This window comes from Oryza glaberrima, chromosome 7 (genome assembly GCF_000147395.1).
Source record: "Oryza glaberrima chromosome 7, OglaRS2, whole genome shotgun sequence".
Lineage (NCBI taxonomy): Eukaryota > Viridiplantae > Streptophyta > Magnoliopsida > Poales > Poaceae > Oryza > Oryza glaberrima.
Genome location: NC_068332.1, coordinates 20,305,862 through 20,431,129, shown reverse-complemented (window position 1 = coordinate 20,431,129; position 125,268 = coordinate 20,305,862). Strand labels below are relative to the sequence as shown.

At 43.8% G+C, this 125,268-nt stretch overlaps 16 protein-coding genes, 1 non-coding gene and 2 pseudogenes across 21 annotated transcripts; 10 read left to right on the top strand and 9 right to left on the bottom strand.

The window, feature by feature from the left end:
* Window positions 1-2,695: 2,695 nt before the first annotated feature.
* Window positions 2,696-5,192, top strand: LOC127778567 (protein TIC 20-I, chloroplastic-like). Of its 2 annotated transcripts, none has more exons than XM_052305184.1 (3): window positions 2,696-2,852; window positions 3,066-3,281; window positions 4,349-5,192. In XM_052305184.1, exons 2-3 carry the CDS (start codon window positions 3,104-3,106, stop codon window positions 4,987-4,989), a joined length of 819 nt encoding a protein of 272 aa, XP_052161144.1. In that variant the 5' UTR covers window positions 2,696-2,852; window positions 3,066-3,103; the 3' UTR covers window positions 4,990-5,192. The 2 variants fall into 2 exon arrangements, with proteins under 2 accessions (XP_052161144.1, XP_052161145.1); XM_052305185.1 differs by having other exon boundaries at window positions 2,699-2,852; window positions 3,037-3,281.
* A 1,669-nt stretch (window positions 5,193-6,861) lies between these two features.
* Window positions 6,862-11,673, top strand: LOC127779124 (HVA22-like protein k). Its single transcript, XM_052305821.1, has 8 exons — window positions 6,862-7,139; window positions 7,954-8,012; window positions 8,498-8,595; window positions 9,113-9,164; window positions 9,790-9,853; window positions 10,580-10,675; window positions 10,765-10,837; window positions 11,269-11,673. Exons 1-8 carry the CDS (start codon window positions 7,107-7,109, stop codon window positions 11,376-11,378), a joined length of 585 nt encoding a protein of 194 aa, XP_052161781.1. The 5' UTR covers window positions 6,862-7,106; the 3' UTR covers window positions 11,379-11,673.
* Window positions 11,674-12,758: 1,085 nt separating this feature from the next.
* LOC127779123 (zinc finger CCCH domain-containing protein 50) lies at window positions 12,759-15,754 on the bottom strand. 2 transcript variants are annotated; one of them, XM_052305819.1, is made up of 2 exons: window positions 15,559-15,754; window positions 12,759-15,277 (listed from the first exon to the last, which is right to left on the bottom strand). In XM_052305819.1, exon 2 carries the CDS (start codon window positions 15,225-15,227, stop codon window positions 13,212-13,214), a length of 2,016 nt encoding a protein of 671 aa, XP_052161779.1. In that variant the 5' UTR covers window positions 15,228-15,277; window positions 15,559-15,754; the 3' UTR covers window positions 12,759-13,211. The 2 variants fall into 2 exon arrangements, with proteins under 2 accessions (XP_052161779.1, XP_052161780.1); XM_052305820.1 differs by having other exon boundaries at window positions 12,759-15,265.
* A 3,885-nt stretch (window positions 15,755-19,639) lies between these two features.
* LOC127779021 (uncharacterized) lies at window positions 19,640-24,991 on the top strand. Of its 2 annotated transcripts, none has more exons than XM_052305674.1 (5): window positions 19,640-19,759; window positions 21,162-21,200; window positions 21,290-22,090; window positions 22,379-24,445; window positions 24,545-24,991. In XM_052305674.1, exons 2-4 carry the CDS (start codon window positions 21,162-21,164, stop codon window positions 24,428-24,430), a joined length of 2,892 nt encoding a protein of 963 aa, XP_052161634.1. In that variant the 5' UTR covers window positions 19,640-19,759; the 3' UTR covers window positions 24,431-24,445; window positions 24,545-24,991. The 2 variants fall into 2 exon arrangements, with proteins under 2 accessions (XP_052161634.1, XP_052161633.1); XM_052305673.1 differs by having other exon boundaries at window positions 19,640-20,049.
* A 407-nt stretch (window positions 24,992-25,398) lies between these two features.
* On the bottom strand, window positions 25,399-29,999 carry LOC127779022 (nodulation receptor kinase-like). Its single transcript, XM_052305675.1, has 12 exons — window positions 29,537-29,999; window positions 29,289-29,442; window positions 29,046-29,117; window positions 28,887-28,958; window positions 28,644-28,712; window positions 28,385-28,557; window positions 27,634-27,854; window positions 27,198-27,324; window positions 27,059-27,127; window positions 26,690-26,879; window positions 26,390-26,522; window positions 25,399-26,219 (listed from the first exon to the last, which is right to left on the bottom strand). Exons 1-12 carry the CDS (start codon window positions 29,634-29,636, stop codon window positions 25,869-25,871), a joined length of 1,731 nt encoding a protein of 576 aa, XP_052161635.1. The 5' UTR covers window positions 29,637-29,999; the 3' UTR covers window positions 25,399-25,868.
* A 4,851-nt stretch (window positions 30,000-34,850) lies between these two features.
* On the top strand, window positions 34,851-39,723 carry LOC127779988 (exocyst complex component EXO84C). Its single transcript, XM_052306932.1, has 7 exons — window positions 34,851-35,089; window positions 35,585-35,679; window positions 35,987-37,025; window positions 37,588-38,106; window positions 38,874-39,062; window positions 39,131-39,267; window positions 39,374-39,723. The coding sequence occupies exons 1-7, from the start codon at window positions 34,985-34,987 to the stop codon at window positions 39,609-39,611; spliced, it is 2,322 nt and encodes a 773-aa protein (XP_052162892.1). The 5' UTR covers window positions 34,851-34,984; the 3' UTR covers window positions 39,612-39,723.
* A 98-nt stretch (window positions 39,724-39,821) lies between these two features.
* Window positions 39,822-41,358, bottom strand: LOC127779989 (protein CYSTEINE-RICH TRANSMEMBRANE MODULE 4-like). Its single transcript, XM_052306933.1, has 3 exons — window positions 41,322-41,358; window positions 40,997-41,183; window positions 39,822-40,149 (listed from the first exon to the last, which is right to left on the bottom strand). Exons 1-3 carry the CDS (start codon window positions 41,356-41,358, stop codon window positions 40,104-40,106), a joined length of 270 nt encoding a protein of 89 aa, XP_052162893.1. The 3' UTR covers window positions 39,822-40,103.
* Window positions 41,359-46,847: 5,489 nt separating this feature from the next.
* Window positions 46,848-49,415, bottom strand: LOC127780934 (scarecrow-like protein 23). The gene has a single exon (XM_052307929.1). It carries the CDS (start codon window positions 49,129-49,131, stop codon window positions 47,758-47,760), a length of 1,374 nt encoding a protein of 457 aa, XP_052163889.1. The 5' UTR covers window positions 49,132-49,415; the 3' UTR covers window positions 46,848-47,757.
* A 975-nt stretch (window positions 49,416-50,390) lies between these two features.
* Window positions 50,391-51,336, bottom strand: LOC127780935 (uncharacterized; annotated as a pseudogene).
* Window positions 51,337-53,940: 2,604 nt separating this feature from the next.
* On the top strand, window positions 53,941-56,602 carry LOC127779096 (uncharacterized). Its single transcript, XM_052305788.1, has 2 exons — window positions 53,941-54,383; window positions 56,519-56,602. Exon 1 carries the CDS (start codon window positions 54,031-54,033, stop codon window positions 54,361-54,363), a length of 333 nt encoding a protein of 110 aa, XP_052161748.1. The 5' UTR covers window positions 53,941-54,030; the 3' UTR covers window positions 54,364-54,383; window positions 56,519-56,602.
* Window positions 56,499-57,898, top strand: LOC127779095 (cytochrome c6, chloroplastic). The gene is made up of 5 exons (XM_052305787.1): window positions 56,499-56,839; window positions 57,053-57,135; window positions 57,216-57,247; window positions 57,340-57,403; window positions 57,495-57,898. The coding sequence occupies exons 1-5, from the start codon at window positions 56,593-56,595 to the stop codon at window positions 57,633-57,635; spliced, it is 567 nt and encodes a 188-aa protein (XP_052161747.1). The 5' UTR covers window positions 56,499-56,592; the 3' UTR covers window positions 57,636-57,898.
* Window positions 57,899-58,278: 380 nt separating this feature from the next.
* LOC127779093 (uncharacterized protein At4g19900) lies at window positions 58,279-64,982 on the top strand. Of its 2 annotated transcripts, XM_052305785.1 has the most exons (6): window positions 58,279-59,570; window positions 61,051-61,200; window positions 62,121-62,258; window positions 62,376-62,465; window positions 63,060-63,254; window positions 64,463-64,982. In XM_052305785.1, exons 1-6 carry the CDS (start codon window positions 58,393-58,395, stop codon window positions 64,647-64,649), a joined length of 1,938 nt encoding a protein of 645 aa, XP_052161745.1. In that variant the 5' UTR covers window positions 58,279-58,392; the 3' UTR covers window positions 64,650-64,982. The 2 variants fall into 2 exon arrangements, with proteins under 2 accessions (XP_052161745.1, XP_052161746.1); XM_052305786.1 differs by lacking the exon at window positions 62,376-62,465 and having other exon boundaries at window positions 58,281-59,570.
* A 155-nt stretch (window positions 64,983-65,137) lies between these two features.
* LOC127780295 (obtusifoliol 14-alpha demethylase-like) lies at window positions 65,138-68,919 on the bottom strand (annotated as a pseudogene).
* A 479-nt stretch (window positions 68,920-69,398) lies between these two features.
* On the bottom strand, window positions 69,399-71,603 carry LOC127780294 (obtusifoliol 14-alpha demethylase-like). The gene is made up of 2 exons (XM_052307207.1): window positions 71,091-71,603; window positions 69,399-70,397 (listed from the first exon to the last, which is right to left on the bottom strand). The coding sequence occupies exons 1-2, from the start codon at window positions 71,601-71,603 to the stop codon at window positions 69,399-69,401; spliced, it is 1,512 nt and encodes a 503-aa protein (XP_052163167.1).
* A 1,357-nt stretch (window positions 71,604-72,960) lies between these two features.
* Window positions 72,961-76,948, bottom strand: LOC127778441 (probable arabinosyltransferase ARAD1). Its single transcript, XM_052305043.1, has 3 exons — window positions 75,868-76,948; window positions 73,744-74,109; window positions 72,961-73,391 (listed from the first exon to the last, which is right to left on the bottom strand). The coding sequence occupies exons 1-3, from the start codon at window positions 76,816-76,818 to the stop codon at window positions 73,206-73,208; spliced, it is 1,503 nt and encodes a 500-aa protein (XP_052161003.1). The 5' UTR covers window positions 76,819-76,948; the 3' UTR covers window positions 72,961-73,205.
* Window positions 76,949-81,782: 4,834 nt separating this feature from the next.
* On the top strand, window positions 81,783-82,592 carry LOC127778560 (TIR-only protein-like). Its single transcript, XM_052305177.1, has 2 exons — window positions 81,783-82,369; window positions 82,490-82,592. Exons 1-2 carry the CDS (start codon window positions 81,783-81,785, stop codon window positions 82,590-82,592), a joined length of 690 nt encoding a protein of 229 aa, XP_052161137.1.
* Window positions 82,593-91,164: 8,572 nt separating this feature from the next.
* Window positions 91,165-93,892, top strand: LOC127778559 (NAC transcription factor ONAC010). The gene is made up of 3 exons (XM_052305176.1): window positions 91,165-91,703; window positions 91,935-92,272; window positions 92,357-93,892. The coding sequence occupies exons 1-3, from the start codon at window positions 91,478-91,480 to the stop codon at window positions 93,068-93,070; spliced, it is 1,278 nt and encodes a 425-aa protein (XP_052161136.1). The 5' UTR covers window positions 91,165-91,477; the 3' UTR covers window positions 93,071-93,892.
* Window positions 93,893-117,217: 23,325 nt separating this feature from the next.
* On the top strand, window positions 117,218-122,207 carry LOC127779568 (probable protein phosphatase 2C 64). The gene is made up of 5 exons (XM_052306378.1): window positions 117,218-117,811; window positions 117,922-118,185; window positions 118,336-118,456; window positions 118,542-118,765; window positions 121,287-122,207. The coding sequence occupies exons 1-5, from the start codon at window positions 117,590-117,592 to the stop codon at window positions 121,737-121,739; spliced, it is 1,284 nt and encodes a 427-aa protein (XP_052162338.1). The 5' UTR covers window positions 117,218-117,589; the 3' UTR covers window positions 121,740-122,207.
* Window positions 122,208-124,263: 2,056 nt separating this feature from the next.
* On the bottom strand, window positions 124,264-124,361 carry LOC127780971 (U6 spliceosomal RNA). Its single transcript, XR_008018863.1, has one exon. It is a non-coding gene; the product is annotated as a U6 spliceosomal RNA (small nuclear RNA).
* Between the last annotated feature and the right edge of the window lie 907 nt (window positions 124,362-125,268).

Sequence of the window (125,268 nt, the reverse complement as noted above, 5' to 3'; positions counted from 1 at the left end):
TATAATTGTGTGTCGGTCTTACACTTTTAATAGAACTTTAGTGAGTTTAATTATTTACCGTTGTAATAAGTACTACTCTCCCACATATAAAAATAAATATAAGGCATTTACGTAATTGAAAAAAAGGTCGACATTTGTAAATTTGACTAATAAATATCATAAAAAGACATATGCAGAGTCATGCATGTGATATAAATATTCATATTTAAATATTTACATATGATGCTAGTTTTATAGTTATTCTAAATTATTATAAAAAATAATTGCCAATTTTTTCTTTGGAGATCGTGTTAAAAACTTATATGACTTTATAGACAGAAGGCATGCAAACAGAGAGATACTCTCTCTCACGATCAATAGTAGGGTTCCAACCTTTAAATTTAACTTTTAAGAGTTAGGTCTAGAGTAAAATTATTGAGCAGCCTAAACTCAGCTTTACCTATTTAGTTTGTTTTGTGAGAGCACTTTAATTAGCTCCACTTTATTTTGAGATAAATCTAAAACCGTCTAATTAAACTCTAGCTCAGAGATGGAGCTGGATTTAAACCACAGCCAAACAAGCTCTTAAATCTACAGTTGATCGTGACTGTTGGTCCCCAAGGGGCACCTGAGTTGTTCTGGAGTCTTTCAGGCCCATGCCATGTCTAAATGGAGCCCGTCAGGGGCCCGTTTGGGTGGGGCTGTAGAGGTCCAATCTTTTTACAGCGTACAAGTAGACAAGTACTTTTTCCAGGTCCATAAAAGAGACCCAATTAATTAACTGGGAGATCATCAAAGGTGGAAAAGAAGAAGCCGAATTTACTGAAACGATTTTGCTAGATATTTGTCATCAAATTTCTCCCCCTAATATTTGTCAGATGTAATTACAGTATAATCGTAGTGTAATTACACTGTAACTTGTGTAATTACACTATAACTTGTATGTAACTTTCAAGAATCTCTCGGTAACATGTTATTTCAGTAAAATAGAGGTCGTGGGAACAAATCCTTTCACATATGTGTGTGCTGTGATTTTTTTCTTCCTCACCAGAACAAATCTTGTAATAAATCTAACGATTCAAAATTACATGAAATTTACATACAAGTTACACTGTAGTTATAGTGTAATTACATACAATTTACAGTGTAATTACACTACGATTGTACTATAATTACATCTGTCAAATTTTTAGTAGAAAATTTGTCGACAAATGTATAGGTGGTCCCTTACCGAAATGTATAACATGTTTTTTGGAGGCTAATTTGCAACAAAATTTTAGATCGGAGCAAGTAAAAAATTATGCCCGTTCCGGTTTGTATGAGAAAGATAGGAGTTTTATAGGATTCCAACCTATTAGAGAAGAATATTCTATAGAGCACTTTGAAGCATAAGATTACATATTATTTTCTATTTTGAAACTAGCATGGTGGCCCGCGTAGATTGCACGGCTAGCATCATTACATTTTCTCTCATATAATAGCATATATGTTTTCTCAATGTATTATTCAAATATATTAAAATGACAATATAATTTTAAATTTTATACTAACTTTACGAAACTACTAATGTATAATATTCATATTGTATTTTATATAGTATTAGTTATTAATTATTTTAATATCAATTTTTAGTTATTTGTAAACAATACTTTTAATTTTATTATGTTTCTTCCGAATTTTAGTTAGTTTTAAATTCTTATATGGACTCTATACTCTACTTCTAATATTTTTATTTTTAATTCTGAATTTCTGTTATTTCTTAATTGTATTTCTATATGGACTCTATAATCTACTTCTAATATTCCTTATTTTTAATTCCGAATTTTTATTATTTCTTAATTGTATTTCTATATGGACTCTATACTCTTCTTACAATATTATTTTTTTAATTCTGAATTTTGGTTATTTATAATTTGTATTTCTATATGGACTCTAGTCTCCTCTTCCAATATTCTTATTTTTTTTAATTTCGAATTTGAACTATTTCTAAATTGTATTTCTATATGGACTCTGTTTTTCTTTTTCTTCGATTAATATGAGAATTTCTACGTCGTGAGAGTGAACGTGGAGGCTCCTTTTTCTATTCTTTTAATAAGTTAATAGATTTCTGATATCAAATGGAAATTGTATAGAGGATTTTGGAGTAGATTTTTCATGATGTTAATGGCATGTTTGTGAGAGTTTTTGGGCAGATGTAGCTTCTCCTTGAATTCAAAATTCTCTTAAATAATTCAGTTTTTTAATCCAGATTTTAAGAAGTTGTAATTGTCGAATCAAAGAAATAAATTAGAAGCAGAGACTTAAAAAAAACATATTCTCACCGGCTAAATTTTCACTAGTTGTTTCTTAGAATCTAAAACTCTCTGAAACAGACTAATCTCATTGTTTTTTCCTTTATCTGGTGTGTATGCCTAGCCTCAAAGTAGGCAAGCTGAGTTAGCCAAGAGGCTTAGGGATAAGAGAATGTCAGTGAATAAGAGATTAGAGAAATCATGTCCCTAATTACTGCGTTTTCCATTTTGCTGTTTTTTTAGCCTCGTGTTTTACCGTGTTATTCTGTAGATGGAGCATGTTCTACTATCAGATTTTGGTTGAAGCATGTTAAAGCTACAGGTTTTGCGATTCTAGAATTGGACCCTTGGTTTGCTTTTGACAGGTTACACGAGAGAAAAAAAAAAGAATATCCTCTCTATGCGAATTCCCGCAACTGTAGGGGCTGATCTGCAAATCGGGGAAAAGAGAACCCTATCTGCAATCGCCTCTTTGCCTCCCCGTCTCGGCGGAAGCGCCCATCGATTCCTCTCTCCGGCGAACACGCGGGTGGGCGGGTCGGGTCTCCTCTCGCCGAAACGCCACCTCGGCTCGGTGTGAAGGTATCCTTCTCTCGCAATCCTCCTCGATACTGATCAGGCTTAGTGTGGGGATCCATCCGGACTTGGATTGGTTTTAGTGGTTGGGTGATGGATTCCAACTTGATTGGATTGTTTTGATGTTGTTCTTGTTTTTTTATTCTCTGGGCGCAAATCTAACCCAAATGTTTCGCTCTCTTCGATCCAGTGATCCGATTCGCTCACATGTCTGTCCAGGTAATTCGGTGATTCGGCAAGGGCTGTATTTATGCAGAATGGTTCTCTGTCAAGGCTTATCTGCTGGACACGCTCAGCTGCTTGCCTTTCCTGCGGCTAAGCATAATGTCTCTTTCGCGAGAACATCGTGCCTGGGTACTCCGGCGGGATCATGGAGTGTAAAACGTGCGCGACTTCATGCCGAAAGGAAGAGTTTTTCCATGGGAGCTTTGCGAGGTATGGATTAGACGAAGTTGCTTCTCTCATTTAAATTTGTTGTGATGTATCATTTATATGCCCTTTATTACCCATAATGCTTTCCTTAATTTCTCTCACTTGCATGTTGCGATGAATTATAACAACCATATTATCATGAGCTTCACAAATTTTGTAATTCTGTTTGTACATTAAGTGAGTGGCTGTAACCTTTGTTTATGTTCTGGGGGGCTTCTGTCAAATTCTAACACCGTAAGCAGTTCTTTTCTGCTGCTCGAAGTGTACACGCAGCACATAGTACTTATGATGACTTATGACTGATTATAAGTAGTAGTTTACCTTTTCAATTTCATAATATAAGGCACATAGTTTTTGCTAACTTCTTTTAAAATATGAAGCACTAGGGAATTTTGATGACATGCTCACTCTTTGCCCTCATTCTTTCCTTTCTCTTCAGCACTTACGAGTAAACACAATGCGTTTGTCCAGAGGGCTGGTAGCACTGAACTACCATTTCTTTTGTAGTTGTTGCCATGTTGGCATATTCATGCCATATTATCCTATTTGTGATTTCTGACAACATCTTGTGGATTGGGGTCAATTATATTTGATTATATTTAATATATTGCGTTGCTATTTTCCAGTTGATAGTCTGATATTGTGCACTTGTATACCCTTCTGGAACTTCTGGTTTTCGGATTCACTGGTCACATTTTAAGGACCAATATGAACTGTATATTGTAGACAGTACAAGTGCAAGCCAATATATGAAGTAAATACGCACCACATTGTGTAAAATGTTGATTTTATTAGGTTTTAATAAAGGTGGTAGTTGTAATGGGTCTACAGCTTATCGAAAAAAAATTGGGTCAAATAAATATCATCGTGAACTCATGATACATTGAAGAAAGCTTGTATTGCTGCTGCTATCTAGTTAGATGTTAGCCAGAACATATATCGGCAGTGAGACAGTTTTTGTGTAGGTTGTACTTGTCTTTGATTCTCAGTAAGTTTGTAATTCAGAGCTTTGAATTCTGACGCATGACTCCTAAAATGAATTGATGACAAATATCTGATATATCTTGCAGTTGGCACTGGTTTTGTTCAGAATGACATGCTTGCATCGTTCGGAAGGGATGATTCTATCAAGGGCATTCCATCACTGGCAGCACGACACAGTCAGCATCGAAGACTTGAAGTTGGCTGTCGAGCATCCTCTTTAGCGTCATTCAGCTACCCTGAGTTGACTTCGAAACCCAGATGGTGGTGGAGGACTCTAGCATGTGTGCCCTACTTGCTTCCACTCCACAACATGTGGTCATATGCCGATGTCATCTACCAGCTACACACATACTTGCAGGGGTTTTCGTTGGTGTACACCTTCATCGATACGATGACACTGTTTCCAGGATGGCTTTTGCTGGTGATTTTTATGACAGTGTACTTCTTTGTCGTGAGACGGAAGTGGTCGCCGCACTTTTTAAGGTTCCATGTCATCTTGGCTATCCTCCTGGACACTGGCTCCCAAGCAGTGGCAACAATGTGCACCTGGATGCCCAGCATCGTGTATCAGGGGAAGCCTATGCAGTATTTCTGGATGGCTATTGCTTTCATACAGATCTTCACAGTGCTCGAGTGCATGCGATGCGCTCTTGCTGGGATGTACCCGAATGTCCCTTTCATATCTCACACGGCATTTATCCATTCTGATCTGAATCTGTTCAGGTAGCCAACTGCCCACCATATCAGTATCAGAAGACTGAAGGGAAGAAGAGCAAGTAGGGTAGTAGTTTATTTTGTCATAGCTGCTTACAGTTATATAGACTGTATTTAATTTATTTATATTTTCTAAGCCTCCTGTAATTGCTATAAACATCACCTTTTGCTGTTGCAACAAAATTTGAACAGCAATAAGATTAGATATCTCGGATATGTTGAATTCTTCCTGTATTTTAGTTTTCTGTCGTTCTGTTTCTCGAAATGTGTAGATCTGCATTCCCTCTGCTTTGAACCTGTTCCCAAAAACTACTGGTGAAAATCATGTTTACCCGTTCGTTTCAAATTTGAAGGCTGGAATCACGCTTACTAAAAGCTGCATTTGCCTGTGACAGCCAAATTGCAAGCTGACCGTCTCAAGCAAAGATGAAGTTTGTCTTCAGCAGACTCGAGACTCTTTTCTCCACCATTAAACTGTTTGTCTGTTTCACGACTCACTGAGATTGAGTTCACTGTATCAATCGCCATATCAATTTGCTGTTAAACTGAGAAGAAAATGGAGGGCTCATCTGCGGCTTGGTTTGGCAACTTCAGAGAAGGGGATTGGGAGTTTACACAAGGTAATTGATGGTGAGATTAAGATGGGAATTTGGTTTTTAATCCCAATATGTTGTTTGGTAGAGGTGGTGGAAATTGATATAGAGTTTAGTTGGAGATTAGGTCATTAATGAAAACGGATGGTTGAGATTTGTTTAAGCAGAGTAAAGGAGGAATTCCCTCCTAATTACCACCCCTACCAGGTATTGAAAAGGAGGGAGTTCCTTTCTAGGGAGAGTAAAGGAGGAATTCCCTCCCAATTACCACCCCTACCAGGTATTGAAAAGGAGGGAGTTCCTTTCTAGGGAGAGTAAAGGAGGAATTCCCTCCCAATTACCACCACTACCCGTGTATTGAAAATGAGGTAGTTCCTTCCTCAATTTCTCATCCCCATCCCACCAAAATTCCCATGTCTCACAACCAAACAAAACAGTTAATAGCTTTATCCCTCTAAACTCCCAATCCCTCCTAAAAACTCAATCCAACCAAACGGGCCGCTACGGTTTGATAAGTAGGAATGTGGGATAATCTAATATAACTCTTTATGCCCTATTACCACCCTTCAAACGAGCACTTTAATTAGGATGTGCCACTTATCTAAGGAATAAATAACTATTGCTACTCTTACAAGCGATGATAACAGGTTTGCCATTGGGCCCATATATCATAGACACATGAGAACTCACATGTTACAAACAGCGAGTGGCAAATCTGTTTTCATAACATCTTAAGAATAGCAAATAGTTAAATGCCCCCTTATCTAAAACTCGATTGATAATTTGCCATTCTTTAGGGCCCGGTTCTTTTCTCCTTATGGCACGAACACATTTTTTGTTTTTATAAGCGGTACAATTTTTACATAATCTTTCTATACATAAATTACTTACTTCCTTCGTCCCAAAATATAGCATTTTTTATGTTGGCACGGGTATTAAGAAAGTAGGTGAGAATGATTGGAGAAGTTGTGTAATTGGATGAAAAGAAAAGGTAGGTGAAGGAGAATATTTGTAATTGGTTGAGAGGAGGAGGTTGGTGGAAAAATAGCTTCATTTCGGGACAAGGTACTGTGCTAGAAATAGTTATATTTTGGGACAGAGGAAGTAGAATATATTTTTAAGTAAGAAAAAGTTACTTTTTCTTGATTGAATTTTCATTGATAATCGAAATTTCTAGAATCCTGAATTATCTGAAGAAATTTAATATATTTCTGAAATCGAAAGAAGACATGGACTCTAAATTAAAAATCTAGAGTAAGATTGGGACTAAACCGGAAAAGGGCCCCCAAAGCACCCGATTCCATCTAACCGCTTTCTGGTTTCTCCCCCCGCTTTCGCCGGCGCCTCCTCCTCCACCACCACCACCACCATCCCCCCACCAATTGGACTCAGGGGAGACCTACCCGCGGAGACGCGAACTCGCCGCGGATTCCTTGCCCTCCACGCCGCAAACCGCAGCCGCGCCTCCGCCTCCGCCTCCGCGGCGGGATCCCTTGCTCCTCCTCCTCCACCCCCGCGCGGCGTGCGGAACTCGCCGATGGCGCTTCTGGCCCCCGCCATCTCCGGCGAGGTACGATCCCTTTGGCTGGCTCGTACGGAAACCCTAGATCGCTTGAGACGTTGCTGTCGGCGGCGCGTTCGGTTTGAGGATCGGGGGGACGATCGGGGTGGATTGGGGGAGGGCGCGCCTCGGATTACGCTTTCTTCTTCATTGTACGGGAAGAGCACGGTAGATTGTGGGTTAGCATGGGGGTTTCTTCGTTCGGTGGATTTTGTGTTCCGGAGCCATGCGATTTTGCTCCCATTGCCTTGGGATGGTATTGGGGGTGGAGCTGATTGAGTTGTAATTTCTCGTGGGTTCCGATTTGTGCTGAACGCTTTCTAGTTCATCCACCAAACCACCCGTTGACGTGAGGATTCATCTCACGGGAATTTGGCAGACACGACTCAACCTTATCGTTTTTCAGCGCGTTCAAATTTATTTGGGCTTGCTTTTAGGGAAAAATTAACTTTGAGTTAACTTATTTTCGTTTTGCAATGAGCATCACTCTTGATCAAATCTATATATCTAGTCTGCCAACAGAAACAGATAGATACCCTTTTTATCAGTACATTAACGTTTTCCTGATAGCCCATTTTTTATGGCATTTTGTAATTTTTTGCACTTTGCAACGCCTCTAAATATGGCACTTCAAATTTCTTTCTTTTTTATTTGGGGCAGTTCGGCTAATCAATCTGTTTGTATGAGGTAGAGATTACATTTATATTACGCATATTATCTCATAATGTGTTTTCTGATGGATTCCTGGAAGTTCCATGACCCCCATACTTGTCTTACAGAGATTTATTGAAACTTTGTATTGAAATTGCATTTGTTATGACAGGTGGGTTTACGGCTCTTACTGGCACCACTAAGCTCTACTGTTGTCATCCGTACAGCCAGGTATTCATTGCATTTTTACTCTTATCTGCGTTGCTTGTCCATTATGTTGATTGATTTTTTTTGTAATAATACATCGAAAGTTTATTCTCTTTAGGACCATCATAAGAGTATGTCAATTAGTTCATTGTATAGCTATTCACTTCTGTCATTGTTGTGTTGTCAACGGTTACGTATATTAGGCTATTAGCACATTGCAATGACGTAGATTTTTACCTATGGGGAAAGCGTTACCGCAAGTTTATGCTCACATCTATAAACATCATTGATGTGAGATAAGCAGAATCTAAACTGCAATATTCATATTGGCTATTAGGCGACACAGTGGTGATTTAGAGTCACCTATCCGTATAATGGCTGCAACTGCAACAAACCTAAAAACTATATTTTTTGTCTGTCAATACTTTCCTCAAAATAATGAACTACTATTACTGTTGTGGAAAAGAAATTCGTCCATAATTTATTATGCTCACTTCATGCTTTTGCAGTTGTGCAATTGGGGTTGGTCTGCCTGTGTACTCCACTTTCAGAGCTATTGAAAAGAAGGATCAAAAAGAAAAAGAACGGTGGCTCTTGTATTGGGCAGGTCTGTAATAAAACAAAATCCTATGAAATTTTCACTATTAACTTTGAAGCACCTTTTAAGTATATTGATAGGTACTCTATGTGACCAATTGCTATAATATTACTGCTAAAGTAAAAGAAAAATAGATGACGGAGGTTGTTGCATTTTTCGAAAGTTATTTATATGGTGTCTGCATGCTCAGAAAGTTATTTGAAGTGTCAAAGCTAATACTCTGCACATTTACTAGTCCTATCACCTTAACATGGTTACTTTGCTGAGGAGTTTAGGGATGCAAGTGGGCCAGCCTACTATCCCATCCAAAAGGCCATTTAATATTGTGGGTTAGCGGCTGGCCACTTGCATCCTTGGAGGACATACCTGTATGATCTTATGGTTTATAGTTACAAAGGCAGTTGGTTAATTATTTGTGTAATCAGCTTTCATCTAAATGAACATCTCTAAGAAATAGAAAAGATACAGATGTATATCAAACTTACTGCTTTGACCTTTAGATGCTCTTGTTCAAAATGTTTTGCAGCATATGGATCTTTTAGCATTGCGGAAATCTTTGCTGATCAGATTCTTTCAAGGTATGGGAATTTAGTGCTACTCGTAGCATTCTGGAGATGTTATTCCTAGCACACAATATACTGCTGCCTACAGCTATTGAACTCTAGTAGATCATTTCTTTTTTCTGACCAAAAACTATATAAATCGGCCAAGACAATGCCGAGTACTTCCGAAACCAAAGAAGTAATCCTTGCTGTTCATCACCATTCTCACTACTTGGTGGTCGTGGTCAATCAGCTTGTCCATGTTCAAGTTAAGAAAAGCGAACATGGTGCATTAAGACACAACATTTAATCTACCAGGGAATTTTCCTGTATAACCTGGCGAGTTGCTGATCTTTATTGATCAGCTTCTAACTGCCTTTCTGGTTATGTTTATATAAACCGTGGAATAAATCAAAACATTCCAGTGGAGAGGATGTGTGAAAGAGGACCCTACGAATAGTTGACAGTGCATGGGGACAGTATATGTGCGGAATGTAGCATTAACTGAAAGAAATTGCATTACTAGGAATATTTGGTTGAAAGTTTCGCCGGGCATGGGTTTAAATTTACATTGCCTTTATTAACTTGATGTTTCTAATCTTGTAAAGTTTGATGTCCTTGTAAACTTTTCGAACATTTATACTCTGGTGATATTCTGCAGTGTTCCTTTCTATTATCACGTGAAGTTTGCTATTCTTGTCTGGCTCCAGTTTCCTTCAAACAGTGTAAGCCCCCCTCACCCCCCCCCCCCCCCCTTCCCCTTTCTCTCTGATCTTAAAATGTTTCCTCATATTTTCATATTTCTACATAATTGACCAAAGAGAAAGCATTACTATGTTCTTGCTATCAAGAAATAAGACCTGAACTGAAGAATATTATTATGGTATTCATTATCTGAAAACCACATGACAAACGTTTTATATGAACATGAACCCAAAATGGCAAAATCAAGGGGAGAATATAGTCTCTAACAGGGTCAGGTCAGATGGTTATTTGGTCAGTGGTATCTAGACATGACACGTGTGATTGACAAGTTCCATATATCTGGTAGGACAATCCATCCCGGAGCATTTTGAGTCTTGGCTATATGATAGCTCAATCAGTATGTTCATTGCATATGTTCCCTGTGCATCGCTTTGCCCAATTTTTTTTCCATTTCAAGCACTTGCTGTGATCATCTAGATGAAAACCTGTGATTATAGTTTCTTGATATCATTGTTCAATTGGCATTGTCTTCTGTCAATCGCTTAGGAAACATTTTATTCTTTTGGTCTAGCTAAACATTATTTCAATGTTTGTGGCTAGATTTGTTCTATTGTTCCTCTGGATGGTTGTAAGGTTGTTGACTGGTGTGACCTATGTTTGGCACTTGATACATCTGCATCGATGAATGGTGAACTAGAAAATTTGATTTTCTGTACATGCTGATAATGGTGTTATTGTTTACTTAGGGAGCAAAGCATGTATATAGAAGGTATATGCGGCCGTTTTTCCTGAAACATCAAGCAAAAATCGATAGAATCCTAAATATTCTATCGAAGGAACTAGTAAGTATCTGCTTCTAGTATGCATTTCTTTAGGCATTTTTTCGTGAATGTATTTCTGATGCAAATCATATTGCCACTAATCAAACCAGAACAAGTTCGTGAGCAGCCATGAAGATGAGATCCATTTCATAGAGCACATGGCCGCCAGGGGTGCTTCAACAGGTACAGAACTTGAAATCGATTCTCTAGACTGACAAACCTCTGCTTCAACAAAAAACTAGGAACTGTGGTAACAACTGGGAGCAGATGATAAAATAGCGAGATGAATTGGGACCTCAATTTATTTAGCTTAGTTTTGAGCATTTCTGTGGACTTGTCATCAGCGTCACGATTTCATAGCTTATCTCTTATGTCTTGTGTTTGTCTCATTCAAGGTCTCAATCATCTGCACTCAGTCCTTTACCATTTTAAACTATAGACATTAAGTTCATCACCTTAATATTGCAAGCTTTAGTAGTCCGTGCAACATCCTATTTGCTTTTGTCCTGTGTTATGTCAGCACTCCATATACATTAGTATGCTATGCATCTTATTTTGCACTAAAACCTTCAGCTTCAATGCAAACTAAACTGTGCTACTTATGTTTGGACCAGCAAATTATATAATAAACGGTCCTGAACAATCAGAAGCGGTCAGAGCAGCGATCGAAGGGCCAAATTCAACCACAACGGAAGAGGCTGGCACCCCCAGAAATGAAACATGAGCTTGACTTCATCAGTTTCTTAAGTGTGTTTAGCAAGGGCACAGCAAATACATTTGTGTCGATGTGCTACAGTAATGTTTATTTAGATTATCTTTCCAGCTTATTTATTTAGGGGTTTCCAGCTTTGTATTTTTCATGGGATTTCCAGCTTGTTAGTGGAATGTGAATATGAGCATGACAGGTTATGTGTCGCTTAAGCTAGATCGACACTATCAAACCACTTATTCTGTTGGCATGAGATGTGGTAATTTAACGTTTCAGATTTTGCATCTAGTACAAGGAAACATACTTGCTAGTTGATCTGCACGGAGTGTACAGGGGAAATTTGTGTGCAAGGATGTGTTCCCCTAGTACAAATGAGGTTCTGTAAATGTTTTTCTGTCTGCCTGGTTTGATGTGAAAATGAATGCATCTCATTTCACACAAGACCGATCAACGCAGTTAATTACTATTCAATTTTGGCCAAAAAGGGAAAAACTGCAGTCGATTGTAAACTTACAGAACTTCAGATTACAGAGTTCAAACATGAATTGAGGTCTCTTAACACAAACTATTGCCCTTAGCGTGAGTTTCGTGGAGAACAATTTAAGTCGCATGAATGGAGAAAATAAATCTGATTTGAGGAATAATCCGAGGGCATTAACCACACATCAGGCTTACTCCGAGTAGATCATAGAGAAAACAGCCGACCATATTTGCAGAACACGCAGTAATCTCTATCCCTACTATTATAAAAATATCTACTATTATAAAAATTGAAGTTATTTTTTACCCGTACTTTAGTGCGTCATCGTGTTTGAGTTGGTTTTTAAGTCAATTCGCTTTTGGAAATACAGTACTTTGGTGCGTCATCGTGTTTGAGTCGGTTTTTAAGTCATCGTGTTTGAGTCGGTTTTTAAGTCATTCGCTTTTGGAACGTATTTGAGTCGGTTTTTAAGTTCGTATACTTGAAATACAAAAGGAGTTGCATAAAAAAAATCTCTTTAAACAAATTCGCGGGCTAACATGAGATGATCGGACTCCTAATTGTATCTTATAATTTTGTAAGAAAAATATCCAAGTGAATTCCCAGAATTTCACTTTAGCTAAACAATACAACAATAATAAGATTAAAATAGTCCTCACCCATTACAACGCACGGGCATTTTTTTTAGTAAATAAATAAATATAATACTGGTTTCATGGATAACAATCATGGAGAACGAACCTTCCATTGTTCCACCTAATGAATATTTTTGGGAGCAGTTAGATGTGTCTGCCTTTGCCTAGCCAGGTCAAATTTCCAACTATGGTTATGCACACAATTTTATGGCAGTGGCCCATTCCCATGTCTCAAACATTGATAGGAACAGTCAGAAAGCGCATCAAAACACAATCCAATAGAGGACTAACCAAGGAAGGTAATTCCATTGAACAGAGAAAAAATTAAGAATGTAACTTACATTGTTTTAACAAAATCATTCATTGATAAATGAAAAATGGACAATTATAATCTCTCTTTTGTTAGGAAGAGATCATGGACATAATAACCATGGGGAACATATGAATTTTAACCCACTAAAATAAAGACTCATCTGAGCTAATCAAAAGAATACTAGTTAGGACCCCAAGTAATGAGGTTGTTTACCAATCTCTGGAACTGATTTCAGCTACCAATCTGTGACCAAATGTTTTGTTGAACTTGACCACCATCTCTGACTTTGCCCACCAAAAATTTCAAGAATTAAAAAGAATAAATTATTATTTACTAGGACCAACAACTATTCTTTGGTAAATAACCTTGGCAAAATAAAGGCTTCATCCACTTTGTGACTTCATGGCTTCCCTTGGAAATCACTTCTGATCCAGGTGCATCTGCTCAAGCCAAGCACCGATCACCGTCTGGTCCAACAAGTCACCCTGATTGTTCAGGTCAGGCCTGTTCATCAATGCAGAAGTACCAGGCATGCCTTGTACTTCGCCCCTCTTGCCATTAAGCTCAGCATTGCTTACCAGTGACTGCACCCATGATACATCTGTCTCATCTTCTCCAAACCCTGGTTGTGCAGGGCGTCTCAAGCGGACTAGCTCCTCGCTATCGACACCCCAGTCAACCTTACCCATCGGGGACCCCACGGTGCCCCAAGCAGTGGAATTCCGTGGTGAACCAACAGAAGGCAGCTGATGCTTATTCAAGGAAGTGAATTGCTCAAACATCTCACGCTGTGTGGCAGGGGCTCCTACACGAGCACTTAGGGGTGATGTAGGTTCCACGGTACGGGGGGACCGGGGAGACATGCCACCAAATGGAGAATGTGCCAAAGATGACGGATCAAGAGCCCTTGGGGAGTACATTCTGTTGGTGTTAACAGGTGATAAGAGGCCCTTCTGTTGATGAAGCTTGTTGAGGAGGGCTGATTTGTGGGCTGGTGAGTAGACTGAGTGACCTTGGTCATTAGGGAACCTCGGAGACATTGCCATGTCTGAAGCATACATGTCTTCAAGATTGGATGGAGCAATTGTTGGCCTGATACTAAGACCAGCTGAAAGGCGTGGTTGGGGGCGGCTGCTGGGTGGCAGGCAGAGTGCCCCAAGGTATTGTGATTCCCATTCGAGGAGCATGCCAAGGTCATCAACAGCAGCATCCCTTGCATTGAAAGAAGAACGCAGCCTACTGCCTTGGAGCCAATGCGCAGCAGCAGCTCCTCCATTGCTCCCAGCAGATGGTGACACAGGGGGCGGTGCAAAGTGTCTGGTAGGAGAACCTGGAAGAAGCCCGAGCGCAGCTGCAGCAGTCATATCAATGGATGAAGAAGCGCGGGGAGACAGCAGGCCGGCACCACTGTTGTGAGGCACATGGCGGAGCTCATCCTCATCATGGGCAAAGAAGCAAATGCGACGGGCGCAAGCTGCTCCCTCCTTGCAGAGCCTTGTGCGATACTGTGATGGGTGTAGCCAGCTCTCAAACACGCCATGCGAGAACTCACAGCTATCGCCGCTAGGGCAGCCACCAGGCCGGCGAAAGTTGGGGCAAGGCACAGCAGTGTATGGGTGCTTGCGGGGATCACGGCGGCGGGCGTTCTCGCCGGGGTGCACAAACGGGCACTCAGTCCAGTCGTGTGAGTAGGCACGGGAGCAGGGCCGGACCTTGAACGCAAACATGCGGAACTCATCCGAAGCATACACGCTGCTCTTGATGTCCGGCAGAGTTGGATCCACCGGATACTCCTTCTTCCCACGATCCACAGTGATGGGAGACAGCGACGACGAACGCGACGAGGGCGACCTGTTGCCCTCATCTGGTGAGGACGAGAGCGGAGGGGATGACGAACCTGAAGCCACCGAGGTCGCCACGGCGAGTGCTCGGCGGCGGCCGAGGAGCACCTCGAGATCGCCAAGGGCATCTGGCGAAGCCGGAGGAGCTAGGATGACGTCGGCGGGGAAGCGGCCGGCGGAATCGGGGGTGGCCGGATCGGCGCCAGCGGCCAAAAGCAGCTTGACAACAGCGACGGCGTTGCGCGAGCCACCGGAGGCGGCGCAGTGGAGCGCGGTGGCGCCGTCGGCTCCAGGGCGACGGTTGACGTCGACGCAACCGCCGAGGCCCACCAGCAGCGAGACCACCCCGGCGCTGCCGTACGTCGCCGCCACCATCAGCGGCGTGCGCGCCTCGTACGCCTTGCTCCGACCATACCACAGCCCGACCCCATCAGCCAACTCCGCCGCCTCCTCGCCTCCCTCCGCGAGCGCCCCCCTGAGCCCATCAACATCATCCGCCGCCGCGAGCTCCAGCAGCGCCGCCAGCCTGTCCCGCCGGCCGCCGGCGAGCGGCGGCTGCGACGGCACGACAACGAGATCAGCAAGCTCGCCCATTATCTCTCGCCGGATAGATTAACCAAAGCTCAACGCATCTGTAGCAACCGCTAGAAGAAGAAGAAGAAGGAAAGCTATATAAGATTCAGCAACCAGCTCTCGCCACGAAATCGAGATCAAGAAACCTTCCAATATGGAAACCCGAATCCAGAAAAAGGGAAAGCAAAAGGAGCACAAAACCAACTCGACGCATCCGAGCTCCCGGTTCTCGGAAGGAGATCAGCCCATCCCCCCACACCCAATCGGGATTCCGCGGCGAGCAATCGCCGATTTCGGCCGGATCGACCGGAGAAAGGAAAGGAAAGCAATAAATGAGTAGTAGCGTTTTTACCTCCCGCCCTCCGGGGTTGATCCAAAATCGAATCCGACCCAATCCAATCAAGCCCGGATCCACCGCTCCTCCCTCCCTTCCCTCCCCTCCCCCGCGACGCTCGCCGGCGGCGGCTGCTTCTCGCCTTGGGGAACAAGTGAGAGAGAGAGAGAGAGAGAGAGAGAGAAAGCGAGAGTAGCACGGCGACGAGAAGAGGAGGAGGACTCGCAGTTTACTGGTGGTGGTGGCGACGAGTTAAATGGTCTAATTCCTCGGGCGCCACGTCCCTCGCATCCCCCACCGCAAACCGACCCGCCTCCCTCCGCTGTCGCTGACACGTGGGCCCGGGGCATTACGTGGGACCCACCTGTCAGTGGGCGCGGAGGCTCGGGCGGTTGGGGGATTTTTTTGCTCTCGGGGGGGTAGGGGGAGGGAATTTACTGCGCGCGGGTGGGGCCCACGAGTGGGATTCAAACAGGTGCGCGACGGTGGTGACCGACCGCTCGCGTCGCGGTGGGGTTGGGTTGGGGGGTTGGGTTTTTGCCCCCGCGACCGCGATCTCGCCACGCGGGGGCGCATCCGGCCGTCGGTGAGGTGGATGGACGGCGGGGGATCGGGACGGGGGCAGGTGGTGGACGGGAGATTCGGCGCCGAAAGCCTCGGTTGTATCTCCGCTACGCCGTACGGAAGGTCGGCGCGCGGGCGGGGGCGAGAAAGGTCGTCGGTGGCGAGCCCGTGGGCTCGGTCCACTGCGCCCGCACGCACGCCGCCGCCGCGGAATGTGACAAAACGTGCGGGTGCGCCACGCACGCAGGGGACACGCCGTGGGCGCGGTCCACGGAGGATGGCCCCCGCGGCGGCGGCGGGCGGAGGCGGACGCGCCGAGGCGCTGGTGGGGGTGGGGCACAGGATGTCAGTGAGACGTCGTGGGGTGGGGGACGTGGGGCCCGCGTGTCAGTGGGAGGAAGGGACGGGAGGAATGGAAGCCGTGGCGGCAGCCAGCAAAGACAGCGACGGAAACATTCTGTGGTTTGCGTCCTCTGTTTTGAGTTTTCATCAACTCGCTTGGTTTGCTTCCTTCTGTACTAGTACTCGATAAAACCGTCGGGAGTCAGAACATGACTGAACCACACTAGTCGTACTTCGGTGGCTTCCACGCATTGCATGACGGCACCCTCCCTCGTGTTCTACTCCCTCCCTCCAAAAAAGAAAGATAAATTATAGGTTTTCGTGCCAACATTTAAATGTCCATTTTATACGAAATTTTTTTATAATTAGTATTTTCATTGTTGTTAGATGATAAAACATGATTAATACTTTATGCGTGACTTATCTTTTAATTTTTTTCATAATTTTTTTAAATAAGACGGACGGTCAAACGTTGGACACGGAAATCAGGGTTTGTCGAAGTAGATCATTTGGCAGTCCCTCTTTTGGCACCACCTGCAGCTCCATTTATGATTAGGGGGCACATCTAACTAAACAAAAAAATGTATGATTAGGATGGCTCATACGATAATTATTGTATTAAATGTATTTAATATTTTATACTCCCTCCGTTTCAGGTTATAAGATGTTTTGACTTTGGTTAAAGTTAAAATACTTCAAGTTTAACAAAATTTATAAAAAACAGTAATATTTTCGACACAAGATACTTTATTATAAAAATATATAATTATTAATTAAATAAAACTAATTTGGTATCGTAAATATTACTATATTTGTTTATAAACTTAGTTAAATTTAAAGCAGTCAAACATCCTGTAACCTGAAATGGAGGGAGTAGTAAATAGTAAGATAAATCACAACGATGTCTAAATATCAATGATGGGCACAGATACAGTAAGCATGTTAGGGAGCGTTTGGTTCGCTCGCCCAGCTAGTCTAGCTTGGCAACGCTAACCATCTCTTTTTTGCCCGCTTGCTAGCCTTGTCATGCATTCTCTGTTTGAATTGTTTGCTTTCTGTGACAGAGATTAATGGCTAGTTGTTGCAGGTGAGTTTGCCTCTTGTTGCTGAGTTTTTCCCAATTGAATTTTCTGTCTTAGATCCCCAAATGAATTTTCCGTCTTAGATCCCAGACTAATTGATTGTTGTATTTATTATGGGTGGTGAAGAGGACAATTCTCAACGAAGCCTGAGTGAGGGTTCGCAGCAAGAATCCGAAGGAGACCGATATAATTGGGGAGTCGTTGAAAAATATCGCTAATTTCGGGGATTTGTTTTGCCCCTCGTTCCAATATTTTCCACACGAATGGAGTTTGTCATCAAAAGAGAGCCGATCAGCAAGCTAGATTTTTCTCATTCCGTCAAGCTAGCTCGCCGCCAAAAGCCAGATTATTATACCGGTTCCAAATACGTAGCTTTGCTAGACGAGACTAGGATGGAGTTTGCCCAGGATCAAATCGTGCCCTTAATTATTTTACACCGATGAGCCTAGATACCTCATAACTGACAGGTATTGGGTCCATTTGGGGTGTGTTTGAATATGTTTGTTGGGATTTTGCACAGCACGTAAAATATGGGGAGGCATTTAGCGTATGATTAATTAAGTATTAATATTATAGACTTGAAAAAGCAGGTTCATTTTGATTCTTTTGAATAAACAATTATATAAACAATATTTAACAGATTGGGAAGCATACTCATGATTACGGGTCATGATTACGGGTGGAGTAGACCAATCCAAACTCACTTTAGAAATTTAGAAATTAGTCTTGGGCTATGGAATGAGTTCCAATTTTCAACATGAGAATTAGTTTCTATTATTGCATTACTATAAGATAATATTGTATGATAAATAAATACTATATGATAAATGTGAGGTTGATGCTTAAACTTTCTCAAGGCAGTTGTACAGATGGTCATGCAGATAAACACTTAAAATTAACTTTTGAATAAACTTTGTCCCTCTACTTTGGACTTGCCACTCCAAGATACTCCCTCTGTCCCATTGAAGTGTTATTGTGGGTTTCGGTGTCCAACATTTAACCATCCGTCATATTTAAAAAAATTATGAAAAAAATTAAAAAAATCGCACATGAGGTATTATCCATATTTTATCATCCAATAATAATAAAAAATATTAATCATAAAAAAATTCAAATAAGACGAATGGTCACAAGTTATACACAGAAAATTAGAACTGCACTTAAAATAGGACGGGGTGAGTGACATTGTAACTTTAAGCATCAAAACCTCCTCTTCAGTTTGCTGGTTAGATTTAACCTAACTATTTTACTATGAAATATGTTATGCCTTGGGCCCTTGGCTATCACAACAATTTAAATTGCACATCCAATCTTTCAATTGTTGTAATCGTGGAGATAATGATACAATCATTTGCTAATCTACTATCACTGTTCATGGTAGATCATAGGCATTCAACTAACCACTTGCTAATAACTATTCTTCACAAAAAAATTATCATGTGCACCTCCATTATTTTAGTGTTTTGAAGAGAAAAGCGTTCGATGGTTATATTTATTTCACAAAATACAACTTAATGATAGATAAAATTCTACAGATATGTTCATTCACTTCTAAATTATACGTGTCACCGGTTCTTAAATGCAAGGTAGTAATATAGTGCTACAGTGCACGTCTTTTGATTGTAAATTATCCTATCATATATTTATTGTCACATCATATTGTTTCGTAAAGTTATAGTCGTAACTATACTACTATCTTCAATCTAGCAGCCAACTTAATTATTTCATCCAAACCGATCTACGTCACAAAGTAGTCACCATATGAGCTTACTTAATTCTATATACGAAATCATAATCTGGACAAAGTATCTCACGAGCCACACATCGATTCGGCATAGTTTCCCATATTTTCATATTCCATTAAACTCCCACATCCTCCTTAACTAATAAATATTTTTTTTACTATATGTGCCATACTGCCATTCTGAGCAATTATCCTCACGGGGGAGATGTTTAGGGTTGTACTAGCTTTTGCGGTTTTTAGTCCACAAGCAAACTCTAGACCAGCACTATAGAAGCAGCAGCTTAAAATTAACCCCCGTCGCTCGCCACTGAATGATGGGGTCCTAGCCCTTTCTCCCTCTCGCTTATTCCCCCCCCCCCCCCCCCCCTCCCCCTCCTCCTCCTCTCGCCTCGCCTCCAACGGGGACGCCGCCCTCGCCAACTGGGCGACGCCGCCGCCGCCGCCGCCGTCATCAACTCGTCCCGGTCACCACCACCGCGTATCCGCGGTATACTACCCCGCCGTCTCTCTCTCTGCTGTCGCGCCGCCGCCGCCTGCCTGCTCGACGCGCGGCCGTGTCGTGGTCTGGTTCGAAGCCGCGCCGCTTTTTTTTTTTTTTTGGGTTTCCTTTTTCCGCTCGTCGTTATCGAGCTCCAGGGTCCAGGTCGGCGCATCGTCTTCCCATCCCAGGTGTCCCTCGTACGGTCGGGGTAGCGGTCGTCGTCGTCGTCGTCGGCGGCGGCGGCGGCGCCAGATCCCGGTCGGTCCCCGGCCGTGCTAACCCCGCTGCACTGCGAGGTGAGCCTCCCCCTCCGATCTGGATCAGAGAGCCTTCGTTGCGGATGTAAATTATTTTCCATTGCATTGCGTGGGGGATGCGATGTCGATGCGGTCGTGGTTCGCGAGCGGCGGCGTGGATGTGCGCAGTGGGTGGTGATGAACTGTTTTGGGAATAGTTTGAGATGCGTTCGAGGTTGTAATTGCCCCGCGTAGTCGAAGATCGTGGCTCTGTGGCAAGGGAGGTTTGAACGTTTTGTTGTAACGGGTTGGGGGTTCAGTGCTCGAACACTCCTGGTGCTTTCCGCGCCGTAATTCGTTATGCTGATAGGAATGTAATGATTAAGGTAGTTAGTGTTTTGGATCTAGTAGCGTATTTGGATATCTTTTGATCAAATGTACCATCCAATGTTCCCGCGCGAACACCTGAGGATCCTCAATAAAAGTTTTCCTTTTTTTGAATTGTCTAGATATGGGCGGCGTGCATTTGTTCATGAGTTCTAGACTACTAGCTCCGAGATAATTGAGAACTAGCAATTGTAGGTCCATGGAATTCTCCATTGTTTTTTCAATAATTAATACCAGTAGCCTAATATTGAACTTGCATGTTCTTATGAGCTGTAAAGAACCACGCTGCATTTAAATCGGCCCTAACTATGTTGCTTCTTGAATCTTAAAATTGCAGTTCTCTTATATTGCCGTCCCGTCATATATATATATATAACCTTTAATTATCTATTATGCCAAAATCTAATAAATGTACTTGCCTTTTATCTTGCATTTCAATTGTCAGATCAAGTTTGTAAAGACAAAAACCATGTCTTTCAAGGATGGAATTTGGCATAATTCAATATAACAAACTCATTATACTTTAAGTGCTCTACAAATCAGTACATTTGGACATGTTAGAGCTTTAGTTGTCCATCGGACTGGAATTTGGTTTTGTTAATGACAAAATTTGCTTTCTCACTGATGCTTGAGGTATGAGTTTTCCCTTTTATCTTCATACCAAGTTGTTTGCAGACTTGTCCTGGGTTTACATTGCTGTTCAGGTTATATGCATGGGTTTCAACTGACCACTCAACAGTTGGCTAATACACTCCTTATACTTCACTGTTTTTTTTTTTTTACAGATGGATGATCTTGAAGTAAAAAATGATGAAGAGTACCAGGTAGACATGCTCATTTGTATAATCATACTGTATTGCTCAGCTATATGTTCAACCATTCTGGATCACAATCTGGTGTATTCTTTTTTTAGATGGATCCTATTGAAATCAAGGATGGTGAAGAGCATTCAATAGAGATGCTTGTTGAGCAGCCACGGTTTCTAGAGCCCATATGTCCTGAAGAGGTTAATGAAGATACACGAGTGTACCCACGTGTGGGGGATGAGTACCAGGTGGAAATTCCAAATCTAGCAACAGAAGAGGAACGCATGAAACTAAGGTCATGTCCAGTTGATGACAGTGGAATTTTCGGTTTTGATTATCCTGTTGGTGTGGGACTAGCTATTCCAGTCACATGGACCCAAAAAACAAGTGATCATGTAAAAAAAGAGCAGACAGGATTCTCAGGACGCAGTTCATGTTCTTCACAAGATGAATGTAATAGCCACGTCACAGAAGATATTCCTAGAAATGTTCCAGGCTGTAAAGTTGAATGTGATGAGCATGATGAGAAACTTCTAAAATCAGCTGAACAAGATATTAACTGCTTACAAAATGGGAAAGCCAGTGATTATATTCCTCTGCCAGGAATGACACATTATTCCTGGACTGATGAAGAAGCACAAACTTTTCTTCTTGGTCTATATATTTTTGGCAAAAATCTTGTTCAGGTGACAAAATTTTTGCAATGTAAGACAATGGGAGAAGTTCTATCCTATTACTACGGAGAGTTCTTCAGGTCTGATTCATATAATCGATGGGCTGCATGTAGAAAAGTAAGAAGCCGGAGATGTATACTTGGGTTGCGCATATTTTCTGGTACAAGACAGCAGGAACTGCTGTCACGTATGCTTGCTGGTATAGCAAGGGAAGTTCAACATCCTTTGTTGGAGGTGTGCTCAACTACTACCTTCTCTTTTCCATTCCCTGTTAGATATGTTTGAGTTAGTGAACATTAATGCGTTGTGAGGTGATGTTTGCAATCACTTCTGTATTTATGTTTCATTGTTTCTAGACTTCCCATTATGCTAAAAACACTTTGGGATTACCTTCCATTAGCATTAATGCACTAGTATTTCATGATAAAACCATTAAAATCATGTCATTCTACTTTTCAAAGAATCCAAGCATTGAGTTATATTTGTTGTTAATTTTCTCAAGAGGTATATGGTGTCCTGCAGGTCTTTAAAACATTCAACGAGGGAACATCTACCTTTGAGGAGTTTATTTTGTCCTTAAGGTCCACAGTTGGCGCACGAGTTCTTGTAGAGGCAGTTGGAATTGGCAAGGGAAAATATGACTTGACTGGATTTGCATTAGATCCTAGTAGAAACCATGGTATCTCAACACGTGCAGAAATCCCTATCGGCAAGGCTTGCTCATCGCTTTCATCTGGAGACATCATAAAGTTTTTGACTGGTGATTTCAGACTAAGCAAGGCAAAATCTAATGATCTATTCTGGGAGGCTGTCTGGCCTCGCCTGCTTGCAAGAGGGTGGCACTCGGAGCAGCCTAAGGATTCTTCTCTAGTTGGCAAGCATGCTTTAGTGTTCCTCATTCCAGGCGTAAAGAAATTTTCTAGAAAGAAGCTTGTCAGAGGAAATCATTATTTTGATTCTGTTAGTGATGTGTTAAGCAAAGTTGCATCAGAACCAAGACTGCTTGAATTTGGAGTTGAGGGTAGTAATGGTGAAGGTGGGTTCAAGATTGAAAATGGATGGATCCATGATGCTGAACTTGAGAAAAGCACAGTTACTGACAAGAAATCTTCTTGTTATACCCGGCCCAGTGAACCTGGGTGTTCACCAGAGCTAATGAAATTTACTGTGGTGGATACTAGTGTTGTTCAAGGAGAAGAACCATGCAAGGTGAGGTCCCTAAGAAATCTACCTACAGATGCCAGTCATGGTTACATGTCTTCACCACATTCAGAAGATTCTGGGAGTGACAGTTCAGAAGAACACTCTGACTCAGAGGACAGCTCTCAGTCTTATGAACATATAAATACAAATCAAAACAAGACAGGTGCTAAGTATGTCAATGAGAAGAAATGTAAACCCCCAACAGGTGATAGGATGGATATTGATGTACTTCAGAAGAATTCTACTTTCGCAGGCACAATGACATCAACCAATGGTCACATGTCATTTGATCAAGGTTTCAGCTTAATGAATAATGCCTGTTCCTCAACTGCAACTATTCTTCCTGTCGGTACTCAAAGGGTCCATGCTACTAATTCTTCCACTGAAATAAACTTTCAGTTTGATCAAAGGGTAACTCCTGAGCCCCAGATTTTCTTAGCAGCATCTGTTGCAAAGAGGAGGAGGTTAGTATCTTGTAAGAATGAGAGAACTGGACGCAGAAATACTGCTGCCAATAAAAGACAGCATGGGAAGCAAGTTGACACCGCACAACATGATGTGTCTAAATCAAATGAAGCAAGCGCAGGGGCTAAGCCTTTCATATGGGGTTCAATTCCGAACTCATCAACTACCATAAACTTTGACATGAGTAACATTCATTTATGTCACAAGCAGTACAATGTGCCCCCTACCGATGAAAAAATGGTACTCAAGGAAAAGTCCCAAGATAAGCATGTTATTGATCTGAATATTCCACAAGTGCCTTCTGATTATGAGTCAGCTGTGAGCTACATCGTGCCTTCTTCTGACAAGAATACACATACAATGGATAGATCTATACATTCTTCTGAAACCAACAGGATGGATGACTGTCTTCCAGACATCAATGCCTCCTGTAATGGGCTATTGAGTGAGCAGAGGAGGCAGAGTACCAGAAGCCGCCCACCAACAACCCGAGCTCTGGAAGCTCTTGCTTGTGGCTTTATTGGGACAAAGCAGAAGGGCGCGGAAGGAAACTTCCCATCTTCAAGCAGGAGCAGCAGACCTGTCCGGCGACCACGGAGATTAACTGATGGTGCAGTGTCATTTCCTTCTGATGGTGAGGGAAGTAGTTCTCATTTTACCGATTCAGCCATTATTGTCAATGAATGGCACATGACTAACCGTCAGTATCAAGTCCTTGACAACACCCCCACAGATAAGTCCACTGATAACAGGACTCGTGAATTGTTTGGGGCAGACAAATCTGCTGATAAAGGGACTCGTGAATTTTTTGGGGCAGACAAATCTGCTGATAAAGGGACTCGTGAATTTTTTGGGGCAGACAAATCTGCTGATAAAGGTAGTCATGAATTATTTGGCATACCTTAGATCACATGAAAATGGGTAAGGCATTTCATGCCCAGCTATTTCCTTGGATTTTTATTAACCTTTTGCATGTTAGATTAGCGGTTGTTTAACTAATTGATCTGATATTGTGTTCAGAATCAATACTTCGTCGAACTTTGAGTTGGGCTAAGGAACTAATGGAGGAAGCCTATACAACTCATTGCCAATTTCAGCTATAGCTTGGTGCATATGCCTCCTACTGTTCAAGCTTATATCAAGAACAGATGGACCCAATGCTCTTTCCAGATTTTATGGATATTTACCCTCAGGTCATCCTTCTGTGTCTTGTTAAGTGTTTTTGGATTAACATTAATTGAAAAGAAACCAATGAGCGCAAGACTCATGCTCTCCTTCGGAAGTCACCTGCTGAAGCTTTTACCTTCCTCTGGAGGTTTTTGATGGACCTTTACCTGCAGTTATACTCTTTGCCTTTTTTTACATGTACTATGTGGAGTGGCTGGAAATTGGAAAGTGTGTAACAATGAACTCATATAAGAGCCATATTATAGCTTGGAACTCTAATCTTGTCAAGCAAACCATAAATTCAAAATGGAGAACCAAAAATACTATGAACCATATTATAGCTTGGAACTCTAATCTTGTCAAGCAAACCATAAATTCAAAATGGAGAACCAAAAATACATACATTCGATCCTTGTTTGCTCTTTTTTTTTTTCGTGGCGACTCGTCCAAAGGTTCAAAATCGTGTCATTCTCCCTGTTTGGTTTTGAAGGTATTGAATTATTCTTCCTTAGGAGTACACATGGCTGGGGTTGTGGGCATGGTGTCACATATTTGTTTTTGCTTTCTCAATTTTCTTTTTGATTCTGTTGCGTACGATTTACCTGTGTAAGATATCTAGAATATTTCAGAGATGAAATCACAAGATTTTGATAGTAACACCATATTGTTCCATTCCATTTGAATTGACACTTCCTGTATCATAGCGCTTGGGAAGAAACATCGGGAACAGTACAGCTTGATTTAAGTGAACCAGATCGATAATCCTTGTTTGAACAAAGACGCACTCATCCAATTGTTGATAAGTGCGACTCAAATTGTCTGAAAGATTGCAAAAGGCAATATAGTAGCATTAAATGAATTACATCCTTTGTACTATACTTTCTGAAGGAGGAGGAATCGAAACAATGAAGTGATCTAAGACCGAAACCAAAGAGTAGTATATGAGGGCACTTTCAGAAGCATTGAATCAGTACAAACTGCAAAGGCAAAACTGCTCTGTTTGTGAAGCTTTTCCCATATCATCACTGCATGATCTCTGAATTCTGATATCTGTACAGATGGGTATAGTTTACGGAGCATCTCCATATCCTTATCTTGCCAATCGTTGCTTGATGCCTTCAACACAAGCATGACATCCCCCTGAGGTCATAAAAACAATAGCCATTGCACAGCCAAACTACCCCGGAAGCGAAGGCATCGTTTGCAAATGCCCTTTCGTAGCGTCAAATGATGCGAATCGAGCTGAACCCGATGCAAACATCTTCCTATCAATGGACAGGTAGCGGTTGGAGCCAAGTGTCCCCGTGCTTTCGATGGACCTCATGTACTCTGAAGCGTTGTTCTCGATTATCAGAGCGTCCTCTAGCTCTCTGACAACATCTTCCATGCTTGGCCGGAAGGTCGAGAAAGGTTCAGTGCATGCTGATGCGACCTCAAGAACCCTCCACATGGCCTCTGAACAATATTGCCCTTTTATGCCAGGGTCAACGATTTCTTCAATTCTGTATTCTCTAATGTATGGTTTAGCCTACATTTGCAAACCAGGGTAAGACATGTTAGAATTGTAGTGGCTAGAAATCATTTTGTGCAGGTGTCCGAACAAATGAGATTTCACTTTTTTTTTTCTTTGAGGAGAGAGATTTGTTTTGATAGATAAGTGATTGGTGGTTGGTCACTTTGTCCGCAATGAGAACTTACCCATTCAACTAAGCTCCATTCATCCCTAGGCCTCTGAACATCAAGAGGTTCTCTTCCGGTTACAATTTCTAAGAGAACCACTCCAAAACTGAACACATCACTTTTGGTTGATAATGACTGAGTCGAATAGTATCTGAAAGAAAGACGCATAATTGATAAGCCGGATGTTGAATCACATAACATATGCAGGGAACAAGACAGGTAGGCATTTCAACTAACAAATGCATTGATAATTGATTGTTATATAGAAGAAAAGAAAGAAAAGTTTTGTTCCTTTGTGAAAGCAATGAAAAAACTTACTCAGGGTCTAAATATCCAGCAGTTCCCCTGACTTCCATTGATGCATTACTGTCACCTTCTTGAGGTGCATACTTAGAAAAACCGAAGTCCGCAACCTTGCCACACATGCTGTGGTCCAGAAGTATGTTACTGGACTTAACGTCTCTGTGTATGATACAGCGGCCAGCAAAACCGTGCAGATGTGCTAGTCCTGAACAAGCAAAACAAGCATTCGATCATGTAAAAGAAATGATAGAAAGCGTTTGCAATGTTGAGACATTTGCGGAGTAACTTATGTCCCTGAATTGCACAGAAAGGATTTTCTTCAATCACAATAAAAACAATGGGATGAGGCCTTTCCAGACAAAAAAGACAGTGCTAAATGCTAACCTCTAGCAGCACCAATGCAAACAGATAGTCTGGTAGGCCAATCAAGAACTTTCCTTTTTGACGCCTCACCTAAGAAATATATTATTTATCAAAGAAGGGTCTTAAACTGAAAGTGATTAAATCTAATGAAACTTCATACCGTAGAGGCGATCCTGTAGAGAACCATTGGACATGAATGGATAGACCAAAATTTCTTGATCCTTTTCACAGCAATATCCAATTAGTGGGACCAAATTATCATGCCGCACAGCAGAAAGCAGCCTCAACTGTGTCAATTGATTGATTGATGATCAGAACTTTGCATAAAACAATGATTTCAATAGATAAATACTGAAAAACTAAACAACTAATTATTAATGTATTCTTTCAAACAGAACTGATTGTTGATGCAAAGTTATCAACAATATGACAACTGATGATGCTACCATTTCCTTGTTCTTGAATTTACGGCCAAAGAATCCATATTTAGCTTCTTTACCAGAATGCAACACAATGAACAACTTTTTTGGAATTTGATTCACCCCAAGCCCACAACAAGATTCCTTTATACTAGCAGGGGCAGGTTTCATCTGTACCTCATTGTTGAATTCACGTGTTCCCTGCGTCGACGAGGTTGAACGAACCTTTACTGCAACTTCTTCACCATGTGCTAATGTTCCTCGATAAACTGATCCAAACCCACCCTCCCCTATTAAGGTTTTGAAGTTGCACGTTGCATTCTGGATTGATTTAAGGGATAACTGTTGTACTGCAGAGTTTGTAGCTTTGTGGGTGCTACATTCTTCAAAAACAGGATCTGCATACAACATTATAGAAAGAATTTATTGGTGTTTTGAGTATTTAGACAATAAGTGATTATGAGGTGTATTTTATTTTATAGGACACGATGAACTGATGAATGCAGCTCCTACTTCTGTTGATGAGCCTCCATCAAAGAGCAAAAATTGGATAAACCTGTTTACTACACGGCTCTCAAATTTCAAGGCCTACTACCATGCATGTTCATCTAACAAAGTGTGAGACATATATAAGAGCGGCTTCATCTACCAAATGAAGGCTTCTTATCGCATGCACATGAAATGCACATACGGACACATAAATGCAAATGAAACAGCAAAAAGAGACTTGCAAGAGTGTAAAACACCTACTACCTCTGTCCCAAAATATATGAACTTAGTATCGGATTTGATATAACCTAGTACCACGAATCTGGATATGTGTTAATAGGTTGTGTCTAATCCGGTACTAGTTTGCTATATTTTGGGACAGAGTGAGTACTATCTAAATTAAGCATAAGGGAACAAACTTGTGTAGAAGGGTGCGTACTTCTTGTAGAAGAGCAGTCTTTTTTCTGAGGATTCTTTTCACGTTTGTTGAAACAAACGAAGAAAAATCCAAGTGCAAAAGTGCATGCCAAAGATCCTCCGGCAACACCACCAATAACAGCTATTCTCTGATTGGAAGCTCCAGGTGGACTATGATAAGCGCAGCCTCCATAGCTTTTATATTCCATAAGCAAGTTTAGTACAATTATGTTACTGCCACTCAAGATCATATACGTTGAACATCAGAACAGATATCTCACCTAAATTCCACGCTGATAGATAGGCCATGAGGTAGCTGATTGTTCAAGAAGGGGTTGCACTTTACTGACCTGGACAAATGATCATGTTTAATAAGACATGTCCATATGTGAGATGTATATCAACTGAAACCAGCATGATCTAAATTATGTAAAACTCTTGATATCCCAGAATGACACAAGGAATTTGTGCATAGTCATTTTTTTTATTGTAAGAGCAAATGGTAAAGAACAGCATCTACTTACAGCTTCAGCAAGTGTGTGAGATCAAAGAAAGATTCTGGAATAGAACCAGTGAAGTTGTTGTCCTGCAGATCACTGCACCCACAATTAATAATAAGAATATAAAACAAGCATCTGAGATAGCACGAACACACTTGGAATAAAAAGATTAGTGAAACATACATCTCATCTAGTTCTGTTAAGTTACCAATCGCGGCGGGAATCGGCCCCTGCAGTTTCTTTGAAGAAAAGTTTCTGCAAAGACATCAGTATGTACCACATTAGTTGCAATTCAACTCAAATTCATACTTGCATATATAACAAATTCAAAGGAACGACCAAATAAATTCTCATCAAAGCCGAATGAATAGCACCAATGGATGGCCGTGATCGTGAGAGTGAGAACGAGGGATTCAGGGAACTCACAGCTTGACAACGAAGAGGTTGCCGTCCTTCCATCGGCAAGAGAACCCTTCCCATGGAGACGGCGAGCACGGGTCACCGTCGCGCCACGACCTGAGCATCTCGTGCCCTTGGTTTCTCTCCCACAGCTCCTCCCTCAGCTGCCTCCCCACATCCACTGCAACAAGGTGGTCAGCGAAGCAGCAGCAACAACAACAACAACAAATCTCTAGCACGGACACGATCGTGAACAATCCACAACCCTCCCATACCTTGGCTGGGGCGGCCACGGGGCGCCGTGGCGGCGGAGAGGACGAGCAGCGCGGAGGAGAGGGGGAGTACGAGGAGTAGGGGGCCGAAGCGGGCGGCCATGTCTTGGAGGAGCGGGGCGGCCGCTAGCCGCCGCCGCGTGCTGGCGCTGCCGCTGCCGCTGCCGGCGGAACGCGAGGCGGGTGGTGGTGGTGGTAGGGGTCAGCGCGGCGACAGCGGGGTGGGTGGCGCTAGCTTCGACTCCGATTTGTACTTTCTCGCGGTGTCTGCTGGTGCTCGGCAGGCGAGGCGAGGCGGCTGACGCTGCCGCGGACAGCGACGGCGCGCGCGCCCCGCTTCGTTTCGTTCCGTGTCGTCATCATCCTCGCGAGTCGCGAGCGGATATTCCTCGGCGCGGCGACTCCCCCCGGAGCTGGGCGCTACGGTACACACGCGGTTGACCAAGGCAAGGAGGAAGGGAGGAATCAGGAAGGCCAACGTCTCGCTCGGATTCGAGAGGAAGACACCACGAGGAGACTTCCTGATCGTCTTACTGAATCGGCCCATGGGCTAGAATGAATGGGCTATGTTATGGGTTGGGCTTTGACTTTCTTTTTTTTTGAACTGGGCTTGAAAGCTGGATTTACTCTGAATTTAAAGCTTCGGCTTTTCATTTCATTCGAACCCGTCACTGTCCACATCCAAGTATCCAACTCAGCATACGGGTCCCTGGATCTATGGCCTATTCTTTAAACTGTGAAATTTGTTCTTTGAAATGTTTTGAAGATATATCAAACTATAAGGGTGATTATATGCTGAATGTTAAATATGTGATCCGAATTTTGGGCCCACAATATATTCGGATTAGTTATCTAATATGACTCTGTATTATAGGATTAGTTTCCTATTAGGACTCCTAGATTTCTCCTATATATATCCCTTGTAAACCGCACAGGGAGGGTGCGACATCCCAATGTATCCCCTGCGTTTGTATCCAATTCCTCTATAGTGATCATTGCCGGTCGGCGTCCGTGGTTTTTTTCCCGCAAGGGTTTTCCACGTAAAAATCCGTGTCTCCGTTGTGCATCTATTTTCATAACAAGTGGTATCAGAGCATTGGAGATCGATCTACTACCATCTCGGCTGCCGACGAGTTAGTCTGCTTGGAGATCCCATCTGCAAGTTTTAGCCGCCGGTACGCTCGTCGCAAGATCTGATCGGCAGTAGCAGGCACGTGTCGTCGCGTCGTTCCATCTAATCGCTGCCGTCAGATTGATTTGTTTGCCGAGATAAGATTAGCCGGTACGAAGCGGAGTCAGCCGTCGACTCCGATCGGGATTTGGTGCCGCCGCGCAGCGTGTTGGAGAAAAAGCAGCAATCCATCTACTCCAGCACGTTGATCAAGGAAAGAAAAATCAGCAGATGCACTCAGCCTTGTTACTGTTCACGTGTATTGAATTTCACGTTGTTTTTTTGCTGCGTGCACATGCCCCTTCATACCAGGGATTCAATTCAATTGCGGTGCTTCGGTTCTGTTTGGGTGAATCCAATTCAGGTTCAATTTTGTGCTACGTTCGCAAGCCATGTTTACCAGGAGGTTGTATACGTAGATCAACTTCGTTATATGCACCCATAGTGTTTCGCGTTTCTGCTAGGGTTTAACAAATTGTACCAGCAGATTCAGGATTTTATTCCCAAGGCGAGTTTGAAGTTTGATCTACTGCTTTTGGATTGAGATGCAATATTCTCATTATGCCAAGTGAATTTTTGCAGCGGGGTATTTACCTAGGAGGAGAAGTATGCTGAAAAAAAAGAGAAGCACATTCAAGTCGTCAAGAGGGAGCCTCGCTCCTGTCTAGATCACAAGGTGATCAAATTGTCCGGCGAATTTTGCTACCATCATGCCCAACAAACCGGAAGGTTAATAAGGAGATCTAAGTACTTCGTTTTGAGCATAATAATTTTTCGCGTTTCTGCTAGGATTCTAGAAATTAATGCCAGCAGATTCAGGATTTTATTCCCATGGCGAGTTTGAAATTTGTGCATCAGTTTCACGTCTCTACTGGGTTCCACAATATCATACCAATAGATTCAGGATTTGTTCCCAATGGCGAGTTTGAAGCATGGTCTACCTCTTCTAGATTAAGGGTGTTATGGATTATAGTCGAAGTGAATATTTTGGAGCACATTGATTTCTCATCACAAGGTTGTTTGGAGATTGAAGTTTTTTTATGCTACAAGGGAAATTCATCTCAAGGTGGAGATTGTTAAATATGTGATCCGAATTTTGGGCCCACAATATATTCGGATTAGTTATCTAATATGACTTTGTACTATAGGATTAGTTTCCTATTAGGACTCCTAGATTTCTCCTATATATATATCCCTTGTAAGCCGCACAGGGAGGGTGCGACAGCCCAATGTATCCCCTGCGTCTGTATCCAATTCCTCTATAGTGATCATTGTCGGTCGGCGTCCGTGGTTTTTTCCGTAAGGGTTTTTCACGTAAAAATTCGTGTCTCCGTTGTGCATCTATTTTCATAGCACTGAATTTAAGATAAAATTGCGTAAACCGTCCTAATTATCACTCTTGTTTTAAAACTCTTCGAAAAACCAATTCCATGAGTTCCATTGCTCTACTACTATAAAAGGGCAATTCTCTTCTCTCATCATATCTCACTTAAAAAAAACTCTCCGTAACAAAAAAAAAAGGTGCACCCAAATAAAACTGATTGTTCCACGTCAAGTCAATACAACTTGGGCTCTCTTTGGTGCATAGAGCCTCCCTTAGCGCTGCCAAAAAAACCTTGTTTCATCCACTAGTCCCCTTCTTCCTCCTCTCCAACATGGCGCAGCCGCGCGGGTACGAGAGGGGAAGGGGAATCCACCCTTTAATGGATCTAGTAGTTTGTTTAGGTTTTTCCCTAAATAAGTTTTTCTTTCTTTCCTCGTTGTCGTTAATGGTGGTTGTTTATGGAGGATCTTTTACTGTTGATCCCCTGATCATCTTGCCTCTGTGATTTCTTTTATGGGTGCATAATTGGCTATGGGTTCTGTGTCCATGGCACGCTACATAGGGGGAGATGATGATAACATTATTTGGAATTACCTCTTTCCTTATCTCTCTGCTTCACCGGTGGTCCATCTATTACTGGTGGAGGGCTTGTAAGTGTTATGGTTGCGTAGATGAATTGCGGCGAAGGAGCAAATCTGATCTATAATTGAGGCATAGACTTGTCGATGTTTTTTCAATGGTTCTATGATCCATTTTTTGGGATGGATGACTATTGTGGTCTTTAAAAGCCACTGTGTAATTGGTGTCCGTCCAGATTTTACTTAGTTCTCTATTTCCCCTTTCCTTCACCCATGGCAAAATCGACAAGAATGGAAACAACATAGAGTGGACATGATTGCAATGGATGTAGTGGAGAAGAGGCTTTGTTAAATTTAGTTGTAATTTCTTTTCTACACTAGTTCGTATTTTCCTTAATATAAATAAGATATAAGATAGACTTGTTAAAAAAATATGGATATAATAACATTAAATAAACCATCTAAAATTGTTTGCCACGGACAACGAAACATCCATAGTGACTTCGTCAATTTAACAATATGTCTTGCTTATAGAGATAGGGTGTGCATGTGTGTTCATATGGGTGGGTGTGCGGGTGTTATAAGCGTGAATAATTTTTTTTTTAAAAAAAGAAGTTTCGGCATGGACATGTGAATCGTACTAGGGCATGTTTAGTTCACGAAAAAAAAATTAGGTGTTACATCGGATGTTTGACCGGATGTCAGAAGGGGTTTTCGGACATGAATGAAAAAACTAATTTCATAACTCGTCTGGAAATCGTGAGACGAATTTTTTGAGCCTAATTAAACCGTCATTAGCATATTTGGGTTATTGTAACACTTATGGCTAATCATGGACTAATTAGGCTTAAAAGATTCGTCTCGCGATTTTCCCTCCTAACTGTGCAATTAGTTTTTTTAATCTATATTTAAGGACGTGACTATACAGCTAGTGGTAGCTGATTTGTCTAAACCAGCTACCACTCCATCTATGAGAGACACTATCCACATATACTTCAAATACAATTTTCTCTTAAACTACTCATCCGATCAACGATCCGATTACACCGTTGTGTTCGTAACAATTAAATCTTTATAACAAGATCCGACATGATTATATTTTGATGAAAAAATATAAATTACTTTTATAATATATCTAAATTACTTTTAGATTTCACTAAATTACTTTTAGACATATGAAAGTAAATTCAATAAAGCCTAAAAGTAATTTACATATATTATAGAAATAAATTATAACAAAAGAAAAGTAACTTTAATGAATGCCCTTTTTCATTGGACGTAACTACACAGCTAAAAATAAAAGAAAAAAAACAATCGATGATTAAGCAGATTTATATAGAGTTACTTTTGAACCATGCAAAAGTTACTTCTAGTTAACATTGAAGTTACTTTTAAAAATTGTTAAACTTACATGTGTTGATCTGTGCTGATTAAATTTTATTTTTAGATAAAGTCATATTTTTATCCGTACAACGAATTTACTTCTAATGTCGTGACAAAGTTACTTCCGTTTTGTTTTAAGTTACTTTTATAATATATGTAAATTACTTTTAGACTCTATTGAATTTACTTTTATATATCTAAGAAGTAATTTAGTCAAATTTAAAAGTAACTTATATATATAATAAAAGTAACTTACATATATAATAAAAGTAATTTACAAATATAAATATTTTTTCATCGTAATATAATCATGTAAGATCTTGTTGTGAAGATTTAATTGTAACGAACACAATGGTATAATCGGATTGTAGGTCGGATAAGTAATTTGAGAGAAAACTTTGTTTGAAGAGGAAAATAACATACATGTGATGTAGTAGACTTGTAAAAAATGCATGCATGTAGTACGCTATAGTAGATTTCTCCACACGTTTAGGCGTCGCTGGTTAAGGCAAAAACGAGAGGCCTCTCTAAATAGATTTTACGTATATTTAATGCTTTATGCATGTGTTTAAAGATTTGATGTGATGTTTTTTTTAAAAAAATTTAGGAACTAAACCAAGCTTTAATAGAACAAAATTAACAATAGGTAAAAAAAGGAAAGGGAAAAGGTTTCACCAGGTAAAGCATCTTTACACCGACAGCCCGGGCCCCCTGTGTCCTTGTGATGACCACCCCCACCTTGTGATGACCACCCCCATCGCAGACGAGACGAAGCAGAAAAAACCCCTACACGGTAGCCCTCCGGTCGCTGCCGGTGGGTGACCCGCCCCGCCCATAACGGCACACTCTCCGTACTCTCCTCCACCCCCCAACCCCCACCTCTCCCCACTCCCCTCCCCTCCCCTCCCCGCCGCACACCGCCGCCGCAAAGCCCGCAAGCCGCAGCTCTCTCGATCGGCGAGGAGGTTCCGACGAAGCTGGGGAGGCTGGCGGCGATGGAGAGCAGCAGCGAGGAGGAGCTGGAGGAGGACTTCCCTGGCCACGAGTGGATCACCCCGCAGTCCTCCATCCGCGCCGCCTACCAGTCGCAGACCGAGAAGGTTTGCCCCCTCCCTTCCTTCCTTCATTCCTCCTCCACTCCGCCCTCTCCCCCCGCTCCCACATTCTGTCTCGGCTAGTTCTTGCTCGCCATCTCCTTGCAGCTATTTCGCTCGCTTTGTGGTCGAGTTTATATTACGGTTTCGGATCTGTGGTGTGGTGGTGTTGCAAGGGGCAACCGCTAATTAATCTATGCAGCAGTTTGGGCATCGAGTTCTTTTTAACAAATTATAATTTGTGAATCTTGATTGTGTAGCGTGTGCTATAATACAATCTGGTGTGAGTTATAATTGAAGCAAACTGCAATGCAATCTGAAGTACAGCCTAGGCTAGCTTGACCTTATTGCAATTGAACTTAAATGGAGGTGTTGGTTCACCTGCATTTGTGTCTGCTGGGGCCTCTGGTGGGGAACTGGGGACTCTGGTTATTGCTGAGACCTTCTTGCTAGTGTGGTGATGGTACTCTACTCACTGATGCTACCTGCTGTGTTGAACAGGGCATCAGGAAAATTTGCTCTGAGCTACTGGAGTTGAAGGATGCTATCGAAAACTTGTGCGGGAATATGCAGTCGAAATACCACGCTTTCCTCAGGTTAATGTTAATTACTGATCGATTCATTTCCTTCTGATATTAGAGAGAATGTTGTCTCTATGGATCCTTCCCTTTATATTCTTGTTGGTCGTTTATTCTTTACTAAGTCTTGTTGCTGAAACGTACAAGTTAACCTTTTCCCAAGTTCATCAATGTTTTTGTTAACGCACGATTCAGCTTTTATCTTTGAGTCGCTATAAATTTAGAAAGTAATATATAATGTTTAGCGTTTCTTCCTACTTCCTTGCACTCATTTGCTGTTTTTAATCTACTGCAATGTTTTCTTGTGTTTGTTTTCTTCATGCAGAATATCTGAGGAGGTTGTTGAGGCAGAACAAGAATTAATTGAGTTGCAGAAGCATGTGTCTGCCCAGGGGATTCTTGTGCAAGATCTAATGAGCGGTGTGTGCCGTGAACTCGAAATGTGGCAAAAACATTGCAAGGATGAACATGTGGAAGAGAAAGACCTTCAAACAGAACTTGATGAAATTTTGTCATATGATACCCAAGATTCCAAGGTTAGTTTTCTGGATAAATTAGATACTTTGCTCACGGAGCACAAAATAGAGGAGGCATTGCTTGCTTTGGAAACCGAAGAGAAGAAATGTATGGCTACGGATGATCCTGGCAAAGAATTAGATGCAGAGATTTCTACCTATAAGACAGCACTATCTAAAAGGAAATCAATTCTTGAGGATCAGCTTGTTAGGTATTCAGAACAGCCTTCTTTATCTATTACCGAGCTAAGGAAATCTTTGTCTGGCCTTATTAAGATTGGCAAAGGTTCTCTAGCCCACCAAGTACTTCTAAAAGCTTATGGGTCACGTCTTCAGAAAAATGTTGAAGCATTTCTTCCAACATGTTCAATCTACACAGAAACTTACTCTGCAACTTTGTCAAAGATTGTTTTCTCAGCTATCTCAAAGGTATCCAAAGAATCTAGTTCGCTATTTGGGGATAGCCCCATGAATTTGAACCGGATTATTCAGTGGGCTGAATATGAAATAGAAACCTTTGCGCGTTTGGTTAAGGAAAATTCTCCTTTGCCTGAGAGCGTATCTGCCCTTCGTTCTGCCTGCATATGCATCCAAACTAGTCTCACTCACTGCTCTTATCTAGAATCATATGGCCTGAAATTCTCAAATTTACTAATGGTACTATTGCACCCCTATGTTGAAGAAGTGCTTGAGCTGAATTTTAGAAGGCTGAGAAGAAAGATTGTAGATTCAGCAAAAAATGATGATATTCTGCTTCCCAGCCCTCAAGAAGGATCACGGCTCTCTAGTTCAGTTGCACCAAATATAATGCTCACAAGCAGTGGAAAGAAGTTCATGTCCATTGTCAATGTGAGTTCCTGTTTTATTCTTTTTACTGGATTTTCCTTATTACAACCTTTTTTCTTAATGTGTCTGACAATTCAGTTTTCTGTTGTGTTCAACTGGACAATATTATTAAGTAATTGAATGATCCTGTCACTAAACTCGATATGTATTAAATCCAATGCATTCTCATTTTAAGATACACATGATTTCCTGGTTTCTAGCACTATAGCAGCAGTTCTTTTTGTTGGTATGGGTTTCTAGCACCACTTGAAAACCTTGTTGAAATTACACCTGGATTAATGTACGCCGTTGCTTTATGTTATTTACTTGGTAGAAAGCAACCAAAGATACATGTAACATCTCCCTGCGCCCACATACATATGATAAATATACGTGGCCCACTAGCATTAGTTAGTGCAGGCACCAAAATACTATAGCCTATTACAGAAATTTGGAAATGACACACTTTTATGGAATGAATGGAAATTAGAACAGTGTGCAGTTCATCGAGTTGCTTTAGAATTTAATGTACACCACCTGTTGTCTATATTATGAAGCAGCTGATCTCTGTATCTGCTTCTTTCAGGATGTTTTGGATCAAATTACCCCAATGACTATAGTTCACTTTGGAGGAACGATTTTGAATAAATTTGTCCAGCTATTTGATAAATATGTTGAAGCACTAATTGAAGTCTTACCAGGAGCTTCTGAGGATGATCATCTAGTGGAGTCAAAAGAGCCTATAGAATTTAAAGCAGAGAGTGATGCCCAGCAGATTCAACTCATTGGAACAGCATACACTGTAGCAGATGAATTATTGCCAGCAGCTGTATCCAAATTTTTTGATATCCAAACCGAGAAGAAGAGAATTGGTGGAACAGGCGAGGGCCTTGGCTCTGGATCTATATACTCCATAGAATACAAAGAGTGGAAACGTAGTCTGCAACATTCACTGGACAAACTGAGGGATCATTTTTGCCTACAGTATGTCTTATCATTTATTTACTTAGAAGGGAAATCACGACTGGATGCTAGAATGTACTTGGAGCTGAAAACTGATGATCTTCTTTGGGAGTGTGATCCTTCACCTTCTCTGCCTTTCCAGGTGATTCCATTTCAATGATGTGATATCAGTTTTTTGCATCGATCGTGTTAAAAGCTCAAAATGATTTCTTGTCACCATGAAAAAACCACGGCATTGCAGTTCACAGGTCTATATTAAAACAATCCCCTGTTTATAAGGATAGGATCAAACTGAAAAAAGGATGATGCTGCGATGTCTGGTACTACTTTTGGACCATCATGCTGTGCACAAGGGGATAACTTAGGAACATAATATTTCTTTGATAACCGTTTTCTTGTTTCCTTTCAATCTCAAAATTGATCTTTAATTTAATTACATTTCATTTGCTAGTTAACACTAAACAGAAAAGTGCATCATTTAGTCAACATAGGGCTAGTTGCCATGTGGACTCCTATTCCCTTATCAAGTCTTCTAAGTTTGTCTACACTAAAGTTGCTTCAGCCCATCACAAAGCATGACATTTTATTATATGGGAATCCTCATCCCCATTTCTGAGTGGATCATTCCTATTAGCTTGAAACTGGTGAAGGGGAGGACATACATTGACTTAAAAATGATTACATACAGTACCTTTGATGTTAAAAATAGAAATCTGAACATGTTAAAGATGACTTAATAATTTCAGCTCAATTTATCATGCATTTCTGTTCAGATGATTACATACAGTGCCTTTGATGTATTTTAAGAGAGCAAAGGCAATGTGTTTGTGTTATCCTCAAGCTAATTAATTTACTGCTTAAACAAAAAAACACAGTTATCTCACCTATCTATCTATATATTTTTCTCAGGCGCTGTTTGTAAAGTTACGGCAGCTAGCTAGTGTTGCTGGTGATGTCTTACTGGGTAAAGAGAAGATACAGAAGGTCTTGCTCTCAAGGCTAACTGAAACGGTTGTCATGTGGCTCTCCAATGAACAGGAATTCTGGGATGTTTTCGAGGATCAATCCATCCAACTCCGGCCTTCAGGACTACAGCAGGTATATTTTCTCAAGCTTTCATGTTACTTTGGTTCAAATACTAAAATATCATTACTTTATGATTTCAGCTTATTCTTGATATGCACTTCGTCGTTGAGATTGCTGTCTGTGGACGGTATCCACACAGACCTGTTCAGCAGCTTGTGTCGGTAATCATAACTAGGGCAATCGCAGCTTTCTCAGTGAGAAATGTTGACCCACAAAGGTCTGTAATCATGCTTTCTGCCGTTCACATTTTTTCCTTTTATTTAGCTGCCTGTCTTTCATGGCCGAATTTCTCAGACTGTTGTCTTCTTCCTCTCATTATTCAGTTCTCTACCCGAGGATGAATGGTTCCTCGACATGGCCAAGGTTGCAATTAATAAGCAATTAGGGACTTCAGGATCTGAGTCCGAGCTTGAGGAGCCTGTGGTTGTACATGATGAAATCTCGGATTCTGAAGAGAGTAGTATTTCAAGTCCATCGACGATAGGATCTGAAGATTCATTTGCTTCTGCAAACAATGATGATCTAGAAACTCCTGTATATTTCACGGATCCCGAGGCATAAGAGTTATTTATGTAGGGAGGTGATTGTAGTTATTTAAACATCTAGTAGTTTAATGTCCTATATACTTGCAGAAAAATTGATAATCCATATTTACTGTCCTCATTTTCTTTTCCGTGCATAAGTATCCAGGAACTAAAAAATGAAGTCCCCATGGTTTGGCTTATTTCCTAATAATCCAAAACGGCTTATTAGGAAATAAAAATAAATTTGTAGGTGAAATTTTTATAAATGTGTTCTTGGTGACTTAAAAGCCAATGTTAAAAAAGAAACTACGTTGAAAATATCTCAAAATTAATCTCAAAATTAAGTTTGAAAATCCAAAATTTAGCATTTTCTTTGACTGATTAGGCTATCCGAGAGGAGCCTAACATGGTAAATCTTCATTCGAACTCTTACATGGCACATAAGTACAAACCTTCAACTGGACAGTACAGCCTTAAACATACTCTACTTGCAACATATGATTTGCTTATACTTGTACTCTCAATAGCCTTAGAAGCACATGTCGAGGAGGCAACAGCAGCAAAGGGCAGCACAGCTGCAAAACAACAGAACGGTTAAGTATTTCAGTTCTTCAGTCTACTTTCGCATATCACTACTATTATAAAATTGAAGATGTTTTTGCCGGTACTTTGTACGTCGTCCGTATATGAGTCGGTTTTTAATTTCATTTGCTTTTGGAAATACATATCTGTATTTGAGTCTGTTTTTAAGTTCGTTCGTTTTTGAAAATACAGAAAGGACTTCTAATTGTAGCTCATGATTTTGTAAAATAAATATCCAAATGAATTTCCAGAGTGAATTTCACCTTAGCTAAACTGTACAACAGTGATAAGATTAAAATAGCTTTTACCTGTTGCAACGCATGGATATTTTTTTTTCTTGTTATGAAAAAGAGTAATTGTCTCATTATGAAAACTAGGGGTAAAAAAGTCTACTTCATACCCCAATTTCTAGCAACCTCTTTTTAATCATAAATAAACCCTATAACTTAGGTGTTGAGTTAGGTTTTCTATAAACGTAGGAAGATACTATGGGCTTGTTCATTTTATTATCGCTTTTAAGTAAGATAACAAACTAAATATGATGTCACCAATATTATCCTACTACTAAAATTTAGTAGTTTCAGAACTTTCCTATCATAAAAACGCTAGTACTAAATTTTGAAAAGACATCAAACGCTACTAAAATTCGATAACACCAAAGCTTGTCAAAAGTTGATATTGCCACAGTTTAATAAGGTTAATTTTGGTAACAAAGTGCACAGCTTATGTTGTCCCTGCTATTAGGTTATGATCGATTGGAGTAAACAGAAAATGGTAGGCGGTAGGCTCAGCCACTGCCTCACACAAGACATTATTATCAGTGACACCGAGCTTAATTACCATCCTTCCAGGAAGGCCTTGTCACCGCGGCTCTGTGTCTGCGCGGGCTGCGGCGGGTTCATGCCCACGTCGAAGTTGCCCGGGTATCCCGGCGGCGGAGGCGGCGCGTAGTTGCCCTGCGGCGGCGCCGTGTACGGCGCCTGCCCCGTCGGCTGCTGCAGTGGCGCCATCGCCGGCGGTGGGTACGCTGCTCGCAAAAGAAATCAAGGAAGCAAAAAATTCGAACACCGAAATCACTCCATCAGTAAAAAAAAAAGGAAGCATGAACGCAACCAAGAACAGCAGAAGTCTCCCAATTAATTCCCAAAGTCATCTGTAGCATTACCGGTCACGGGAGCCGGCTGCTGGCCGTAGTAACTCATGATCGATCAGCGAGACAGTAGCACGCTAGCAGTAGCAGACGGTGGAAACGCGTGCGCTTGGGCGAGACGAGATGGAGAGAGCGAGTGGCCGGCAACGGCAACGGCAACGGCAACGCGTCGTGTATATATAGCCAGGAGGAACACCGAACACACGAGTATCGAGTACTGGTCTACTGGAGCAGAGTCTAGCGGATCAACGTACGGTGGAATGAAGACAACGGGGGCGGCTTCGGTTTTGAAGCTGATCGAAGGAAGCTAGATAGCCAAGCGACGACGAAGGGCCGGCCGGACGAGTGCCTAGCTAGGTTGGCTGCGAATTGAACCTGTGATTGCCAATTGGGCGAGAGACAAAACTGGGCGGAGTCACACAAGCAGCTAGGATGGAGCATGCATGGAGGAAAGAAGACGCGGTCGTCCAAGATGTAGCGATAGTAGACACTAGACACTTAGAGCAAGTTTATAGTATAGACACTGGCTCTAAATCATCTACAGTTAATGTTATAGCCAATTTATACAATAGTTGCTGACTATAATATTAATACCTGGTCTCACCTGTCATACACATATTTCTCTTGGAGTCCGCGCTGCAGCTGGCTACAAATCTGTAGCCCACTGCTCTTCTCTCTTCTTTTATCTCTTTAAAATATGTTTATAGCTGGCTTATAGTCTGCTATTATACCTGCTTTTACAGTGTGTTCTTTCCTTCAAGTTCCCAACCCTTCTCCCTCGTTTTCCGCGCGCACGCTTTTCAAACTGCTAAACGATGTGTTTTTTGGAAAAAGTTTTTATACAAAAGTTACTTTAAAAATCAAATTAATCCATTTTTTAAAAAAATAGCTAATACTTAATTAATCATGCAATAATGCGTGCTCCGTTTTGCGTGCCAGGGAGGAGGGGTTCTCCTGAACGCAGCTGGCAGGGTTGTAACTGCAAAATCTGCAACTTAGTACTCCCTCATTCCCTAAATATTTATCGCCGTTGACGTTTTTAAATATATGTTTGACCGTTCGTCTTATTCGAAAACTTTTATGGAATATGTAAAACTATATATATGCATAAAAATATATTTAACAATAAATCAAATGATAGGAAAGTAATTAATAATTACTTAGATTTTTTAATAAGACGAACGATCAAACGTATTTAAAGAAAATCGACGGCATCAAATATTTTTGGATGGAGGGAGTAAGCACTAAACAGGGTCCTTTTCGCAAGAGTTCCGAATCGCATGGGCCGTATTATGGGCAGGAGAGTTAGCTGGGCTGCTGGGCTTTAATTGGGCGTAGTGAGTCGGACGTAATCACGTAATAGGCTGGACCGATGGAACCTCAAGTGAAAGCATTTCATGCTGGCTCGTGGTTAGTAAAAGGAATAAGTTCATCTAAGGTCCCTTAACTTATGAACGAATCCGATTTACTTCCTTCAACCGCAAAACCAGATACAACGGGTCCCTCAACTATCAAAACCGGTGCAGATTAGGTCCCTCGGTGGTTTCGATGGCGGTTTTGACTGACGTGGCGCCTACATGGCTAATTTGACTCGGTCTCGATCTGACATGGCACTGACGTGGGCGCTTACTGGCAATTTGATCCGAAAAAATAATAAACCCCGTGGGACCCATATGTCAGTTTCACACACAAATTAATAAAAGAATGGCGGGGCCCACGTGGGCCCCACACGTCAGTCTAACTCACCCCTCCTCTTCTGCTTCCTCTCTCCCCATCTCCCCTCTTTTTATCTCTCTTGCGACGACGGCGGCGGCGGAAATGGAGAAGAGTGGCCGCCGGCCAACTCGCTCTTGCACGCGCTCGCCGGTAGACTAGGGAGCTCGCCTAGCTCCTTCCCACCGCTCGTCGCCCTTGTCCCCGATGGCCGCCGTCCGCCGCCCTTCTCCTCGATGACCGCCGGCGGGAGAGGAGGGAGCGGCGCGCGGCGGCGTCGACCGGTGAGGAGGGAGCGGCGCCACCACTTTCACCAGCGCCCCACAGCGACGACTTGCCGGCGCCGCTCGCCGCGGTGACGACAATGACCGTGGAGGCGTGGATGCGGCGGTGCCAGCGCTGGCCTCGTGACGCCCTTTGCTGGCCGCCGGCGTCGTCGACGACGACGACGACTCTTCGGAGGACGAGGCGCCGTCGACGTACATTCCGATGGCGGCCTTCCTAACCTCGAGCACGAACAGCAGCAGCGTGAACCAGACGATGGCCTGGAAGACGGAGAGCTGGACAACTGTTAGCATTATTTTTGTGTGGCAGTTAGCTTCGTGCATGTGGCTAGCTAGTGGCTGCCGAATTAATTGGATCGCGTGCTGCGTGCGTGTACGATGCGGCCGAAGTTTGTTTGCTTAGTGGTGTGTCTGCTGGGCTATAAAAGTCATGTAATCTCCTGAGTTAAGTGTCAAGTGAATGAGAAAAACTAGATAAGGCGTTGTCGTCGAGAAATTCTTCTGTGTTTGTCCACAAAGATTTTCGCTCCAGCTAGTTGAAGTGCGCGTGTTGCTATAATCCTTGGCCAGAGCTGACAACGACGAGCTGCTGCGCCCACTCGCCGTACATGGCGCGCGCCATGGGCACGCCGACGACGAGCGAGTTGGTCAGCGTGGACAGCGAGAAGCTGGTGATGGACCAGCGACGGCGCAGCCGCCTTTGCTCATGAACCGTGCCCAGACGCCGATGACGGCGACGGGTTCGTCCTGACTAGATCCAGATCCCTCGGGATCCACCAAGAGAGGCTTGAGCTCGGCAGTGGCAGCGAGGGGGTCGGGTGAGGCGCGGGCAGCACGAAGTCGAGCGGCGAGGTCGGCTACGAGGAGGCAGCGGCTAGGTGCTCCTGCCGCTCGTGGAGCTCGTGGCGGGAGGCGAGGAGGCGGTCGGAGAGGCCTGGGGACGAGGAGAGCGGGGCGAGCACCGAAGCGAGAGAGGAAATGGGAGAGAGATGAAGAGATGGGAGATGGGGAGAGAGAGGAGGAAGAAGAGGGGTGAAATGACATGTGGGGCCTACGTGGGCCCCGCCATTTTTTATTAATTTGTGTGTGAAACTGACATGTGGGTCCCACGGGGTTTATTATTTTCCCGAATTGAATTGCCACGTAAGCGCCATGTCAGTGCCACGTCAGATTAAGACCGAGTCAAATTAGCCATGTAGGCGCCACGTCAGCTAAAACTGCTATCGAAACCGCCGAGGGACCTAATTCGCACCAGTTTTGTTAGTTGAGGGACCAGTTATATCTGGTTTTGTGATTGAAGGATGAAAATCGGATTCGTTGACAAGTTAAGGGACCTTAGATGAACTTATTCCTTAGTAAAACCACGTATTCTCTCCATTTTGAAAAGCATGATATTATTGACTTTTAAACATCAGTTTGATTTTATTTTATTAAAAGATAATGTAATATAAGTTATACTAAAATAACTTTAATGGTAAAATAAGCCACAAATGATATTACATAGGGTTTTTTTTAACAATGAATGATTGAATGTCTTTCGTATTGACTTTTCTTTAAGGGAAAAAGGCACAGACTGCCTTTTCATTGAATATAGCAGGAAAAAATATAATCCCCAGGGGCGAAAAAAGGGAAAAGTACACTATACAAGATGTGGCAGGAGCTCACGCAACCTTCTGGCGCCGGCCAGCATCCAAAGCTTGGCCTCTTCTTTGATTTTGGCAAGCAAATACGTCGTTGTGGACTCCTTGTGCTAGAAAATCTGCTGATTCTGCTCCTTCCAGATCTCCCGTACCACAAGGAGGATGAGAGTGCGCCATTCTTTTTTGGGAACTCCTACCGTATTGGCCAGTTCCAGTTTCTCCCACTATTCCTGGACCGACTGCGTAGGCTCCCATGCCCTAGTTCAAGAAGATGATTCTCCCAATGATCGAATGTCTTCCGCATTGACTAGTCAGCCGAATCGTTGCTAGATACTACCTCCGTCCCAAAATAAGTGCAGCCATGGATATCCGTGCCCAACGTTTGACCGTCCGTCTTATTTGAAAAATTTGTGAAAAATTTAAAAATATTTAGTCACACATAAAGTACTACTCATGTTTTATCATCTAATAGCAATAAAAATACTAATCATAAAAAAAATTCAAATAAGACGAACGGTCAAACGTTAAACGTGAATAGTGCAAAACTGCACTTATTTTAGGATGGAGGGAGTATGTTAATCAATGGCCAGGGTTCTGATGCAATTAAAAGCCGTTCCTTTATTTCAGTTAGTACAATCCGAGCCATTTATGACAAAAGTATAAGAGCAAGGATAATAGTAGAGTTTACTTCCTACTATTAGCCTATCTTAAAGCCAACATATATAATAGATTAGCTATAAGGTTGGCTATAATTTTCTTCTCCTCTTTCTATCTCTCACTTATACATTTAATGTATTTGTCTTGTAGCTTGTGATAAGCTTGCTCTTGCATGAGAGCCAACACTCTTGATTTTTCACTACCTCTCTCCTCCACATAAGCTTATAGTAAGCTTATAGCTTACTATTATATTTGCTCCAAGGGCCCCTTTGATTTGGAGGAAAATCATAAGAATTTTGGAGGATTTCAATCCTATAGAAAAATTTCCTATGAAACCCTTTGAAACAAAGCATTGAATCTAATCCAATCATTTGAAATTTTTATGGAATGGACAATACTATAGAGATTTTGGAGAAAATTTAGTAAGAGCTTCAACCTCTTGGTAATTTTTCTTTGAGTCTATCTTTCTCATCTAATTCCTGCGTTTTTCCTGCGGTTCAATCAAACGTCCATTCCTGTATTTTTCTTGCGTTTTGCAATTCTCTGTTTTACACTTACATTCCTATCAAAATCCTACGTTTTTCCTGTTCCTACATTTTCTCAATCTTGCGATTCAAAGGGGCCCTAAATGAACCTAACATTTCTTACCAACCAAAAAAAAAATGATCTTACCGATTTCACCCTACTGATCCATTGGAAATGTATTTGAATGTGAACAGTGCATCTTGGATCCAAATCAATGCTCACGATCGCAAGAACGACCACTCACATTGCAGCAATCCCAGCTTTAGCGTACGGAGAAGAGGCAACACCAGCAGGCCGGAACTGGATGGAAACAGTCTGTGTGGCTCACGAGTTGCCCAATCCTGTGCTGCCCCCAATCATGTCAACCAACCTGATCTGCGTCCTGAAATATCATGTCATCGCCTCGGCCCCAGCCTTTTCGTGTCCATCTGCTATGTGTCCAGAGATTTATCCTCGTGATCTGTCTAATGCAACCGCCTGTATATATAGCTGTAGTTAAGTATTCCATCGTCATATCACCAAAAAGGAAAAAAAAATCCAAGAGAAACAGCGTCCCTTCTGTATTGCCGCGGTTCATAATTTCATACAGCAACCCAATTGCATCAGTGCCCCTAGAGGGCGATCTCGTCTGTACCCCTTTGTTGGTCTAGTGGCGGTCGGTCACGCTTAAAAGCGGCCGATCCGGTGCTAGCCCTCTCCTAGGCGTGTGTGTTGGCGATGTCGGCGTGTGGGTGGTATTTTTTTTCTTTTCCTGGTTACAACTCTCCAGGGTTGTAATCTTGTAATTTTTTCATACTCTATCAATAGAACCTCACATCGTCTCGTGTGAGTCGTTAAAAAAACCCAATTGCATCAGAGCACGAAAAACAGTTACAAAATCCTACTCTCTTTCTGATTTAGTATAAGGCATTATCTTTATTCAGATTCGTTGTATTATATAATGTTCAATTTATTTTAGGTTGTTTATCACCGATACGTGCAAACAGTCACTCTCGCAACAGCTAAGCTAATAGCTTCTCAAAGTCGTTGCGTTGTAACAAGACAACTGAATAGGGCATAAAACCGTGAAACTGAACAGTACCTGTTGCCAGTAGATTTGCGAGTTTTCGATAGAGCCGACGGGTAAGCTGTCACTATTCAGCTATTCAGCTATGACAATAATATTATCAAGTTAATTATCAGAATCCGGCCGTGCAAGCACCTCTCCTTAATTATTTTGTCATTTGTCACCTCATCACCTCACATCATATCCTGATCCCTGGCTCCCCTGTCCACAATTAAATCGATCACTAGTTGACGACCTATCTAATAATCCAAAATTTCGATGAAGCAGCAGCAGGCAGATGATGATGCAGATTGCGACTTTGCGGATATCTTGCTCACGAAAGTTCAAGTTCTTTTTGGAGGTAGAAGAGTTCTATTTTGTAATTGAAATGGTGTTGTTCATGGCAACCTGGAGAGGGAACGAATGATGAAGCCTATACGATTATATTACAAGCTTAATCATCGGCCAAAATACTACTCACAGGAGGAAGAACGATCGAATGAAGTAGCTAGCAGAAAGAGGATAATGAATATGACCAAGAAAGCTGCGACAGGTGAATCGACCTGGCTGCTACTGCGATCATGTGATCAAGAATCGTGGCTCTCATGGTGGGTATCGCCGGCGACGGCGACGTCGGCGTCGGCGTCGCCGTCTGTCGGCTCCCACGACGAGGCGGTGAGCAGGGACAGGTCCTTCCACCCGAGCTTGAGGCAGCCGTCCTCTTCGACGAGAGTGTAGCCCTTCCATGGGTACATGCCAAGAAGCAGCCTCGCCTGCGCGGCGGGGCTGCCGGCCAGGGTCACCGGCCGGAACCCCGCTCGCCGCAGCTCGTCGCCCCACCGCTCGACGCGCACCTCGCCGGTGCGCTTGGGGCCCCCGACGGCGACGATGTTCCGTATCTCCGCGCCGAGGAGCTGACGCTCCACCGCGTGCCGCTCCGCCGCCTCCTCCTCGGCGGCCCCCGCGCCGTCGCCCAGCGCGTCGAACAGCGCCGAGTAGTAGTGCAGCGCCTCCACGAAGCGGCCCAGGAAGTCGCCGCTGTGGCCGAGGTCCTGCTCCACGATGGTGATCAGCTTCGGCCGGAGGCTCTTGAGCAGGCGCACCGTGCCGGCGTCGGAGCCCGTCACGTCGTAGAGGCAGTGGTGCATCCAGTGCACAACGGTGGCCTCCCCGTGGTGGCGCGGGCCGAGGAGCGCGGCGGCGTCGGCGACGTGCCCGATCTTCCCCTCGATGGGCCGGAACTCGAAGGGCAAGCCGAGCGACGCGGCGAAGTCGGCGAGGCGGCGGCCGGTGGCCTCGAGGACGTCGAGCGACGCGCCGAGGCCGGTGATCCGGAGCGAGCGCGGCTTGGTGGGGCGGGAGGCGAGGATGTGGAAGAGGCCCGGCCACTGCAGCCCCTGCATGATGTCGAGGTCGATCACGTGGACGCGGTCCTCGCCGTCGAGCGCCTGGAAGATGGCCTGGTTGGCCGTGAAGTGCGAGAACTTGACGAGCGGCGACAGCGCGTTGTACGCCTGGAACGCGCCGGAGATGCGGCGGCTCTGCGCGGCGGCGAGCGGGCGGAGCGCCAGCGGCGAGTAGGCCCCCAGGTAGGAGCTCAGCACGCGCGCGCACAGCGCGTCCCCGAAGTAGGCCGCGACGCGCTCGGGCGACGACCCGAACGGCGACGCCAGCTCGGCGATCTCCGGCAGCAGGTCCCGCGCCTCCGGCAGCTGGTCCATCGCCACCGCCTCCGCACACCTCAGCAACAAACTAAGCAGCCGCAGCCCACGCGTCTCCGCCGCCGCCTCCTCCTCCTCCCCCGTACTCACCACCACTAACCCTTGCTTCCCCTCAGCAGCCAGCCGCTTCCCACGCGCGCGCTCCCGCTCGCCGCCTTCCTCCTCGTCGTCGGCCGCGCGCTTCGCCTTCATCGCTGCCGCGTCGGCGCCGGGAGCTCGCGACAGGACTCCCTGGAGCATCACGTCAGCCTAAACAATAATTTCCCGGTGACCCTTCTCCGTGGCAAAACCACTGCAACAAGCAAGCATAGCATAGCAAGCCCGCAGCTGATGATGATAACGCTAGCGGGAGAGACACTGTGAGAGAGGCGCGGGTCGCCGTTAGCGTTGGACGCTGGCGCGCGCGGGAGGGGGAGGCCGCCTGTGCGGTTTGTCGGGTTGCTGGTAGCTGCTCTCGCGTCCCGTAGCGGGCGGCGCCCAGGCAGAGGGAATCAAAGGACGGGACCGGTTTTTTTTTCTACTACACAAGAACACCCGATTTTTCTCACGATCGCGCGATGGCGAGGGACGCTGGGTCGGGTCGGGTCGGCAGCAGCAGGAGGCCGTGGGGGAAAGCTGCACGCACACGAGACGACGGGGTGAGTTGATGGACAGCATGTGATCATTTGATGGTGGAAGAGACGAGCAGAGCAGCGGGCGAGCGAGCGCGAACAGTGCGGGGGACGAGGGGACGGACAAAACCTCCCCCTCGGATACCAGCGATCGATCGGTGGTGGAGTGGGGCGTCCGCGTCTCTGGTTCCAGCATGCAGCCTTGCCGATCTCTGTAGTCTGTACTAGTCTGTAGAGCGCTGGCCCGGCTGGTTGGTTGTCTGGTTGGTCTCCTGCGATGTGAGAAGGTTGTGTACTTGTACTGGGTTTTTTACCAGCGTCGTTGATGATGTCGCGATTGGTGGGTTTTCCCCCGTGAGCCGCGCGGTTTCTGTACTGGGTACTGACTGGCTCGTCACTGTGCGATGCATGTCGCCACAGGAAAAGACGGTGTGCGGCGTCGGCGGATCCCCGCTGTCAACTCAACTACCAAACTGAACAACGAGAGTACAGTTCAGGCAATGGTAAAACCGTAACAGTGAATCCAAATGGGCCCTTTGTGATATTTTTGGTTAGGTTTCCAATTGGAAAAAGTGCACCGAAGGTCCCTCAACTTGTCATCGAGTTACAAACTCGTCCCCCAACCACAAAATCAGATATATGACATCCCTCAATTTACGAAACCGGTCACTTTACGTCCTCAAGCGGTTTTGATCCCGGTTTTGTCCTACGTGGCAACTGAATCAATATGGGACCCACGTGGACCCCACATGTCAGTGTAGCCACGTCATGGCACCCTCAATTCCTCTGTCTTTCCCCTATTCTTGTCTTGAAGACATGGGCGATCTCCTCCTCGGACAGCACGTTGGAGGACACCTGCTTCTTGGTCGTCGCCAGCGGCGGCGGCGCTCACTCCAGCGCAGCATCAGCCGCATCGTCCAATCCCTCTGGACACGGTGCGGCGGTGGCAGAGCGGCAGGTGCGGAGGTTCCACGGCCGTTGCGGACCCCGCTGAGGCAAACTGCCGACGCCGACGCCGTCAGTGGAGCTGTGGGCGGTCTTCTCCTTGTCCGGCGACGGGGTGTCCGGCGCCGCGGGTGGAGGCGATGAGGCGGGGTTCTTGGAGCAGCGGAGGAGGCGGTGGTTGCCCCAGCTGAGGTTGGGGAACGAGAAACGATGGAGCTGCGTGCGCGATGGCGGCAACGTCCTCGCTCTCCCCGTTCCCTCCCTGCCAGGCCCCGACGCGGCGCGACGGCAGCGGCCTCGTTCTCCCCGTCCCCTCCCCACCAGACCCCGACGCGGCGTGACGACGACGGCGTCCTCGCTCTCCCCGTTCCCTCCCTGCCAGGCCCGGACGCGGCGCGACGGCGGTGGCGTCCTTGCTCCCTCCGTCCCCTCCCCGCGGTGGCGGCGGCGGCTGCTGCTCAGCCTCGAGCGGGCTTTGCCCGAGCGGTTGCTCGCCGCTCTCGTTGGCTCGGGCTGCGCAGAACGACGGGGCGAGGCGGAGGAGGCGGAGCGAGTGGTGGAACGGGAGCGGGAGGAGGCGGGTGGAGGTGGTGAAGAGGATGAGGCGGCTAGCGGCGAAGGCATCGGCGAGGAGGCCGGACGCAACGAACTGGGCGTGGATCTGGAGGAGGTGGCGCGCCCGAGCTGCCTCGGGTGGTGCGGTGGCCTTAGGCACACCGTGCCGGCGTGAACTGTCGAGCGAGTGTGGCGGAGCCGCGGCGTGGGACCAGCCTGCAGTCAACCTCTGTTGTCCGCCGTGCCATGAACTCCATCCCAGAGAAGAGAAGAAAAGAGTGAGGGGAGAGAGAGAGGAAGAGAAAGGAAGTGAGATGACCTGGGCTCCTGACATGTGGGGCCCACGTGGGTCACACGCTGACTCAGCCGCCACGTAGGACAAAACCAGGGACAAAACCACCGAAGGACCTATTGTGACCGGTTTTGATTAGTTAAGGGACGCCGGATATTCGGTTTTACAGTTGGAGGACGATTTCGTAACTCGATAACAAGTTGAGGGACCTTCGGTGTATTTTTTCCTTTCCTTTCCAATTCCAAAGCCCCAAAAATGAGCAGAGCCAGACTAGGGGCCGAATGCACGTGAACTTGGCTAATCTCAGCAGGAAAAAGTCCACTTCACCTCTCTCAGCTATAATTCAAGTCCAATTACAATAGTAAAATCAAATATAGGTGCTCCCTCAACTATGAAACCCGGATCAATTTATCTTCTTTATTGGTTTATAAGGCGGTTTCAGCTAACACGTCGACTATGTGTCACGTTGATTTGGTCTTCATTCATGATGGCAATTACGCGACATTACAATCAGAAAAATGAAAAAAAAGAGTAAAAGTAAAAAACTCCAATTGAACCACATGCTAGTGACACTGAAAACAATCCCTCTTTAATCTCTAAAACATGACCAACGTGCCATTCTCCCTCGTGTCTTCTCTCCGACAACAACAATACCGACGTTGATTAGTGCTGCGGAACTCAAGCTCCTCTTTGGAGTAGATCGGAGACAACGGCTTCTCCCTAGCAGTGGCAAGCGGTCCCCACCTCTCAAGCCAGAGAAGTTGCGGGACGTTATCACCGTCTCCGTGAAAAACCGCTGTCTCGATGCCACCTAGATCTGAGCAACTAAGTCATTGGGGACATAAGGAATTCCCTATCCTCTGTCTCATTTTCCCTTTAAGGGAATTCATCGCCAGGGTGAGGCTTGGAGACAATTGTCTCCACTGCCACTATCTTTTCCACACACTGTTGCCACCATGTAGGATAGCTTGAGCTCTGCCATATCGCTGGGATTATCCTGTCCACTCAGGCCTCCTCGATACTACCTCCATACTCGTCTGTAATAACAGTCACACGGAGGATGAACAGCAAATAAAGGCAAATGGGCACACTAAGCGGCACACACGGTCCGCACTCACCATCACTTCCCCTAGAGAGATGGGAGAGGGAGGAAGGAGGAAGGCTGCGGAGAGTGGAAGAGAGATGGAATGGAGAGGTAGAGGAAGACGATGACTAGATCCTATTGTTTTTTATTCTTTTTCTGATTGTGATGCCACCCGAGGTGGTACATTGAGAAAACTGTGTCAACATGCCCTGCAGGATGAAACGACCATTTAAATTGCTCAGAGAGACAAATGAACCAGTTGGGGAATCTTCATGTCTGGTTTTGTGGCCAAGGGATACTCCCTTCCTCCCATAATATAGGAAGTGGCAAAAGGACAATGCATAGTACAAAATCAATAAGTGATGGTTACGAGAATAAAATAGTAAAACTAAACTAGTAGGTGGGGAAAAGATGCCAGTTGTTAGGGATTAAACTAGTACTCCATCTATTTCATATTATATAAGTCATTTTAAACATTTTATAGTTAAACTCTTTTTAATTTTGACTAGATTTATAAAAACATATAACAATATTTCTCACAAAAATCAAACATATTTAATTTATATTAAAATGAGACTAATTTGGTGTTATATATGTTACTAAATTTTTTATAAATCTGGTCAAACCTACAAAAATTTGAATAGAAAAAAAATTAAAATGACTTATAATATCAAATAAAGGGGTACTATAAAAGAACGTGGTTGGGAAATAAAGTACTATCTCAAAATTATAAAATCCATTATTGTCGACGGTGGGTACTCGTAGACCGGATATAGAGGGTATTGGGTACGCTGGTACGAGGATCTACGTAATACGACATCAAGAAAACAAGAGACAATGATTATACTGGTTTAGGCCCCTTAATAGGTAATAGCCCTAATCCAGTTGATATGGGATTATATGGGGATGACCATAAATTACAAAGGGAATAATAGAACTCGACGATACCGACGAGATCGTAGTCGAGTTGATTCGACTAGATCATCCGGCGACTTGGCTCCTGTAGGCTCCGGCTTCATAGGCTGTGGTCGTTGTGTTGGCTATGAGATTCCATCCTTTAGGTCTTCCCGGGGGGTCCCTTTTATATCGCAGGTCAGGTGGTCTACAAGTAGGACTCGGAGACATCGGACCCTGCACGATATAGTGATGACCCAGTCCTATACGGGTAGGAACCTTTCCATTGGTGGACTTCGAGACGAATTTCCTTAACGTATACAGAGAATGTCCGTACACGCGTCGATGTACCATATTGCCGTATAGCGTACATCCAAGGGTAGAGGGTATATTTTTTATCCGTAACCTGATAATTATATTTTAGGATAAATTTAGAGGGCATAATCTTTTATATTATGGAACGGAGGGAGTACTAAAGTACTAATTAGACGTGCGTATTGGAGAGAGGCAAATGGACTTTTTTCATCTCAGCACACTGTCAACAGATGAAATTGGAGGCCCAATAAGCTTTTGTTTGAGAACCCGTGGACTCGTAGTGCGAGCACGGCCCATAAGTTAATCGGACCAACTAGAAGAAACTCTCCTTGCATCAATCTCATGGTGTTCGTTGGGGAGGAGAGTCCAGAGAGTACGAGATCGCGGCGGGACGGAATCGCCGAGCAGATTCCCCAGTCCCCACCGCGACCGGGCGGTTCCCGATGAGCAGGAGAGGCGGCGGCGGCAGCGGCGGGCGGCAGGGGTCAGAGCCCGAATCGGCGGCGGCCGTGCACGTCCCGGGGCCCTGCGCCGCGACGCAGCGGGCGCTCGCCGAGTGCCACCGCAGCGCGGCGCGCGGCCCGCTGAGGCCGGAGGTGCTGTGCCGGCACCTCAACCGGGCGCTGGCCGAGTGCCTGGTGACCTCGTGCTGCCCCGGGGAGACGGAGGCCGTCCGCACCCTCTGCGGGAGCGCCGGCACCGCGCTCAAGCGGTCCCAGTGCCAGCGCGCGCGCATCGGCCTCTCCCTCTGCCTCGAGTCGCATCAGGAGCCCTGAGGGCAATGGAGCCTACGCTGGTATAGTGAACAAGACACTTTGTTCTGCAATTTTCTATGGATTTATTGATTTTGGGAGATGTGATTTGGTTCTGGAACACCCCTTGCTGCGTAGTGTACTAGGGATTAGTGTTTTTATGGTATAGAGATAGAGCACAAAGCTGAAGGAGCAACGAGAATAACATTAAGATTGTATGTATTTGTTGGGTTCCAGATACCACTATACCATCAATATACATGTTTAATTGTTGCGTTCATCAACTGCTGACTGTCATGTCCTTGGATAGGTTGGCATGAGCTACTTCACATTCCCCACTTACCTACTTGTTCTTCTTTTCTTCTTTATTCCAAAAGCGGTCTCTATGCAAAACTAAACCAACGAAAAATGGCAGCAGTATCTACTCAGCAATTATAGCTACTTCGGAACTTCTTTTCTCTAAGTAATGCTAAAAACACATTAAATTTTCCGAGTCTTGAATGCATTGCTCATCGTCTACTCAACTTCATTGTTTGAAATCTTGAGCTGTGAAATCGTCCACTAAAATTCAAAAAGAGAATTTTCTATTCTTAAAAAAATTGATGCCCGGTTCAAAAATTAAAAGAGATGATTGCGGTGAATCATTTTGGTCCAACATCTGGTGTGATTTTTTTCCTTTTTTAAAAACCCCTTGTGTTCTGAAGTCTAGAGCGAATAATAAAACGAGTCTCATTCTCCCAAGTCATGTTTTTGCCAAGTACATGTTACGGTCTCTCAATGATCTCTCATTTAGATGGGTCCTTTGATATTGTGCACAACTAATTTATATGCTTACACAGCACAAACCGATTGCAAACATAGGTGACCATCATCTGTTACCTTGTTTATATGACACTTGCATTCAGGATTATCTGAAGTTCATAGCAGTGATGCTCAAATGAGGCAGAGGTTAGAGGTTGCCTTCGAAACTTTAAAGGATGACATGTTGCTGTTTTCAGCAACTCATATATCAATGAACTTCTATCATAAGCATTTCCTGAAATAAGAAACCAATGAGTTCAGGATTAATTCCAGTTCCTACATCTCTACCTTGCATTGTGGTTGGGATGTCTGCTATATAAGTTATATTAGATGCATCATTTTAGTAATATATTGAGGCTCAGAAGTCAAAATCACTGTGAACTCCAGATTAGCAGATGTAGAAGTTCGAAGCAAGTACCCTCAAGAAACATGCAAATTAGCAAAATAATGGATATTAGCATGGCTTTATGCCTTACACATAACTGACATAAGTTGAGATTTTTTAGCCAGATTTAATTTCTATGTGGAATACTTGACCAATTTCTTCTGTTGTAAAAGGCTATTATGTTTTCTGCTATTAATAAATCAAAAATCCTCATATGGATGTTGTTTCAAAGTTTGGAATTTTTTTTTTTTTTTTGGGGGGGGGGGGGGGGGTAAGATTTGAGTCTTTGAGATCTTCGATTCTTTCCGTCAAAAAGATCTTCGATTCTGAATTATGACAAATATATAATATCCCATCTGAGTTTTGCATATTTTTCATTTAATTTGGTAGTGTTTTTTCTTTTTTGGTGTTTATCGTCCAGCCTTCATCCAAATGTCAATACATGGTGGCAGTAAGAATTTGTATGCAGGATTCCAATTTGCTCACGAATCATGGGGAAAAGGAATTAATTCTCCGTGCCGTCGATATTCGGACCATAGAAAGTCCAAAATTCAGCGTGCCTGCTAAGTTATACAACCCCTGCATCAGGGGAAAATTGCGTCTGCTGCTGTGACAACCGACTACTGCCGTTCAAACCTTACATCTTGATCCAAATAGAGTTTAATAATTTGTTTCCTATACTTCCTACCAAATGTTCTGATTTTACTGAACCCGGCGTTGGTGAGCTGTTCCATTGTGTCTATAGGCATCAAGCTTCAGTGGTGCACAGGCCAGCATCACTGCATCTGCCACGCTATAAAATGTCTAAACAATACATTAAACTTTTTACACTATATTCAAAGAAATGGGCACCGTCTAGTGCCAATTTGTTCAAAAAATACGTGCTGATTCGTTCAAAAATACGTCTTAACCATACATTATGTTCTGATCTTACTAAGCCTGACCCGTCTAATCCTTTTGGACATTACGTGGCTGCTATCTGAACCACGTCAGGCTCAACACTGTCCTCCAAGATTAGCCTTGTCCCCGGTGCGACGGCCGACGGGGGAGGAAGAAGCAGCAGCTCCATGCACCGGCTTCCTCTGGCCTCACGGCCACCGGGTCCGCATCGCGCGGCGGCCGCCGCTCATCGCTCTCCCCAGAGGACGACGACGGCGTGCTGCGGCCGCCTGAAGCAGGAGGCGACGCCGTCATTTGCCTCTCTCGCCGTCGCTGCGTCTGCGGCGGCAGAGCGCGCGGCCACGCCGCTGTTGGCCGCGGCGGCGCTCCTCCTTTCTGCCGCATCTCCTGGCTTCCTAGCTTCCACACCATCAGGTTAATCCTCTATCTCAAACGTCAGGATGCGTAGTACTAGAATCTAGTTCCTCTTGAAGTTTTTTTAGTGGGGAAGCAGTAGAGGAACATAACAGAAGTAACTCTGAATGATTCTACACAAGTACACCGAGCATGATTAATTGCCAATTTACCATATTTGCTGAAATGTACGCGTCGCACATCACATTCTTTCCCCCCCTTTTGTTGTTGTAGCTTTTGCTCAATCCGAAGGAGCAGCGCTGTTCCGGAAGGCGTGCATCGGCTGCCATGATATGGGAGGAAATATCCTACAGCCGGTAAGCTTCTGAAACCATTACTCGATGGCCGGACACAAATTTTCAACCTTTTTATTAGCTTGCTGATTTGTCATGTACAGGGCGCCACTCTGTACATGAAGGATCTTGAGAGGTATGTGTGCTCTTGAAAACTTTTAACTGCTCGAAATTTACTGCCCATTGTTGGATTGGATCAAGGCAAAATTAAGGGCAAATTTGCTGCAGAAATGGAGTTGCCACGGAGGACGAGCTATACAATATAACGTACTACGGGAAGGGAAGAATGCCGGTGAGTAATTCTTAGCTGCTATCATGATGATGTTTGAGTTAGTATAGATAGATACTCATTAATTTCTTGATTGTGTGTTTGCTGCGTTAAGGGCTTCGGAGAAAAATGCACCCCGAGAGGGCAGTGCACTTTCGGACCTCGGCTGGCCGAAGATGATATCAAGCTACTGGCCGCGTTTGTCAAGTCGCAGGCTGAAAATGGCTGGCCTAAGATCGACGGCGATGGAGATTAGTTCACCGACACAACAGAGACAAGTGGCAAACATTGTTCAGTGAACCAGTGTATAGTTTGGAGTCAGGTGTGCTGTTTGCATCTGTAAAATCCCAACGAAATCCATACAAATAAAAAGTAGCTTAGGCCGTGTTTAGATTTCAACTTTTTTTTTTCAAACTTCCAACTTTTCCAACACATCAAATGTTTGGACACATTTATGGAGCATCAAATGTGGACGAAAAAAACCCAATTGCACAATCCGACTGTAAATTACGAGATGAATCTTTTGAGCCTAATTACGCCATGATTTGATAATGTGATGCTATAGTAAATATTTGCTAATGATGGATTAATTAGATTTAATAGATTCGTCTCGCAGTTTACATGCAGAATCTGTAATTTGTTTTGTTAATAGTCTACGTTTAATACTTGAAATATGTGTCTGTATACTTAAAAAAAATTTAGCACACGAACTAAACACAGCATTAGTTTCACAAAAACATGTGAAATTCATACAGAAAATGTCATGTCAAGTGTTGTACATAGGTGGCAAGTCAGCTCTCTGACGGCGGTTGGTAGGGTTGGTGAGGCCGAGCGCGACGGTGACCGCAGCATGGGTTGTGTTTTAAACACGAAGAAAACACGAAAGCTTTTGTGAAACGCGCGGCCTAGTTGTGTGTGGGTGTGTGAGGTGAGGGGGGAAAGGGCGAAGGGAGGAGGAGGAAAGCGGCGTCGCATCGCACGGACGCGCGCGCCCGCGCCCGCGCCGCGCAGCGATGCTGCCGCGCTCCCACTCGCACCCGGCCGCGCGGCGGCGCTCCGGCCTGGGCGCGCAGCTCTGCGCCGTGGTGGCGGCGCTCCTCCTGCTCGTCTCCCTCGCCGTCCTCCACTCCCGCCTCTCCTCCTCCTCCTCCTCCCCGTTCCCCCTCTCCTCCTCCGGCGACGGGGTCTCCAACTCCTCGCTCGTGGAGGACGAGGACGACGGCGCCGCGGTGCTCGACCCCACGGTTACGATTACGGCGACCACCACCACCACCACCACCACCACCAACGCCGCCGCTGATTCCACCACCGATGGCTCCTCCGTCTCCAACCCTGAGGACGATCCCATCGACGAGCTCGACGTGCTCGACGAGGACACCGCGTCCGGCCTAGGCGCGGCCGACGAGGTCCCCGCCTCCGCGTCCGCATCGTCCCTCGTCTGGGACCACGCCGTTGGCGTCGCCCGCCTGCCCTTCCGCCTCCCCGCCGCCGGCGACCCTCTCCCGGCGGGGTTACCTCACCTCGAGCCCGCGCACCGGATCGCCGCCGCCGCCTTCGGATCCGACGACGAGCCGGTGGATCTGGAGCTCCGGGTGGAGATCTCGTCCATCGCCGGCGTCGAGGACGCGTTGCTCCTGAAGCCTGCCTCCAGCGCCCCCGAGACTCCCCTCCGTGCTGGGTGGGCGCGGTGGCTGGAGGGGAAGGCTGACTACCTCCGGCGCGATCGGATGCTGCGGTCCAACCTAGAATTTCTCAATCCCCGCAACCACCCGCTGCTTCAGGACCCGGACAGCCCCGGCCTTACCTCTCTCACCCGTGGCGACCGCATGGTGCACCGGATGCTTCTCGCCGAGATAGAGAAGGCTGCTTCCAAAAATTTTGAGCGGCGGAGTCTGCAATCGTCTGATATTAAGCAGGGAATGGGAGTAACCGAGAAGGTGCAGCAGAGGAGGTGGGGATATTACCCGGGAATTGATCCACATTTGGGCTTCAATGAGTTCATGGAGAAGTTTTTTGAGCATGGGAAGTGCTCCGTGAAGGTGTTCATGGTGTGGAACAGCCCACAGTGGGCGTATGGCGTACGGCACCAGCGTGGGCTGGAGAGCCTACTGCGGCAACACCCTGAAGCTTGTGTCGTCATGCTGTCGGAGACACTGGAGCTGGAGTTCTTCCAGGAATTTGTGAAGGAAGGGTATGTTCCTGTAGTTCTCATTCTGTGACTCTTGTTAAGGGTAGCATTTGATTAATCATAGGTGCTAATTTTACTATCTAACACTAATTAACAAAGAAATGAGTTTATGCTTCTGACCCAAAACCTGAAATGATTTGATTGGTATCATATAGAATCCAGGATTACTATTTAGTGTTTGATGTATCACATACTACTAATATTGGACTCATTAGTAATGAAACTAGCAAAAATGTTTCTGGAGTCTTGTCTTATTGACACATGGAGTGAAATCTGATCAAGTAGAGGGGCCTGGTATATATTCCAGTTTGACTTAATTTAACAATTTTTAAATCTTACAAAATACAAATTATGCTCATAGAAGTAGAACCTAGGTAATTCCTAGCCATTTCAGTGTTTGAAATTCTGCTACAGACAGCTAAGGTGTTGTCGACATGTTAATATGTTATTTTGAATCAGCTTATAGTTTTCACTACCAGAACTCTCTCTCGTCTCAATGGCCAGTGTCCGTTGGTGGCTATATTGTACTGTTATTTGAGCTCTCTCTCTCTGGAACTCATTGTATTGTTAGTGGCACTTAAAACTCAATTCTATAGTTTTTTCTGTTTTGTGATGGATTTGGTTCATTTTCTGCCACTTTGCTTGGAAAGTCTATAGTTCTGATAACCAAACTGTGCTCCTCTATATCTTTTCTTTTCAGCTAGAAGGATCCAAGTCCTTCCCATTTCCAGTAAAGAAATGGCAGATAGTAGCTCTTTACAACTGAAAGGAAAGCAACATAAAAAGAGCAGCTAAGCTATCACCTAAAAGATGCCATCCCATCTGTTGTAGTGACCTAGCAGAGAGTTCAGAATGTAAAGACACAACGCCAGCTACTTTAGAGCTTACAGACAGATTACTGGCTGAAAACCAACGAAAGAAACAGGATGATTATTGTGTCAAAACACACACTCCTCTTTATATGTGCATCCATGCATGCTTTGAGCCAGAGTAACCCATTTAACCCCTTCCCCAAATAGCCACCCATGACCTACCTCACCCATTGTTTTTTCTCCTCCATTACCTTCTGTCCTGTGTCATTAGGTCATAAACAGTTCAGTAACTAACAGTCTGACATATTGAATGCTCAACAGCTACACACACCATGATTACTACCTTGCTCCTGCTGTGCTCAAGTTTTTTTTATAACCCTGTTACTTTTGTAATTTGAAGATACATTTATTTTAACATTTCCTTTTGTTATTTGTGGAGTGGGAAAGCAACTTATCTATATATTACCGTTGCTACTAACTGCTAGGTACTGGAGTCAAATCATCTGTTGTCAGTTGATTTCTTATATTAAATAATAAAATTAAGATATTTCTCCACAGTAACTATTCATTTAATGTTATATTTGAACTTCACATTTACATTCCAGAAGCAGCTTCTATTTATTTTGTGTGATAACTAATGCCACTTGCATGTGACTGGTTTCCTCTTACAGATACAAAGTTGCAGTTGCGTTGCCGAATCTTGATGAACTTTTGGAGGGCACTCTAACCCATGATTTTGTATCAGTGTGGAATGAATGGCGGAAAACAAAATACTACCCCTTGCATTACAGTGAGCTAGTACGCCTTGCTGCTCTTTACAAGTAAGACAAGAAAGGACCAGACTTGTTTAGTTACATGCAAGCTTAACTTCACTCTTTACAATCTGTTAGAAGAATATAGGGAGATGTCAATATACCTTCTTGAAAATAAAATCTAATGTAGTAATATATCCATGTAGACGAATCCACAAATAATTTACTCTTGGTGAAAGAATAATATCTCTTACAAAGGAACTGACCGACAATACCACTGAAAGAAGATGAGCAGCTTTCTGCTGAATTTAATACACCGATTTGTAATATATATATAAATTCATATGCCTCTAAAAGTGTAACTAGCATGAGCGAACATCAAAATGCAAATACAGTCACCAACAGATTAATATATTCAATTGCTTACAAACAGCCAAAGCCAAATTTACATTCATACTGAATTGAAATACTTCCTTCACAAATAAACATTCAGCTAAACAGAGCATAAACATCTTATTAAGAGGTGTAAATGTTCTTTCCTTTAGTGGACCACTTTAGAATTTCTCTGGAGCTGACTTGAGCTCTGTGTACGGATTCTCAGTTCTGCTGAGCTAAATCAGTATTTTGTTTGAATGCTGCCATGAAAACAGTTGAGTAGTTGACATAACATCAAAAGGGGGGAATCTTCACATTCACGTATGAAAAAAAGATGAGTGCTACAAACTGTGCGAGGTTTAAATGCCAGTAGCATTCTTCCTGTAAACAAAGGAAAAAAAGTTGACCAGCAAATATTATGAGACTTCATAGAATTTTACTTTCGTCATACTTTATTATTACTGGACCAATAGTTTGAAAGACAGTATACTTCAATTTTAATTAGTTATATTGCTATTTCGTCTGAACTAAACATAGTCATGAATACATGTTTAGTTCCTTTTCTTTTTTGAATAGGACTATTATTGACTGCTGCCTCTGTGCCCTATCTGCAGATACGGTGGGATATACCTTGACTCTGATGTTGTTGTTCTTAAACCTTTAAACGCACTCCGGAATTCTATTGGTGTTGTCAAACAAGTTTCTGAAAATTCCAGTTTTAGTGGTGCTGTATTAGCATTTGAAAAAAACAGGTAATAGTATTATATACTTTTCTTTCATTGTAACTGTTTTTTTTTGCTTTAATTCTGGTCATCTTGGTTAAAATGATATGTGGTGCTTTTCTGCATTGCAAATTGGATGTGATTTAGCCAGTTACCCTTCAAGGGCTGGCTTAGTAAGCCAATTGATCAAGAGCAATGTCGGAAACGTTGTTCAAATGTCATCAAATTAAATGAGAGGTCTGTGATGTATTAGCCGGGTGTTACTGTTATGGAAGTAATAAGTCTTTTAGTATGGTTTAATAAATTAATGCAATTTAGTCGAAAGCACAAGTCAGTACTACTGTACTGTTATCTACTCCCTCCGTCCCAAAATATAGCAACCTTGTACTGGATGAGACACTTCCTAGTACAACGAATCTGGACATACCCCTGTCCAGATTCGTTGTACTAGAATGTGTCCCATCCAGTACAAGGTTGCTATATTTTGGAATGGAGGGAGTAATAGCTAAGCCAACAGACAGATAAAGTCCATTACTATCTTTTAGTGTTTTATTTAATTTTAGGAAAAAAAAGGGAAAAAAACATGTTGCTATTATTTTGGTTTGTTTCTTTTGTTACAGTTGTACTATGAATTAGTATATGGATCATGAACAGTATTCTAGAAGTATCACAAAATATAATGGTTATAAATAATTAGGTCTCAAGTACACAAGGTTTATATCTCATCTTGGTTTCTTTTTGTTGATTATAACTTTGCAGGCGTATATATATGCTTATGCATAACTAATCATAGCAATCATGTATTTTTCACCTAACTTATGTTAATTGCAGCCCTTTCTTAGCGGAGTGCCTGAAGGAATTTCATTCAACATATGATGATGAACTCTTGCAGTGGAATGGTGCTGAACTTATGACAAGAGTAATCAGAAATATGTCCGACAAAGCAGATGACAACAGTGGGCATCTTGACATAAAGTTTGAACCTTCTGTTGCATTTTATCCCATAAGCTCTACAGATATTACAAGGTATGCTGAATTTGTTTGCTTCAATTTAACTATTTGAAAGTGATATTCAGTATTAAATTTTAAGATTGTTTGTTGGTACATCAAAGTTCCATCTCAACTTCCCAAGCCGCAAGGTGAACTCTTCCGACTGCAATGTTTCATTTTAAGATAACTAAAAGAAAATCACTATGAGGCAGACACAGAGAGGGGAGGTCAAGGCTCACGAGCTTGTCATTGTTGCAGTGATATTCAGTGCAAGCCCCTTGCACTTTGTCACCATGCTATCACATGTTAACTAGTTTTACTGAGAGATGCACAAACCAAACCTGGACCTGTTTCTAATCCTCTTGTCATTGCTATTAGCTCTTGCCTGTAACATGCCGTTTTTCCCCCTTCAACCATTTCCAAACTCTATGAGGTGGCCATCAAACACCTCTATTACAGCCACCTCTCACCAGATTATAGTGCCTCTCAATTCCAGGGAAGTTTTGCTTTGACACTTGTTCTGGTTGCCAGTTAGTGTTACCTAGAGCTATGATCGTTCACCTGCATTACAACAGTCCTTGAACTGAGTTGAATGTAACCATTGATTTGAACTAACCAAAATTAAACTGTAATAGTCATAGAATGTTCAAATTGTCAATTCAATTTAATGAACTGCAACTTGATTTCCTGTGTACATAGGTCAACACAGGCAGCCTTGAAGCTTGTGTTGGTGGGTCAAGCTCTCCCTTCCCACATCAAGCCGTAGTGGCTGCACTGGATGCTCTGCTCCTTTTGCGACATTGTTGACGTAGTGCATGAGCATTTTTAAAAGAAAAACTGAACTCTATTCACTAGCCAAGTTCAACCTATTAGTGTCATGCCATTGATCTGAAGGAACTCAGTAAGATGGCTGAATGGTTTTACCGGGTTCGGTTTTTTGTATCCGGTTTTTCTGATGGGTCAATTTTCGCATGGGAACACTAGTTTTTTGGGTGGGGTGGTTTTTTTTATGTGGGGGAGGTGCGATTGTTGGGGAGGACAACTACACCGCTTTTATAGTACTAGAGATAAACCAGATGCACCCCAGCCCTCTTAAAACTCAACCTATTACATATATTTGTTGTTCAAGTAACTTAAAAGTCAACCTTTCACATATTTTTGTTGTTCAAGTAATTGTTGACTCTTTAGATGTGTGGCTACAAATTTGCAATATGCACTCTCATTATGATATCCATGTACTGCAGGTACTTTTCAGAAGCAGATAGCACGGATGAAAGAGCCCAACATGATGCTCTGTTTTCTAGGATTGTGAATGACTCTACTACTTTCCACCTCTGGAACAGCATTACTTCTTCGCTGGTTCCTGAACCCAACTCTCTTGTTGAGAGAATCCTTAACCGTTACTGTCTTCATTGCCTTGATGTTTTATAGTTTGTAGCGAGTTGAAGTTCTGACGAAGAGCTTCATTTTGGGTTAGAATACATATACAGAAGAAATTCATGAGTTTAATGGGCGACAATATGGCTAGTAGTATATTGTTGAATTTTGCCCAAAAATTAGTTGGGGGGATAAAATGGTGGCATTGTAGATATATATTCTTTTCAACAGGGCTGCAGTGTTGGTGCTACAGGCATGTACAATTGTGTTGACCTAACTACCCGTTGTCACTTTTTGACAGCAGATTTGCTTACTGGAAACACTCAACTCAAGAACTAGAGGCATTTGGAAATTGAGATGTTTAACCAGTTGATTCCACCTGTGTGCCATTTGTAGTTATCGTACTCTCTAACTCGGCATATTCATTACCGAACGAGCATTTGTTTGTTCGGGACATCCTAAGGGAAGGGTTAACTATATATCCCAACGATTTGAACTCTTAGGCAAGCACAGGCAATTATATCAAATGTTTTGAATGATAAGGTGTAGTAGCTTCTATGAAATGTTCGTTCTTTTGTCTGCAACTTCCTTCTCTTGTAGCTTACTCTCCGTCCCATTATAAGTGCAGCTATAAGTTTCCGTGCCTAACGTTTGACCATCCGTCTTATTTGAAAAATTTATAAAAATTTTAAAAGTTAAGTCACGCACAAAGTACTATTCATATTTAATCATCTAATAACAATAAAAATGTTAATTATAAAAATATTTCAAATAAGACGAATGATCAAAGTTGGACACTAAAACCCACGATTACGCTTATTATCTTATTATTGGAGGGAGGGAGTACCATCCCCTTTCCCTTGGGCCCTGGCATGACGTCGTTCCAGTCCGTCTCCGGGAACGGCAACATGAGCTCCAACTCGAAGTTCCTCAGCAGATGGCTCCAGATCACCTTGATAACGCCTCGCCGACGCAGGCGTGCCGGCCGCCGCCAAATACCGTGTACGTGTGGTCGGCGGCGTACGCCCTGTACTCTTCCCTCGCGGGGCCGAACCTGCCCGGGTCGAACGACCCGGCGTCCTCATACACGTGTGGCAGCGCGTTGTGGATCACCATCGGGCTCGCCACCGTGTGCCCTGCTGGGACCTCGTACTCGGCATCGCCGCTCCCCCTGGTCCTCACGACGAAGCTCCGGCGCGCGTGGCGGAGCAGCATCAGCGACGGCGGGTGGAGACGCAGGGTCTCCTTGACGCAGCGGTGGAGGTGGCCCATCCGCTGCAGGGCATCGTGGTCGACGACGTCGCCGCCGTGCCGGTGCCGCACGAGTACGAGCTCCTCCTGCTCCCGCACGGCGGCGCGGAGGTGCTCGGGGTGGGTGAGGAGGCGCGCGCGCCGGTCCACGTGCTGGTGCTGGAGCTCGTGTACTGCCCCGCGAAGAGCGCCGATACGAGCATCCCGGCGACCTCCGCCTGCCCTCCGTCGTGGCGCGGCCGTCCTTGTACCTGGCGTCGATGAGGCACTGCAGCATGTCGTCGTGGCCGGCTCCGCCACCGCCGGGGCTGCTCCTGCGGGACCTCACGATCTCGACGAAGATCTCGCCGAGCCTGGCGCGCGCACTGTCTCGCCGGCGGTGCGCCGGGATCGGGAGGTACGGGAACACGATGGTGATGAGACGCATGCTGTCATTGAGCTCGCGGAGGAGCGTCGGGACCTCGCCGAGCATCTTCGACCGGACCTCGCCGAACAGGCACCTAGTGGCGATGAGCGTTACGACTATCATCACTGCTATGTGCAGGAGTATTTTGGAAGATGGGAGCAATCGTGCTTCAGATCAACCACCCCCGATTGCTCCCATCTCTCAAAATACTCCTGCACATAGTGACGGAGCTAGAAACTACTAAAGACTTGGGACTAAGCTCTGGTCTAACCAATGGACTGTTAAGATTCTCTTTTAAAATTTACATGCTGATTTGAGAAATATAAGCTTAATTTTGGAGACAAGTCTAGGGCTCAAATCATAACTGTCATAGGCCTGCATCCGCCCCTGAATATAGACGTTGCATTTGTTTCGCAGGATTCATAAATTTTCTAGAGCCTATTTAAACACTTATGATAAGTTATATAAGATCAAGCAAGATTGATCGTCGTGTCCTCTTTGGGGGCGTCGCTTCGAAAAAGTTCCAACGCATCGTCCGAAGCTCCAACGCATCGATGACTGTCGATGGTCTTTTTCAATTCAAAAGCTTTCATACCTTGTGTTCGGCGAGGCCTTCGTCTTCTTGGGTCTGCTTCTTTCTTGTGGTGGGCGACATGCTCTTCGGTTGTTTCTGCTGATGAAGTCGAAGCTACTCGCTGATGGGGTGCGGCGACGCTCGGCAACGATGACATGTTGCAGTCTCTTCCAAGGAGTTCTGGTGTTGGCCGTGTGAAGAAAGTTGCTCCTCGGTAGCTTGGCTGATGTCCATTATTGGATGTCGGAGCTGCTTTTCGCTGTGGTGACTTTCGTGGCTTCAGTATCGCTGCGGTTGTGGAGTCGGTGCTGCTAGGTCGCTTGGGCGGCTAACTCGGCAACGATAACACATTTTCTGTGATGTGGGGGCTGTTGTGTTGCTTTTGTGTTTAGTTTGGTGGCGACAACCTGCAATTGGGCTCTGCCGTCGTTATTAGTTATGTAGCGGTGGGTTTTAACCGGTTTTCCTGCAATTAACCATGCAGCTGTATGGTTTTCGGGCCCGATTTTCCTTCTTCAAAAAAGAAAAAAGCAAGATTGATAATTGAGCCATATGACTTTCCACTAACTATAAAAAGGTACTCCTCACAACTTTAGAAACGACGTAAACCCTTCGTCCTTCGTCCTAAAATATAAGTATCTTTGAATAATGCTAAGTCAACTATTTTCAAATTTAACTATTAATAGCCAAAAAAAATTAAAAAGATCAATCATGTAAAATTGATGTTACTAGATTTATTATTTCACAAACTATCATAATATGTAACTCTTTTTATCTACTGTTACTATTCCTTGGCTTTATTATATCCACAACTAATTACCTACCCCGAGAAGGCAACCATGTTTTTTACTCGACCCTCTCCTTAATACCTGTGTCAAAGACTAAAACTTGCTGCGTTTTAAGATAAACGGAGTAGGGGTTTTTTTTTTTGCATACCTCCACTTCGTAAACCATGTGACTTACATAACTCCTCAGCTTGGCCGGCTTCATTGTATCACCAAAGAACCGGAACTGCTCTTACTGAGTGGCATAACCCGCATCTAGGGCTGGTCCTGGGGTTTTGGGGCCCCAGGGCAAAAACTTGTATGGAGGTCCTTATTGACACGAGTGTGGCTACTGGCGAGCTACGATTTGCTGTGTCCACTTGCCGTTTCCATTTACGCGACCGAGAAGTTGCCGCGAGCGCAAGAGCAGTGAGTAGCATGATGTGATCAAGGCGGCGCGACGCGACTGGCGTGATGTGATCGAGGCGAAGCGACGGGAGTCAGATGAATATCGCTTCGGCTTCGCTGAAACATGCCTGGCGATAGACTAAAATTCATTTTCTGAATTGGGTTATTCAGCTGTCTAACTTAATATAGGCCTATGGTCTATGGATTAAAATTATACAATACATAGTATATATATATTATATGTGTATAGGGGGGCCCTAGATTTTAGGGGCCTCGGGTGGCCGCACGGCCTGACCCCCCCCCCCCCCCCTAGGGCTGGCCCTGCTCGCATCGAAGGCCACTCATGAGCCAAAGGTTGGAATGATGAACCGGAAACCTCGTCTTGGCTGATCTCTGAATCCAACCCTGTGAAGAAATGGCTCGATTCTTCAGGTCCAACCAAGAAGGTCACCTTCATGTGGAGAAATTGCACGCGCTGTGCACGCGCTGTGCAACTACAGTAACGATGTTTTCTCGCTTGTTCCTTTTTAAAAAAAAAGAGAGCAAAAATTTTGGCTCTTATATATTAATAGAGCAGAAGATATATGAAAAATAAATATGTATAGGACCTTTGCAACGGCAAAAGACCGCAAAAGAGAGCATATTATGGGACTTCTCCTAGAACGGTAAACACTTGCAGACTAGACACCCCTGCATGGACCCAAGCGGTTATTTCTTATTTTATCTTTGCAGTCACTGCTGCTGGGGCCTACTGCTGATTCTTACATTGCGCTCGCACCAAAGCTCCCAAGAGATGAGGATTATCAAGGATTTTAGGGCCTTTGTTTGGTTTGGCAGTTTGTGCGAGAGTATAGGTACCACCACTCCTCCACCGAGGTGCATATATCCCAATTTTGCTGATTGAGGTGCAGCACTGTCCATCTCTGAAGTTCTGACTAAATTCGTCGTGAGAACTTGCTTGTTCTTTTATTTGCTATCTCAAAGATTTACTTATACATCACACTACATATGCACGCAAAACACACTGCAAAACACGTTCCATCATGGAAGAGACTCTCAGTTACAGTATTTATGACTGAAAGTACTCACTCCGTCCCAAAATAAATATAGTTTTATGTTGTTCAAAATAAATGTAGTTTTATGTTGTTCATATTCAACGTTTGACTATTCGTCTTATTTTTAAAATATTTATGATTAGTATTTTTATTGTTGTTACTCTTAGATGATGAAACATGAATTGTATTTTATGCGTGACTATTTTTTTATATTTATTTATTTAGATAAAACGAACGATTAAATATTGAATACGAATACCATGGCTGCAATTATTTGAGACGGAGGTAGTAGTAAAGAGTACGTCTGCTCTCAAATAATTTTGACTGTAATTACGACTTAATGCACTAGGTGCTTGTCAGCTTCCGTCTCTTGTATCTAACCATCACTTCCCCTCGCGGCCCTAGCATTATGTTGTTGAGTTCAACCTCGGGGAAAGGCGAGACCAGCTCAAGCTCAAAATTCCTCAGCAAATAGCTCCATATTACCTTCATCTTCAGGAACGCGTAGTGCTCGCCGAGGCACGCGTGCCTCCCGCCCCCGAACGCCGTGAAGGAGAACTTGCCGGCGACCCTGTCCTCCTTCCTCTCCGGGCCGAACCGCTCCGGGTCGTACTCGTCGGGGTCGCGGTACACGTAGCCGAGGCGGTGGTTGAACGCGGCGTACGACACGACGCTGTGCCCTGCCGGCATCCTGTACTCCTTCCCTTCCCTGGTCCGCACGGCGAAGCCCCTGCGCACGGTGCGGACGAGCGCCGGCGCCGGCGGGTGCATCCGGAGCGCCTCCTTGATGCAGCGGTGGAGCGTGCTCATCCCCGTCGTCAGCGCGTCGTAGTCGACGCGGTCGTCACCGATGAGCCGCCTCTGCTCGTCGACGGCGGCGGCCAGGTGTTTGGGGTCGCGGAGGAGGAACGCCCCGGTCCAGGTGCTCGCGCTGGAGCTCATGTGCTGGCCGGCGACGACCAGGGCGATGAGCATGCCGGTGATCTCGTTGTTGGACATGGCGCGGCCGTCCCTGTACCTGGACTCAAAGAACCGCTGGAGCACGTCGTCCTCGGCGCGGCCGGAGCCGCGGCGAAGCTGGATGGCACGGGAGAAGAGCTCCTTGAGCCTAGCGGACGCCGTGTCGCGCCGGCGGTGCCGCGGGATCGGGAGGTTGGGGAAGCAGAGGCTGATGAGGTGCATGCTGTTGTCCATGAGCTCGTGGAAGGATGCCACGACGTCGGCGAACATGGTCTCCCTAACCTCCTTGCCGAGGAGGACGCGGCTCGCGATCGTCAGGATGAGGAGGTCGAGCTCGCGTTTCAGATCCACCGTGCCTTGCTCTCCCCATTTCGCGAAATATTCCTGCGAATTATACGATATAAGTAAAGAAGTCCATGAGTTCTGTAAAAGAAAGCTTGTGTGTTGCAAATTATACAATTCAATCACTCGGACATAAAGGGAGAGCATCTTCAAGAGCACCTCATATAGCCTCACCATCCAAAAAATTTAGAAAAAAAATAACTAAAAAAAATGCCCCTCCAAATCTCCAATAATAACCCCTCAATCCGATATGGCATCTATCTAGCCTAGTGTTTTTCAAAAATGGTAAAAGGGTTAAGATATTGAGCACTCGACCTTTCAAACGACTAATGGTGAGATAAATAAGAGCAAATAACTATATCCTACTCAAACAGTTATCATCGAAGAAATATCGATAGTTATAAACAGAGATTTAAAACCTTGGTCTAACCCCTCTAATAACCAGCATCAAAAAGTCGCAGAAAAGTCATACGAAGAGGAGCGGCGAAGCATAATCCCTCTATTTTTTAATAGATGACGCATTGACATTTAGATACATATTTGACCATTTGTTTTATTTAAAATTTTATGCAAATGTATGACATAAAAAGTGCTTAAAATACTTTTAGTGATAAAATAATTTATAGCAAAATAAATAATAATTACATATTTTTTTCAAATAAAACGAATAATCAAACATACCTAAAAGTTAACGATACATCGAATGAAAAACGGAGGTACTGTATACGTACACACCTCGGTTTCACGAACCATGGTCACCGTGCTGCTCCTGAGCTTGGTCGGCCTAAGCGCCTCGAAGCAGACGGCGATCTGCTCCGACCTCGTGGCCACGTCGACGTCGTACATGACCCCTCTCCCAAACATGGGCACCGTCATCCTGTACGTGCCGCCCTGGTGGACCTCCGACTCCGGCCGCGAGTAGAAGCCGCCCTGCACCTCCGGCCCGACGAGGAAGGTCGCCTTCACCACCCCGAGGAAGCTCACCGTGAAGACGCTCCCCAGCTTCACGTACAGCTCGTCGGCCACAGCCATGGGGCCCCTGGTGATCACCGGAATTATCAGGGAAACGCCGCTCACCACCGGCGGGAGTGGCAGCTCCGCCTCCGCCGCCGCCGCCGCCGCTGCAGCCGCACCGCCGTTTCTCTTCCCCGTCATCTTCGCCACCACCACCACGGCGATGGTGCTGGCCGCCAGAAGGACGGCGGCTATGGCGGAGAACCAGACGGCAGCGGCTGCGGCTGCGGCCATGTCCATACCAACACGTACGTATGTACAGGCAGAGCCTGTAATAACAAGGCGCGGAGGACGTACCGGAAGAAACGCCAAAAATTGTAAGATTTAAATCGTATATATATATATATATATATATATATATATATATATATATATATATATATTAAAAAACGAGGCGACGGACATGTACACGGTACAATACACCACACGCCAAGGCTCATCACGCATTTCATTACGTACGTGACCGTTCTACCACGGAGGTGGCTAGTTTACACGAAGGAAATTGCTAAAAAAAATTGTCGCTAGTTTCTAGGTGGGAAAACTCTTAAATAATATCTCTATTTTTTTAATAAATAACACTGTTAATTTTGGACATAAGTTTTGCCATTCGACTTATTAAAAGAATTATGTAATTATCATTTCTTTAAGTTGTTTTATCACTAAAATGACTTTGAGCATGCATGATCTATAACTTATGCATTTGTATACAAATTATATTTCTAATTGAACAATTGAACTCTTATTTTTCTTTTTATCTGATCCAGTTTTGGAATTTATTTATTTTTATTCCAAATTGTATTTAATCTTACTTTTGGATATTTATAGAATTGTATTTCTTGGTAAGTTGTCTTTACTAGTTTATTTTTATTATATATTTTTGTTTCAAGTTTTAATGATCCTTTTGATTCTGATTTTTGGATAGATTCATGTTGAAAAAACTAAGTTCAGAATTTATTTTATTTTTTATTCTGAATTTTAGTTAATCTCATGTTGGATTAGATGTATTCTTATTTTATTCTTTATTTCAAATTGCAGTTCTTTTAAATTGTATTTTTATTTGAACTCTTGCTTTTTTTTCTAAATTTTCTCTGTGCTAAAAGTTGTAAAATTGTAATTATTACATGTTTTTAGTCTGACAATTATTATTGAATGGTGTTAACTAAATTATCTTATTCATATATTTTATGAATAACTAAGAGTGCGTTCATTTGAATGATAGAAGAGAAAGTATTCGATTTCCACGTTCACCCTCCCTAACCTGCTAAACGATGCTAAAATGTTTCTATAGAAAAGTTGTTTTAAAAAAAATCATATTAATCTTTTCCATAATTTCTCTTCACACATTCGGAGTAGTTCTCGGTGCTCGACGGCTTCTCGCACGCCGAAGCACACCGAGCAGTGTCAGCTGCTCATGGGGCTTTGTGGCTCTCCGTCACACTCCAGCCTCCATGAGGCCCTCTGTCTCTGTTGCTTCTATGTATACAAGTACCTTGCACAATTCGATTGGGTAACACAGAGGCATGTAAACTTGAGGGTAACATCCTTGGGAGAAAAAGGAATGTAGGATGTATATAAGTCACACGTACAAAAGAAAACAATGATATACTTCTGCTTTAGCCAGGGGCACCAGTGGTGTTATATTGTTCACAACATTCTAATATCTACTGAAAATTGAAGAAAAATCAGCAGGAAATGGGCGCTTAGCAATCAAAACAAATTGTTAGGATCCTCGCTGCACATAGTTACAGAGCTCAGCGTCAGCCAAAATTCAGGTACTGTACTCAATCAGAAGGGTCGTCCACAAAACTTGGGTTCGTCCAGGCGATGAGAACCATCTTATTTACGTAGAAGTTCCTTCGTGGTCGAACAGATGCACGAGCAATCTGTTCCATTGGTACCTCTTTCAACTAGGCGTTTATCGCGGTTAATCAACAGCTTGATCAATGGTGCCTTTGAAGAAACTTGGTGCCATATCTGATTCACTGGTCCGTTTGGATCTTCATACTCAAAATAATGTTTTACCTGAAACAAAATTTCAGGTTTTACTAGTTAAGACAAACGTGCCAAAATATCATGTATAACATGCCTATAAAACTATAACATGCCAAAATTGCAAAATAACTGCAAACAACTAGGTGATTCAAGATATTGCCAATGTTTCGTACTAAATGCCAGGAGAAAAATGGTTATCTTCCTGGAAAAATGTACCAAGCAGTTAAACCTGAATCATGTGCTCACAAAATTAACTGAAGGTGCAGATACTAAATATTTATGTATTTCTCACTCTCTTTTCCTGGCAATGTAACCCACGAAGCTAATTCTGAATGTAATATGCATATGGCAGCATCAACTATGAGAGAGAGATGAAATTAACCTTTTTTATTTCTCTCTGGTACTCTAGAATCCTCTGTGAACTGATTCCTCGAAGTGTTGATGTTAAAAATCCAGGCTGTACAGCCTTGCTTGTCTCAACAAATATTGATATGTTTCTGTAATCTATAACATCTTCAAATGGTAATTCAATGTAATCGCTGACTATAACAGGAACACATAAACTGACAAGCGCATCAAACAATCTGCATGCCGAGGGAGTATCTCCAGCAGGATGGAGGCAGAATTTGGATGAGTGCATTCCTCGTGTAGCCATACGCCTACTCTCCCTTGACTGGGCTCCATGTTTTATGATTACATCTGCCTCATTTTCAAGAACTTGAAACAGCGTATCACGCACCTTCCCACCCTAAATTATCAGAAGGTTAACAACCTTAGTATAAGATGTTATTTCATAAACAAAGTGTGAAAGGAAGAAAAGAAAATGACAGACTGACAGTAAACTCTGTAGGCAATAACATAAATAATAGGAAAAGTCTATACGTACTAAAATTTTCTTACAAAATGCTTACAAACTCTGATGTGGCAAGCTGTAAGTAAATCTAGATTTTTTGTAACTTCCATCTAGTTAAATCAAATGGTTGAGAAATTTGTTAGTAAGAGCTTTGTAAGAAAATTTTAGTGCGTGTAGCAGTGCTCTAAATAATACAGCAAAAATAAAGGGAAGGATGAATATGAATCATATGTATAATCTTAAACAGGGCCTAACAATCTTAAAACTCACAAGGAAACAAAGATGAACAATTATGCAAATGAATCAAACATTTTTACATTTCCATAATTGGTCATTTCCAAAGCTTACTGCTTCAGATGATACTGTTCTTAACTTCTCTGTTGTTCCAAACCAAGATTGAGTGCACTCATTCCAAACAACTATATTGGAACAGAGAGAGACAAATAGTTTATACAATTAGGTACACATGTAGAAAGCTTTAGCAATGGGATGCTGCGAGTCATGCCTTCAAACATTAAAGTTTTACATGTGCAGAAGACGAATGATTATCAGGACCAGGTATACACAAATAGGAACAAAAGAGTTCATGTTGGCAGAGTTCATCTCTCCAAAACAGAAGACTAATGGATCAATCAGCAAGAATGTGCACGGAAGGCTAGAACTTTCTAAAAGATTATGGCTCGCAAAACTGTAGAAGTATATCATGGAATCGTACTTGATTTTTAAAAGAAAAACTAATGGATGGGCCAGCTAAGAAAGTGCACCAAAGGCTAGAATGTTCTAAATATTATGGTTTGCAAAGCTGTGGAAACCTATCATACAATCATATTTGAATTATGAAAGAAATGTGTTGACCAATCAATAAATATGCCCAGGCTCCAGGGCATGTGCAGAAATCTTCAGTCATTAATAGTATGAGACATGCCTTCCAACTTAGTTTTGCATGTGTGAAAGAAGGAAAATTATGAGGACAAGTAGAAAAATATAGGAATGGACGAGTTCATGTTGAGAGTTGATCTCTCCAAAACAGAACACCAAAAATAATCAATCAGCAAGAACGTGCATGAAAGGCTAGAACTTTCTAAGTGAATATGGCTTGCAAAATGTGGAAGCTATCATGCAATTTGACTTGAATTCTAAAAGAAAGGTTGTTGACCAGTCAACAGATATATCCAGAACCAAAAGTTCGCTAGAGAAGGAGGCATGTAAAAACTGAAAAATCAATCACACCTTTTTTAATAATCATCTCATATCGATTAATGTGTTTGCACATGATACATTTGTGATAGTTTCCTATTTATAATATATGTAAGAAAACTCATCTAAACAAGCTAAATCAAAGGCACATGGTAACAAAAAATATATAATGAGCTAATGGCATATTAAGCTTCATTTTTTTTCTGATTGCCTAAAAATTCTCAGACAGAACCATCAACTTAAGACATAAAGTTAACATGATTTTGGAGTGCTCTGGAAAATCATATAACCACCAATAAAATTCAATGCTAATGTTATCTAGGATATGGCAAAAAAATTCACTCTCTACTCTATAGCATACAATATCCCTTCTGAAAATGCAGATGCTCTATGATAGGTACAATGCAAATTAATTGATCAAGCCATCACATTTCTCCCAAGATTTAAGAATTTCACCTCCTTTCGATACCGGTTGCCCATGAAGAATAGCAATGAAGGCCGGCTTTCGACTCCCACATCGCCTTGGAAGGAGTTGATTCGGTGCGCGTAGGGCAGGATAACATCCTTGACGAGAGATGCCTGCTCACTACGCAACCGCCCGAAGTCGGAGATCAGGAGCACAGCATTGCTGATCCGATCCACCACCCTGTAGAGCGCGTTCGGATCCTGGCAGATGAACACGTGATCCCTCCCCTGGTGCCGTCGCCAGTACGGCTGCCGCTCCAGCCACACCAGCAGCTCCTCCTGCGTGGACTCGTCGCTGTACGCGGGCTCCGCCGCGTCGGACGCATTGGCGGCGGCCGCCGATGGGCGGATCGGGTTGACGACGAGGCTGAGGGAGGAGAAGAACGGCACGTAGAAGAGGTCGGCGTCGGCCGGGTCGCCGACGCGGGCGACGGGGCGGTCGCGTGGCCCGCGGCGCCTGAGGTCCTTGAAGAGCCACCACTCCGCCGAGTGCTGGTGCCCCGGGTACCGCAGCTCGTCGTCGGGAATCGCCGATGCCGCGCCCGCCGCCCCCGCCCGGGCGCGCGCCGCCATGTAGCTGCGGACGACGCCGTAGGTGAACTTGGCGGGGAGGTCGTACATGTAGATCTTGACGGGGGCGGGAGGGGAGGACGCGGGAGTGGAAACGGCGGCGGCGGCGGAGGCGAGGGAGCTGGAGAGGTGGGAGGCGGAGGGCGCGGATGGGGAGAGGAGGAGGAAGAGGAAGGCGAGCGCGAGCGCGAGGAGGAGGAGGAGCAGGGGAGACGGGCGGCGCGACGGCATGGCGCGGGCGGCGAGCGAGAGGAGGGATCTAGGGAGGAGGAAGGCGAGGAGGCGGGGCGGGGGCGGCGGGGACGCCGGCGGCTGCGGCACGAGGATAGGGGACGGTCGCGGCTTGCGGGGTAGCCTGCCGCGCTCCCACATGTGGGCGGTGGCGGCGGGCGGGCGGGACGGCGGCGGCGGCGGAGGAGGAGGAGAACGGCGGGGAGTGAGACGGGGGACGGCGGCGATTTTGGGGCGCACACTGCGGTAGTGGCCTTCCGACTTGCCGGGCTAGGGGTGGGTCCCATTGGTCGGTGACTCAGCGCGTGTAGCAAACATGTCCCTTGACTTCTCCAAAAATGTATCCTCAGATTCCAGCACTAGTGATTTAACGTTTGCCTGGAAAATGGGTTGTCAACTAATTATCGGAAACTTAGGAAATGTATGCGTGCAGGAATTCAAGCCAATAAAATCCCCGACGTTCAACCATCTAGTACAACCAATTTAGTAGTAGTAAAAATTAGATATGTTTACTCGGATGACTGAGAATTTTTATGGTATTAGAAAAATGCACGTGCGTTGTAACGGGTGAAGTATATTTTAATCTTATTATTGTTATATGGTTTATTTAAGATGAAATTTACTGTGAAAGTTTGCTTGCATATATATTCTTTTAGAAAATCATGAGCTACAGATAGGAGTCCGATTGTCTCAAGTTAACATGCGAGTTTTTTAAACAGATTTCTTATATGATTCCTTTTGTATTACCAAAAGTGAACGATCTTAAAAACCAACTCAAATACGGATATATATTTCCAAAAACAAACAAACTTAAAACCGACTCATACACGGATAACGTACCAAAATACTGGCAAAACATCTTCAATTTTTATAATAGTAGAGATGTATAACATACTCCCTCTGTAAAAAAAACCTTAATCCTCGAGATGAATCTTATATATCCAAATTCATTTTTAGGATTTGACTTTTTAAGAGGGAATGGATCTTCTATAAAAAAAAATATAGGAATGACTATTTGCACTGCTCAACAAGAACTATAACCACTTAATCATGATTCATTTCATATGGCTTAATGGTTAGGCTTTTTCACAGCACACAAAACAATAAGACCTATTAGCATAGGATTAGTTGAGTTGAGCATTAGCATTTTGAAATATGTGCTTACGAAAAATGAGGTAGTAGGTACCCAATAAACACTGAACAACACAGTCTTAAGTTGGAAGTGGATTTATTTATGTTAAAAGTGAAAGCCAGGGCATTATTAGAACTTACAAATTGTAGCGGTTATACTCTCTCCGTACTCGTAAAAGAAGTCGTTTAGGACAATATTTAAATCAAATCTTAGAAATATAAATCGTGAATACCTCTAAAGTTATTGAGTTTGAAAATGTAAAAATTATATGAATAGATTTGTCTTGAAAAATAATTTCATAAAAATATACATATATCACTTTTCAATAAATATTTTTATAGAAACACAAGGTCAAAGTTATGTTTTGAAGACCGTGTCGCTGTTTTAAACGACTTCCTTTACTAGTACGGAGGGAGTATGTAAATTAAATCCTATTGATAGTAAGAGTACAGTAAAGAAGGAACACCGAAGATAGTAAAGAAACGTGTTATAAAAGCTATGAATTGATATAAATCTCGGTAGTTGAAACAAGTAAGAACATAGTAGAAAATCCAAGTGATGATAATATCGAGATGAAATATTTGTTAACGAAGTTATGCCAAAACCTGCACTTCTAGGTGATGATTATGAGCTAGTTAGGATGTGATCAGTTCATATACTAGTCGTCATGTAGGCACAAACTGATGGTACCTATTAATGATGGTAACGTTTTTCTAAGGACTGATGGTACCTAGGAGTATTTGTTTAAGAACAGGGACTGGGATAAGAGCTCGGCTCTACCACTATCCTAACAACCAACTTATATAACCAATGGATAACCAACTTAATTTATACAGAGATGGAAAATCATATTTATGTAAATTAATATAAGTCATATTAAATTATAGTCCAAGTCTAATACAGAATTTTGGGCCAGTGCATGTTCTCATTTAATTAATTGATATTCTAATTACATATAAACTTACTGTGTTAGTGGTTATTCTAATTATATGTAAACCTAGTGTATTACTCCATCTATCCTTAGAAATGTGTCTTTTGGGTATCAATACAGTCTTGAAAATATAATTTTAACAACTAATTTCTGCTCCTTCCTTTTTAAAATATAACATGTTTTGGTTTTGTGCTAAGTCAAACATCTTTAAGTTTAGAAAATATAGCAACATATACAATACCAAGTTGGTTTTATTAAATCCACCGCTAAATATATGTATATAATCTGTTTGATGTTCTAAGGGCTTGTTCAGATTGATGCCATTTCAAATCATAACATTTGTTGATAGAGTTGCCAAATATATGCGTTCATTTAGTTTATTGTCAAACTTTAGTAAATACATAATAGCCAAATTACCAAAATTTTGGCAATGCCAAAATTTGGTAAGGTTTATTTTGGCTGCAATATGAATAACCCCTAAATGTTTTTATGCTTTTTCTATAAATTTGGTCGAACTTAAAATTAAAAAATGGTTACGTGACTGAGTCAAATTTTGGAACGAAGGAATTACCATAACATAATTATTTTATTAACTTGGTAATATAACAATATTATTTTCTAAACAAATACACAAATAAGTTTCTCATGAATCCAATGCTAGTTTTAAAGCCACGTTCTTTTCTTATTCTGGATTTGGGATTTTCGTTTGCATGTTTCCTAACTTTTCAACTTTATGCTATTTAATTCAATCGTTTATATCCTCAAACAGCTATCACAAATACCACATAATCCATCAATTTACCAATTTCAAGTATCTTCAATAGGACTAAAAGGCTATTGAGATTCAAACATTTTTGAAGTATTCCCTTAAAACATATCAATAACATTGTATTTGCATGAACAAATAAAGTATTCAACGTCGGCTTTTTTGAACTACATCAATAGACATGGTGTACACTCGTACACATATGTCTACTTTCTAGGAACACACGTACTCCTAAGTCTTTAATTACACTTTGTCTCTTCCTCATATTAATTTCTGGCCAAACAAGTCATTATCAAGCAGATCGCGTGCCTTCGACTATATATCAAATTAATTTCACATTCAAAAGGAAACGATTATCGAAATTAGAAGTACACCCGAAACCGCCAAAAATTAATCTTCGTGGACTTCATTTCAACTCGACGATGGTGCGGTTAAAGTTCACCTTTTCTTTATTATTATTATTATTATTATTATTATTATTATTATTATATTGGGACTCTATACATCTGTTGACAGAAAATTCCACCTCCCATCTTTCAATTTTTGAACCATTGGATGTGCTTTATGATTCGTGAAGATACATTAACCCTACAACTCCTCCTCCCGTTCCCTCCCATCGCACTCGCGAGCTCCTCCGCAGCTCCACCCGATCCTCCGCCGCCACCACCCCACCGCGTCGCCGCCCGCCTCGCCGGCTGGCTGGAGGGCGTCAACGGCGCCGGCGAGACTCCCTCCCCCCCTACCATCCTCCTCCCCCTCCCTCTCCTCCCTCCTCCCCTCCTTCCTCCTCGAGCTGTCGGCGGCGAGATGCCCCCGCCACCGACGCTGGCCCACCGCCCTCCTCCAGCCCTGTGGCTCCGGCGGCGCCGCCGGCGCCTCGCCGCCCGCCTGACCCGCCGCCCACCTCCGGGCCGCCGCCACCCACAACCATCCCTCTAAGCCTGGCGAACTCCCCCTTCTTCCTCCCTTCCCACCCCTCGAACCCCACCCTACCCCGGGACCCTAATTCGTCGGCCCTTCGCCGGAGTTTGGGTTATCGCCGGCGTCGGGGAAGAAGAGGAGTTTGTCGGAGTTGGAGAAGAAGCAGCTGGAGCACGAATCGCGAAGCATATCTAGTGAATCAAAATTTGTAAGATTTGGAGGTAGCTTTTCTATTAACTGTAGTTTAGCAATTCCGTATTTTATTACAGCGACCGTACCGGTGGCGCAGCCAGCCCTTCAGCCCGTGGAACTTTTGAACGCATCAATAAGTCAAACCGTGGGGCAGACACGTGAGATGAGAGGGGGACAGTCCAACGTGTGACGTCATCACTCTCGCACGTCACCCGGCGATCGTACGGCTCCCCACTCCTCCGATCCTCCTCCCGACCCCAAACATCGTTGCAGTAGTATTCCTGTCCCATTGATTGCTGCAGTTCAGCGTAGCCCCGTCGTTTAAGTATTTGAATGGTTCTCACCTCCACAAAGTTTCTTTCAATCTTCTGCACGGAGTGTTTTTTGCCTTTGGCTGCACGCTGCGCAGAGTCTCGCCAAACATACTGCAAAGATCTGCAGGTCTAACGCAACGCGTGTGTGCACGCTCGAGCGAGGAAAATTCAAACTTTTGAAACGCTCGAGCGAAGAAAATCCAGTAATGTATATGCTTTTGCTTGGAGAGGAGAGCTTGCAAAGTAGCGAATCGCTCTTTGGATTGTATAATATTTGGTCTGAATTCATGCAGAATATCTGTTTGTTGTACCATATATAGGGGACCAGAAAACATAATAATTATATAGTTCGTCTTAGCATAAGCCACGGGGTGGATTGACGGTGGACTGACGACGGTCTGATCTTTGGATTGATAATACTACTCAAAGCGAAATCTGACTATGAAAATAACAATTCTCCCCGCCCGGGGACTGTGCGCGGATAACTTACTCAGTACTTTCATGTCATAATTAAAATGTTCCCATGCGCGCGCGATGCGACCATGACCACCCCGAACCCAATCCTATATAAACGCATGCATGCCGGCCCATCCCCTCATCCACATATCAGGCATCACAATTCACAAACTAACTCGTAGCGATCGATCTCTATTTTGTTGGAGTTTTTGCTGCTTCCACTCAAATTGTTCAGAGACGTTTCGATCGATCAAGATCAACTTGATCGGGATCGCGGCAGCTCGATCAGCTAACTAGAGAACGTCTTGGACTCTTGGATTTCTCCGCGCTCTCGCGGTATTCTAGGAGACATTTCTTGATCGATATCACTAGCTATATATCGGTCGTTTGATCATGTCGTCCACCGGGCTTTCCCGCGGCCGCCGGTGCACCATCGCGTCGCGGCTAAACGCGTCGGCTGAGGCGGCGGTTGCGGCCACCAGCAGCAGCAGGGGGGAGAAGCAGAAGGCGGCGGTAGCGAGACGGGTGGAGTACTACGACGAGGAGGATGCGCGGGGGGAGGCGCGCTACGACGTTTTCATCAACCACAGGGGCGTGGACACCAAGAGGACGGTGGCGCGGCTTTTCTACGACCGCCTCGTCGCCGCGGGCGTCCGCGCCTTCCTGGACAACCAGTCAATGCGCCCCGGCGATCGTCTCGACGAGCGGATCGGCGAGGCCATCAGCCAGTGCGGCGTCGCGGTGGCCATCTTCTCGCCGCACTACTGCGACTCCGAGTATTGCCTCCGCGAGCTCGCCCTCCTCGTCGAGTCACGGAAAAAGATCATCCCGGTGTTTTACAACATCAAGCCCTCGGATCTCGTCCTCCCGCAGGCCGTCGTCGAGTCCGTCGCTCACCATCCCCGCGACATTGAACGCTTCAAATTCGCGCTACGCGAGGTCAAGAACACAGTCGGCCTCACCTACGACCCAGCCACAGGGTAGGTTTAAAATGCTGCAGCCATTTGGCGCCATTATATTCTCATACTTAGTAGCTAAGCTCGGTTAGCTGCTCGTTTGATCGCAACTGACGCATTTGTAATGGTGATCTGCCTCTACAGAGATCTTGCAGAGCTCGTAACATCGGCGGCTACCGCAGTTTTGGAGAACATAGACAAGCATGAGGTCACGCAAGGAAGACAGATGATCATGTCCAGGCTGTAATTTGAATGGTTCATCGCGGCTTCACCATGTACAATTCAGAGGACGAGACTAAGAAAAACCGGGGGCAATTTAACAAATAACATTTAACTTGGGATGGATTCATTCATTTTTTTTTCTAGTTAGTTATTTTTTGGGTAAATAATTAATCTGCAGGATTGAATTGGTACTATACGTAAAAATAAGCAATGCATGCAGCACTGAGTGACTAGCTAGCTAGGCAGTCCATGCCGATATGTGCATGAGAATAGGGTTTTGCAAATAATTATGTGCATATGTGTATATGTATTTACATGATTACACCAATAAATTAAAAATACAGTGCTTTTTTAACAGTCTGCCACTCTTTGCATGGCAGGACTGGATTCAAACTTCTGTCTCCCGCCTTTATTAATGTCGTCGTTGTTTTTTGTCTACTGGTATTTATTCAAGCGTTCATGCATGGATATGGTCGTTTTGAACTAGTATTAGTGTTCACATTTCAATTTCTTCAGTTTGATTTTCCTGCACGTTTCGTTCAAAAATAAATTCCTGCACGTAGCAATACTTTCAGCAGCGTTAATTAGGTTAACCTACAGCCTCTACTGCATTGCAGCCATTGCTCTAGGGCATGTTCGGCAGCCGAGGACCTGAACAGTCCGGCAAGCCACAAGATAGCAGGGGCTGCAGCAGCCCAGCTTGCCGAACAGGCCCCTAGCTTCATATCTTTTGTTAGAACCATACTTAGTAATATACTCGTTCCACTCATAAATAGTATTCAAGACAATTTTGGTTTAATTTTTTAAGTTAACTTTGATCAATTTTATATTAAATTAAATTTATAAAATCTAATATATTTTGGGAAAATAAGTATATATGATATTATGATATAGTTTTTTTCTTAAAAAAATATAAAATGCTCAAACGTTTTTAAATATTTTCAAAGAAATTATCGATAGTCAAAATTTCAAAAGTATTCGTACTTATTTAATTTGTGTCGGATTAATTCTATCTACGTATATGAGAAAATATGCAAAGCTCTTGAAAATTCTTATACACGCGTGCATGCTCTCAACTCTGTACGGAATATATTTAAGTTCAGTTATTAAGTCAAGTAGCACAAGGTGATATCCTGAGAATTTAACTACGCATTAATGTTTCTTCTATGCAACTAGCTACTTGACCAGGTTTTACCGTATTAACTAATTAATTAATGCTGTTAATCCACTGGCCGGTAGTACATTATTTCTCTCCTTTATTTGCAAGGAGAATTACATCAATATATTCCACTTTCACTAAAAAACATAAGGCGGTAATACCAGATCAATTCACCGGTATGAGTCCTATTAAGCCGTTGAGTACTTCTAAAAAATTCATCTCCACCATCAGTAGCAATTAACGTACGATGCATGCATTTCCATATCATTTCTGCAAGGGGAAAAAAACTAGTGTATCTAAGCTCCACCCTAAAAAGAATAATTCCTCTCTACCCAAAAATATATCAACTTTTGGTTATGTTTCTGGATCAAAAGTAAAGTTACTATATAATCACTATAGAGTAGTACTTATCATGTCAATCACCTTAGGCCGAGTTTAGTTCCAAACTATTTCTTCAAACTTCCAACTTTTCTATCACATCAAAACTTTTCTACACATATAAACTTCCAACTTTTCCATCACGTCGTTTCAATTTTAACCAAACTTCTAATTTTAGCGTGAACTAAACACACCCTTAAGTTCAAATTTCTCTACATTCTACCTCTCCACCTTCCCACTCCCCATAAAACATCATTTAATAAGAAGCACTATGTTTTCAAAAAAAAAAAAGGAGCCTAAGTCTATTCTCTTCTCAAACATTAATCTATGCAAAATAACCTAAAATGACTTTCTTTTAGCTAGGAACAGATCGATGGAGTTGAATTTACTTAAAGATATTGCAGTAGTACTCAAGATTTGTATATAAAGTACTAGATAAAAGAAACTTACTTTAGATATAATGCTGCTTAAATTAGACGCGTGCATGAATCATGTCTTGTAGGAGTACATGTATACTCCATCCGTCCCAAAAGACTCAACCTCGTCCTACGACGTGACACATTCTAGTACAATGAATCTGGACATACTCTATGTCTAGATTCGTTGTATTAGAATGTGTCACATTCTAGTACTAGGTTGTCTTTTTTTTAAACGAAGGGAGTACATACCTTGGGGTAAACGTTAAAAACTATATATAATACTCCCTTAAAGACGGTAAAATATCTCTAGTTTTACATTGATCTGTAATTGAACACTAATACCTATTATTCCTTCCGTCCCAAATTATAGGGCACCCTTTTTTTATAATAAAAATTAAACTCGGTAACTTTTAACTGCTAATCATACTAATCATATAGTATATGCTAAGTATTATGCATGTTATATCACTAGTTTTATAATTTAAATTATTTTCGTGTGATGCTAATTTCATATTTATTGGAATATAGTATGGAATAAATTAATGATCAAAGTATATCATTGGAGACCGTGTAAAAAAATATATGTCTTATAATTTGGGATGAATGGAGTATTTTTAAATCTAAATGTTCCAAAGCTGCCTTTAACTACGTAAATACCTTACCCCTCCACAAAGGGCACCCCTCATGGTCATGCACTCATGGTGTCTTTTCTCTCTCCTTTAATTAATTAGTTACTTGTGTAATTAAATGTAAAGTTGAGGAGAGATGGATCGTGTAAGAGGGAAAAGGACGGCATAGATACAATGGAAAAGAATTGACCCGGCCCCCTCTTGTTTCCACTCCACGCTATACCACACTGCACATGGTTTCATAATACCTCTAATTTGGATCTTAATTTAGAAGAAAACAAATGTTTCACATTTTTAAATCCATACATTCTTTAGACCATGGAATTAAGACCAATGCTTTGAATTTCACTGGAGAATTCTTGCCCTAGTTATAAGATTAGATTTTGTTCGATGCATAACTATGGTCACCCTCTAGGTGCTTTAATTTTAGAATAACCGTGCAAAGACTGTTGAATGGCCTGTATTAGATTTGGAATAGTCCACGCATGCCCTGAATGGTTGACACTATTCCAACATTTCCGTTTGCACTTGGCAGTCAAAGAATGGGCTATATACCCTATACTAACAGTCGCATGCATCATATGGAAGTTATCTTCAGAAAAACACTCCTGTTTAATTTGTAGTGCATATAAGTAACATGCATGCATAAGCTTGTATTTCAAATTAATTTGATAGTTTTTTATTGCAACCTGATTTAAGTTTAGTGTGGATTTTTACATGTACGGATTCACCTAGATGTATTTTAATTTTTATGAATGCCTTTGCACATTAGCTTTTTTATATCTATACTAGCTTGTAGATATTTGCCAAATTACAATACTTTGTTTTAAGTTGGAATAACTTTTTTTCTCTTTCACCTGGCAAAGCATGAGTGAGTGCTGCTACACATTGAAACTTTCTATATAGTCGGTACCCACTAACAATTATTAAAAGTTAAAACTCAACATGCAAGTATGCCACATCATCACCCACTAGCAATTACTATTCTAGCCCATTTAAAACCCTATACAAGCATGCAACATCTTCACTCACTAGGAAGTACTATTCTAGCCTATTTTAAATCTCATGTAAGCATAACACATCATCAACAAACATATGTCAAATCATCTTACTCACATTATTTTTTCAACATTTCAACTTTCATCATTTCGACAATATTTAATATATACTCATCCATAAATCTCGCAGCAAAGCGCGGGGTATCACCTAGTTAATATGTTGGTTGACAAGGCAATGGCATATCATGTAGATAAGAAAAAAGTAAGAAGTTACCCACCTAAATTTCTTTATGTTTTCACTTCGAAAACGGTAATTCCACATGAGTGATGACGGTTAGAGATGAAAAAAAGGATAGGTAAACATTAATCGGAAAGGCAATGACGCATAGATAAGGAAAAACTCAGTCACCTAATTATTTTTTGATTTTTTTACTTTGAAAATTACAATTTCCACATAAGTGACAGTGATCTGAAATAATAGGGTACAAATTAAAAACACTCAGCTACTTTATTTCTTAATGCTTTCACTCTGAAATTCTAACTTCCACATGAGTGACGATGATCGAAGATTAAAAAAAAAGTAGAAACAATAATCTCTTGGTCGAAAAGGCAACAGTACATGGTTAAAAATATCAGCCACCTAGTTTCTTAATGTTTCCACTTCGAAACTGCAACCTCTATACGAACGACGGTGATAACTTTGATAAGATAGTATGTTTTTTATAATATTTTTTTAGTTTATTGAAGTAGAAGTGGCTAAAGTTTACTAAATATAAATGGCATTCCGAGACTAGCAATGGAAAATGGAAGCACGTAATTAATGAAGCCGTCACGGTTTGCGACTGTATATGGCCGCCTGAAACTGAGAGCAAAGTGGCACCAGTTGTCGATCACGCGCGGGGCGGCCTTGACGCTATATTGGCAAAGGTTGGTGTCGCGTACTGGCACAGGCACAGCAATGCATGACCCTACGCGAAGCGACAGGAGGTCACGCACGGCGCTGTCCCTGCGGCCTTGTCGCGGTCCACGCGACGTGCACCGATCGATCTCCAACTCTCCGTGGAACGCGACGTCTTCCCGTTCCTCCCGGCCTAGCTTGTTGCTGCTGACAGAGCGACAACGATATAACGTTGAAACAAGCACAGAATTCGTCGCTACGACTACCGTGCGCACAAATCAATATCAATTCTCGCGCCAAGACCAACAAAAACTGTAAAAAGGAAAAAAAAACGGATTGGAGAATAACATTCCTCGGCTCCTCGATCGCTGATTCCTCGTACCGTCGTACGAATATATACGACCGAGTCGCGGTCGAGAATCCCGGATCAGATTCCGCTTAACCAAATCCCGTTCGACGCCCTATCCGCCGCGTCATCTCTTCCGCATGCATGTCCGTGCGTTTCACCGCCAAGGCAGGGCTGAGGCAGCTACCGGGGTGAACGGTCGGAATCGGTAAACCATATTTATCATTCAAACTACCCTGTATCGATATTAATACGATAGAAAAAAAATTTAAAAATAGCAGAAATGGTACGGTTATAAACAATACCCCTTATGCAGAAACGGCGCTCAGTCGATAGGAATTTCTGTGACCGTTTTCACCCGCTACATCCACTGCTCGAGCTGTTCTCCTGTTTGGCGCGTGCGCGCTAGCGAGAGCAGAGTATTAGTCGAATACCACGAACTGCTACGTACCGCGCGTTTATCTCGTGCTAGATACAGAGCATTGACGCCTTCTGCCGGTCTGCCCCCCCCCCCCCCCCCCCGGCCCCGTGCACGCGTGCGCCGCCCCGGTCAGCGTCCATCTCTGAGACTCTGACGACGACGACGCCGCCGGCGACGGCACCGGCGCCACCGATCCATCCATCCATCCGTGCATCCTACTGTATACTTACCTGTCTCTCGCTGCCCTGCACTGCATATACGTCCGCGCCTAGCTCGATCCCCGCAGGATTTCTCTGTAGGTGACAGACGCCGGTTTGTCTGGACACCCCCTCGCGGCGCGCCGGTGCGTGCGTCGGTGCGTGCGTGCGGGCCGTCTGCTTGACGTTTTGACCATTATTCCTCTCTGTCGATCGTGTGGTCAGTGCGCATGATCTAAGATTAACTGAGGAAGGACTCATCTTGTGCGTTGACAGCGTTGTCCGAAGCCCCCGGACAGAACGGGTCTAAGTTTGCACTGTTATTTTGGGAAGTTGTAAAGCAGCTTCTGCATGCGCCACAACTCAAGCTTGTCAGAGTTAGTGACGGTGGCTGCTTTGATCTTGTACTGCTCCGTACTTGAGGCTCAAGAGGCCGGCGAAGTACGGTTTCCTGTTTGCATATGGAAATAGCAGTTGCAGTAGGAAAGGGTAAAATTTAACTGTGCTTCTAAAAGGACTTTTTGCATGTCACAGTTTTTCTGTCTTCCATGATCTAGTCTACAAATGTTCAGTACTTCCTCCGTTTCATAATGTAAGTCAGTCTAGCATTTCTCACATTCATATTGATGATAGATAGATCTATCTAGATTCATTAACATCAATATGAATGTGGGAAATACTAGAATGATTTACATTGTGAAACGGAGGGAGTAATATCTTATTGCTGATCGGCTGCAGGCGCGCTTGTGTGAAATGTAACTCCGTCTGGTACGAGAAAAAACGTGACAGCAAAACAACTTGACTGACAAAGGCAACATAAGACGCGGTCCTGACAAATGTAGTGGCATGATGAAGTTCAGAAGAATTTACTTGCAACTAAAGCCTGCATTGTCACGTCCACCGAAGTGCAAGATTTTCTTTTTTACTGTGATGTATGCGACGAGAACACACGCCATTGAAATTTGTATGAACCCATTCACCTGTTCCAGTTTAATTCCAAGCATGCTCGCTCTGACAATGACAATCTGATGTGGCTCAGACAAAGCTCCCGTTCCTCCGGCAGTCCAGCCACTTGTACACGGCTATTGGCTATCTACACACAATAATCAAACTGAGCAGAGCAAATCGAAGAAAGATATAGGAAACAGGAAACAGGAAACAGGAAACAGATTAATCTGTTGCATTAATTAATATCTGATATAATTAATCCATACTCCCTCCATTCCAAAATAAGTGCAGTTTTCCATTATTTATATTTAATGTTTGATCATTCGTTTTATTTAAAAATTTGTTATGATTAGTATTTTTATTGCTATTAGATGATAAACATGAATATTACTTTATATGTGATTATTTTTTAATTTCTTCATAAATTGTTTAAATAAAACGGACGGTCAAATGTTGAACATGAATATCTATAGCTGCACTTATTTTGGGACAGAGATAGTACTTGCTTTTATTCTACTTCTAGTTCCCACTTGTATACTACGATTCCCTGCTCAATGGGTAAGTGTCGAATCCTGAATTTTTCTGAAATATCAAATTATCCGAATTTTCTCTGTAGGTTCAGTCCATCTGTTGTTTCTATTTCCCACGGAGCAACAGAAATCGCAAAGACTGGCTGCCGCTGTCTGACCCTCTGACTAATCCGATCCAGAGAGCGCTAGTACTATCTCCTTCAACATTAATTCGAGTTTAGGATCTGTTCATAGGTCAGACACGGCGAACATTTCTATTAGCCATGGACAAAAAAAAGAAGCACGCAGCCATGTTCAAGGGGAAATTTTGACTAATCTCTCGACACACCATCAAATTGGCCATCTTATTCTTAATTCGTGAGGTCCGTCTCGATCAAGAATTGACAGGATCAAAGGTCAACCAAATTAAGGGAAGCATGCAGCAGTTGCTGAATCGCTCCAAACGCAGCCAAGTCATTAATGTGTGTACAGCATTCTGCGTTTTTTTTTCATGATCAGCCAATTATTATTCGAGTTGCCCGTGTAATAGTTGCAACGGGCATCATCGGCAGTCAATTTCAGGTCACAAATCTATGAATTAATGGGGGGTAGCTTTGAATTTCCGATTACGACGGTTCTTACATCTAGAACTGGTCTTATCCAGCAATCAGGGACTCATGACAGTAATGTTGCAATAATAATTAGTATCCTACTTAGTTAATTTATTTGGAAGACCAATTAAGCAGAAATGGACGGAAGAAATTCAAACCTTCAACTCGGCGACGGCGAGCAATTTAGGAATACCAGGAAAGTTTTCATCAGTTTAATTATTTTATATGCAGATGGATGAACTTACTCTGAAACCTGATTTTCTGAAAGGGAAACAGACAAAACAGAAGATTAAGAACGTACATATGTCCAGAAAGCACACACATTAAACTACTTTGTGCATTTTTCGGTGTCGCTTCGCACCGATTAGACCGGAGTTCATCGATCCGCAATTATCCGTGCTCTTACTCCTCCTGCTTATCTAGAACCAAAATCCAGAAGCAGCATTTGTCCGAAATTCAAACCCACTCATTACAGTGTGTGAACCTTTAGCATTTGGGGTCATAGTTCTATTAAACCGTACCGTGTCTCCCGGGTATATCGCAGAGATAGAACATTCTATTGGTAATTTGGTATGCAACCAGTCACAGTAAAAAACAACGGAAGAAATGATAATAATCAAAGGTTACACGCTGAATTTTCATGCTAATCAACGTCCAAAAGGTTGTGCTTTTTCTCAGGGAAAAAAGTTACCAGTATACTTTTACTCTTCGACTCGCGGCCCATGGCCCAAACTGCTTCGCGTTGTCCAAAGCGAGACAGTGTCCTAAACGGGCCAACACAAAAGGAGGCCTAGTAAGCCGGTGCAAATTGGGAGACGGTGGAAGAGGTTACCATACGCTGGGCCGTGTGTAGCCCAGGAAATGGGTGGACGTTGGCGCGCGAGGGGCGGGCGGGCGGGTGGCGAGGTGATCGATCGACACGCGGTGGGGGAGCGGCGGCCGGCATACGTGTCCAGCGGCGACGGGCCCGTGGCGGCCGCGTTCGGTACAACGGAGCCGTATTTCTCGGGGCCAATGCCTTCGGCGCCTCTCCCCACACCGCGCGCCGCGCGCACCCCCCTTGCCTGCCTTGCCACTGCCAGCCCGCACCTCATCCATCGCCTCCTCCTCGATCCCTCTCGCTCGCTAGCTTATCATCCTGCATGCATGCAGCGCAGCGGCCGAAACCGCCCAAAATTCCCAGCGCAGATCGCTCGCCTGCCTTGCCTGCCCGCCCGCCTAACCGACACCGCAACAAACCACAGCCACACAGCTTCTCTCTGTTGCTCGCTTTACTGTGCGTGCTGTATATACACCCGGTGGATGAGGGATCTAGCTAACTAGCTTAGCTAGACAGCGTGTGTTGGTGGTGGTGGTGGTGTGCGTGTGTGTGAGGAGGGTGATCGATCGATCGAGCGATGGAGAGCCCGGACTCGTCGTCCGGCTCGGCGCCACCGCGAGTACTACGGCGGCAACAGCAGCAGCCGGGCTCGGCGCCGGAGCTGCCGCCGGGGTTCCGGTTCCACCCGACGGACGAGGAGCTGGTGGTGCACTACCTCAAGAAGAAGGCCGCCTCCGTTCCGCTCCCCGTCACCATCATCGCCGAGGTCGATCTCTACAAGTTCGATCCCTGGGAGCTCCCCGGTACGTAATTTAATCACTTACACCCATATCAATCATAAATTAAGAATTTATTATTACAGCTTATATATACTATTATCATGCATGTATATTATCTAAAAAAAATCAGCCCAAATCTCCATATGCATGTGAGCATGCTAGCTTGGATGTGTAGTGCTCGATCGATCGATCGATCGATCTGGTGTCGTTTACTTGTTTGTGCGATTTATGCGTGCATGCATCGGTTTGTATCAGAGAAGGCGAACTTCGGGGAGCAGGAGTGGTATTTCTTCAGCCCGAGGGACCGCAAGTACCCGAACGGGGCGCGGCCGAACCGGGCGGCGACGTCGGGGTACTGGAAGGCCACCGGCACCGACAAGCCCATCATGGCGTCGGGGAGCACCCGCGAGAAGGTCGGCGTGAAGAAGGCGCTCGTGTTCTACCGGGGCAAGCCACCCAAGGGCGTCAAGACTAACTGGATCATGCACGAGTACCGTCTCACGGACACGTCTAGCTCCGCCGCCGCCGTCGCTACGACCAGGCGGCCGCCGCCGCCCATCACCGGCGGTAGCAGGGGCGCCGTCTCTCTCAGGGTACGTACGTATATACGTTTGTGCGTGACAGTCTCGCTTGGAGTCTTGGACTGATTGATCTGATCAAGTTGATTAGTGTCTCAGCTGGATGACTGGGTGCTGTGCCGCATATACAAGAAGACGAACAAGGCCGGTGGGGGGCAGAGGAGCATGGAGTGCGAGGACTCCGTGGAGGACGCGGTGGCCGCGTACGCGCCGTCGTCGCAGCAGCATGCCACGGCTGCTGCTGGCATGGCCGGTTCGGACGGCGCCGGAGGAGTTGCTGCAGCGCACGGCGGCGACTACAGTTCACTACTCCATCACGACAGCCACGAGGACACCTTCCTCGTAAACGGCCTGCTCACCGCGGAGGACGCCGCCGGCCTCTCGACCGGCGCCAGCTCTCTCAGCCAGCTCGCCGCGGCGGCGAGGGCGGCGGCGACACCGTGCGACGCCACCAAGCAGCTTCTTGCTCCGTCTCCAACCCCATTCAACTGGTTCGAGGCATTCCTTCCACGGGCCAAGGAGTTTCCTGGTGGGCTAAGCAGGAGTAGCAGAGACATCGGCGACATGTCGCTGTCATCGACGGTGGACAGGAGCCTGTCTGAGGCTGGCGCCGTGGCCATTGACACCGGCGACGCCGCCAATGGCGCAAACACTATGCCTGCGTTTATCAATCCTCTCGGCGTGCAGGGTGCAACCTACCAACAACACCAAGCCATCATGGGTGCCTCGTTGCCATCGGAGTCAGCAGCAGCAGCAGCCGCCTGCAATTTCCAGCATCCGTTCCAACTCTCCAGGGTGAATTGGGATTCCTGAAATAAAAGGTGCCGGCATTATGCATACACATATATGCACATGCATACATGCATGGCTTTTCAAGTAGTAGCACAACATTACTAGTAATTAATCACACTAATGTGTGTGGCAGTCGCATTCAGTGAGCACTGATCGAGTAGTTGCATGAACACAACACTAATGCATGCACTACATATATATGGCCGCATTGCTCCTAGGGCACGTACCTGTACGAACTAGGTAAGTGACCTAACCAGCTAGATCATGTTCAGAATAAGGAGAAGAAGCCGCATGCAAACACGTAGATCATATGGCTTTGCCTTCACATGCGTTTGCATCATATATATCGCATTCAGAAAGTAGTGCTGCAGCTAACACATAGATATGGTGTTAGCTTCATGCGTTTGTACCATATATAGCGGATGCAGAAAGTAGCTAGTTGCACTGTTCATCATTATCCCATGAGATATGAACTTTATATACCTTTGGGGTTGCCCTTCTAAAGTCATGCATCTAGAGCCCCCCTGGTAATAGCATGCATTGATGTTTCATGCGCACATATATATAATTGATATATATCCTTGTATATACGTAGGAGTAATTCGCTGATAGAACGGCACTTACATAGTACGCTGTACTGTACATGTAAACAAAAACTTACATATTATAAGAAAAAACGATATTATAGACACGCTGCATAGCTAGATTAACCATCTGGGAGAAATAAAGCATCTATCCACGATCACTCAAAAACAAATGCATGATGCATGTGCTAGCAACAGTATGTATTATATATGGATTGAATCATTGAAGTGCATATATATATACGTAGACGAGTTTTTGTCAGGCTAAAGCTAGACTAGTTACCAAGCCCTTGTCGATGCCATGTGACCATGTCTTCCCCCAGCAACATGGCTGTAACAACAGCACTAATCCTCCCAACGATCTCCGTCCAACTCGTCGCGAGACCTTCCCTTTTCCGAGCGTCTAACAGCGCCACCCCCGTCGTCCGCGCGACAAACCGCCTCCCAGTTTCGCCGGGACAGCCGTCGCGGTCGCTTACTCGCCTCGCGAGCGATCGAAAGCTAAAGGTGCATGTAAGCGAGCGCGTACGCGTACGGGCGATCGGTCGGTCGAGACGTCGGCGCGCGCGCATGCATGCGGCTCTCGGCGCCTTTCGGCCTTGTCGTCTGGCTGGTTCCCCGGTTTTGGATGGTTGCGGTGATGGCACATGTAGAAGTAGCGATCGATCGACGACGTGGACGGGACGGGGCCGGGCAAGGCTAGCGAGCTAATCACATCTCGGCTTTGGAGCACGCACGATAATAACCCCCTGCTGGTTCCTAGCTATAATTCCTAATCGATCTTATCTCCAGCTGCAGCGAATTGACCGCCTTTAATCGCGGGGATAGATGGTACCGTCGTTTTTACGCGGCTCGAGCGCGGGTGGCTGGCTTTGGCTCGTCGTCTTGTGTACGCGCGTGACGCCGGGTGCTACGCGTCGCCCCGCGGTTCGCTGGATCGCGGAGCGGTTTTAACCTCCAGCACGCGGTTTTTGATTGGCCGCGCGCTACGTGTTGCGGCGTGGTTTGTGCGGGGGTAAATTTGCATGTGCACCTCTGCGCAGACGGCGCGCGAGATTGGCCGGTCAAGGATGAGTATGTGTATGTGTGATAACTGTGGTAAAGCTTTTTAATCACCTAAGACTTAATTAACTCGACGTTAAATCATTTATTGCATACAAACTAAATAAGATTACAACAAAAAATAAAAATAAAAAATATATTAATGTGTAAAAACATGTAAATCTAAACCCGACTTTACCAACTGTAACAAAAAATAATAAATTTTATACGTGAATATTTGTTTTACATTATAAGTTGTTTGATTTTTTTTCTAAGTGAAATTTCTTTAAGTTTGATCACATATAGAAAAATATATTAATATTTTCAATACAAAACAAATATATTATCAAAATATATTTAATGTTATATTTAATAAAACTAATTTGTTGTTATCAATGTTTTTAATTTTTTCTATAAATTTGATCAAATCTAAAGAACTTTGACTAATAAAAAAAATCAAACGACTCATGATATGAAACGGAAGGAGACTCATAATATGAAACGGAATGAGTATAATTTAATTTGTTGTTTTCCTTGTAAAAGTCAAATTTGAACATACATATTTTTTATATTTTTAAACTAATATATTACATATCAATTTATCTTATCAATTTTCTTTATTTTTTATAGTTATTTAGTCTCCCCGTTAAGATGTCTCTATATATATCCGCCGACAATGTGTTTTGCTAGCGGCGTGTACCGAGCTCGATACATATGGCAGCAGGGACTATGGCGGCGTACACAAAGCAGTTGCCCGGCAAATAAAGGGAATTGATGCCAATTGTTTTTTTTTTAATCACAGGATGCTCTAATCTATCCATCTTTTCGCTTTTAATAGGTAACACACCGTTAACTTTTAAACACATGTTTGATCTTTCGTTTTATTAACTTTTTTATGCAAATGCATAAGATATAAATCGTGTTTAAAATACTTTTAGTGATAAAACAACTCACAGCAAAATAAATGATAGTAATTAGTAAGTGTAGGGGTAGTATGTGGGTGAGGGCACGAGCGTCTAATATTGTACTCAACAGCCTAAGATAGTTTAACAAGGAAGATGTTTTTTTTCTCATTCGGTGCCCCCCTCATTCGGTTACATTATGGAGTCATTCTATGGTTACATTGTGGTGCCCCCCTCTCTATTTAAGAGATTTGCTAGGTTACAAAGTCCGATTCTAACTCTAACCCTAACCATCTATTACAACTCCAAATCCATCCGTAACTAAATAGGACTAATATATTCGACACATATTATAACAATAAATTTAATACTGAATTACACATTCTATTTAAATTTAAATTTATTATTTTATCTTTCTAATTGTATAAGTTGAATTTGAACCTGCGTATTTATGAATTGATATATTAATTATGTTTTAGATTATAAGTCGTTTTGACTTTAGTTAAAGTTAAATTACTTTGACAAATTTTGTAGACAAATATATTAATATATACAACACCAAATTAGTTTCATTAAATCTATGATTGAATATGTTTTTATAGTATATTTGTCTTGTGTTGAATATATTACTATTCTTTCCTACAAATTTGATTAAACTTGAAACAATTTAACTTTGATCAAAGTCAAAACGATTATAGTCTGGAAGAGAGAGTACCATATATTGATATATCTTTTTTTTTCAAAATTTCACAGTAACATTTTGGATGACATGGACATGCTATAAAACGAGAAAAGTGTGTAGTGCAAATCATAAATATAGTAAAAGCCTAAAAACTATCATCATTAAGAGTAAACAAATTTATTCCAAGTAAAACTTTTACTCATGTTGAATTTGGTAGTAAAATTTTTATCCTCGGTGATGTGAATAAATATTAGGTGTCCTTTTAATCCAATAATACTTTTCACGTTTTCACTAGATATATATTGTGCTACATATTTTCACATAAAACAAGAAGACATGACTAATATGTGCATATTAATTTCCCAACGGAGAGGCCTTAAGGGCAGGTTTGGTTGGTGACTAAATTTGCCGCACCTTATAATTAGGCATGTCACAGTTTTAGTATGCGGTGTTTGGTTCATGCCATAAATCTACTTTGCCTAACCGTTAGCCTTAGTTACCTGGTTCACATGTCATACATTTTATTTTGTTGTCTAACTTGGCTATAAGCTTAGTTTGTTATTTTGTTTGCCATAAAAGTGGGTTTTGCTCATGCCGTGGCTCTTTCTGCGCTCCGTGCACCTGGCGGTGGCGAACGGATCAGCGGAGGCCCAATGCAAAAACTAGCTCTGCACGAGCTCGGAAGGCCTTGTCTCCTTCCTAATAATTCTCCGATTCAGGAATCACTGAATCAGGATACGATACTTCTCCAAGAAAAAAAAGAATCAGCTACGATACCGCGTGCACTGATGTGAACCGGACGATCGAGGCGCGCGATCACCAAATCGTCTTTGACGCTATTAAACCCGCGGATCCCAGCTAATCTTATCCCCATCTCTCGCAGTCGCAGGGCGCTATAAATCTTATCTCCATCGACCGCGTGAAATGTAGCTACCGGCCAATCAACGTCGATAAAAGAAGCGACAAAACAATTTTTACTTTGTACCTCTGGTCGAAAGCCCGTTCTTTTTACATGGATATCATACGGTGGATGGTCAAAGAATCTAAGCCTTTTTTCCCTGACAAAAATTGTGACTGATAGATAGGAACTGATCCACCTAAGGTTGCACCTCTCCATCCATGCACTGCAACTGATATGACTGGTTGGCATTATCTGTCTTTTGTTTCTGCTTCACCTGATTCATTGATGAGGTTTATGCTCCATATCTAAAAGCTAATCTCGAGCCAATGGTATGTAAACATCAGGGGATAAAATTACACTGTTCGTAATCAGGACACCAGGGCGGGACAAGAAGGGTTACTTCACTGAAGAATTTGTCCCGTATATGGCACAATATCGGAACGATAACTAATTACTCTGTTTGCCTTCGTTTTCAGTTTTCAAATCGACTGATAACCTTCCTGCAGAATCAGGGCATTTTAGGGCACATGACAAGAGATGGCAGATTAGAGAGGTTGCACCGCCGGTCTGCCGAAACCGCAAAAGCGAGAGCAAATCAACTAATCTCTTTTTAGCGCAGCTAATCAGCCAATGAAGCACGCACTAGTATGCTAATCGATCGATTAGTAGCCCACTTTGTCAAGTGCAAGTACTGTTTTCCTGTAAAAAGTACTGTTCGCAAAGACTTGACATGTTTTGTTTGGACATTGGAGCAACTGTATGGGTCTGAACTCTGAAGAGGATTAATTGTTCAGCACAATTGGTATTTTAAGCTTGAACATATTTTAAATCTGCAGTTATTCTAATAAGTAAATTACAGCTACGGTGCACGAACTTAGGTGCAATAGAAACAGGTGTAACAACCTATATAAATTGTTCGCTTCAGACAACAATTTGCTTGCGTAGTCACATGCAAACCAAAGTCAAAATGATCTATATACGCAATCAAAACATGCAGCCAAAATTTACTACCGGATATTCTGATGTTGTGGTTTTAGCTTTAGACATGACAAAAGTTGATGCCTAGAAAAGACACTGTCAAAATATTTATCTCCAGTTAAATAGGACTATAGGTTAGAAATGCCCCTAGCTAGCCCCAATGATCAGACTCTCTTCCTCGATCTCCTTTTTCTCCCTCTTGCAAGCGCACAGCTTGGAAGAGGGCAAACAACGCCTCGGTACCATACTAGGCAATTCGGCTGTGATGGTGTGGTATCAATAGTTCCTTTATTTTATCGGTGATATCTATTGGTTTGTTTATTCATATGCTTATCTGAATAGATTATGAGCAAATAAAAAATATTTCTAAGTAAATTTTTTATATATGTGTCCTTAGCGATAAAAAATAAATGCTATAAAATAAACTACGATGAAAAACTAAACTTTAAAATTAAATTCTTAAATTTAAATTTTGAGTTATAAGCATAAGCATAAAAGAAACAATGAGCCATACAGTTTGTACGTTTTGATGAAATAATCATACGTGTTATATATAAAATTTGGGTTCTCACAATGATAATGATTTCTGCATGGCCTCTCTCTAGCTGCCTTCAGTCATTAAAAAATAACAAAGTTTGCTATACGGGACACCCGTAAAACATGTAATTAGTTAGGGACCATCTCAAGAACGTGTTTATACTGTAGAGTATCATAAAATTAGCTGCTTGACACTCACGGTATAATTTTATGGATTCTCTCTCCAATTCCTAAAAATAATAAAATTACCATTTTTTACGATGCCCCTATAATATAAACAGGTTCTTACAGTATCGCTCAGCTAATTACATGCCTTTTGATATCCTTAAGCAAATTTTTCCTTAAAAAAGCGGATCGCAACAGTATTTGAGAAGCTTAGTTTTTTTAAAAAAAAAAAAACTGAGAAGCTTACTTCACACGGCCATAGGAATACGCTTTGTATACACGAGATGACGAGAAGACTATTTGTCACGTTACTCACGTACTCCTTCTGTAAAAATAAAATAAAAAAAAAATCAACCTAGGAGCGTAGTCTAGATTCGTTCATCTAGGAGGGGTCAGATTCGTTGTTCTAGGAGGATCACATTACATCCCTTTTTAGGTTAAGTTTTTTTTGACGAAGGGACGTAAGCTTGCCAGTATCTATATAATTTTTTTAGAGTACATCTATGTATATATGTGTTTTTGAAATATCATATAGTGGTGTTCTTTTCTTTTAATGATGAAGATTAAGTTTTTTACGCAAAACGATATAGTATTAACGTATGATTGATTGAGTTTTAATTATTACAAACTTAAAAAATATATCAATATGGTATTTTAAAGCAACTTTCATATAGAAAGTTTTCGCACAAAACACACCGTTTAGCAGTTTGAAAAACGTGCCACGAAAATCTTAATCTTATCCAACTTTTGTTGGAGAAAATAACAGGAGTGCTATGCTATCTGCTCAAAGGTCCAGCTAACGTAGCAAGATCATATGACTATGAGACTGTTAAGAAGTAATTTTCAAAAAGAGAGAGAAAGAGAGAGAGACTGTTAAGATGTGTTGATACTTGATGGGCTTTTGAAGTCGGTCCATACAAAAAAGGAATAAGTCTATTTTGCCACCCTCAACACATGCTCTTGGTTAAATCGCATCCCTCAACCGCAAAACCGGGTATAACCCGTCCTCTAACTTCTAAAACCGCTACAAATCAGACTCCTAGGATGGTTTTGGAGGCGGTTTCGTCCTACGTGGTAGTTGACTTGCTGAGTCATCAAGCGGGACCCACTTGTCAGCGGTCTCCACCTCATCTCTCCTCCTCTTTCTCTTTCATCTTTCTCTTCTCTCACCTTCTATCGACACAGAGGCAGCGCGCAGCAACAACGCATTGGGGAGGAGCTCGTCGGCTGGCCGCGTTGCGCCGCACGCGGGGGAGCAGCCTGGCTCGAGCACGCAAAGGAGGCGGGAGGGCGTCGGGGCATCGTCTGAGAGGGGGGAAGAGGGGGGTTGTGGAGGATGAGGCAGCCAACTACGCATGGGGAGGAGGTCATCAGCCGGCCGTGCGCAAGGAAGAGCTCGTCCGCCGGCCGCCCGCAGGGAGGATCTCGTCGGCCTGCCAAGCGCGGGGAGGGGCACTTCAGCATGGTGGCCACACACAGGGAAATTCGTCGATCTTCCACATCGGCCCGGCTCGAGCGCGCAGAGGAGGTGGGTGGGCGCCGGGGCATTGTCCAAGAGGGGGAAGGAGATGGTCGTGGAGGACGAGGCAGAGGCCGCACAGGCAAACCCCTCCACGTCGACAGCAGCGACGGTCGGCGAGGAGGGGAGGCGTGACCCTCGTGCTCCATCCCGCCGCCGCCTCCGTCGATGCCGGTCAGTGTTATGCACCTGAGAGGAGAGAAAAGTTATAGAGAGAGGAGAAAGGGTAACTAACGTGTGGGCCCTGAACGTGCAGAGATGTAGCCTAGAGGGGGGTGAATAGGCTTTCCTGAAATTTTCTCAACAAACGCAGCGGTTCAATTGACAGGGCCCGGAACCTCCTGGTGATGAACATCGGAACTTCTTGGCAGTGATGAGTAGCCCGGAACTTCCGGAGTTCTTGAGCTAGGAACTTTCGGGCAATAGATAAAAACGAAATATGAGAAGTATAACAGGTCCTAGCTAGTGAAAATCAGGCACAGGGTTGCACAAGATGAAAATCACAAGATACCAGCAGATTCAAACAAAGATCAAGCACAAGAGAGACAAAAGCGATTTTTTTTCCAAAGTTTGGATCACACGGATCCTACTCTCCGTTGAGGTGCTCCAAAGAGCCGGGTCTCGATTAACCCCTTGCCTCACTTATGCAAAGATCCCAGAAGAGGTCCACAGCCTTCAACTCAACACTTCTAGGTCGTTTTCTAGAATTGAGTGACCACCAAGATCCAACTCACAATTCCTTCTAGAAAAGACCACAAGTGCAAGTTGCTCTACCTAGGACAACCTCTGAAAACTCAGCACAAGAAACTTTACTCACTTACCTCGTTTCCTTGCGGAGGTGAGGAAAACCTTCACAAACTTTCTCGGGACATCCACAAGATCTTTGGAAGCTCACGGGCGACGCCTAACCGTCTAGGAGAAGATCTCCAAGAGTAATAAGCCCAAGTGACAGCCCACAAGGTATCCAAAGTGCTCAATTAAACCTAATCTTCAAGCCATCTCCAAAACACTCCTACAATCTCATCTAATCTCTCAATCTCACAAGATAGGCTCTAGATTTGAGTGGAGGAAGCAAAGGAAGCTTGGGAGTGGCTAGAAAACCCTAGAACATGAATGAACAGAAGTGGAATGGCCAAAAGGTGACCTGGGGACGAAATTTATATATATAACGGCTAGGTGATGTCATCTAGCCGTTACTCACAAGTTTGAACTAGAAACCTGCCAGGAGGTTCCGGGCAAAAGTGCCAGGAACTTCCGGGCAGCACTTAGGAAACTTTTTGCAAATAAACGGTGCTCGGAAGTTCTGGCCAGAACCTCCGGGTAGCCCTCTCTGTCCCGGGGAGAAAATCATTTTTCAAAAATGATTCCAAAAAATCTTTTGACTCATGGATATGACTAAGAGCACTTTGTATACCCTAGAACCACACTTGAAACCCCTCTTAATAGTACGGTTTTTCCTAAACTCAATTTCGAAAGTGAAAAACCTAGTCTAACCACCTTCGATGATTTTTGCACTTAGGAACATTGGAATTGGGGAGGTCTCCTTGCATTCTTAGCCATCCCAACTCGCTTTGGGACTAAACTCCTGTGAATAAACTTGATAAACACGTTAGTCCCCTTTAACCACCTTGTCATTAATCACCAAAACCCACTAGGGGGTTTAAGTGCATGTTCAATCTCCCCCCCTTTTGGTGATTGATGACAACATGGTTAAAGCACACAAAAAGATAATAGAATTTAAATTTTGAATGATGAGATAAGTGTGAAGCTCCTCCTAAAGATATGCATATAATGAAATGAGATGAATACAATATGCATAAAAACAAAGGAAAGCTCAAAAGAAACTTCACACTACCCTCAATCAAATAAGATGCAGAAGTGAGTGCTTGAATGATGAGTAATATGCAAGAAGAAAGACTAGATGACATGGCAATCACTCAAAAAGATGAAAAGAACACATCATCACATCAAAATGCAACATCCATATGGTCTAACTTACTGATAAAAAGGATAATAAAGCATCTAACAGTCATTACATCCAACCATAATAGAATACGATTACATGTCCATATAGAGAGAGATAAAAGAGAGGAAATCTGCCTGGCCGGAACCTCCGGATCACAGGCCCCGGAACTTCCGGCCAAATGACCAGACAACAGTCAAGATAGCAAAAAGGATTTAAATGACCCCCTTCAATTCACAATTTCTCCCCCTTTGGCATCAAGGCACCAAAAAGGCGAGAAACTATGAAGAGAAGAAGAGGATCACTCATCTCCATCAGAGGGAACAATCTCGGTATCGCCGGAGAGATGAGACTCATCGGACTGAGCAGCGGTGTCACCCTCATCAACATCAGTGGGAGCATCCTCAGCAGCTGCCTCGGTGTCACCCTCATCACCATCATCATCATCATCATCATCATCATCATCATCAGAATGGGAAGATTCTTCATTGAAGAAGGTGGATGGACCTTCACCGGCAACGTTGCGGGCTGCCTCATAAGCCTCAAATGGATCAACATAGACCTCATCCTCAGAATCATCTGACACTTCTTTCCTAGCCTCTCTTCTATCTTCCTTCTGACGCCTTTCGATCTTCTTCACTTTCTTGGCAGTCTTAGCACACATACAGAAAATTGCCTGAAGTGCCTTCTTGATGGGAGAAAAACTCGAGGAACTTGGTGGGGCACTAGTAGAAGGACCAGCTGAAGTAGAAGGAACAGATCGAGGGACCACTGGAGAAGAGGAAGGTGGAGCACGAGGGCGAAAAGGATTATGGTGCCCATCTTTGATGTAGAATACCCCGGTGACTGTCTCAATCATCTTCATAATGAAAGGAGCATAGATGCAACCCTGCTTAGGCTCAAGAATGGTGTTGGCGATCTCATACCAAATCAATTTCATCACATTGAAGGGAGGCTGATTGTAACGCATGCGACTGAGAAGATGGGCATGCTTGGATGGCAAAGCAGTAGCATCTCCAACCTTTGGAAGCAAAGACCAATGAAAGATGGAGTACAACACCTTGTAGTTGGGATGCAATCCATGAGTAGATCCCATGCAAGTCCTAGGAGCATCCTTTGCATACATGAACTTGGTATTGATCATGGGGAGGGATGCTTCACTATGAATGTTGGGCCTATTGAGATCCTCATCATCTAACCCCAACATCTCAGCAAACTATGCCATGGAAATCTTGTGCCTAACACCCTCAGTCAACCACTTCACATAAGGGGTTCCCTTCCTTGTAGTACCAAAGAATGCTGTCGCATAGAACTGTGCAATGACCTCCTCATTCCAATCATACTCCAAGGCAAGAATATCTCCAAGATTCTTGTTGTGGCACACTTGCATCACTTGGTTGAACACTTCATTGTTCTTCTTCCTCATGTAAGCCCAATCAATCCACTTCATCTCAACCACTGGATTTTCTCTAGCCATAATCACTGAATTATACCAATCCAATTGAGTGAAAGTCCTGAAACGAGGATCCTGTGACTCCTTAGGCTGAGTCTCTGGATCAATCAAACGGTCCCTTCTGCACTTGGCAAGCTGATGAAGGTAGTTGGACTTGGGTCTTCCAATGTGGTGCATAGGAGTGGTGTCAAATCCAAGAGTCTTGTAGAGCCGAACGGGATTCTCACGAGATCCAACAGGGAAATCATGAGATGCCCTTCCAGCCCCAGAACTGCGACCACCACCTCTCCCACGACCTCTTGTATTAGAAGCATCACTTCCTTGACCACTGTCAACATCCCGAATCTTAACTGGACGGTTGTTGGATTACCTGGTAAACCTAGGACAAGTACGAGTGCTGCTGCCACTGCTGCCTCAACCACTTTCTCTTTACCCAAACGACCACGAGGAAAACGAATAGGAGGACTCTTATCACCGGACACATCCTGAGAGGCTTTCTGTCTTTTCTCACGAGGCATAGTGCTTACTGCAACAGGAATCAACAAATTGGAGTGCAGTAGTTAGGCAAAATTTGAGAGAATCAAGAATGGCAGGCTGGCTGGACAGTGCCCGAAGGTTCCGGGTGCAAGAACACCGGAACTTCCGGCCGGCAAAAAAGAGGAACAGAGGTTTCAAAAATAGCCAGTGCATGTGAACAAATCCTATAGATAGGTGATCTACAAGGTAGCAGAAACAAGACTATCCAAGTGGTTTTCTCCCTAGGTTCACAGATTTAGAGATCGGGGCAAAAACATGATGAACCAAAAGAGAAGATCAAAAGTGCTACCTTGAGAGAGGAAACTGCGAATCGATCACGGAAAGAACCTCCCAGCCACCAATGTAGATGAATCCACGGAGAATAATTGAATTTGATTGGAGGGAAGAGAAAATCACCACTCGGGGCACTGTAGCGGCGGCTAGGGCTGGCGTCGGGGAGGGAGAAGAATAAGGAGAGAGACTAGGGTTTCTAACTCCCCCTGAGAATATATACTCCCCGACACACGGAGGTTCCGGACAGGGAGGCCCGGAACTTCCGGCCTAACAGATAAAGGGCAGTCAGGCCCAAAACCATGGTAGAGACAAGGAATCAAAAGGAGGAATAGAGGACTATGGACATGCAGAGACTTGTGATGTATATAACCAGCCAACAAGCAATCAATACAAAACTATGGTCGATATACATCACAAGGAGAAGATAAAAACCAAATTTTCGCAATAAAAGGCACACAAAGGAATTTCGCAAAGATTTTCAAAAAGGTTTTTGGCTAAAAAGAGGGAATGTTTGAGCTTTATTCCTAGTATCAAGACCATCTTCTACACAAGAAGTGATCTCAAGACACAAAAGCTCATTTTTTTAATTTACATTTTAGTGACATATGTTTGGCTATAAATTAGCAAACCACCCATCACCTAATGTTGCGAGAATCTAAGATATTGAGCTCACTCCTAAGCTCGCAAAATCTTTTCTCATCTAAAGGCTTGGTGAAAATGTCGGCTAATTGGCTCTCGGTTCTCACATGGATAAGGCATATGTCTCCTTTGGTTTCATGATCTCTCAAGAAGTGGTGGCGAATATCTATGTGCTTGGTTCTTGAGTGTTGAACGGGATTGTTGGCTATTTTGATGGCACTCTCATTATCACATAGGAGTAGGATCTTGGTGAAGTTGTAGCCAAAATCTTTTAGGGTTTGTTTCATCCAAAGGAGTTGGGCACAACAAGAACCGGCAGCGACATATTCGGCTTCGGCGGTGGATAAGGCAATGGAATTTTGCTTCTTGGAGTACTAAGAAATAAGGGACCGCCCAAGGAATTGACAAGTCCCGGTTGTGCTTTTTCTATCAACCTTACACACGGCATAATCCGAATCGGAATAGCCCAAAAGCTCAAAGTCACAACCCTTAGGATACCATAAGCCAATATTACGAGTATGAACTAAATATCTTAGAATTCTCTTGACGGCAATCAAATGGCACTCTTTAGGCTCCGCTTGAAAGTGAGCACACATGCAAACACTAAGCATGATATCGGGACGAGATGCACATAAGTAAAGCAAGGATCCTATCATGGAGCGATATACCTTTTGGTCCACACATTTACCATTGTCGTTGAGGTCTAGGTGGCCATTAGTAGGCATAGGAGTCTTGATGGGTTTGGCATCTTCCATCCCAAACTTCTTGAGAATGTCCTTCACGTACTTGGTTTGAGAGATGAAAGTGCCCTCTTGTGCTTGCTTCACTTGTAGCCCGAGGAAGAAGGTCAACTCACCCATCATAGACATCTCGAACCTTTTAGTCATGATACTACTAAATTCTTCACAAAAAGAGGCATTAGTAGAACCAAATATTATATCATCGACATAAATTTGGCATATGAATAAATCACTCTTAAATTTTTTTAGTGAAGAGAGTAGTATCTGCCTTTCCAATTTCAAAACCATTTTTCAAAAGAAAATCTCGGAGACATTCATACCAAGCTCTAGGGGCTTGTTTGAGCCCGTAGAGCGCCTTGTGGAGCTTGTACACATGGTTTGGCAACTTTGGATACTCGAACCCCGGTGGTTGCTCCACATAGACCAACTCTAAGATAGGTCCATTGAGAAAGGCACTCTTGACATCCATTTGGAATAACCTGAAATCATGGTGAGCGGCATAGGCTAAAAGGATTCGGATTGACTCAAGGCGAGCAACAGGTGCGAAGGTTTCACCAAAATCGAGACCCTCGACTTGGGTGAACCCTTGCGCAACTAACCGGGCTTTGTTCCTTACAACCACTCTATGTTCATCTTGCTTGTTGCGGAAGATCCACTTGGTGCCGATAATATTTTGGTCGGGTCTCTCCAACAACGTCCATACTTGGTTGCGAGTGAAGTTATTCAACTCCTCTTGCATAGTCATCACCCAATCCGGATCACCAAGTGCATCTTCAACCTTGGTTGGTTCCAAAGAAGAGACAAACGAATAGTGTTGACAAAAGTTAGCGACACGAGAACAAGTAGTTACCCCCTTTCTTATGTCACCAAGTATGTTGTCGACGGGATGATCTCTTTGGACAGTGTGATGTATTCTTGGATGGTGCACCGAGGGGACCTGAGCCTGATCAGGATGCTCTACAGTGCCCTCGGCATCAATCCCATCCACTTGCCGTAGGCACGCCTTGACTGTCCTCTGCCCGGAACTTCCTGGCAGATGGACCCGGAACTTCCTGGCCTAGGGAGGTCCGGAGGATCCGATCATCTGGTCCCGGAACTTCCGGGTCAACTGACTCTTGACTCGATGTAGGGCTATTGGATGTCGATGACGAAGGTTGATCCCTATCTTCTTGGTCATCCTGCGTCTCGACTGGTCGTATGTCTCCAATAGCCTTAGTACCTATAGCTTGACTTGGATCCACATCACCTACAACATGTACAACAACTTGCTCTCCTTGGAAGCCATTAGATTCGTCAAATGTCACATCCCTTATAACTTCAACAATACCGGAGGTTTTGTTGAAGACACGGTAGGCATGTGCATTTGACTCATAGCCAAGTAAGAATCCCTCGTCCACCTTAGGTGAGAACTTAGATGAACGAGGCCTCTTACTCAAAATAAAGCATCTACTCCCAAAGACACGAAAATAGTAAACATTTGGTTTCTTACCACTTAAGAGCTCATATGAAGTTTTCTTTAGAATTTTGTGGAGGTACAGGCGATTGATGGCATGGCATGCGGTGCTCACGGCCTCCGCCCAAAAGATATCCGAAGTCTTGTACTCATCAAGCATTGCTCTTGCGGCTTCAATAAGAGTTCGGTTCTTCCTCTCAACAATGCCATGTTTAGGAGGATCATAAGGGGCGGAGAACTCGTGCTTGATTCCCACTTCATCAAGGAATTCCTCCACTTGTGTGTTCTTGAATTCTCCTCCATTGTCACTTCGTACCCTCTTGATGGTGAGATCATAAAGGTTTTGGGCTTGCTTGGCGAAGCGCTTGAAGACATCTTGAGCCTCAATCTTGTCATAGAGAAAATACACCCAAGTGAAGCGGGAAAAATCATCAACAATGACAAAACCATACTTGTTACCTCCAATACTTATGTAAGCCACGGGCTCAAATAAATCCATATGTAGAAGCTCAAGAGGACGTGTTGTAGTCATGATGTTCTTGATAGGATGTGGATTCCCAACTTGTTTCCCGGCTTGGCAAGCACTACACACACGATCTTTCTCAAATGTGACATTAGTGAGCCCGAGGATGTGTTCCCCCTTTAGAAGAGTTGCCAAATTCCGCATTCCAACATGGGCTAGTCTACGATGCCATAGCCAACCCATGGAGGATTTAGCAATCAAACAAGTTTCCGGATTCACTCTATCCACATCGAAATCGACAAGATAGAGATCACCCTTTAACTTGCCTTTGAATGCTACGGAGGAGTCATCCCTTCTAAAGACGGTCACATCCTCATCGGTAAACAAGCAATTGTAACCCAACTTACATAATTGAGAAACAGATAATAAATTGTAGCTTAATGAATTGACAAGAAGAATATTAGAGAGAGATTGATTATTGGAGATGGCAATTTTACCTAGACCAATTACCTTTCCTTTACCATCATCTCCAAACACAATATTCTCACGAGTTCCGTTCTCCTCATCAAGACTTGTAAACATACTCCTCTCTCCAGTCATATGATTGGTGCAACCATTGTCCACAACCCAACTTGAACCACTGGAGGAGTATGCCTACAAAAGAAATCAAGCTTGGGATTTAGGAACCCAAACTTGTCTAAGTTTGGGTCCCTTGATGTTAGTTACCAAAGCCTTTGACACCCACACACAAGTGCGGTACTCATCATTGTAATTCCCATTAAAATAAGCAACCACTTTGCCCTCTGAATTTGTGGAAATTACATATGAATAATAGTAAAGACCATCTGGCTGGAACCTCCTGGCATTATGCCCGGAACTTCCGGTCATGTCTTGTGCACGGCCATTGGCCCGAAACTTCCTGGCAAACCGGCCGGAACTTCCCGGTGGGAATTTTTGAGAGACAGAGACTCCCACCCGGAGGTTTCGCCTGGTTCGTCCGGATGTTCCGGGTCCCTGGCAGCTCACAAGACCAATCACCTCACTTGCTTGTGGAGCTTTACCTTCTCGCACAAACATCAAGCATTCTTTCCCATTTACCATCACACGCTTAGGCACAGGACTTCCACCCGAAAACCCGAGCCCGTGTCCATCCTTGTTAGGATGAGCGGTGATGGTCTTGTAAAGGGCATCTTTTGAATGGTATGTCTTCATGCATCCATATTTCACCAAAGTGCCCAACCTTTCATTCTCTTTCTTAAGAGCTTGCATAGCATCAATATTAGTAGCATAAGAGTTCAAATCAGTATCGTAACAGCTAGCACAACCATTGCTAGTAGAAGGGTTAGAAGAATTAGAAACCACATTTGGTTGAGAGGTGCTATTCCAAAGAGTGTCAAATTGAACTTCAAGATCTTTATGACTTTTGTCTAAATTAGCAAATTTTTCTTGAAGAGTTTCATTGACATCCCTAAGGCTAGCTAAAGAACCATTAGCCAAATTAAGCTCATTAGCAAGTTGTTTATTTTTAGCACATTCTTTATCTAAGCTCTCCTCTAAGGCAAGGTTTCTTTTCTTCTCAAGAATAAGCAATTCTTCTTGCCTTTCGAGTGATTGTTCTTTACTATCCAAAGCTCTCATTAACTTAGCCAAATGTTGCATAGCGGGTTTGCTAAAGCTCTTAAGCACATCATCTAATTCATTATCACTTTCCTCATCACTAGAATCAACATCAAGAGAAGTTTGAGAGGGCTTTTGAGTCATCACCTTGCGGCCTTGGGCCATGAAGCAAGAGTAGTGGTAGGAGTCGTCGTCGTCATCACTCAAGTTGTTGAAGAGACGCTCCTTGCTTGAAGAGGATGACTTGAAGGCGACGTTAGCAACACCACCTTCTCCTTCAACCTTGTCTTTTGACTTGGGCTTGGGCTTGACCTCGGGATCTTCTTCATCTCCGGAGTGCCACACTTCCGCCATGTGTGCCTCCGCCACATGAGCACGCTCCGGCTTCTTCTTGCCTCCCTTAGCCTTAGCTTTATTTGACTTGGGACAATCGGCAATGAAGTGGCCATATTCGCCACAATTGAAGCACGCTCTCTTTGATTGCCTCTTTCCCTTGTCATCATCCTTCCTCCCTTTGTCATAGCCACTCTTGCGAAGAAAGTGCTTGAATCTCTTGACAATAAAAGCCATTTCTTCATCTTCACTTTCTTCACAACTTGACTCTTCTTCTTGTTTTGCCTTCAAAGCAACTTCTTGATTTTTGATCATGGCGGCATTCTTCACCATTTGTCTCACTTCACGAGCTTCCTCTTCTTGCATCTCATGAGACACAATTCTTCCAAGAATGTCACTTGGGGTGAGTCTCTTGAAGTGTTTCCTTTCCCGTATCATTGATAAAAAAGAGTGGGATTTCTTGGACCAAATGCACGGAGAAGTCTCTTGACCACAAAGTGATTTGTCATGTCCTCACTCCCAAGTCCTTTAATCTTGTTGACAAGAATCATCATCCTATCATACATCTCTTGTGGTGTCTCCTTGTCATCCATCACAAATCTTCCAAGCCTTCCTTCCAATAATTCAATCTTGGCCTCACGAACGGCGGGTGATCCCTCATGAGCCAATTGCAAAGTATCCCATATCTCCTTGGCCTCCTCTAGTCCATCAACCTTGTTGAACTCCTCCGGACTCAAGGCGGAGAGAATTGCATTAGAAGCTTGAGCATTGCGGTGGATGAGTTGTTCTTGCTCCGAAGTGAGCTCCATGTCATCATGGGGTATATCAATACCTGTACAAACAACTTTCCAAATACTTGGATGCAAAGAGATTAGATGCAACTTCACCTTGTGCTTCCAAGCGTCATAATATGTCCCATCAAATTGAGGAGTATGTCCGGAAGGCATGGAGATGAAGTAGTGAGAGGGAATAGTAAGTTTGCTATAATCAAAAGGTATAGTAGCTCCCTAGGGTGGTGGAGTTCCCTTGCTGCTTGCTTCATCTTCATTTCCGTTTTCCCCATTCTTTCCCCCTAAGTCCGACATCGTGGATCACTCAAAGCGGTGAAGCTTGAATCAAGAGCACCTCGCTCTGATACCAATTGAACGTGTAGAGATGTAGCCTAGAGGGGGGGATGAATAGGCTTTCCTGAAATTTTCTCAACAAACGCAGCGGTTAAATTGACAGGGCCCGGAACCTCCTGGTGATGAACACCGGAACTTCCTGGCAGTGATGAGTAGCCCGGAACTTCCGGAGTTCTTGAGCCAGGAACTTCCGGGCAACAGAGAAAAACGAAATATGAGATGTATAACAGATCCTAGCTAGTGAAAATCAGGCACAGGGTTGCACAAGATGAAAATCACAAGATACCAGCAGATTCAAACACTGATCAAGCACAAGAGAGACAAAGGCGATTTTTTTTCCGAAGTTCGGATCACACGGATCCTACTCTCCGTTGAGGTGCTCCAAAGAGCCGGGTCTCGATTAACCCCTTGCCTCATTTATGCAAAGATCCCAGAAGAGGTCCACAGCCTTCAACTCAACACTTCTAGGTCGTTTTCTAGAATTGAGTGACCACCAAGATCCAACTCACAATTCCTTCTAGAAAAGACCACAAGTGCAAGTTGCTCTACCTAGGACAACCTCTGAAAACTCAGCACAAGAAACTTTACTCACTTACCTCGTTTCCTTGCGGAGGTGAGGAAAACATTCACAAACTTTCTCGGGACATCCACAAGATCTTTGGAAGCTCATGGGCGACGCCTAACCGTCTAGGAGAAGATCTCCAAGAGTAATAAGCCCAAGTGACAGCCCACAAGGTATCCAAAGTGCTCAATCAAACCTAATCTTCAAGCCATCTCCAAAACACTCCTACACTCTCATCTAATCTCTCAATCTCACAAGATAGGCTCTAGATTTGAGTGGAGGAAGCAAAGGAAGCTTGGGAGTGGTTAGAAAACCCTAGAACATGAATGAACAGAAGTGGAATGGCCAAAAGGTGACCTGGGGACGAAATTCATATATATAACGGCTAGGTGACGTCATCTAGCCGTTACTCACAAGTTTGAACTGGAAACCTGCCAGGAGGTTCCGGACAAAAGTGCCAGGAACTTCCGGGCAGCACTTAGGAAATTTTTTGCAAATAAACGGTGCCCAAAAGTTCCGGCCAGAACCTCCGGGTAGCCCTCTCTGTCCCGGGGAGAAAATCATTTTTCAAAAATGATTCCAAAAAATCTTTTGACTCATAGATATGACTAAGAGCACTTTGTATACCCTAGAACCACACTTGAAACCACTCTTAATAGTACGGTTTTTCCTAAACTCAATTTCGAAAGTGAAAAACCTAGTCTAATCACCTTCGATGATTTTTGCACTTAGGAACATTTGAATTGGGGGGTCTCCTTGCATTCTTAGCCATCACAACTCGCTTTGGGACTAAACTCCTGTGAATAAACTTGATAAACACGTTAGTCCCCTTTAACCACCTTGTCATTAATCACCAAAACCCCCTAGGGGGTTTAAGTGCATCTTCAGGGCCGATATGTATTTTTATTGTTTTATTCACTGACAGGTGGGTCCCGTTTATGTTTGTTTTATTTGAGTACCATGTAAGCGCCACGTTGATGCCACATAGGATGAAGACCAAGTCAACTCGCCACGTAAGTGCCACCGTAGAACAAAATCGCCTCCAAAACCGCTCGAGGAGTTGATTTGCAACTGTTTCGGGAGTTAGGGGACGTGTTATACATGATTTTGTGGTTGAGGGGTGTGATTCAACAGGGTCATGAGTTGAGGGAGGCAAAATGGACTTATTCCTAAAAAATACAAGGCCTGAGCCCATGCGGAATTATCTATGATTGCCACTTCAAGTTGGGACTTACTAGTATGCAACAGCCAGAAAAAGAGAAAGAAGATAATTAGATAAACATGACGTTGACAGATGGATTCAAATAGTTTTTTCTTTGCTGATTCAGCACTGATATTGCTGATGTGACACCGTGTTATGTTAGCATACGACTTGCAGAGTTTGCAATACTCCAAAAACCAGTTTAGCATCAATAGGATTATTAGTTGCAAGGATTTAATCTGGCTTTTACGGCCGAAATAGACATTTGAGGTTTAGTTCGGGAAACTGAGCTCGCACAGTATCATCCTCCAAATAATACAGCAAGGTACAGCGAACGGCTTGGTGCAGTGATGCTGTCAGTCTTGCGTGTGCTGCGCCGTGCGAGCATGGGCTGCCTGAGGTTGCAAACGCGAGCCAGGCAGCCAGCACAGCACCATCAGCCGCGTCACTCCAGCTACAGAAAAATATCGTACTCCGTCAGAATCTTGGCCCGCTGCGTTATTATTTATAATCTGCTAATTAAGAAACAAGTGGTACTAACCATTCAAACCCCATCATCCATTGTTGCCCCCCTAATGATCCCATCCACGCCCATCATCCAAGCGTGCAAGCCAGAAACGGTAGGCAGCAGTTGGGCCAATGCATTAAACAAAGGAGCCATCCGCTGTGGACGTGATCATGCCGTGGATCATCCTAGCACCAGCAAGCAAACGCCTTTTTTTTTCTAGATTCTCCTTGGAATGAAGGCCGGAATCCGAGCCGTCCATCCCTCGATCCAACGGCGCAAAATCGATGGCTACCAACAAACAGCTCACGTTAGCTGCCTCCCCTGGGAACCCCCCTGGGAATGGGATCGATCCGGCGACCCGGAAAAGGCGCCGATTCTGACGCCGAAAGGCGAGCGGCCCTGCAGCTGAGCCGAAACGAGGCTCGGCTACGCCGTGCGCCGCCTCGCCGCCGTCGCCGCGAGCGGAATTTCTTTCCGGTCGATCGCGTTTGGGATTTGGGGATCTCTTTACGCGAAGTCTTGTGGTAGGCTCATCGGCGGTTGATTGGAGCTGGAGTCGCCGAGCCCTTTTGGGTCCAATCCAGATATATATACTTGCCTTTCTGAAAAGGCACGGGCCGTGACCAATGCGGTTGTGTGGATGTTTCTTTACCTCCTGGGGCCGGGCAGATTGATCGATCGATGTTCTCTCACGTCCGGACCACAGGTTTTGCGATGGAAAATGGTCACTCTCTCGGTGCTTTACTTCGCTACTTCAAGGGTTTTTAATTGGTAGTGATGGTGGTTGGTTTACGTATGTTTCATGTGATGGTCTTGTACAGTTGTGCATACCTTCAACACTATCTTTATATACTTTGAGCACACATCAACGCTCACTCCTTATAGCAATATGTATAATATGTATGTACTTTCTAATGGACCATACTGATATAATTAAGAATTGAGTGGGTGAATTGAAGATAAAGTATTGATTCCTATCACGATTACTTACAGCGGACGCCGGACGAACTCCTACACATGGCGAAAAGGGGATATAAAGAGGATGACTACGCTTTTAAGTACATAGTGCCTGTTTTGATCCCCTGATAAAATTTTACATTATGTCACATCGAATGTTTGGACACATGTATGGAGTATTAAATATAAAAAAAATAACTAATTACACAGTTTGTGTGTAAATTGCGAGACGAATCTTTTAAGCCTAATTGCGCTATGATTTGACAATGCGGTGCTACATTAAACTACCTTGTGGGAACATTTTCGCACTGCACGGTAAGAAGTCGCGAACAGTGGGAAAGCAACAAGATGGAAGGGATTGAGAGCCCTCGGACACCCCTACAAGTCGAGAACGACAAATATGAAGAAGGAAACTTTAAATTTTTAATATAAAAGGTGATTTGTTGGAGCTGATTTTTAACCATTTATCCAAAAATCTTGTACATGTATTATCTTATTGGGAAAAAAAGGTAATACAGTTTAGCATAAGAAGAAGAAATTAGGAATGATTATAGTGTTGCCAGGTAGGGCAATGGATAATAACAAGAGGGAGAAAAGTATAGAAGCTTACTCCCTCCGGTTTTATTTTAATTGACGTTTTGGACAATGACACGATTTACAAAATGTACCTTTGACATTATTTTTCTATTATAATATACACAAGAAATAAATGCATGTTTATTTTTATTATAGTGTTTTGAAAGACAAATCTATATATGTTCTAGTTTCTTTAAACTAAATATTTTTGAAGTTATTGATGGTCATAGTTATTGAAGTTTGACTTTAACTTTATCCAAAACGTTAATTATTATAGAACCGGAGAGAGTAGGTTTTACTTCCTCTGTCCCATAGTATAAGGGATTTTGGAGGATGTGATATTTTTGTCCGGATTTGTAGTCCTATGGAATATCACATCCCTTTAAAATCTCTTATATTATGAAACGGAGAGAGTAGGAGGGATCAAAATTGCAGCAGACCAGCACTATTACATAGAGTCTCTCTAACAACAGTACAATTAAGTCCGCTACAAACTAATGAACGATAGTTACTGTGAAGCTTCTTTTGAACTGTCATATGTTACTGTAGCAATATAGTCCGAATAATTAGAGTCGAGAGCTTTTGCCACCTCTCGCATCCGACTGTTCTCCGTTGCATTTTCATGTAGAAGATCTCATTCCGGTTTAGGAAGAAAAAAAAGCCATAGTTGGAAAAAAGTGCATTTTAGATCCGGGTCATAGATTTGTTCTTTCTTCTTTATAGAAAAGTAAGGGCATGTTTGGATTGATGCCCTACAAAAATTTTGGTAGTGCTAAATCTTAGGCAAGTTTTGGTACTACTAAAATTTTTGGTAGGGTAGAGTTGAAAATGTTTATTTGGACTGAAGCCAAAATTTACCCATAAGAGATAAGTTTATAGGCAAAGCCAAATTTATAGCATAGGTAGAGTTTTAGCAGAGGTGTTTGGTTTGCAATCCTATTAAAATTTTGATAGGACAAATTTTGGTAGGGTAGCAATTTAAATTGGCCCTAACTCTCGGCGACAGCTACAAAGAGGCCATATACAAATTTTCGAGATACGCAATACGGCGATTTTCCATTGCAAGGGGGCGCAACTCTAGCATAATCCGGACGAACACTTGCCTCCACACAGAGCGAACCAAATGCACGGGTTAAGTAGTACCAGTACGACGTGTCCATCCCGTTCAACACTTGCCCCCCGCTCTGACCGCCGCTGCCGCCAAGGCGACCCGGTCGGCGGTCTCCCCTGCTCGCCGCTTGTTTATTCCTCGCAGTCCGCGCTCCCTCCTCCCGGTAAACAAACGACTCCTGCAGGCTACTCCTACCGCTACATCAACCGAGGAAAAACGTCTGTCGCATGTGGTGTGTGTGCATTAATAAAAAAAATACTAATTATAATATTCGTAAGTAAATTGTAACATAAATTTATTAAACCTAATTAATTTTTTATTAGCACATGTTTACTATAGCATCATATTATCAAATCATGGAGCAATTATGATTAAAATATTTCTCGTAAATTAGTCGCAATCTATGTAATTGGAGTAGTTACTTCCTTCATCCCACAATACTTGTCTTTCTAGCATTTAAAAGTTGTCCAAAATATTATCACTTGAAAGTAGTACTTGCCACATTAACCACTTCTAATTCAAATTTCTTCTCATTATACTCCCAACCACCATCTTACATCCAACTATACTCCCTCCGTCTTTTAAAAAAAAAGTAAACTCTGGCTATGCTTTTTTTTATGGAGGGAGCACATTAGTTACTCAAGGATATTACAGTCTTTTTCTCTTAATCTTAGTATATGCTAAACAACCTAGAATTATATGTATTTTGCTACGGAGGGGGTATATTTTTTAACTTATGGGTGTATTTAGTTCACGCTAAAATTGTAAGTTTGATTGAAATTTGAACGATGTGACGGGAAAGTTGGAAGGTGTGTGTAGGAAAGTTTTGATGTGATGGAAAAGTTGGAAGTTTGAAAAAAAAGTTTGGAACTAAACTCAACCTATATTTAATACTCCCTCTGTCCTATAATATAAGGGACTTTGAGTTTTTTTTCATTGTTTGACCACTCGTCTTATTCAAAAATTTGTGCAAATATAAAAAACGAAAAGTTGTGCTTAAGTACTTTGGATAATAAAGTAAGTCAAAAAAATAATTCTATTTTTTTTAATAAGACGAGTGATCAAACAGTACCAGCAAAAACTTAAAATCCCTTGTATTATGAAATGGAGGGAGTACTTTGGTATGTGTATTCAGACGTTCGATGTGACAGGGATGTAAAATTTTAACGTGGATCTAAACAGACGATCAAACAACATCGACGAGGAGTAAAACAACGACCGCTACGCTAGGTCCATGGTCGTGGCAACGGCAGCGCGTCGGGAGACGAGCTGAGCAAGCGAGACACGAGACCATCGGCGGCCACGCTCTCACACGCCATCAACCGCGAGACACGACTCACACGAGACTCCCCACCCATCCTCCTCCGTGTGCGCTGCAGGAGGTGGAGGTGGAGGTGGTGGTGTCCGCTGCCCCCCGCAATAAATAAGCCTACCTCCATGTTCCCACCCCCCTCTCTCTCTCTTCTCCGTCTCGCCTCGTCACCTCACCTCGGCATCACCCAGGTGGGAGGGGGTCCGCCTTGACTTTTCGTGTTCGGGTTTGGGTTTGAGTCCCGCATCTGCAAGCTTGTGCGAGGGGGGAATCTCTCTTCCTTGCTGTGGTGGCGGCGGGCGGGAGGGCGGCGTTGATTTCGTTGGGTTTGCGTTGCGTGCGGAGGACGGGGTTGTGTTTGTGTGTGTGTTTGTGCTGATTTGGGCATTGGTGTTGGTGGTGGAGGAGGATGGGGAACTGCGTGGCGAGGAGCGGGACGGCGGTGGATGCGGGTGGTGATGGAGGGGAGGATGGGAAGAGGCGGAGGAGGAGGTGGAAGGCGCCGCGGGAAGATCAGCTCGGGATGGTGCCCGGCCGGATCTTCTCCAACGACGGCCGCAGCCGGACGGCGACGGTGTACACGCAGCAAGGGCGCAAGGGGATCAACCAGGACGCCATGCTCGTCTGGGATGTAAGTGGAAGGTTTCTCGGCTCTCTCTCTCTATCTCTCTCCCCCTATCTAATTCCCGCTTTTCTCGGCGCGATTGGCTGACTTCTCGTTTGATTGATCGTGAATGGCAGGGGTTCGGCGGCGAGGACGACGGCGTGCTGTGCGGGGTGTTCGACGGGCACGGGCCGCACGGGCACGTGGTGGCGCGGAGGGTCCGCGACTCGCTGCCGCTGAGGCTCATGTCCGCGGCGCGCGACAGCGGGGCGGACATGCCGGCCGCCGCATGGAGGAAGGCCTTCGCGCGCGCCTACAAGGCCATGGACAAGGACCTCCGGTCGCACCCTTCCCTCGATTGCTTCTGCAGCGGAAGCACTGCCGTCACCGTCCTCAAGCTCGTACGTGCCGTGGACACCGGACATGACACGCATCTCCTGTCCATCACCCCCCCCCCCCCCCCCCCCCCCCCGTCCTCGCAAAAATGTCAAATCGAATCTGCCTACTATGCGTCTACGCACGGCGGCTCACGGGGCGATTTCTGCATGCAGGGCTCGGATCTCTACATGGCCAACATTGGGGACTCGCGCGCCGTGCTCGGCTCCAGGGAGGCCACCGGCGGCGGCATGGTCGCCGTGCAGCTCACCGTTGATCTCAAGCCGGATGTCCCCAGTATGCCACTCCCCTGCTTCCACTCACCCGCTAATCGTGTTAGGAGGTCGTGCTCGTGCGCTTATGGTGCTGGTTGTGATTTCAGGCGAAGCGGAGAGGATCAAGAAGTGCAGGGGCAGGGTGTTCGCGCTGCAGGACGAGCCGGAGGTGCCAAGGGTCTGGCTGCCGTTCGACGACGCGCCGGGCCTCGCGATGGCGCGAGCGTTCGGGGACTTCTGCCTGAAAGATTACGGGGTCATCTCGGTGCCGGAATTCTTCCACTGGTCTCTCACAGAAAAGGACCAGTTCGTCATTCTTGCATCGGATGGGGTAATTTGCTCGAACCTATCACTTGAACAGATCATTCATTGTTCTCTGTTTGGTTGTTGGATATTTGCCCGTGCAGCGAATGAGTATCTCTGTCCCAGCAAAATCCTACTTTCTTTCCGCTGGAATTAGATTAGTTGCGATGTAGTGTCAATCTGTCACACTTTCGCATTCCACATGTTGTAGTTGCACATGGCGGGCCTTGCGTATCCATGACATCTCGTGCATTTCTTTAGAAGCTAAAAGAGACGTGATTAACATATCCACGAATGGTTTAGGCTTTTGACTTCAAAATGCTGTATCTTTCAGGATTTATTTCTAAAACTATCATGATTGCAGGTGAAATAATTTAAGTATCCTCCATTTGTGCCTTTTGTGACTGCGGCATAAATAATGATTAGCCAGCTTAACAGTCTTCTTTGCTGCATGCCTGCATCGTCACCCACTTTTTGTTATCAGCTGTACTCAAACTGTTAAATCTTATCCTTATTCAACTTGACTTGGTTGATTGATTTAATTGTTGTTGATGAGATCATGTGCACCTTTCAACTGTAGCAGTTAGAAGTGAGCACATTAAGCTAATGGCATATGGAGTAGCCAATAAAATTAGGAAGTCCTAATGGTCAATAACTTGTTTTCCTGTCAATAGTCTACCCATCTGAATAATGTGGGTATTCTACCAGACAAACCCAAACTACTTTGGGGGAAATTACACGATAGATCCCAGTTCACTTCAATTCCACGAAAATGTCATAATACCTAGAATATACCACACTGTTGACTTTCACTTAACTCCATCATCTTCACCTCTCCTCTTGTTCATCCACATGTTGTCATCTTTCTTCATCGATGCATCATGTGCCTGCTGACTGGTCCACACCGCCTCACCCTGCGGATAAAACGTGACCCAACCAGTAATGCTCCTTTCCTTATCGTGATCGCATACTAGTACCTCGTGTCACCAATCATGACTGCGCTAGGGCATTGACAGGCCACACCGCTGTGACCATGACTGTTCACAATATTGTCAACACCTTTGTCTAGTGTCTACGTGCAGCCACCTGCATCCACAACAATCTTTTGCTACAGTTCAAGAAAAAAGTGCACTAAAAATACAGCGTGTTGGAAGATGGGTTTTTTTTTTTTTTTGGGGGGGGGGGGGGGGCGCAGAGCAGCAACATAAAAGGGGAGCATGGGCGATGCAGGGCTGGCAGTGCTCATTTTGTTTAGTGGTTGTGGTAGCGTCATTGCTAAGAACAGATGAGATGATAACATAGAGTGCTGGTCAGCAACAATAGTAATGGAGGGTGGACACAATTAGCTGCTATCCATTAAATTCAGCACCAATAGTAATGGAGTATCTTTTTTTTCTGGTATTAAAATGAACTGGGGTTTTTTTTTTGTGATATATACCAAAACTGAATCATTCAGTGGTATAGTAGGACATCCTACTTTTGCTTAAATGTTTCACCAATTAATCTCTGCCACTTTGTAATGGAGTGGCTTTAAGCTTGTCATTTGTCAATCACTTGAAGTGGATGGTTTTCCTTTCTTTTTTGAGCATTAGGTGGGAATCACGTATGTTCAAATTTTTTACTATTAGGGGGATTGAATTTGGTGACTCTCAATAGGTAGTACCAAATTAAGGCCTATATGTATTGACTTTATAAACTAGCGGTGTCATGCATGATCATATAGCATGAAGACTGGTTAGTGTATCTTAAAGGTCACTGCTATAGAGTGGCAATCTGTCAGTATGAAAGAGCTGTGCAGACTATTGCATTGTGGTTTAATATAGTTTAGGTAGTCCATATCTAATCAAACAGAGCCTTATTCTGTTACACATATTACTTTACTTCAGCTGCAACTTCTTGGTCTTTTCCCTCCTAGTCTCCTGGGCTGACAACTTCTATTGACAAGTGAATGTGTGCACTGTGCAAATCAACTTTCCTTTTCATTTTTATGTCAATTTTAATACTGTTGTTATGTGTGTTATGTACTTGTCAAGGTTATATTCTGAGAAAACTTATAATTAGTAACCATCTATCAAAAGTTTCTATCCTTGAATGTACTATCTAATGTATACTGCCAAAAAGTGATGTTTGAACTTTTTAACCTATTATGAAATGGTTGCAATTGGCGAGGAAAGATGTCCATTTTACCCATGTAATAATGGTATCTAGTATCACGCAAAATGATTTTATAAGAAGAAAATAGTTAGGTCGATGTCAATCACTGTCTACCAAGTTGATATTGCAGCTGTGCCAGAGGAGAGCAAGCTTCTTTAGTTCCTTTTTGTATTGAATGTAGTTTGAAAAGTCGAAAGACTTTAGTTTGGAATCTGGAAAAGAACAGATAAGTTACTTGGTCTGCTTATTCATGCCATAGAAGCTCTCAATTTGTCATTGTCTTTTCATGTATGTCATATATCCCTTGTTTGCATGTATAGTTCTTACTGAAGTTACACAAGCTATGCACATACTTGGCTGCCTTTGTAGAGTTTGCACTAACAAAAATCTTGCAGGTATGGGATGTCCTCAGCAATCAAGAGGCTGTTGATATAGTGTCCGCGTCCCCAAGCAGATCAAAGGCTGCAAAATCCCTTGTTGAGGCAGCCACTCGTGAATGGAAAACCAAATATCCAACATCCAAAATCGATGATTGCGCGGTTGTTTGCTTATATTTGGATGGAAAAATGGACCATGAGCGTGACTCAACTGCCTCATTGGACAACATCAGTATTGAAGAGGGTTCAGTTGCAGATCCTAATGAACCTCAGGAGCAGGAGCCCACCTTAACTCGGAATTTCACAGTTAGGACAGTTGCAGGCAGCACGCAAGAGAAGACCTTAGCAGGGGTGGATGCGAGGATTGCTGGTGTAGCGAACGACCAAAATTGGTCAGGTCTCGATGGAGTGACACGGGTAAACTCACTTGTTCAGCTTCCTAGGTTTTCTGAAGAGAGGGCAATTGGCTGAGCTGCCCATCTTATATTTACCCCCGTTATTTTCACCTATTGTTCTGAATTTTAGCGTAGTTGTTCTAGAGAAAGGTAGATGTGGGACGATCTTGTGATTTGGTGCGGTACTTGGCAAGCGTTTCAGCCACTATGCATAGAAGTCGAGTTGCACGTTTTAGCCCAACAAAACTGCACATTGCATAGGACAGAGGCTCTCTTTTCACCCATCTTGAGGCATGTCAACTCCATACCTCGAAGATGAAGCACAAAAGAGCAGGCCATTGCTCCAAATCTGCAATTTTGTTGGGTTAAAACGAACAAAAGACGACGCCAAACACAGTGGCTAAACGCACGCCAGGCCCCAGTCACCCCTGGGATGATATTGTCGGGTGACCTGTAAATTCTCCACCGGCGCTTGCTTTGCTTTTGTAGAGAGGTGATGTCCAGACCATTTTCTCCGCTGCATGCTTAGCTTTTGTTGACACAGGGCGGTGCGCTCTGTCGATGTCGGATTGCCAATCTTTGCCCCCTTTGTTTTGTTCGCGGTCTGTGCCCTTGCTTTTACTCTCCTGGAGCCATCATGCCACCGAGAAAAATGGCAGTCTCAATACTTTTAGGCCCCATTTAATTCAAAGGAAATTCATAGTAATTTTAGAGGATTTTATTTCTATAGGAATTTTTCCTACAAAGCCTTTTGAATCAAAAAAGTGAACCCTATGGAATCCTATGAAATTCCTATGGAAGAGTTGGGGGAATTTTAACAAGAGGTAGAACCTCATGGAAAAAATCAAAATCCTTTGAGTCTTTTATCTTATATTTTTCCTATTCTTCTGTTTTTCCATTCCTATGATTCAAAGGGGCCCTTAGCCTTAATGGGGGTGAATTTTTCCTATTCCTCTGTTTTTCCATTCCTATGATTCAAAGGGGCCCTTAGCCTTAATGGGGGTGAACTGGTGACTGATGGTGCATCCGTACACCACCGTACATGGCACACGCTGCATCTTGTCTGAAATGGCATGTGACCGGCCGAGCGTTGCTGCGCTGTAGGCGTGCACTGGTGAGCAAAATTTGTCCGGCGACGGTGGCCGGCCGACGCACGGGCGGGTGCACCGTGCAAGAGAGATGCAGGGGGAGACAGGCATCCGGCAGACCGGCACCGTACCACTACCGACGGGCTGCACGGGCACCTATCACGTGAAGTAGATTTGCCGTCCATCCTGTGGCTGACCATTTAACGAATCTTACAGCTTTTATTGGGCTTTCACACGCACATTCACGCGCACAGTCTCACGCACGCGCGCGCTGTTCATACGTGGCTCGTTGCTGTTGCCTGTCTCGGTGCGCCAGCCATGGGTGGACGCGAAGTGACCGCTCGGTGACTGGGCGGTAGCGTGAGGCAAAACCGAAAAAAGATGAGGTGATCGAAGGAATAAGATTTTTCACCACAACCGTAGTTTCAGCGGTCGAGCGGCCGCGCACGCAACAAGGTACCTTCGGTCCTTCACCGATCACTGGCCGCTGAGCACTATTTGCATGACGCGGTTGTGGTTTGAGATCAGAGGTGCAATTGTAATAAGGAGTTGCGGTTCGACTGAGGCCCTGTTTAGTTTCAAAGTTTTTTTTTTCCAAACTTTCAACTTTCCATTACATCAAACATTTTATACACACACAACTTTTCTATCACATCGTACTAATTTCAACCAAACTTCCAAACTTCAGTGTGAACTAAACACAGCCTGATTGATACAAAACGAACGGCTCAGATAGCTAGAAAACACTATTCACGAATTACATGTGAAGAATCTATACTGTAGCGATTATTGTAGAGTGTTAGAGGTACAAGAGGGTAGCAGAGCAAATCTGAGACTCTATTGTAACGATTACTGTAGAGTGTCAAAGGTGTAACATGGTAGCAGAGCAAATCTGAGCCCTTGGCTTTATCGATCCAACGGTCAAAACGTGTTGTGACTGCTAAAGTAATAGTAGTAGTAACGACTGCATCGGATCTCAATTCCGCGGTTATAGGGGATCGTGAACGTTTGTGGTCTGCGAAAGCAAAATGAAAGCTCACCCCTCCCCCAGCAAGTGACACGGCGAGGAGAGAAGTCGTGGACGAGCAGCCTCCTTCGATGACGAACTTCCTCCAGCTAGCCCGTTCCTCTGACTGAGAAGAGAAGATGTAGTCGAGCCCTTTCTTTCTCCGCTTAGCTTCCCTTAACAAGATCGATCCGGGAACCAGGCCAACTCTTTTCTCCACCCCCCCCCCCCCAACACACACACCACATCCTGCCCCGAAACCCTAACAAAAGAATTCAGGCGCACATTCAGAAAATAGGATTTTCAGTTGGCGGAACCAGCCATTGAAGCCCACGAAATCCTAGCAAGTGGCAGCAAAAACGTGCCTGCCACCACCATCGCCAGGGAGTGGCATCATGTTCGAGCTCCGCTAGTCCATCTTCAGTCTTCCCTTGAGGACAAGACTACAGCGGCGGTGCAACAACAGTAGCAGTCGGAGGTAAGCATCACAAGGTGTTCCTCACTGTGTTTATGTAAGAAACCTAATCGAATTCATACGTTGCGCAGGGGGCATGCTAATCTTCTCTGTATCGTTCCAATTGTATCGGCTGTTATAAAAAAAAAAGAATTCATACGTTGCTTGCTGCACGGTCAAATCAAATGCATGCTTTGCTTGCTGCTTATTGTAATTGTGCTATGCTACTACCTGGTCTTGGTGCATCCATATTACCCAAGTTTCACAAGCAGCAAGCATATGCTGAATAGTTGCCGATTGTTGTACCCAATACTAGCAGGAAGATGGACCGACGGAGTTTGAGAACTGCGCCCAAGGTGGCAGCGAGGAAGCAACGTTTCTCGGCGGCGCATCCTAGCGGACGAGCTCCGGGTCATTCCCCGCCGCGGACGATGGCGGCGGGGTGAACGCATGTCATCAAACTCTGGAGATGTGTTTGCTATCACTAGTGAGCTTGAGCTTTCATGGGTTGGTTCTATTAGCCAGTACTCTCTTCATCTCAAAATATAAGGAATTTTAAACGAATGGAAATGTAACACTTCCTAGCACTATGAATTTAGATATGGAGCCTGTTTAGACTCGTAGTACTAGAAAATATCCCATCCGTTCAAAATCACTTATATTTTGGGATGGAGGTAGTATTATTAAGGGCACACGTCATGTGAGAGATGTTATATGGTTTGGATAGTGGATGAGTACTGATTGCACGCTCGTTTCAGTCACCCCCATGAAGGTAGACAATCCTGGTTCCAACGGGAGACATATAAGAGATGAGGGAGGCTCGAGAGTGTGGGAGCATCTCACTGGAGTTATAGGAGGACGATTGACTTCAAACATAAAACAATTTGGCAGTTGGAGAAGTGGTAGGGAGGAGATGGCTAGCAGGGTTCACCAGGAACAGTGGTGACGCTATGGATGCAGGGGTGACAGAATGAAGAGGGTGGGATAGCGGCGATGCACAACTAGTGAGAACAATACTACTACTAGGACTCTAGGAGACAAGGAGGACGAGTGTGAT

What these genes read in the sequence shown, in the direction of transcription:
- LOC127779096 (XM_052305788.1), top strand. Translation starts at nt 54,031, where the DNA reads ATGAGCAGGAGAGGCGGCGGCGGCAGCGGCGGGCGGCAGGGGTCAGAG.
- LOC127779988 (XM_052306932.1), top strand. Translation starts at nt 34,985, where the DNA reads ATGGAGAGCAGCAGCGAGGAGGAGCTGGAGGAGGACTTCCCTGGCCAC. An exon ending in ACCAGTCGCAGACCGAGAAG is followed by an intron (nt 35,090 to 35,584) that starts GTTTGCCCCCTC and finishes TGTGTTGAACAG; the next exon opens with GGCATCAGGAAAATTTGCTC. An exon ending in GGCCTTCAGGACTACAGCAG is followed by an intron (nt 39,063 to 39,130) that starts GTATATTTTCTC and finishes TTATGATTTCAG; the next exon opens with CTTATTCTTGATATGCACTT.
- LOC127779022 (XM_052305675.1), bottom strand. Translation starts at nt 29,636, where the DNA reads ATGGCCGCCCGCTTCGGCCCCCTACTCCTCGTACTCCCCCTCTCCTCC. An exon ending in TTAACAGAACTAGATGAGAT is followed by an intron (nt 28,959 to 29,045) that starts GTATGTTTCACT and finishes TTGTGGGTGCAG; the next exon opens with TGATCTGCAGGACAACAACT. An exon ending in AATGGAGCTTAGTTGAATGG is followed by an intron (nt 26,220 to 26,389) that starts GTAAGTTCTCAT and finishes TTGCAAATGTAG; the next exon opens with GCTAAACCATACATTAGAGA.
- LOC127778441 (XM_052305043.1), bottom strand. Translation starts at nt 76,818, where the DNA reads ATGTGGGAGCGCGGCAGGCTACCCCGCAAGCCGCGACCGTCCCCTATC. An exon ending in GCAACCGGTATCGAAAGGAG is followed by an intron (nt 74,110 to 75,867) that starts GTGAAATTCTTA and finishes CTGATAATTTAG; the next exon opens with GGTGGGAAGGTGCGTGATAC. An exon ending in ACCAGAGAGAAATAAAAAAG is followed by an intron (nt 73,392 to 73,743) that starts GTTAATTTCATC and finishes ATTTTGTTTCAG; the next exon opens with GTAAAACATTATTTTGAGTA.
- LOC127778560 (XM_052305177.1), top strand. Translation starts at nt 81,783, where the DNA reads ATGTCGTCCACCGGGCTTTCCCGCGGCCGCCGGTGCACCATCGCGTCG. An exon ending in ACCTACGACCCAGCCACAGG is followed by an intron (nt 82,370 to 82,489) that starts GTAGGTTTAAAA and finishes CTGCCTCTACAG; the next exon opens with AGATCTTGCAGAGCTCGTAA.
- LOC127779095 (XM_052305787.1), top strand. Translation starts at nt 56,593, where the DNA reads ATGCACCGGCTTCCTCTGGCCTCACGGCCACCGGGTCCGCATCGCGCG. An exon ending in CCTAGCTTCCACACCATCAG is followed by an intron (nt 56,840 to 57,052) that starts GTTAATCCTCTA and finishes TTGTTGTTGTAG; the next exon opens with CTTTTGCTCAATCCGAAGGA. An exon ending in TACATGAAGGATCTTGAGAG is followed by an intron (nt 57,248 to 57,339) that starts GTATGTGTGCTC and finishes AATTTGCTGCAG; the next exon opens with AAATGGAGTTGCCACGGAGG.
- LOC127778559 (XM_052305176.1), top strand. Translation starts at nt 91,478, where the DNA reads ATGGAGAGCCCGGACTCGTCGTCCGGCTCGGCGCCACCGCGAGTACTA. An exon ending in CGATCCCTGGGAGCTCCCCG is followed by an intron (nt 91,704 to 91,934) that starts GTACGTAATTTA and finishes GGTTTGTATCAG; the next exon opens with AGAAGGCGAACTTCGGGGAG. An exon ending in GGGGCGCCGTCTCTCTCAGG is followed by an intron (nt 92,273 to 92,356) that starts GTACGTACGTAT and finishes TTAGTGTCTCAG; the next exon opens with CTGGATGACTGGGTGCTGTG.
- LOC127779123 (XM_052305819.1), bottom strand. Translation starts at nt 15,227, where the DNA reads ATGGGCGAGCTTGCTGATCTCGTTGTCGTGCCGTCGCAGCCGCCGCTC.
- LOC127780294 (XM_052307207.1), bottom strand. Translation starts at nt 71,603, where the DNA reads ATGGCCGCAGCCGCAGCCGCTGCCGTCTGGTTCTCCGCCATAGCCGCC. An exon ending in CCATGGTTCGTGAAACCGAG is followed by an intron (nt 70,398 to 71,090) that starts GTGTGTACGTAT and finishes TATAATTCGCAG; the next exon opens with GAATATTTCGCGAAATGGGG.
- LOC127779021 (XM_052305674.1), top strand. Translation starts at nt 21,162, where the DNA reads ATGGATGATCTTGAAGTAAAAAATGATGAAGAGTACCAG. An exon ending in AAAATGATGAAGAGTACCAG is followed by an intron (nt 21,201 to 21,289) that starts GTAGACATGCTC and finishes TTCTTTTTTTAG; the next exon opens with ATGGATCCTATTGAAATCAA. An exon ending in TTCAACATCCTTTGTTGGAG is followed by an intron (nt 22,091 to 22,378) that starts GTGTGCTCAACT and finishes GGTGTCCTGCAG; the next exon opens with GTCTTTAAAACATTCAACGA.
- LOC127779568 (XM_052306378.1), top strand. Translation starts at nt 117,590, where the DNA reads ATGGGGAACTGCGTGGCGAGGAGCGGGACGGCGGTGGATGCGGGTGGT. An exon ending in ACGCCATGCTCGTCTGGGAT is followed by an intron (nt 117,812 to 117,921) that starts GTAAGTGGAAGG and finishes CGTGAATGGCAG; the next exon opens with GGGTTCGGCGGCGAGGACGA. An exon ending in TCTCAAGCCGGATGTCCCCA is followed by an intron (nt 118,457 to 118,541) that starts GTATGCCACTCC and finishes TTGTGATTTCAG; the next exon opens with GCGAAGCGGAGAGGATCAAG.
- LOC127779989 (XM_052306933.1), bottom strand. Translation starts at nt 41,358, where the DNA reads ATGAGTTACTACGGCCAGCAGCCGGCTCCCGTGACCG. An exon ending in GCAGCCGGCTCCCGTGACCG is followed by an intron (nt 41,184 to 41,321) that starts GTAATGCTACAG and finishes TTTTGCGAGCAG; the next exon opens with CGTACCCACCGCCGGCGATG. An exon ending in AAGGCCTTCCTGGAAGGATG is followed by an intron (nt 40,150 to 40,996) that starts GTAATTAAGCTC and finishes GTTGTTTTGCAG; the next exon opens with CTGTGCTGCCCTTTGCTGCT.
- LOC127779093 (XM_052305785.1), top strand. Translation starts at nt 58,393, where the DNA reads ATGCTGCCGCGCTCCCACTCGCACCCGGCCGCGCGGCGGCGCTCCGGC. An exon ending in CAGGAATTTGTGAAGGAAGG is followed by an intron (nt 59,571 to 61,050) that starts GTATGTTCCTGT and finishes TTCCTCTTACAG; the next exon opens with ATACAAAGTTGCAGTTGCGT. An exon ending in GTCATCAAATTAAATGAGAG is followed by an intron (nt 62,466 to 63,059) that starts GTCTGTGATGTA and finishes TGTTAATTGCAG; the next exon opens with CCCTTTCTTAGCGGAGTGCC.
- LOC127779124 (XM_052305821.1), top strand. Translation starts at nt 7,107, where the DNA reads ATGGCGCTTCTGGCCCCCGCCATCTCCGGCGAG. An exon ending in TCCAGTTTCCTTCAAACAGT is followed by an intron (nt 9,854 to 10,579) that starts GTAAGCCCCCCT and finishes TTGTTTACTTAG; the next exon opens with GGAGCAAAGCATGTATATAG. An exon ending in ATATTCTATCGAAGGAACTA is followed by an intron (nt 10,676 to 10,764) that starts GTAAGTATCTGC and finishes TAATCAAACCAG; the next exon opens with AACAAGTTCGTGAGCAGCCA.
- LOC127780934 (XM_052307929.1), bottom strand. Translation starts at nt 49,131, where the DNA reads ATGCTCCAGGGAGTCCTGTCGCGAGCTCCCGGCGCCGACGCGGCAGCG.
- LOC127778567 (XM_052305184.1), top strand. Translation starts at nt 3,104, where the DNA reads ATGGTTCTCTGTCAAGGCTTATCTGCTGGACACGCTCAGCTGCTTGCC. An exon ending in TTCCATGGGAGCTTTGCGAG is followed by an intron (nt 3,282 to 4,348) that starts GTATGGATTAGA and finishes TATATCTTGCAG; the next exon opens with TTGGCACTGGTTTTGTTCAG.